Source organism: Argentina silus (genome assembly GCF_951799395.1).
Source record: "Argentina silus genome assembly, chromosome: 13".
Lineage (NCBI taxonomy): Eukaryota > Metazoa > Chordata > Actinopteri > Argentiniformes > Argentinidae > Argentina > Argentina silus.
The window spans coordinates 14,322,614-14,427,613 of NC_139667.1; the positions used below are offsets into that span (position 1 = coordinate 14,322,614).

Genomic DNA, 105,000 nt, shown 5'->3' on the forward strand with positions numbered 1-105,000 from the left:
CAGGGGAGAGCTAGGTGGACCAGGGTGGATCAGGCCAGGGGAGAGCTAGGTGGACCAGGGTGGATCAGGCCAGGGGAGAGCTAGGTGGACCAGGGTGGATCAGGCCAGGAGAGAGCTAGGTGGACCAGGGTGGATCAGGCCAGGGGAGAGCTAGGTGGACCAGGGTGGATCAGGCCAGGGGAGAGCTAGGTGGACAAGACTAGGTGTGTGTTTCCCGTATAGCTGAGGTGCTATATATAGCCCCCATCACACTGGGCAAGCCAAACAAGAAAACACATCCAGTCAAACAAAACAAAAAAAACACAAAAAAAGTCAGATTGTCTGTCCTCTGCCAGCGGACAGGACACACTGTTTCATAACATCACCACACACACACACACACACACACACACACACACACACACACACACACACACACACACACACACAGATATGATGTGAAGTGTTATGTCATGACACTGAAACTGACAGGATGAGGTGATAACTGTGGGAGATGAGTAACCTCCAGATGATGTCACTCATTACATCATTGTTCAGATCAGCTGGAGGAGAGATTAGATGAGTCACAATGACGTGTCTGACAGGGCAACATTAACATGGGGGCTTTGGGTACGACTCAATCAACACCCTATTCCCAATATAGTGTACTTCTGCAGGGCTTTACACACTACAGAACTGACCCGAACCATACTGTGCTATTCCTTTCATACTGTCCTTTCCAGCACTGTTTCAGCAACTATGGTGGTTGTAGTGTGAATGAGGGCTTTTGTTAAATGTTCCGATGTAGCTCTGGTCTAAAGTAATGTGTGTTATTGGAGAACTGTGTTTGGTGTCCATCTTGGTGTCCTGTCTGTCTCTGGTTAAACACTAACATGGTGTCCCCCCCCCTTCCCTGTGCCCTCTGTCCGTCTGTCAGGTGCGTAACAAGCTGAATGCGGAGCAGAGCAGCAAGCTGCAGCAGAACAAGGACCTGCTGAACAAGCGCAACACGGAGGTCACCATGATGGACAAGCGCATCGGGGACCTCAGGGAACGCCTGTACAAGAAAAAAGCTGAGGCACGTCACCAAGACAACCACGCCCCACGCCCCGTAAGGCCAGACACTCTCAAACGGTCACACATAGACTAGTAGTCAATACACTTTTTACACAAAAAAGGCCAGGCACTCTCAAGTGATCACAGACATACCCTAATCAGTCACACTCCCAAAAAAGGCCAGACATTTTTAAACGATCACAGAGCGATTTCAATCTCTGCCTGTATGAAACCTCTCACTCATACAGCACACACAGACCATAAACACATACAAGCCTAGATAACACGTAACCTCTTATACTTGTGCAGTAACACTGTTATTACACTGCTATAGCATTCTGTTCATGTTCTGTGTGTGTGTGTGTGTGTATTACTGATCATTGTGTACAGTATGTAACCCCTACTTCATGGCCGATATAACTGACCTGATTTCCTCAACAGCTGAACAGGATGGCTGGCCCCCCCTCCCCCTCCCCCCAGCCCACCCCTAGCAGCTCAGGGAGAGTGGCGGCCGTGTGTCCCTATATCCAGGTCCCCGTCCCTGGGAGACAGGAGTTGGGCTACAGCACCCTGCCCCCGGACCCCCTCAAACCCCCCCACGCCATCACCATCAACCATGCACGCTCCAAATCAGGTCAGTCCCTCCTACTCTCTCCGCAAGTAGGTACAGAACACTCCTGCTTCACGGGAGTAGGCCTATTGGTTTATTTGGAATCCCATTTGGCTGTTTTACTAGCATTATAAGCTCATTGTTAACTTGTTATGAGTTCATTGGTTTACTCACATCCCCATTAGCTGTTTTAGTTGCGTTTAGCTCAGCGATCGTCACTCCTGGTCCTGGAGAGCAGCAGCGCAGCTCAGCAGTGACACACCTGCTAGTGAGTCAGCTAATCAAGGTCTTGAAGATCAGTTGATTAGTTCAATCAGGTGTGATGGCATTGGGCGGGGATGGAAAGTTGGACCCACTGCGGCTCTCCGGGACTAGGATTGAGTGTCACTGTATAAGCTACTCTACCTGGGGTCCACACACACACAAAGCACAATACTAAACAGTCATGCATACACCAGGGCAGGCTGTCTCTAGGCCCATTCATTCATCTTCATTCAGAACCTTGATTTTGAAACTCATGCTGCATTTCCAGTTGCATTTCCTGCTCAGCTGTTTCTAACTTCCTGTCCTCTCTATCCTCTTCCTGTCTGTGGCCTCCACTTCTTCTCCTTCCCTTGTACTGTGTCTGTTGTTGTTGTTGTTGTTGTTGATGTTGTTGTTGTTGTGGTTGTTGTTGATGTTGTTGTTGATGTGGCGTGCCTCTTGGGGGCGACGGTGTGCGCAGAGGAGGAGGGGGGCGGAGTCAGGAGGCCCCCCGGCCAATGGAAGGTGTCAGATTTAGACATCATTGTGGACCCAGTGGAACCGAGGGAGGGGCCGAGGGAGGGGCCAGGGTCGCCCCCCAGGGCCGACAGTGTCGACAGTGAGTCTGCAGGGGCCAATCAGATGGCCTCGATACATACAAGGGCTGAGAGAGGAACACAGTCCAAAAACAGGCCCTCAGTCAGATAGCCAATAAGATTGCCTAGATACACTCAGACAGCCAATGGCAGGACCTCAGTACACTCAGACAGCCAATAAGACGGCCTCAGTACATTCAGAATGCCAATAAGATGGGTTTCAATAGTCTTAAACATACTGTAGATACAGCTCCAACTAACTCAACAACTACTACTGTGAATGGGAAAGTCAACAGCAGTGTCTTAGGGTTCCAGTCCCAGTTCCTTTCCCCCAATACAGTATTTATCTTGGAATACATATTGTCATTGTGTGAGTAAACACAGCCAGAAATAGCCATGCCTGGAGCGGCGCTCCTGAATGAGAGGAAAAGGCTGGTCAGGTTAGGTCACATGGTTGATTATGTATGGAGCAGAAACAGACGTATGATGTCAGCGGAGGGGTCACTCCGCCATTGTTCTATCTCTCTTTGAAAGGAACACAGCAGAACCCATGCAGAGAGGGAACAGTGGCCCTTTTCTGTTGGAAGACATGGAAGCTGAATACACATTTTTATTTTTTATCCTGAAAATGGAAAAATACAGATTTTTTTACTTGAACTTGATTTAAAGAGACATGAATCTTGAGAGTTTGTTTCCCGGACACAGATTAAGCCTAATCATGGACTAAAATGCATCTTTATTGGAGATTTTCTGTTGAAAATGTTATTTAGTCCAGGCTTAATCTGTGTCCGTGAAACCGTCCCCTAGTGTTCACAGAGCATTTACTGTAGAGGGCTAGTTTACAAGACCCAGATAAAGCCTAGTTCTCTGGAATGAAGACTGTGGTCCCTGGAATGAAGACTGTGGCCCAAAAATGTTGTTTTAATCTGGGTCTAGTCTGGGAGTTCTCTTAATCTGGGTCTAGTCCAGGAGTTGGTTTAATCTGGGTCTGGTGAAGTGCCCAGTAGTGTCTGAATGGATAAGCTTCAGAGGCTTGGCAGAGACATGGTGGTGTGTTTATTAGGCAGACAGACAGACAGACAGGCAGACAGACAGGCAGACGGACAAACAGACGGATGGATGGACGGATGGGCAGGCAGACAGACAGGCAGGCAGTCAGGCAGGCAGGCAGGCAGGCAGGCAGGCAGACAGATGGCTTGATGGGATGAGAATAGACTACCTCTAGACATCTTCAGGAGGGCTGAGGGAGAGAGACACAGAGGGGGAGGGGGAGGGAGAGAGAGAGAGTGAGTCAGAGAGTCAGAGAGAGAGTCAGAGAGTGACTTAGAGAGAGGAAGGGAGAGGGAGAGCTCCTATGGGACAGATAGACGGTATATAATCTGGGTGACCTGGGTGAACCGGATCTGAAAAGGAGAACAGGACATAAATACCTCCAGTAGAAACCTGCTTAGAGCTGACCTCGTCCTCCAGGCTCTGACGTATGCCAGCCAGGTCTGCTCTGGGCTGGAGGTAAACAGGCTAGTTCTGCTCTGGGCTGGGGGTAAACAGGCTAGCTCTGCTCTGGGCTGGGGGTAAACAGGCTAGCTCTGCTCTGGGCTGGGGGTAAACAGGCTAGCTCTGCTCTGGGCTGGGGGTAAACAGGCTAGGTCTGGGCCTTCACCTCTCGAGACAAATGACACACCCGTCCCCTAATACCTTTACTCTGAAACATCTGCTGTTTCCTTTTCCACTCTCTCTCCTCTCTGTCTTGTTCACTCAACCCCCCTCTCTATGTCATCCCTCCCAACCCCCCAAAATGTTTTTATTTCCCTTAGCTAACGACGCAGTCTGGCCCACCCTGAGTAAGAGTGTGTCTTCACTCCAACCCTCGGACTGGAGAAACACCAGCCCAGACCAGGTATACGCACACACACACTCACACGCACACGCGCACACACACACACACACACACACACACACACACACACACACACACACACACACACACACACACACATCCCTACAGTCCTATATTAGATATCTAACTGTTTTTCTGCCCCCCACACCTCCACAGAGCCTGGACTCCAGTAAGCTGTCCTCCATGTCCAGACCCCCCCCCAGCTATGGCACCTACCCCAGCACTGGGCACCCCTCCTCCGTCATCTGCTCCACCAGCTCCCTGCCCAGATCTGCCCCTGCCACCCTGGCCTGGCACAGATCCTCCGCTGCCCCCCCCACACCTGGCTCCTCCCAGCAGATACAACAACGCATCTCTGTGCCCCCCACCCCCTCCCCCAGCCCCCAGCCAGGCTGCATGCCCCAGGGGGACAGGGAGAGGGAGAGGTCGGACCCCCCCCTGGCGGTGGCTGTGCGGCCCTACCAGCCAGATAAGACCCCCTCCTCTAGACCCCAGTCCCCCAGGAAGGGACCAGCCACTATGAACTCCTCCTCCATCTACCACATGTACCTGCAGCAGCCTACGGCCAAGAGCTACAACACCGGCAGCCGCTCAGCCGTCAGAGCAGGTAACACACACTACACACACACCACACACAGCCAAGAACTACAAGACAGAGCAGGTAACACCACACACAGCCAAGAACTACAACACAGTCACAACATTAGTTCAGTAGCTATATAGTCTGTCAAAAGATATAGCATTGTACCTTTTCACTAAGGTATCAACCTGTTTTTACCATATTTGTTTTTCTGTGTTTCTAGTCTAGTCTATGGTAAACCCGGGTTATAATCTCTCTCTCTCTCTCTCTCTCTTTCTCTGTCTCTCTCTCTAGTGTATGGTAAACCCATGCTCCCCTCCAGCACCTCTCCCTCCCCCATCCCATTCCAGCAGGGGGCGCTATCCCCCGGAGGGGAGGACACGGTGGACAGGGAGGGTGGGGGGGACACCCCCGAGGGACGCCTCCTGCCCCCTCCCAGCGTGGACAACATCCCTCGGCCCCTAAGCCCCACCAAGCTGACCCCCGTGGCCCACTCCCCGCTACGCTACCAGAGCGACGCCGACCTGGAGGTCCTCCGCCGCCGGTTGACCAACGCGCCACGCCCGCTCAAGAAACGCAGCTCCATCACAGAGCCCGAGGGCCCGGCCGGACCCAACATCCAGAAGCTCCTGTACCAGCGCTTTAACACGCTGGCGGGGAGCATGGAGGGGGGGGGTGCCACCCCCTTCTACCAGCCCGTCTACATGGGGGGGGTCCTGGGGGAGATGGACAACATCAACACGGCCAACGGAAACCTGAACGAACCGGCGTCGCTGGTGGTTACTCCGGCGGAGGGTCCCAGCTCGGACCCCCGCCGCTCCCCCTCCCTGTCCCCCCCCCATGCAGAGCTGAGTGACAAGCAGCGGACCCCCTCTCCCAGTGAGATGGCCCCCCCCCGCTTGTCGACCCCCCAGCCCAGCCCCACCTCTGACATCGTAGAGGATAACACCAATAACAACCAGACAGGGCCCTCCTCCACCAATCAGCCCAGCCCGAGCCCTGAGGCCACGCCCACCCAGCAGATAGACACCTCCCCCCAGACCGTCACACCCCCGGCCCAGCCCAAGGTGAGTCTGCTGAACCATATTCTGTAGCTATAACAGCCATAGACCCAGAATATCATCCTATTGTCCTATAGCGTTTCATTCATTCTGTATGTGATTAGATTAATGACAGGTTGACCTGAAGTATTTCTTGCTAATAAAACACTATAAATTGAACCCAGTTGAATTGACTGTGTGCAGGTGAAGAGGACCAACCTGAAGAAGGTGGGATCAGAGCGGATTGGTCACGGCCTCAGGGTGAAGTTCAACCCCCTGGCTCTCCTATTGGACGCCTCTCTAGAGGGAGAGTTTGACCTGGTCCAGCGGATCATCTACGAGGTACTGATCGATGGCTGTCTTCAGTTTCATATCTTTCTGGAATCATGTAAAATGTGGGCTGCTATCTAAATGCTCCTCCCCTCTCCTCTCCTCTCCTCTCCTCTCCTCTCCTCTCCTCTCCTCTCCTCTCCTCTCCTCTCCTCTCCTCTCCTCTCCTCTCCTCTCCTCTTCTCCTCCTCTCCTCCTCCTCCTCCTCTCCTCTCCTCTCCTTTCAGGTGGAGAACCCCAGCCTGCCCAACGACGAGGGCATCACGCCCCTCCACAACGCTGTGTGTGCCGGGCACCACCACATAGTCAAGTTCCTGCTGGACTTTGGCGTGAACGTCAACGCGGCCGACAGCGATGGCTGGTGAGATCCTCTCTCCTCTCTCTCCTCTCTCTCTCCTCTCATTCATCCGTCCATCCATCCATGTATTCATTCATCCGTCCTCTCTCTCCCTGTGTTGTGGTGTGTACCAGGACACCCCTGCACTGCGCAGCCTCCTGTAACAGCGTTCATCTCTGTAAGCTGCTGGTGGAGTCTGGGGCGGCCATCTTTGCCACCACCATCAGTGACGTAGAGACGGCTGCCGACAAGTGTGAGGAGATGGAGGATGGATACACACAGTGCTCCCAGTTTCTCTATGGTGAGACACACACACACACTCACACACACGCACACACACACACAGTGCTCCCAGTTTCTCTATGGTGAGACACACACACACACACACACACACACACAGTGCTCCCAGTTCCTCTATGGTGAGACACACACACACACACACACACACACACACACACACAGCGCTCCCAGTTTCTCTATGGTGAGACACACACACACACACACACACACACACACACACACACACACACACACACACACACAGTGCTTCCAGTTCCTCAAGTATGTACCCTAACCCCCTCTCCTGCCTGTCCGTGCAGGCGTCCAGGAGAAGCTGGGCGTGATGAACAAGGGCTTGGTGTACGCCCTGTGGGACTACGATTCCCAGGGTTCTGACGAACTCTCCTTCCATGAGGGAGATGGCATCACCATCCTGCGTCGCCGTGACGACAGTGAGACAGAGTGGTGGTGGGGCCGGCTACATGACAAGGAGGGATACGTACCACGCAACCTGCTAGGGGTAAGATCAGCTACCGTGAATTATGGCTTAGGTTTACGTTTATTACGTTTAAAGTGCATTTTACTCATGGTCACACTGCACATTAGATTAAAACACAGACATGATACATGAACAAATGTGGCCTTGGATACAAGGCAAGACAGTAGCCGTGAGCTTAAAACACATCAAGCTAGTCTGGAAGTCTTCCATACTTTTAAATATCATTTTTCTCTGTTTCAGTTTGAAATTCTTCTGTTTCTATTTGTAATGACCTTTAACCCTCTAGTGATCAGAGTACTTGAAAGAGGGAAATATAAACATGAGCTAATGTCACGTTGTAATCAGTAATCAGTAGGAATCTGCTGCCCACCCAACTGTAGCTGAGGGAGCCATGCTGAATATGAAGCTGTAACATAGCGTCCTCTGCTGTTTGTGTCATGCATTACAGCTGTACCCAAGGATCAAGCCCAGACAGCGCTCGTTGGCATAGCTGCCCAGGAGAGGACCGTGCACGTTGAGAAGAGTGTGCACGTTGAGAAGAGTGTGCACAGCTCCCTGTGCCTGCTGAGAGGACTGTGTGTGCGCGTTGTTCATCTGTAGTGGGGTGGGGCTCCAACTTAGAGAGACAGACAGACAGTGGCAGAGCCTGTGACAGGCTGGTGCCCTGGCCCTGCCATCTCTCTGTGTCGGTGCCACCCCGAGCCGAGAGGAGGAGGAGGAGGAGGAGGAGGAGGAGGGGGGCATGGATGGAGAGGAGAGGAGAGGAGAGGAGCACACCCAGCCGCAGACATGGTCCGGCTGGCCAGTGGTCCCTTAACCAAATAGGACAAAGAGAGAGAGAGAGAGAGAGAGGACACTGCCCAGATTTCACACTACATTTTCATGCTTTTGCTTTTCAACCCCCCGCCCCACAAGGCTGATATTTTGGCGTTTGTTTCATAAAGCACCGTTTTTCTTTTGTGACACTCCATCGCCCCTCTGGGGCTATCCCCTGTCCCCCTCTGGGGCTATCCCCTGTCCCCCTCTGGGGCTATCCCTGTCCCCCTCTGGGGCTATCCCTGTCCCCCGTCCCCCTCTGGGGCTATCCCCTGTCCTCTGTCCCCCTCTGGGGCTATCCCCTGTCCCTCTCACTCAGCGTGGCTCTCCTGTGTGTGTCAGTCAGAGTAGGGACGTATGTGAATGTGATGTTTCAGAGATGGAGAAGAGGCTGCAGTCAGGAGGTAGTGAATGTATGTTTATTAAAAGGCTGAGAGGAATGAAAACACCCTGGATGTGTATCCTACGTGTCCGGGGAGGAACACGACAGATATCAATAATGTTTTTGGACGTGTGGAAAGAAAGGAGAGATGGTATGAGAAGGTGTTGATGAAAGACTGTTCAGGAAGGCTGGAGAAGCATCTAGAAGACATGGAGGATGTGAGGATTTGATTTGAAGTATAATGTTGATGTCATGTTTGGGAAACCAGAGTTCAGTACCAACCTGGTTTGGAGATAGTGAGAGCGCTACTGAAAGGGGTTGAGAGGGACGCCATGAAAGAGTGTGTGTGTATGTGTGTGACAGCAAGAAAAATGACTAGTGACCATGTGTTGCATGGCAATAACGTTTGTATTTTATTTTGAGGGGAAGCACTGACCTCTACAGATGCAATATATCAATCTACCAATGGTGTAACAGCAAGCTCACCAGGCACGCATGCTCATCTGTACCTGCTTTATCTTCCCACCACTACACCTTAGCTGGAGCCCTGGCTGGAGTTTGTATTCATATTGAGTTGAATTTAGGCATACATTTGTAAATGGTATTATTTTATTATTTTCCCTATTTTTGTTCAAGGTTTTGTCTATATTTTATTGATTGATACCGATCCAAAATGGCCGACACACACATTCTGATGACTAAATGAACCTATGACACCATATACCTGTTGATTGACAGCCCTGGTTTGATCTGCTGGTTGAGTGTTCTGTATCATCATCTGTTGTATGGGATGGTTCATGTGACATACATACATACACAACTTATGCAACATGCAATGTACATGTACATGTATATGTAAATGAACACTATTAAAGGAGTCCCTTAATTGGGAGTAAATTAATCCAACGTGTGTCTTTGTGTTTGTGTGCGTGTGTCTCTCTCTCTCTCTCTCTCTCTCTCTATATATATATATATATATATATATATATATATATATATATATATATATATATATACACACACCCTTGATATATCTCCATCATGGGTGTGTGTGTGTGTGTGTGTGTGTGTGTGTGTGTGTGTGTGTGTGTGTGTGTGTGTGTGTGTGTGTGCTGCTTTCATATTGTCGGTCGACAGGGTAAATCACATTCTAATCTTTCACCTGAAACAGCAATATCCCCTGGACTTCGAACTGTGCTGCATAACCGATGGGGTCTACTAAATCAGGGGGCAATTAAATTAATGTAGCCGAGAGCTGACGGGTGGTAAGTGGCATCATGATATCCGCACTGTAGGCTACTTCACATTCAATACTGGTGAACTCATCTTTACTAAATGCCATAATTGTCTGCTGTATCATTATGCATGTGAGGTCATCCGCAAAGGAATGTTAATCATTGTTGACAGCAACTGTAGTCGGGTGTTTAGCCTATTGGGTGAGCGGGCGGGTATAAAAAAAAAACCCGGAATATGTTGCTCCTACTGAAATATTCATAATGTAACCCTTTCAATCTATGTTACAAGATCAAAGAAGTTACTACTGCCGATTGAGCCATGGCAAACCAAGAAGCCTTTCACATTAACACCCCGTTCCTGGAGAGCATAGACATGTCTAAGAGAGCGGGGACTACCGTCTATCTAAAGATGGAGAGCTCGCAACCCTCCGGTTCATTCAAAATCCGCGGTATTGGACACCTGTGTCAAAAGGTAAGCAGCAAACAGGTTAGTTAGTCAATGCACACAATCTATAGGAAATTGTACGATAACATAGTTCTAAGATCTAAAATAGCACTTTAAAGTAGACTTTAGAGCACATGTAGTGGGGACTATAACACTAAGCGATAAGGAAACAAACATTAAAAACAATAAAACACATTTTTACATGGAAAATGGACGCCATGTAACGGGTTTGTTTACCTCTTTTGTAAGACGGGTGCTATAGCGCCTCCCAATGTTCACTAGCTGTCTGAGATTATATAAAGCAGTTTATAAAAACGCTTTCATAAACTGTTTATCCTACTTTATCAGGATGAAAAGTTGAAGTGCAGTGATATAGACCTAAGCCTGTTTTTCTAACAACATGACTTATCCCTATAATTCCCAGTCCTACTCTATTAGCCTACCCAGAAGACTAAACTCTACTTCACATTAAAGAGCTGAGTCAGCAGCACAATATGGTTCGGGTCGGCCGTGTATTGTGGCAGTGGCTCATTGTAATGCATGGAATGGAATAAGGAATGGAATCAAACACGCGCATTACAATGAGCACATCCTCCGATTTCTGCCTCTACCATCCTCTCCTGAACCCACTGTAGTAGAGGAAGGGTCCCAAAAGAAAGAAAGGTATACTATAGCCTGGTCAATGCCATAACTCCTCTCTCGTTCCTCCTGGTAGGTGGCAGGACCAGGGTCCAAAGGAGTGGTCTGCTCTTCAGGTGGGATTATAGAATGAAAGAAAGACGATAGTTTACAGGGCTGGTTTCCCGGACACCGATTAAGACTAATCCTGGACTAAATCACACTTTCAATAGAAAATCTCCAATGATGACTCTTTTTAGTCAAGGATTAGGCCTAATCTGTGTCTAAACCACCCCCTGATGTCTGTATTGAACCAATGCTTTTATGTTGCCTAATGTTTCTGTCATGTTTAGGTGGCAATGCTGGCATGGCCACAGCCTATGTGGCTCGCAAACTCAACATACCAGCGACCATCATCGTGCCGTCCTCCACACCGGAGCTGGTCGTGCAGAAACTGAGGGACCAGGAAGCTACGGTCAGGATAGTGGGCAAGGTAAGGGTGCCAGCGAGGGACAATTATAGTCTCTTCACTCACTGAGACAAGAGAAATCAACACTTATGTAAATAAACCTGAAGTGTGCGTGTGAGTGTTTGTAATCCAAAGAGATAAATAATACATTTAGGCACTTCATTACAGTGCCATCTTCAAACTCATGAATAATGCTACAGAATGTTTTTGCCTTGTTGCTAATAGGTCATGTGTTTTTGACAATCATGCTCACCTGTAGGTGTGGGATGACGCCAACGCAGAGGCCCTAAGGCTGACCAACACCGACGGCCTGACCTACGTACCGCCCTTCGACCACCCCCTGCTCTGGTGAGATCTATGCTTCTGTGATGGCCGGGGTTCGATCCTGGGTCTCCCACCTGGAAGACCCAAGCATCTACCATAAGGTCAAGAGAAAATCGTCTAGCAATGATGTATGATGTGTTTGTATGTCTCTATATGCCTCATCACAAGTGGGTGATTCCCAACCTTGTTTTTGTCGGGAATCAAATGACAATTGAGATATTCCAGTCAACTCAATACTTCACTGAGCCTTTGAGCTTAAAGCTTAAGGCTTAAATCATAGTAATGGCTTGTTTATACCACAAATGAAGTGATGTTACGAGGAGTAGTACTGTATTTACCCGCATAGTGACAAGCTAAAGTTCATTAGAATATTGTAATTATCCTGCCATAAACAAGTGAACACCATTCCTCTTCCTCAGTAGATATAATAAAGTATACGGCATTATAACTGCATATATCTGCATTATAACTGTATGTCAAGTGTTAGAACTGCCTTTTATGTGAGTGTTACACTAACCACCTCTCTCTCAGGCAGGGTCATGCTAGCATCATCAGAGAGATTGCGGCCTGCATGCCGTCGAAGCCTGGGGCTGTAGTAGTGTCTGTGGGGGGTGGAGGGCTGCTGTGTGGGGTGGTGGAGGGCATGAAGGAGGTAGGCTGGGGGGCAGTCCCCATCCTCAGCATGGAGACGGTCGGAGCGGACTGCCTCAACGCTGCAGTGCATGCTGGGAAGATAGTCACCCTACCTGACATCACCAGGTGAGATGAAATCAGGATATTACGACATGATTGATCCAAATAGTATTTAATGTATTTCATATACTTGATCGGTGCTTGGATTTACCTGGCCAGACATGATGGAGCCAATGGAATACTTCCACATCCTTAATGTGCAAACCACCAATAGAATAGTCCCTTGTGCACACACACCAATAGATAGTCCCTAATGCACACTATCAAACATACATTAAATTATAGAGAAAGGCTCAAGTAGGCTTCTATGACGATCCAGGTCTGATATGATAAGCTAATGTTCTGTGATATTGGTGTACTAGTGTAGTTGTAATAATGTGTGATGATATTGGTTGTGTTGTCAGTGAGGCCAAGTGTCTGGGGGCGAAGACGGTGTGTCGTCAGGCGTTTGAGTATAGCCAGCAGGGCAACATCATCTCAGAGCTGGTGACGGACCAACAGGCCCTGGAGGCTGTGGAGATCTTCCTAGGTGAGTAGCTAGCTGACACTAAAGATGATAATGATCATCATCATCATCATCATCCACATCGTTACTGACACTAAGGCGTCCTGTCTTCCTCCTTTGATGTTTTAAAACATAGTTAGCTCTTTTTGTTTCAGTCTCATCTACACAGAAGACTTCACATTAAACATGATGTCTTCTCTCTGTGCATGTGTGTATACCTGTGTGAGTGTGTCTCTCCCTCTCTTTCTCCCTCTCTCTGTGTATGTATACCTGTGTGTATCGTATCCAGATGAGGAGCGTGTGCTAGTGGAGCTTGCCTGTGGCGCGTCGTTAGCAGCAGTGTACAGTGGAGTGATCCAGAAGCTGCAGGCGGAGGGTCGTCTGCCCCGGCCCCTCGGCCCCCTGGTGGTCATTGTGTGCGGTGGCAGCGGCGTCAACCAAGCTCAGCTACATCACCTCAGGAACGTCCTGAAGACATGAACACAGGCTTGGACTGCTGTACAGCCAAGATGGAAAGGGAAAATGGTCCATCTCGTCGAAATTGATGAGCAAGAAAATGTGCTATTTTGCCTTGGTTTAGGGTTAGGGTTAGGCTTAAGGTTAGGAGAGAGGCTAGGGTTAGGGGTTAGGAATAGTGCAGAATTTAGGAGAGAAAGAGTCACACTTTCTGTCCAGCAGCATGGCCAGGTAGTGACGACCCTTGGACACTCCGTCCCTCCCACCAGGTATTAGTTGTAGGCTGTTGGCACGCTGTCATTGGTAGTCATTCTCCTGTCCCGACGGACAATGAATGAATATTACTGTAACTTTTATGGGAAAATGAAACAGCTTTGTAAGTTTTAGATGAGAGCTGCTTACCTCCACCATTTTTATCAATGTTCCTGCCAATTTGACTTCCACTTCTTGTAAAGGCTTTTAATACAGTACACCTTTGGCCAAACTGTCACTCTTTATGACAGAAATCTCTAACAACTGTTTTAATGTCAGTTTTGATTTCTACACTGACACTGCACAAATAAGAACGAATAACTGTGTCTGTTTATGTTTCTTGTGTTTAACAATGACATACATTCCTATTATCAGCGTGGTATAATATGGCAATAAAAACCTGAATCTGGAAGTTCTACGGTCCCTTCCCCGGTCATTACATATTCTGACCAACAGATGGCCATATTCCATTTCACTGAACAGATCCAGCAGTGAAAAGTCTGTGTTCCAGCAGCCCAGACCTATGGAGCAGAATGCTTTCTTCATGACATCATTGTGCTGTAGTCAGCTCAGAGCTGCAGTTATCTTGCACTCCCATTGTTTATGCGATAGAGGGGCCATGTACTCCATTGTGTGAGGCTGTGTCTCATCAACTGTAACAAAGGCAGTGATCACTTGGCAGGATTACAGAACAGATGTGATCAGCAAACACATGTAAAACACACACAAAGACTCCTAATGGTGGTAGGAGAGCTGACGTCTGATTCATCTGTTGAGGTGGACTGTGTTTCTAGCAGGGGACGCTGGTGGAGGTAGAAATCGGAGGACGGGCTCATTCTAATGTATGGAATGGAATAGGGAATGCTACCAAACACGCAACACAACACCATTCCTTGTTCCATTCCATGCATTACAATGAGCTCATCCTCCGTTTTTTACCTTCACTAGCCTCCCCTGATCAACATGTGAAGGGAACAGTAAGGCCCAGGTAGAGAACCACATGAACAATGGAGGCTCCAGCCTGGGGGAACTCAAATCAGTAGCAGTGGAGTCAGCAGCCGGGCTAGTGTGTAATGACGACTCCACCAGCCTCCCCTGGTTTCTAGGAGTGTGTGTTGTTAAGTGTTCACTCTCCGGCTGGTTTTCCTAGACCTAGATTATGCCTAATCCTAGACTAAAAAGCTAAAGCTATGCCTAAAAGCTTCTTCAATGGAGATTTTCCATTAAAAGTGTGATTTACAGTAGCCCAGGACTGGGTTTAATCTGCGTCTAGCTAGCTGCACCTCCATGTTTGACTGTCCTTTGACCAGCGGTGTTGAAGTGAAGGATGTGTCTGCGAATGGGAGATAGGAGAGGCTAATGACCAGCTCAGAGATCTCTGAAGATACATATTTTATGATGAAACCCCCCCTGTAGGGAATGTTGCCTACTGAGGAGTAGAGAGGGCAGCTGGTGTCTGTCATATATCTGTGTTACTCAAGTAATGATCATGGCCATCACCAGACATCCCATCAGTGGTACATGTGACTGTGCTACAACACAGTCAGAGGGCTCCAATTTGCATATACAAAAAAGTGCCAAAAAGTGAGCAAAGTCAGCCATTTTAACCGTAATATATCTAATAGACACAATGAGACATAATCCAATGGGAGTTTTGAATACTGCTACTAGCTTTAGCATGACATGCAAATGAGTTTTCAGACTTTTCATTAAAACTCTGGTTGAATAATGACATTGAAAAAAACATTGTTAAAGAACATTGTTAAGAAAAACATTATTAAAGATAAGGTACAATAACAATAATGCTGTAGACGTATTCTGAGTTGTTAGGTATTTTTCGCTCTGCTCAGCACTTTTTGCACAAACAAATTGGGGCCCAGAGTGTGAACAGACCAATGTAGAGAGAGAAGATGGCGTAGTCTCACTAGATTATAGGTTTCAACGGGGAGAGACAGAAGGCCACTACAGTATAGTAGAATAAAGTAAACCACATAGAACTCAGTGTGACCCTCTCCTAGACCCTCTCCTAGCCCAGCCCAAGCCTGTGAGGCCGCTGCTACAAAGACCAGTCTGTCTGTCTTCAGGAGGTTTATCCCCCAGCCAAGCCTCACAGTTAATATCTGCATTAGCCTGCGAGCCAGGGACAATACCCAGGCCTGGACAATTTAAATATTTACGCACCACAAGCCCTCTGGTCAACCTTTAGAAGTGCTGCCCTCTCTGGACATAGAACAGACCACACGCACCCACGTCACTGCAGCGAGCCTGGAAACTGGACTTAAACATGTAGTAAGTAGTGGAGGCTGGTGGAGGCAGACATTGGAGAACAGGCTCATTGTAATGCATGGAGAAAAAAAAACATGTGTTTGATACCATTCCTTATTCCGCTTCATGCATTACAATGAGCCTGTCCTCCGATTTCTACCTCCACCAGCCTCCCCTTCATTGAAACTACTCCCCAACCCTGCATAGAACACACCAAAGCCCCCAATGACATCACCGCAGCTATCATGCTTCGCTGACTCAAGGGAGACGCTACAGAGTGGGTGTACTGTAGATGAGATGAGCTGGCCTCCCACATAGTACAAAGGCCCTGTTAGAATACTTCAGAGATTCATAATTCCTTCTTCCTTCCTCCCTGCCTTCCTTGATCACTGATCTGATGTGACTTGACTGGTGAAAGCAATGCAGTGGAAAGCTTGCATGGACCAATCCAATCATGTCAGATCAGTGATTTCCTCAAGGAATGGAGGATGGATGCATTTCCTCCAGGAAGGGAGTCTGGATGAAGGATGGATGATTTTAGAAAAATTTTTACGGACAGGGACATGGGACTGCTTGGCTACCAGAAGACCAGGACTCATTGTAATGCATGGAATGGAATAAGGAATGAGGAACACAGTGTTTGATGCCATTCCTTATTCCATTCCATGCATTACAATGCCTGTCATCCGATTTCTGCCTCCACTAGCCTCCACTGCAGAAGACATGGTCTGCTTGCCTCCCCTTCTCACTGCTCTGATGAATGTTGATACTACTGGTCAAACAGCAGGGGAGGGTGTAAGGGATGAGGTCACCCCAGAACCAAGGATCTAATCTCACAGCTCCATTGACAGTTTCTGGAGAGTTTGATTTAGTGAGACCACTGATGAGGTACTCTGGGTTTCTGGGCCGCTTAAAGTTCTGAGCCACAATAATGAAACCTCAAATGAAGGAACTGCAGAATCAGATGGGTTTGGACCTCCATTAGAAGTATTATGCAACATTTGGAAGCACACCGTTGGGCTCTGTGAGATTAAATAGTCCCACACCATTAGGTCAATGTTGACATAGCCTACGGCTAGAGCATGCATGTCAAAATTGACAGAGAAACCTTTTAGGCCAAGAAAATCTGTAAATCTCTGTATTCCTACATTTCCCGTAATCTGGCTGTCATGCTCTCCATCGCCAGCTGCTGTCATGGCTGTAATTCCACCATACAACGGTCCGCTCCGCCATCACTCATATAATCCCCTGTAATTCTGTCTGTGCCCTGTTTTTGGTCAAATAAATCCAATGCTTCCCCTCCCCCGTCGGCTTTGAGGATGGGACTTTAGAGGGGAACCTTGGCACAGTGTGGCACTACACAAGAGGGTTTCAAATCATTCTTAATCTGTGTTGTATTATCTCACACTGAGAGAGAGAGAGAAAAAGAGAGAGAGAGAGAGAGAGAGAGAGAGAGAGAGAGAGAGAGAGAGAGAGAGATTTGCATACATCTGTTCTGTTGCACAGCAACAAAAGAAAGGAAACACTTTTTTTTCAATTTCAGGGGAAACACAAGACAAGCTTCCCAATAATAATTTCCTCTCCAGTTCAGAGCAGGGCAGGCCTCCAGTAGGCCAGAAGGACAGATCCAGAGAGAGAGAGAGAGAGAGAGAGAGAGAGAGAGAGAGAGAGAGAGAGAGAGAGAGAGAGAGAGAGAGAGAGAGAGAGAGAGAGAGAGAGAGAGAGAGAGAGAGAGGCTACAGTAGTCCAGCAGGACAGGTCCCACCCATACAGTTGATATGGGGTTCCACCCTGTTCCTTGTTCCTTTGTTTCACTGGGTGTGGCAGTGGTTCCTTGTCAAGCAGTGCTTTAGGGTTTTGATCAAATAAATCATATTGTGGCCATAGAATACCTTAAACAAGATAAAGGCATTACTGATACTATTATAGTATTGGTAACCTATTGCTGATAGCATATATACGTTTTCAGTTGACCTATGCTATATTGAATTTCTGTCAGATTTGTTGAGGAGGCATTTATTTTGGTTCCAAATTACAAAAGCAAAAGGTATCAGGTTGGAGAAGCTAAGAGGAGCCAGGCCAACTATAATGAACAATGCTGTAGTAGTTCAATTGGCTTCTGGGACTCCTCCTTTTGACACTACACTTCCCAGACACACATGCGCTTTGTTATCGTTGGTCCGTGCTCTCTGACAAAAAGGATGATGTCACCTGCTCCAGCCGAGTCACATTGTGTTAAAGGGGAATACACGATCGTGAATTTCTACGAGCCCGCTTTTAGGATGGATTTGTTCATAAGGTAAGGTAAAACTGTAGTTTTTGGTGACAGTAATGTAGACTGCAATAATACACATCTTATAAGGAACATTGTTTGATGTAAGATATAGCTTTGCAAGTAGGTAAGATATAGCTTTGCAAGTAGATAACGATGAGAGCCGATGCTTGAGGTTGTAGGTTATGGGTGGGACGATGTGATAAAACATGCACATAAGATTATTGGAAATGCGTAACTTGTGGTAGCGATATCGATTGGACGGCCACATATGGTTGGCAGAATTCTGCACCGTAAAAGGTGATCCGATCATCTTGGTATGGCAGGAATGCCTCTATGTCTTGGTTTGCGAATTGCATGGGTCTGATGGTCTTCTCTGGGTCGCAGGCTATAATATGTGTGGCGAAGCCGGGTGGTGTGCAATGCACAGAGTATATTCAACCGTCACTCCCTACTAAAACGGTGCACAGTGTTTTGCAAAGTATTGAAACGCATCGTGGCTCAATACAGTGGAATGAATTTCAAAACCGATCTGTTTGTATTTTTTGCGAAAAGCAACCTTGAATCAAGAGAATCGTCATCTGATAAACTCCCTGTGAGCGAGGTCAACAATAGGCTATGCCGTATCGAGTACCGGTGACAATGTGACAGTGACTGGTCGAGACTGGAAACACACTTGTCTAGAAACCGACGAAGTTGCTTATTTGTTACGAAGTTTATATACAGCTTTTATAAACAACTTCTTGAAACAATAAGCCCATTGTTGAGGTTGATCCGTATTGGAGATAGCAGCCTAGTGTGACAGATGCAGTGTTCTTCAATCATGCTGTTTTATCTGGTGCTCCTTTAGTCGATAGACCTTTTAATTAGGGGTTTAGTTAATTGGTTGATAATCATTATGCTTCTTATAGAGATCTGAAGTAGCTTCTTAGATGGTAATGGAGTAGCTGGACCTCCCTGGCTGGATATGTAGTCATTAACCAGACCCACCTGGCTGGATCATTAACCAGACCCAGCTCTGAGAACCTCCTGCTGCTATCACACTATAATCTGACTCAGTAATCCAGTTAAACTGTTACAGGTCTGAATGAATCAGTTAGGATCCTCTAGGGCAATAATACAACACAATGGATTCCATGCATTGCAGGAGTCCATCCTCGTCCTCCGATGTCTACCTCCACCAGCCTTCCCTGATCTCTGTAGAAATGTGTGCATGTCCGCAGCCCCCCCCCCCCCCCCCCCCATACCATATTACCTGCAAATCCACTGTGCGAATGAGTTGTGTGAATGCAGTATATGATTTACAGGCATTTCTCCATCTTCTCTGTGTGAAAGAGGCTTAAGTGTATGCTGCTGGAGAGGGAGGGGTAGTGGTTTGGTAGGTTGTCAAGACTCTGCATTGACGTCCGTAGTGTTGTTAGACACATGTAGGCATGCTGTGATGTCATACTGTATGTAAAAGAGGTGGTTCAGTAAACAACACTGACATGCATGATGAGTTACTTACCCAGTGTGAGACCTGAAAACTAGGGTTAGCTCCCTGCCTAGGCCTTAGCTCAGTGGGCTAAGGCAGTCTTTGTCATGCAGACAACCCAGGTTTGGACCTCAGTCAGTCACATGTAAGCCTACACAGTGGAGGGTAGAGGCCTCAGGTCCAACCCTAGTCATGCTAACAACCAGCCCTAGTCATGCTAACTACCAGCCCCAGCAGGTGGAGGCTGGTCCAGCCCTAGTCATGCTAACTACCAGCCCCAGCAGGTGGAGGCTGGTCCAGCCCTAGTCATGCTAACGTCCAACCCCAGCAGGTAGGGGCTTTGGGTCCAACTGTAGTCATGCCCTACTTATGCTAGCTACCAGCTCCAGCAGTGCACACTAACCTGTCCTGTTCTGATGAATTATGACTGCTGATACAGATCCACATGCCTCAGCCTCACAATCACTGAGATTACCCAGCTGTTAGTCATTCAGACCTGTGTGTGTGTGGGTGGGTGTGTGTGTGTGTCGCCTGGGAGTTAGCAACACCTCCGATACTAAGCCACGGGCAGCTATCCAAGTTCCTTCTAGCCTAATGTCAGCACCTCCTAGGACAGGGCAAGAGTACATTCCCCCCCCCCTCTCTCTCTCTCTCTCTCACTCCCCCACTCTCTCACACTCCTCCAATCTCTCCCTGGTCTCTGTACTGCCCCCCCCCAGACCCCCTGCCTTCTCTGTGACAGGACTCCTTACTCCTGACCCTGGGAACCCACATTCCTGCCCAGCACCAACACAAACGTCTGTCCTTCCACTGTGAAAGGACCTGGTAGTATGATGATAACCAGGCCAGCCTAGCACAGCCCAGCTTGGCTCAGCTCAGTTCGGCTCTGTAGTGTGAATTAGGGTTCAATGTGAAACCTTGTGGGAGCATTCAGGAGACGGATTATTAAGGAACACTGCCCTGTTGAGAGGGGGGGGGGGTTTAAGAGGGGGTCAGAGGGGGGGGCTTTATTCAGACCCACTGGGAGTAAATTAGTTTAGCTCAATTAGTGAGCGATCCAGAGCGTCTGACATGTAGCAGCGCTGACTAGGAAGAGAAGTGTTCTATTAGAACAGTGAGGTCATGTGTAGGAGGAGGGAGCTAGCTCAACACCAGGGAATGTCCTGGTGCTGCCAAGACCTGATACCAGGGCTTCACTCTCTCTCTCTGTCTCTCTCTCCACCATGCCACAGGACCAGATACCAGGGCTGCTCCCTCTCTCTCTCTCTTTCTCTCCCTCCATCTCTCTCTCTCTCTCTCTCTCTCTCGATCATACCACTGGGAACCGATACCAGGCAGGCTGTCCTCTCCTCACTGGGATGTTTTCTATTCTGTTCAGTTCTCTCTCTCTCTCTCCTGACTCATATCCACACTAGTGTACTACCTTCTGTAGTATGCATGGCCAGTGCACTACACTACTAGTGTAGTATGCTCTTGTGGATATTAGCACACAAGGCTGTGTTGGCAGCAGTCCTGGCCAGACTCAGTCAAGCATAAGTGTGCATTAGTTATTAATAAGAATGAATGTCTGATGTCAAGTCTGCCCTTAGGGTGTTACCTTACACACACACACACACACACACACACACACACACACACACACACACACACACACACACACACACACACACACACACAGTCAGTCTGCTCTTAGGGCATCTGAGGCCCAGCAGCAGCAGACCAGGGGAGAGGCAGAGGACAGGTGGTGGAGGAGATGGAGAGATTAGAGAGCTTCTCTTTAGCTGTTGGGCTATTTATGATTCTAACAATACAATCATCTGCTGTGGTTTATATCCATATTCACTCTTCAAAGAGCTTTTCAAAGGGTCAAATTGAAGATCTCCCACAAAATCTAAGGGGAAGAATGAGAAAGAGGAGCATACAGTTACGTCCATATATATTTGGACTCTGACACCATTTTTGTTATTTTAGCTGTTTACCAAAACATATTCAAGTTACAGTTATATAATGAATATGGGCTTAAAGTGCAGGCTCTCAGCTTTAATTTGAGGGTATTCACATCCAAATTGGAGGAAGGGTTTAGGAATTACAGCTCTTTAATATGTAGCCCCCTCTTTTTCAAAGAACCAAAAGTAATTGGACAATTGACTCAAAAGCAGTTTCATGGACAGGTGTCGGCTATTCCTTTGTTATTTCTTTATCAATTAAGCAGGTAAAAGGTCTGAGATGATTCCAAGTGTGGCATTTGCATTTGGAAGCTGTTGCTGTGAACGCACAACATGCGGTCAAAGGAGCTCTCAATGCAAGTGAAACAGGCCATCCTTACGCTGCAAAAACAAAAAAATCCATCAGAGAGATAGCAGCAACATTTGGAGTGGCCAAATCAACAGTTTTATACATTCTGAGAGAAAAAGAATGCACTGGTGAGCTCGGCAACACAAAAAGGCCTGAATGTCCACGGAAGACAACAGTGGTGGATGATCGCAAGATCCTTCACATGGTAAAGAAAAAACCCTTCACAACATCTATCCAAGTGAAGAACACTCTCCAGGAGGTAGGCATATCATTATCCAAATCTACCATGAAGAGAAGACTTTAGGAGAGCAAATACAGAGGGTTCACCACAAGGTGCAAACCATTCATAAGCCTCAAGAATAGAAAGGCCAGATTAGACTTTGCCAAAAAACATCTAAAAAATCCAGCCCAGTTCTGGAACAGCATTCTTTGGACAGATGAAACTAAGATCAACCTGTACCAGCATGATGGGAAGAAAAAAGTATGGCGAAGGCTTGGAACTGCTTGGAACTGCCATGGTCCGAAGCATACCACACCATCTACCAAACATGGTGGAAGCAGTGTGATGGCATGGGCATGCATGGCTTCCAATGGCACTGGGTCACTAGTATTTATTGATAATGTGACAGAAGACAGAAGCAGCCGGATGAATTCTGAAGTGTTTAGGGATATACTGTCTGCTCAGATTCAGCCAAATTAAGCAAAATTGATTGGACGGCGCTTCACAGTACAGATGGACAATGACCCAAAACATACTGCGAAAGCAACCCAGGAGTTTTTTAAGGCAAAGAAGTGGAATATTCTGCAATGGCTGAGTCAATCACCCGATCTCAACCTGATCGAGCATGCATTTCACTTGTTGAAGACAACTAAAGGCAGAAAGACCAATGAACAAACAACAACTGAAGACAGCTGCAGTAAAGGCCTGGCAAAGCATCACAAAGCAGGAAACCCAGCATTTGGTGATGTCCATGGGTTCCAGACTGCAAGCAGTCATTGCCTGCAAAGGATTCTTGCCAAAGTATTAAAAATGAACATTTTATTTATGATTGTTAATTTGTCCAATTACATTTGAGCCCCTGAAAATAGGGGACAGTGTATAAAAATAGTTGCAATTCCTAAACGTTTCATACAATATTTTTGTTCAACCCTTTGAATTAAAGCTGAAAGTCTGCACTTCAGTTGCATCTCGATTGTTTTATTTCAAATCCATTGTGGTGGCGTACAGAGCCAAAATTATGAAAATTGTGTCACTGTCCAAATATTTCCGGACCTAACTATGTCGTTTTGAACACTCCTTGCATTGTTGCCATGGTTTGATTGTTCGATAGTGAGAGTCATGTGTAGTTGTCACTGTGTGGCAACACATTGCTGGGGACAGGTGATGAAAGATCACTTACCTCTGTGAAACCAAACAATTTATTTGTCTTTCAGCGTTGGCCCTGTATCAGCCTTAGCTGCTGTCGAGAATTATATGCCTGTGTGTGTTCCAGACTTGCATATTTGCATGTGGTGGAGACAGAGAGACGTTGCATAATGCTGTAGCGTTGGCAAGGTAACACACCCCTAGTCCCATCCACAACAGCACCAGGGAGGGGGCCATGTGTGTGTGGTGTGTGTGTGGATGTGTGGTGTGTGTGTGGTGGTGGTGTGTGTGTGGTAACACCCCTAGCCTAGTACCTAGTACATTCTCTGTGGTTGAATTCCGAACTGACTCCTAGTCCCTTTAATCCCTAGTCCCTAATCCCTAGTCCCTAGTCTCTACCCTTTGGAATACATGGTGACATTTCCAGCCAGCCTGTCAGAGGGTAAAATAAAGCTATTATCATATTTCTTAGATTTGTCTATCCCTTCAGAGGAGTGCCTTGGGGATGGGGGCTTAGACAGGGAATAGGGGGTAGGGCAGGGGGTAGGGAATATTAGGCTAGGATGGGGGGGGGGGTGGATTTAGAATTCACCCTGTGTATGATGAAATTGATGCTTTTTCCCATGGGCACATGCTGTGAGCCCTCAGCTGTCCTGCGTAGGCTGGGCTGGGCTAGGGGGGCTGGGAGTGGGTGGAGATGGGGGGCCTGGGCTGTGGGGGGGGTGGATGGGGGAGGCAGATGGGGTGGGCTGATGGGAGGCTGGTCTGGTGAGACCCAACAATAGTCCAGTGTAGCTGTTTGAACTTGCCATTCTCTGGCTGTGTGCTCCAGTGGGGCTGGACAATGGGGGGGGCGGCGGAGGGTCTGTGGTATTCAGCCTCCCTCCCAGCCTCTCACACCACCACCGCCGAAGTCCCCTGTCCCCCTCTTGTCCCCCACCTCAGTGGTCCCCTACCTCTCTAGTCCCCTACCCCTCTGGTCCCCTGTCCCCTACCTCTCTGGTCCCCTGTCCTCTACCCCTCTGGTCCCCTGTCCTCTACCCCTCTGGTCCCCTGTCCTCTACCCCTCTGGTCTCCTGTCCCCTACCTCTCTGGTCCCCTGTCCTCTACCTCTCTGGTCCCCTGTCCCCTACCTCTCTGGTCCCCTGTCCTCTACCTCTCTGGTCCCCTGTCCTCTACCTCTCTGGTCCCCTGTCCTCTACCTCTCTGGTCCCCTGTCCCCTACCTCTCTGGTCCCCTACCCTTCTCTGAGCACCCCATCCCATCTGCAGCCGGAAGTGTGCCGTTAGGATCTTGGCTGACAAGTCGTTTTGAAATGTTCTGAAAGGCTGGTGTTGATGTTTTGCATCATGAAATGTAGCAACAGAGGTGAGAGGGAGAGGGTGAACGAACAAACAGGTCTTCATCTTAGAGCCCCACTCTGCATGAACACACACACACACACACACACACACACTGACTAAGCCTGGCCGGCTCTAACTCTCGGCTCTAACTCTGATCTGATCCCCAGCCTGTGGTGTGAGAGCAGGCTTACTGTAGCAGGGCAGGAGTGAAACTGGCAGATCCCAGAGCCCCAATGGTTTCCCACAGAGCTCAAGCTGCCATTGCCTAAATAGACGGCTTATTGCGACATGTTTACTAAAGAGCCCTGGTGGCATTCCTCTGGATCAGTTGGAGGAAGGTTTGTCAACGACATTCCAGCCCAGCCTGCCTCACAATCACAGTAGTCCTCCTGAACATGGCCTGGAGGTATGTGCCTGGTCATGGTGGGACACTTTTGACTTCCGCATTTCCGAAGAACACTTGAATGCCGCATCATTACACTCTCTAGTCCCACAGCTGCTGACTCCACAGCTACTAATTTGAGTTCCCCCAGGCTGGAGCCTCCATTGCTCAACGTGGTTCTCTACCTGGGCTTTACTGTTCCCTTCTGTTGATCAGAGGATGCCGCGTGTGTTTTATCTGGTCCCGTGCGTTTTGATACCGTTCCTCTGCATTTGGTTCCATTCCATGCATTACAATGAGCCTGTCCTCCGATTTCTACCTCCACCAGCCTCCCCTGGTGTTGCTGTACAGTATAGGAAGGTCCTTCCTTTCTCTTCAGGCCAGATGTTTAGCAGATGGGTGGGTGGGCCGACCTTCAGTCATAAAGCACTGGGATCCCACAGAGGACCATCCTGCTGTGGTCCAACTCCCAAGGGAGGAGGGAGCCTATATTTCCATCGTTAAAGTTATGTAACCTACGCAAACAGATAAAAGTTCATTTTAAATCTTTATATCTCCATGTCTTGGATCATTTCAGCAGATGGAGGAATTGATGGCTGCTGTCTGCTCCTGGCTGTAGCGTCCATCACTCAGAGCCACTGTAGAAGGACGGTACATTAGGTGCTGGTCAGGCGTATCGTAGGGATCAAAGCTGCTCCACCTGTCCTTGTGCTTTACTACCTCAGCCTAGACCAGATAGAAGCTCCGTCTGAACCTAGAGTCACGTTAGTGCTAGTGGTGGGACTACAGAACATCATGTGGGGACTCGTCATGTGCTAACCCTAACCTCAATGATATGGTCCTAACCCTCAATGATATGGTCCTAAGCCTAACCCTCAATGATATGGTCCTAACCCTCAATGATATGGCCCTAAGCCTAACCCTCACTCTCAATGATATGGTCCTAACCCTAGTCCTAACCCTAACCCTCAATGATATGGCCCTAATCCTCACCCTCAATGATATGGCCCTAATCCTCACCCTCACTCTCAATGATATGGTCCTAACCCTAGTCCTAACCCTAACCCTCAATGATATGGCCCTAATCCTCACCCTCAGTGATATGGTCCTAACCCTCAATGATATGGCCCTAAGCCTAACCCTCACTCTCAATGATATGGTCCTAACCCTAGTCCTAACCCTAACCCTCAATGATATGGCCCTAATCCTCAATGATATGGCCCTACCCTGGTCCTAACCCTCTATGAAATGGTCCTAGCCCTAACCCTCAATGATATGGTCTTAACTCTAACCCTAGTCTTCAATGATAAGGTCCTAGCCCTAACCCTCAATGATGGGGTCCTAGCCTGGTCCTAACCCTAATCCTCAATTTTTTGAGATGCACCAATTTAGAAACGATGATAAACATGTTATGAGGACATCGAGTACATCAATGCTAATTATTACCAGCCTCTTGCAACATCCTACCATGTAAACAGCCCTCCGCTCCGCATCGACAGAGCTGAGTGCCAGACTGGGTTATTAAATATGCTGCAGAGCTTTGTCTGGTGTCCCAGGTCCTGCTGAGGGGCAGACTGCAGCCTTTCAACACCCCCAGCAGGAGCACAGTGGTCGGGGGACAACCGAACGCTATAGACCCTGTCCAAGAGGAGAGCATCCAGAGAAGATGGCCACTAGACTAGAGCTGTGTGTGTGTGTGTGTGTGTGTGTGTGTGTGTCCGTCCCAGTCCCGCTGTGAGGCCAACTGTAGCCTTTCAACACACTCAGCAGGAAGCCCGCTGGTCACTTAGCTGCCTCAGTAGCACGCTACACCCGGCCAGCCATGGCTCCCCTCGGACTGATCATGGCTGCAATCCAACTGTAGTCTGGTAATCAAGGCCGATCAGATACTCGTTGTGACATTTGTTGTGTCTGATACAAGTGGATATGGTATTGAATATTGAGTGATGGTGGCCAAAGGTGTTGCAAGCGATTATGTCTGGGGTATGACCCCGTAGTGAGGCTGTCTGCAGGGTGTGTAGGGTTCCAGAGGTGTCACACACACACACACACACACACACACACACACACACACACACACTGTTAATGGTTTAGCCCCACTGCTGATCATGTTCAGACACGCCAGCAGAGAAAAACAAGACTCTCCTTCACCCTTTACCCAAACACTGCCTATGGAATGTCTAGAGGGGGGGGGCATAAAACATGAAGACATAACTTATCTGAAATTATCATATGACCTCTCTGGTGTTTTGAATAACTGTCATGAAACACAGCTCACATATCCTGTTTATCATATTCATTAGGCTCTTTAGGCAGTGGGTTGTGTAATACAGTAGGATAAGTGTTTTTCTCAGGTGAGATGAGGAGATAGCTGGGTGTTTTGATACCAATTCCTTTTTCCATTCCATGCATTACAATAAGCCTGTCCTCTGATTTCTACCTCCACCGGCCTCCCCTGTCACAGACTCACCTATCTTTATAATGATCTGAGTGGTGTCCCCTTCCTCAGACACAGACAGAGTGTCAGTCACAGAGGGAATCATAGCTGGGTCATGTTCAGTTGTGGCACAATGTAGCCAAATCATTTAGCGGTAACATAAAATGCAAATCAGTGTTGTTATTTGACAAATTCGAGTAGTGAGCCACCCCTCCATTTAAAAAAAAAATGTTCTCCTGTTTTGTGCTGAACTGAACATGACCCTGGATTGTTCCATTAGACCAGAGAGGAGTCATGTTTACAGTAGCTGCCTCTCAGGCTGTATTAGACCAGGGAGGCCAACCATCTATAGTTGCCTCTCGGGCTGTATTAGACCAGGGAGGCCAACCATGTCAGGCTGCCTCTCAGACTGGAAGATGTCTGTCTGTCTGCACTCACAGGGGAATGTAATTCCCCCTCTGTCCACTGACCACTGTATCAGGCCCAGCCGTCTGAGTCTGCTGACAACTGTATCAGGCTGTGTGGCCTGGGCAGAGAGCCTGGGCAGTGAGCCTGGGCAGAGAGCCTGACACTGGGACAGGGTGCTGCTGCTGCTGCTTGTGCCAACCACTGGTTCCCTCGGGCTATGGCTATAGTCAGGCGGTTCTCTCTCTCTCTCTCTCTCTCTCTCTCTCTCTCTGTGTCTGTCTCTGAGTTTGGAGGGACAAAGTCCTCTTTCTTGAGGAGAGGGACTCTGGTGTGTCTATTGACCGTTGTCACATGGCTCTTGTGATAAGTAAGTGTGTTTGACGTCTGGGGGACAGATCTTTTGATGTGTCCATGTACTTGAGCCTCTCGTATCCCATGAGCATGCTGTTAATACGTGTTCCTGTGTACACAGTATGAACCTTGGGTTAGTGTTATTTGTATGAGGACGTTCCTCTTGTCCTGTTCCACTGATAAATGCTTTGTTGCATACTACAGCATGTGGGAGTCAGGGGAGGCTGGTGGAGGTAGACTTCGGAGGACAGGCTCGTTGTAACGCCTTGAACGGAATGAGGAATGGTATCAAAATATGTGGGAGAACAGTCAGGAGGTTTCCCCCTGCTAGTGTATGATACTGTATAATGTGTGATGCTGTATTTGCCCCGGCCAATAAACAGAGGGTTATGTTCATGAGGGCTTAGCAGAGAGAGAAGGCCATGTGTCTGGTGAAGTGTTTTTAATATCAGTCTTCATTCTGCCAGCTCATTACCAGGGTCCCTGGCATGGGCCGAGCTCCACTCCCGGCTCTACTTAGCAGCTATCTGGGAAAACAAACAGCAATGGCTGCTGGGTATTAAGAGGGCAAAGGTCATCCTCTGAAACACTGTTGTTGTTGACACAGAGGACAGAGAGAGCATTAACCCTTTAAGCCACCTGGCGTTGTGTGTGTGTGTGTGTGTGTGTGGAGCTGTCGTGTTGCTGTCGGAGATGTTCCTCTCTGGGATTGTTGTGTTTTACACATTCAACATACCTTTTATCATCTTGCTTTCCATAAAAAGGATCAAGTCTCCACCTGACGTTCGTTCACATGATGTGAACGATATGCGTACATTGATTTGCATATCAAGTCATAGTTTTGCATGTATTTCATTGACAGGTGAGGTATATTATTTATGCATATATGCAGTATCCTTGAAATGGGAAATGTCACTGAGAGCTTTAAAACATTGCATATTTATCATTTTTCCTACTTTCATATCTCTTTCCCAGTCAGATGCAGTTTATCCTGACAGGGGAAAAAAAAAAGCAAGAGCCATTCATTAATTTCCCCTCAGCATATGACATTGATGGTTATCCTGTATATAGCTGGATAATTAGAGGGTTTTCTCCTTCCAGAATTACAGTCGTGGAAAGTAGCTACATGTGTGTGTAGGGAGTCTAGATGGGCTCAATAGAACGCATGGTAATAGCTATGGTTAGTCTGAGTGATCAACCACTTGAATCATAACCATAAGTCACAACAGCACCCTAGAGATGGGAGGGGAGGGAGATCATTAACCCACTCAGATGAGAGATGATTACACTGTGACTCCTCCAGGGGAGGCTGGTGGCAGTAGAAATCAGAGGACGGGCTCATTGTAATGCTTGAAATGGAATGAGGAATAGTATCAAACACAATGAGCCTGTCCTCCAGTTTCTATGTCCACCAGCCTAGCTTGGACTGTACTCCCCCCAAAAAAGCATATGATTGGTATAAGCGTGGGCTTGAGGGAGTCTCCACCACATTTCTAACACCAGTCCACTAATTTTAAACCCATGTGGCGGGGTGCACACTCCAGGAGAAAGGGTAGAGAATTGAGACGTGTGTGTGTGTGTGTGTAATAACCAATGTCCCCCTGTAATAGGAATAGCAGCAGATGTTGTCTCTAGCAGGGGCCTTCTGAGACGTGGGATGGAAATGTGATCCATACTTTGTGTGTGTGTGGGATAGACATGTGATCCATACTTGGAGAGGGAAGCCCTCATCACTGCCCTGGTGTGGTGTATTCTGGGTAAATTATAGGACGTGAAGATTCAAGATTCAAAACTTTATTGCCATACCATTCGTAAATTGTTAGGAATTTTCTTTAGTGTAGCACACGTGTGTAAAAAAAAAACTAAAAGAAAAGACAATTCAGCACAATATCATCCATACATAAACACTTCGAAAGGTATTGATATGGTGATTTTAAATCTTGAATCTTGAGAGTTCACATCCTATAATTTACCCAGAATACACCACACCAGGTCAGTGATGAGGGCTTCCCTCTCCAAGTATAGATGACGTCTGTCTGTCTGTCTGTCTGGTGGATGGCAGTTTGTTGTTGCTCAGTGTAGTCTGGGAGATGATTGGATGTTGTGATGGATACAGTTGGCTGTATGTGTTGTGGTTTGACAAGTAATTAAGGTTAATGATGTATTGGTGTCAGCAGTCAGCTTCTGGTTTGTGTAGAAGCATGCACGCACACACACACCCACACACCCATACACACATTCTCACTCACCTACACACACACACACACACACACACACACACACCCACCCACCAAGCTATCATGAACTATGTACTATGAACACATGTGTGTTTGATACCATTCCTTATTCCGTTCCATGCATTGCAATGAGCCTGTCGTCCGATTTCTACCTCCACCAGCCTCTCCTGGTGTGACCCTGCCCAGCTGTTTGTAAGCCTGGGGTCAGTTACCTCTGTGATGAACAGAGGGTTCTGTATTATCATAAAGGACAAAGGCACAACACTGGCCTGTGGGAACTGTGACTCTGCTGCTATCAGCTAGCCTATCAGGCACATACTGTACACACACAGGCTTACAGGACACACACACACACACACACACACACACACACACACACACTCTCACTCTCACTCTCACTCTCACTCTCTCTCTCTCAGCTCCTCTCCCGTGATCTAACTCATAACATCAAGCTGAGTGCAGAGAGCAGTGGGTGGAGGCCTGGTAGCTAGCTAGCTAGTGGGTGTGGTCTGTCAGTAGAGGGCTGGCTGTCAGAGGGGGCAGTCGAAGCCAACATCTGTGTGTGTGTGCGTGTGTGTGTATGTATGTGTGTGTGGGTGTGTGTGTTTCTGTTCTCCACCGCCCCAGAGCTGCTCTGACCGCCCGGGCTAAGGCTACGTCGCTCTGGCTTGAGAGAGAGAGAGAGAGAGAGAGTGGGTTTCTCTGTGGACTCTTACGAGGGTCAGGGTTGATAGAGCCCCCACTGTTCTGTTACTGGGACTACAGACAGATTAGTCTCTGGTAGATTGAGAGTTCTGCTGGGAGTATACAAGCTTCTGGTAATAGTACGTATCTACCGGGATCAGGAGAGGAGTTGTCTCTGGACTGGACCGTACTGTACGTGATCTGTAACCACGCGGTGCTGCCTCACTAACGTCCGGACCAGATGTCCAGGCTGAGGAGGTGTGTATCGTGGTGTTGTGTGTGTGTGTGTGTCTCTCTCTCTCTGCTGGGTGAAGTGGCTGCCACTGCTGGAGATGTAAGAGGGAACGGAGGCTTCAGCTCCACTCACACTCAACTGTCAGCTGGTTTTATCTACACTGCCCAGGGCACGACTCGCTTATTAGCTCTGTAACTCTGTAACCTCGTAGTTCTGTAACTCTGTAGCTCTGTAACCTCGTAGTTCTGTAACTCTGTAGCTCTGTAACCTCGTAGTTCTGTAACTCTGTAGCCTAGTAGTTCTGTAACTCTGTAGCCTCGTAGTTCTGTAACTCTGTAGCCTAGTAGTTCTGTAACTCTGTAGCCTAGTAGTTCTGTAACCTCGTAGTTCTGTAGCTCTGTAACCTAGTAGCTCTGTAACCTCGTAGTTCTGTAGCTCTGTAACCTAGTAGTTCTGTAACTCTGTAGCTCTGTAATTCTGCAGCTCTGTAGCCTAGTAGCTCTGGAGCATACATGGTTGCCCCCTAGGTTTCTGCTGGAAACCAAACCTGTTTTTTAGTCAACATGCATTGGTAAAATAAGGGTTCGAAAGGTTGTGGTTAAAATCTGACATGAGTAGAACAGTGGACCAAATAGAAAGTCTGAAGCTTCTGAATCTTCACTGTCAATACATTGTTAGCGAAGTCCTAGAATCAGAGTGTATTTCTATGAGTGAGTTCATGTGTGAGTTAGGACAGGCAGTTTTAGCTACCGCCTCTCAGGGTTGGTGTGTGACTGGAGGGAAAATATCCCTTGGTGCGTCACTGTGTGGTGTGAACGCAGGGAGCAGTCGACACAAAAACTATTATGAATGGAATGAGACTTGCATACATTTCTTCTGAGGGTGTGCCAATGCACACATGCGCGCACACACACACACAGCTTGTCAGGTTGTTTATGTATTTCCCAAGTACAGTTTGGTGTGCAGCTGTTTTCAGAATGTTTTAGTGTTGGTGGTAGGTTTGTATTTTGATTGTGGCTTTAGTGTGTGTCTGTGTGACTGGAACTCAAGTTAGCCATTATTCAGTGTTTGAGGATGTAGAGTTTCTCATTCCCCTGTCAGCAGCACAGTGAGTAGAGAGAAAGAAAGAGAGAGAGATGGTCTCTGAACTGACAGCTGTGTCACTGGGGCGAGGATCTTTGGCCTTGCGTGTTATTACCACCCTGTCGTGTGTGTGTGTGTGTGTGTGTGTGTGTGACGCTGGCTGTGTGTGTGTGTATTTGTGTGTGTTTGTGTGTGTGTGTGTGTGTGAGAGACTGGGACTCAAGTTAGCCATTCGTCGTGATTCAGTGTTTGAGGATGTAGAGTTTCTCATTCCCCTGTCAGCAGCACAGTGAGTAGAGAGAAAGAAAGAAAGAGAGATGGTCTCTGAACTGACAGCTGTGTCACTGGGGCCAGGATCTTTGGCCTTGCGTGTTATTGTGTGTGTGTGTGTGTGTGTGTGTGTGTGTGTGTGTGTGTGTGTGTGTGTGTGTGTCTGTGTGTGTGTGATGATTTGCTCTGACTCTTCTGTCAGACAGTAGCTATCTGTGTATCAATCACTTTTATCAATGACTTTGTGTCATGGATGTGTCCTCCTGAGGAACTTTGGCCGGTTGTTGTTGATCCGTCTGTCTGCCAGTAGATCCGTTTTAAACCAATCAGGAACAGGCTGCTGCTGGCTGTGTCATGATTCAATTTCTCCTTCTTTGCACTTCCGTTTCTATGGGGATGACTCCATATGGATGCTTAGTCTCTGATTACTCAGGAAGCTTCATGCTGCCCCTCCCCAACCTACACACACACACACACACACACACCAGACCCTGCCCCCTCCTGCTCAGTACTTTCCCAACACAGCCCCACCCAAAGGGATGTCCTCCCTCCCTGCCCAGGGATCTCCTCCTCTCTCCACCCCCTCCCTCCCCTCCACTCCCACACTCCCACACTCCCACACTCCCACACTCCCACACTCGCACACTCCCACACACCCACAGTCTCCCTGTCTGATTGGCAGCTGAAGCCCCATGAAAAGGGAAGCTTAGCCTGATAAACACTCTTTACCCTCCCTGTGCCTGGTCCCTGATCTCTAAGCCCAGGCTGCCCCCCCCCCCCCCGTCCCAGCCCTCCCCAGCACCAAACCCAACCCCAAACCCAGCCCCAGCTCCATGTGAAACTGTTGTGTGAGATGGCATTCCTGCATGGCCTCTTTCTGTCCTGGGGTGGAGGACGGCGTCCCCACGGAAGCTAACCTTTGACCCCCCCCAGTAGACCCTGGGGGCTGGGGGCAGATTGCTCTGTCAGCACCCTGGAGCTTGCTCATATTGATCTCAACCCTCTGTACCTGGAGAGTGAGGGGGGGTGTGGGGGTGAAGCCCTGCCAGTTCTAGAGCTTCTCTGGAAGAGCCCTACACAACCCCCACCATTATCAATACCAAACACTCTGACCAAACATGATACATGTTATCTAGCTAATCTACTGCTACAGTGTATATGGCCTGGTTTATATTGGTTTAAATTCAGACCAGGGGAGGCTGGTGGAGGTAGAAATCGGAGGACGGGCTCATTGTAATGAATGGAATGACAAATAGTATCTTCTGTTCCATGCATTACATGTCCTCCGATTTCTACCTCCACCAGCCTCCCCTGATTCAGACCCTGTGTGATGGCCTTCATACCCTGCTGGTCTAGTTCTGTCCTGGTCTCTTCACCCGATCCAATATTGGTATGTCCATTCCTATCCATTATAATTCAATCTGACAATCAGATGAACACATTTTTCTGTTGGGCAGTGGCCGGTCACATGTGAGTTTGTGTGTGTTGTAAGTCTGCTGTTGTGAGAGTATGCACTTAGCCTCTGTCTGATAGGCTAGTGTATTGACCGGTGGTGAATCGATCAGATCAGGAGCTGCTCATTGGTCCGTTACGTAAAGGATCCCCTGACCTTATTGAGCTGGACAGCTGACCTGACAGTCTGTCCTTCTCTTATGGAAAACCTGTTAAAGGTCCTTCCTCTCTTTCACAACAGACTGTCTTGACTAATTATTGATTCACTTAAAATCAGATCAATAAAGGAGGGGGCATTAACACATGACCCTACCCTAAACTGACCCCCTAGCCCCTACTCCCTAGCCCTTAGCCCCTACTCCCTAGCCCATAGAGTAGATAGCATGGATAGCACAGCACAGCAGTTGTTTGTTAGGTCAATATTGGCGATATTGACATTCTCGTACCGGCCGTTTTGCTGCTAACTGCTAATGGTAATTCTTTGAAATGCTAACATGAGGATTGATCCGACAGGTCGAGTACATTATTGACTATTAATCAAAAAGCCTGATTTCAGCCCAAGATAAAGGCCCCCCATTATAGACTGATCTCTTCCAAGCCTCTCTGTCATGGTTGTCATGGCTGTGCAGTTGATGTTCAGTACATCGTGAGGCCTCGAGCTTTGCAGACAGTGATGTTGATGGGGAAAGCCTCAAGAGGTGTGTGTGTGTGTGTGTGTGCGCGTGTGTGCGTGTGTGCATTGGCCGAGCCCCAGCCTGTCTTTCCTGTTATCATGCTCAAACTATTATAAAATGCCCTCTTCATCCTGTGATGTCGTCATCATCATGCTGTAAACAAGTTCGTCCCGGTTCTGACATTGTCCCCTCCGGTTCTAGGCCTATATATATATATATATATATACGTATCTTAGCCGAGTAGAACATATATATATATATGTTCTACTCGGCTAAGATACGTTTTACAGTCTCCAGGTCGATTTGACTTGGAGAGAGTAAAACAAGCACAGTGAGAGAGATTAAGACGTGTTCCTATATTCCACATCATCACAAACATCTAGATGATTGTAATTACCCCATCTGTACCCCATCATTACCCTGTCTGTGCAGGTACCTGTACCTGTCTCAGGTGGGACGGCCTGTACAAGGTAGAGAACTCAGGAGAGACACACAGACAGACAGACAGACAGCAGAGGGGACAGGAGTTGACATTGTTTACATGGTTCTACACAGAGGTTGACCTCACGGTTGTTCTCAGTCATAATTGGTTGTCAGCCTCAGCCGTAGGGTCTGTTCTGTTGAACTATGATCCTCCTGAGGGGGGACTAGGATCCTGAGGGGGGGTTAGGATCCTGAGGGGGGGCTAGGATCCTGAGGGGATGTTTATGTACTGACTTCTTCTGTGACAGTTGAAGAGCGGGTTAGTTTGCCACGGGAATTCCATACATTGGTGCATTTCTTTGTGACAAGTAGTTGTTTTGTGTACTGTTGTGTAATATGTAGCCATGAGGCACTAATCCCAGGTTTTCGGCTGACGGTGTTGTTCCTTGTCTACGTGCCTGGCTGAGGCGGTACAGTGTCTGGTTTGGTTCAGTGGTCCGATAAGGACAGGATGCACAACATCTGCTCTGCTATAACTAGGTCTCTCTCTCTCTCTCTCTCTCTCTCTCTCTCTCTCTCTCTCTCTCTCTCTCTCTCTCTCTCTCTCTGACCACTGGGCTGCTAGGCTATAAACATCAAAGTCAACCCCCCCCCACACACCCACCCCTCTGGGTTCTGCTCCAGGTCCAGTCTGTCTGAGCCATGAATCCACTAAAGCAGTGTTGTTTACTAGAGGGTTGTTCTGGGCTATGTTTTGTCTGCCAGTGTCCATTGTCAGTGTTCTGTGCTTCAGTCATCCAGCGAGAAGTGTGGCCAGGCTGAGAGGAACAGAAGAACATTATGGCGTCATTCAGTCTGTCAGAAACTAGTCTGCTAGAAACATGACTAGGCAGACAGAAGATCATGATGGCTCCGTTATGTCTCCCTGGGTGTCTGTTCTTATCAGACGCTCAGCCTAACAATGGCTGTAGCAGAGTGAGTCACCATAGTGTTGTTGTTGTTGTTGTTGTTGTTGTTGCTGCTGCTGTCATGTCAACCAACGCCAGTACTGTATGACTATCATCATGGCATATTTAGATGACAACTGTCTTCGGAGTTGGCTAAAGCACATACAGATCTGGAACTGTGTGTGTGGTGCGTGTGCGTGTGCGTGTGTGTGCGTGTGCACACTTCAGACCTCTGACTCAGCTCTGGAGAGAATATCATATGTGCTGTCAGGAGGCTGATGAAGACGACCAACATCCTGGCATTGTTCAGACTTTTAATTGACCAGATGTTACCGTGGGTACACTGAGTGAGTGCGCGTGTGTGTGTGTGTGTGTGTGTGTGTGCGCGCGTGCGTGCATGCGTGTGTATGTGTGTGGTTTTGAAGGCAGAGAGGGGTTGTAGCTCTGCTCCATGTTCTTGTTGACATCTGGAGTTGATATGAGAAAGGGCTTTCTGTAGCGTCCAATAATGACTTGTGGAACACAGAGAGGAGATCAGGTTCTGTTGATTCTGTATCAGGTTCTGGTGTTAGGCCTCCATGGGGCTGGTGTCTCACAGATCTCACCACTATCACCTCCATCTGCACCTTGTGAGTTGTGGTTTAATGTTATCTTACCATAACTGTGTTCTCACAATGTTGTGCTATGAGCACAAATGGTTGTTCTAGGCTTGACAGGTGGGGTTCAAACCCAGGTCTCCCACATGGAAGACCCCAAGCATCTACCATTAGGCCAAGAGGACATCCTCAAAACCTCCGCTGCACCTGTTTAGGCTCGGTCATCGACATCAGTAGTCTACACTTTCAGACTCATCAGGATGGCTCTAGTTGTCTGTCTGACGTTGATCCTCACAAAGCCGTGCAATTAGCTCAAGTGGTTCTTGTAAGCTTGGTTAGGTGTAACACATGTCATACTATAGGCGTCACCAGACGCTTCATGATGATTCTGTCAGTGTTCAGCAGGTGGAACAGGTGTGTTGTCGTGTGTGTTGTCCTTTTGGCTACGTCATTGATGTATGATCCATCACATCAGGTGGGTTGTTCCTGTAGGAACATATGAGGGAGTGAAGGAGTGAAGGAGGGCGGGATGGAGGGAAGGAAGGAGGGAGGGAGAGAGAGGGAGATGATGTGAATCAACCTGTGTACTGGACACACCCTGTCTTCCTATGACTCACCTGTCCTGTCCTGCAACAGGCTATTAGGAGAGGTGTGGCTCCTGACTGGTGGCTGCTTGCTCCTGTCCTCTGGCTGTGTGTGTGTGTGTGTGTGTGTGTGTGTGTGTGTGTGTGTGTGTGTGTGTGTGTGTGTGTGTGTGTGTGTGTGTGTGTGTGTGTGTGTGTGTGTGTGTGTGTGTGTGTGTGTGTGTGTGTGTGTGTGTGTGTGTGTGTGTGTGTGTGTGTGTGTGTGTACACGTGTACTTCAGACCTCTGCCTCAGCTCTGGAGAGAATCTGGAACTCTGTGTATCTACCTCTGAGGGCATGGCCCGGCCTCTCACAGGCATGCGTTCTGCTGTGCATCAGCATTGTTGATATGCAAAACAAGGGTTTATGAAAACATGGGTGTGTGTGTGTTGGACAGGAAGGGATTAAAATATGGCATTATGGGTAAAGAAGGTATTAATGTCTGACTTTTTGCGTGAATATGCAAACATGCAGATGCTTAACCCCTCAAACACACACACACACACACACACACACACACACACTTAATACCCTCTTAAAGTGCCAAGAGCTAAGAGGAAATAAAAAGGAAGTGAGTGAGACTTTGTTTCTCAAATGAAAATAAGAGAATCTATCTCTGTCTGTCTGTCTGGCTATCAGCATCATGATTACTGCAAGCTGCTCTTTGAAATGTTAGATATTAATAAAAAAAAAAGAAGATATCCCTCTTCCCCAGGAGTTTCCAGTCAGAGTCTTTGTTCTAAGCCTTTGATATAAGCAAGAGGGGGAGAGGGGGAGACAGTGGAGAGAAGAGGAGCAACACAGGGCGTCCATGAATGGCTCTGCATCAAAGACGATCTCTCTTTCCTGAGGATGAGTAGTTTGGTGAGACTCCTGAAGCTGGATCACAACTGGATCCAACAGCTTCTACACTAAATACACACTGTACTGGACCTTCCTGTTCACTGTTCAACTCTTGTTTCTGTTTGATGTGTTCTTCCTTCTCTTAGGTCCATGCTAACACGTGGCAAATCTGGCCTCTTATACTGAAAGTACCGCTATAGTGAGGCTAGTACACACACACACACACACACACACACACACACACACACACACACACACACACCCTCTCATCTAGAGTTGAGGAAAAGACCTGTCTGAGGGTGACATAGTGTTTGCTCTGTGCAAGGTTAACACAGTGCTTGGTTGGGTGTTTTGGAAACAGACCTCTGTTGCTGTGTGTGTGTGTGTGTGTGTGTGTGTGTGTGTGTGTGTGTGCGTGTGTGTGTGTGTGCGTGTGTGCGCGCAGTCACAGTGTATTGACTTCTCTCTCATCAGACAGGTTGGCAGAGAGCTCTAACCTTGAGTGAATTATTCACTCCAGAGAGTTGTGTGAATGAACCCAAACAGACCATTTGTTCGACCGCAGTCTGACCCAACCCGACCGCACGGTCTGCTCTCACATGTGACTGGGTCTCACCTTCCTGTGGCCTCTGAATGGGCTCCCCAGGTCAAGCCTAACCCTAACCGTAGCCTGGGTCAAATTCTGGTGCTGCTAGTCCCCCATGGTGGAGCACAGACTCCAGTCATGTCCATATAAAGCGGTCGATAGTTGACACCCCATCACCTGCCGTTGTGACAGTCTGGATGACAGTGATCTCTCCTCAGGGATCAGAATATCATCCACCATCTAGTGTGGTTGTAGGCCCTTAGTCATGAAGTTACTTTTGAGGTTAATAACTTGGATTGAACTTTACTGGATTGAGCGTAGTTGTGAACTCATTGAGTGCTTCTCCCTGTCGCTTGTCATGGCCGATAGGAGAGCAGTCCTTATTTGGTGTGTAGTGCTGCCTCCTCCTCTTTCTCCCCCCTTCTCTTCCTCCTCCTCATCCTGGCCAGTGGATTGTTATCCTCACACCCCAGATGAATAGGGGGGGGGGGGGTAAGAAGGTTCCCAGCCAGGGGCACCAGGGGTAAATGGGGTAAATACTGTATGCTATGTTATTAGCCTCACTACATATTTACTGGTAGATCATGGAAACAAGAGCAATCTCCCTCTCTCTCTCTCTCTCTCCCCCCTATCTTTCCCCCCTCCTCACTCTCACCATCTCTCTCACTCTCTCTCTCTAAACCCAGCATATTGCCCAACAAACATCCTCTTCAACCAGCGTCAAACTGCCCATATCTCAGTCTCATAAAATCTTCTTCTTTCTACAGTCTTCGGCTTTCATCTTTCCCTCTTTTTCTCTCTCTTTCTTTCTCTCTCTCTCTCTCTCTCTCTCTCTCTCATATAAAAGCAGCAGGAGTTGATGCGCTGTCTCCTGCCTAATAGAAGCTTCCAGATATGAAGCACATGATTTACTCTCCCTACCCCACCATCTCCTCTTCAAAGGGAAACCTCCTGCCATTTGTTTTGACTGGAGAAGAAGCCAGGATCGTGGAAATCACTTTACTGTAAGGTCTGGCCAGGGAGAGAGGGAGAGAGGAAGGAAGAGGGGGAATAAGGGAAGGAGAGAGAGATGAAAGAAGACTACTGTAGGTAGTAAGCTTTAATGAGACTGTGTGAGAGGAGAGGCAGTGTGATGCTGGGTGAAGAGGTTTGGTTGGAGGGCATGAGAGATGTTGCTGGCTGAATGGAGAGAATAAATGAATGGCGAAATTACAGGTGGGCACAGGTGGGCACTGGCATTATCAAGATTGATGACCCAGTTCCAACAGCTGTTGTATTTGTTGGAGTGATGCTGCCTGCCTGTTGTGTTAATGTTGATGAGCAGACTTGCTGTCCTACCCTAGCTCCCTGATCTCCTCTCATCCTGGGCAGAGGTCTTCAGTAGGTACTCACTGATCCTGTATTTTGGGTAGAGGCCCAGTCCTAGGTACTAACTGATCCTGTGTTTGGATAGAGGCCAGGCCTAGGTACTCACTCCTGCTGTGAAAGTGAAGGCTGCTTCTTCTCTCCTATAATCAACACAAACCCCCCTAAACCCTTGAAGTGAAACATCTGCCTTCTGTATATGGTAGCCATATATTTTGAAGTGTGTGTGTGTTTGAGTTTAGACTTAGTCATTGTAATCTGCCCCCCTGACAACTGAGCAGGTCCATATGGCCTTATATGGAGGGGTGTGATACTGAGGGTGTATACACAAAGCTAGACCTGACCTACACTCTAGATGGGCATACATGAAGAAAGTGTGTGAGCGTGTGGCTCTATCAACTCTTGGTCCACAGGGAGGAGAGAGTGGGGGAGAGAAGATGAAGACGAGAGAGGGAGAAGGGAGGAGGAGAGCTTTGACTAGAGGCACTAATGAGTCTCAAATGACTATTAAACATCAAACAGCGTTGGCCTACATTCTGAGTGTTGCACTTTGTTTCCCTTACCGTCAGTCAACGTTTATTGATCATATGCACAGGATGCAGGATGTAAACGTTACAATGAAATGCTTACTTTGCAACTTCCTCTCAGCGGCGCAAATGACCAGCGTTAAGGCCTTCTCCATGGCTTCGTACTGGCCTGTCGGGTTGTGAAAGGAAGGAAGCGTTTCTGCTCTAAACCTCCCCCAGCATGACAGTGATTTAGGGGAGGCTGGTGGAGGTAGAAATCAGAGGACGGATTCATTGTAAGTCATGGAATGGACTGCAACTATTTGATACCATTCCATATTCCTTTCCATGCTTTACAATCAGCCTGTCCTCTGATTTCTACCTCCACCAGCCTCCTCTGCAGTGAGTGATACTGCTACCCACTCCCACAGGGCTAGCGTTGGCTACAGAGGCCTCAGGGTTACTTACAGGAGCCAGGCTGAGAGAGATGAATAACCCTGTAGAACCACACAGACCAGGAACTGGGTCTCTTACCAGAGGGCTTTCACTGGCTAGGTTATCAGAACTGACAGTTTTCATTGGCTGGGCTACCAGAACAGAAGGTTTCTATTGGCTGGGTTTCCACTGGTGTAGCAGCACCTGTAATCACAGTAGTTGGTGGTGTGACTGACTCACACGGTAACAAGCAACGGTTTGACGTCATGATGACGTGGATTATCCAGGAATACTTGTCTCTTATAATAACACAGGTGAAGTACCGTACCAGCCTGGTGCACATTGCATAACTCAATCTTACACAAGACACGGTCAACATGGAGGTATGAAGTCTGCGTGTTTGTCTTTTTATTTTGGCCACATGGGTTATATTGCACTAACCAATGACATATGCATCTGTTTAGTCTGATGACGAAGGCTTAGAGTGATTTAACTCCATAGTGACATCGCCAAAAACAGATATGAGTCTTTGTCTACCGCAGCAGTATTTAGGTTTCTATAGTCCCTCTCTCCTGGGTTTAAAACAGCTGGTGTAGCTCTATTCAGCTTCCATTAGTCTGACTGACGACTGATTGACCGGCCTGTTTCCAAGGGCCATAAAGGGCCATTAAGCTAATTAGCTTGAGTGTGCTGTGTACTGTAGAGTGGACCACAGTCAGTAACTACCGTGTTGACCAGGGGAGGTTGGTGGAGGTCGAAATCGGAGGACAGGCTCATTGTAATGCAGAGAGAGGCCAGTGAGCTGGTATTTCTCTCTCTGGTGAGACTGATTGGTTGACAGTGCGGTGACTTCTCGGTGGGGCAGAGGTGAAGATGTTTGAGCCACATAGGATGTATGGACTATAAAGTTACTGTTAAGTGTCCATACTTACATGTACAGCAGGGGAGGCTGGTGAAGTTAGAAATTGGAGGACGGGCTCATTGTAATGCATGGAACGGAATGAGGAATGGTATCAAACACGTGTCTACAGTATCTACTCAGCAGTGTCCTACGGCGTGTAGATAACATTTACAGTTTGCAGCACCTCCTCTGTCAAATTGATTGGCTTTGACTTGTCAGGACATATCTTGATGTCATGCCTGACAGACAGTAGTACTGTATTCTCTTTATCACTAACTTTATATTCACTTCCTGTATCCTCTCTGTCTCTCTCTCCCAGGTCGTCGTGGTGACAGTAGCTAACGCTCCCTAGAACCCAGGCCCAGCGCCGCCATCATGGCGCCCCGTAAAAGAGGTGGGCGGGGCCTCTCGTTCATCTTCTGCTGCTTCAAGGGCAGAGACCACCCAGAGATCACCTACCGCCTACGCCATGACAGTAACTTCACCCTCCAGACCATGGAGCCCTCCCTGCCCATGCCTCCCGCAGAGGAGCTGGACAGCATGTTCTCTGAACTGGTGGTACGTACCTATCTACCTCCTCCCCTCTCTCTACCTCTCTCTATCTCTCTCTCTCTCTCTCTCCCTGCTCATGCCCCCCATAGAGGAGCTAGACATTCATGTTCTTTGAGCTGGTGGTACGTACCTCTGTTGCCAGGTACCAGCCTCTGTTGCCAGGTATCAGCCTCTGTTGCCAGGCACCAGCCTCTGTTGCCAGGGTCAGCTAGTGAGCGTTGGGTGACGGTTAATCAGCGTGTAGCCCCAGGCTAGGCACCCAGACCACTCTATAAAAGGATTCTGCATAGCACTGCGTAGCAAGGATTTAGCTATGATGAAAAGCACTCTGGGCAATAGTGACAGTTAAACTAAACGGTTGTATTGGACGTAAATGTTTTGGTTTGACTTTAGTTTATTATGCGATTACAGTCAAATCAAGAGCGTGTTCTGGGCTGTGAAGTATGTTACTGGTTTAATCACCTCTGAGGGGAGCGTGGACCGTTGCCATGTTGGAACGGTATCACGCAAACTTGCCAGATCTATGCTTGCTGTCTATCCTCTTCTCATCTCCCATCCTCTCTCCTCTCCTCTCCTCTCCTCTCCTCTCCTCTCCTCTCCTCTCCTCTCCTCCTGGCTCTAAACATGTGACTTGTCAGCACATTCATGCTTGATAGATGTGCTTCTCAGAAACCTGTTTGCTCAAAGCTTTCAGCTCAATCAAGGCTTCTTGACAGCCAGATAAAGGTGTTTAGTTTCAGGGAGCCTTGGGGGCTCATGGAGCTCTGGCACCTTAAACACACCTGGTGGCAGGTCAGGTCAGCTCGCTTCCTCAGAACACCTTGTAGAGGAGAGGAAGAAGGAAAGACAACGTTAGAATATTCAGAAGGAAAGTTCAAGTCAAGGACCCCTATCCTTATGTTCTGTTCTATTCCGTTCTGTTCTGTTCTAGTGAATTCCACTGATGGTTGACACGCTCTGTGATCTCCTTGTTGTTCACCCTAATGATCCATTAAAGGGCTTTGCAAGGCACAGGGGTGTGTGTCTGTGTGTGTGTGAAGACCACCAGTGTGTGACTGTCCCCTGTCCCTCCCCACTCCTCCAACATACCAGCAGCGCTTCGGTTGGGCCCCTGGAAGGGCTGCACGTGCACAGTCTCCTCCCTGTCCCCCCTGCCCCGGCACTGACAGCCCTCCTGCAGAGAATAGCATCTGTAGTCTTTGTGTTCTAACAGGACCTCACAATGGACCACAGCAGAGATGTCAAACACGGTCAGCCTAACCAGGAGAGCATGGTCAACACGGTCAGCCTAACTAGGATAGCTGGTTTAAAACAGCCTAGATATGACCTGGTTACTCACTAGGATATAGCTGGTTAAACAGGCTAGATAAGGCCTGGCTATGGCTCGTGTGAAAGGCTCTTGTTGCCAAGCGTCCAATTAGTTCAACTCACTGAGTGGAGATAGGGAGGAGGAGGGTGAGTGAGGTAGAGAGAGAGAGAGGTAGAGAAGGGGGAAGGTGAAGGTTACAGGATCCTTTGTTTCGTTATGTTCTTTGAAGTTATTTGCTCCATCGCTTCAAAGGTTTTTTTGAACAGGCAGAAAAAAGACGAAATCTAAGAAATCCAATGAACCTCTTGGCTATCGGTGAAACTACTGAGGAAGCTGTGTAATGGCCTGGTTGCCCCTGGGTCAGCCCTTCACGGTCGTGGCCAGCTACATGAGCCAGTGGAGGTGAGGGTCTCTGATCTCTGAAAGGTCCAGTCCCCTCCTCCAGGGACACTCCTGACTGCACACGCACACACAGATCTGAAAGCGCAGAGTGAAAATCGGAGATCTCCAATTTGAATCCTGGACCTAGTGTAGCGGAGGTGATTTGGAGTCACGCTCTTGTCATGAGGTAGCCCTGCCTGAGACCTATAAACTGTCGCCCTCGGACCTTGAGGATGTCCTTTTGGCTTAATGGTAGACGATTGGGTCTTCCACATGGTTCAAACCCCGACTATCACACTAGGTCTTTACCAGAGGAGGCTGGTGGAGGCAGAAAAATGGGAGGACAGGTTTCTACCTCCACCAGCCTCCCCTGGTCTGTACCTCTGTGTGTGTGTGGAGAGAAATGGGGCATCTGGTGATGACGTTGTCTCTGTGGTATGCCTGCTCGTTCACACACTGGCCATCTCTGCTTCAGCCTTACACTGTACGTAGTTTTACATTAGTAACGCTCATGCTCGCTCTCTCTCACACACACTCTCACTCTCTCTGTTTAATACACACACACACACACACTCATACACACTCACTTTCTCTCTGTCTTTTTCTCTCTCTCTCTCTCTCTCTCTCTCTCTCTCTCTCTCTCTCTCTGGTATGCATGTTTGGTCACACACTGGCTTTTTGCTTTAGCTATTCAGTGTGGATGGTTTTGTATTAGTTCTGCTCACGCTCTCCCTCCCTACCCCCCCCCCCCCCTCCCTGTGGTATGCACGTTTACATTGGCTTAGCAGCTCTGTTAGAATGGTTTCATGTTAGACACATTTCGTGCTGCAGGGTCGGTCAAGGGTTTTATTCTCTTCCCTCCGTTCTCCTCTCCTCCCCCAGTCATCACATCACTGTTATGTATAAATAGAGGACCTGCCTGGTGAGTATAACTCCCACCTGACGTTGATCAATGTACTCTCAGACATCTGGTCCGAGGGTGATCCAGTCAGGCCAGGAACGCTAGGAGAGGGTCTTCGCACAAACAGTTCACTTGATATTCTCTTGACAGCCTTGTCCATATGCTTTTTCATTGAGTTCTATTGATTTTAATAATAGTCTTATATATGTGGGCCGGGCCAACATTGAATGGTATGTTAGGTATGCTAGGTATGTAAGCACTTGATCAGCTGATCAGCTTCTAACTTCAGTTGGATCAATCTTCTTCATGTAACCAACTCACAAAACCAGTTGGCAGTCAGAATGTGAAACCAACGTTCATCAATCGGCATCTTGTGAGCTGTCATCATAAAGCCCGGTTCACTATGGGACAATGTCCATATAAGGAACAAGAGACGATTATGTCATCCTTGGCAGATCTGGACTTTGTTATTCTCTAATGCCTGTAAGCAGGACGTCTCCTCATTCATTGTGTGTGCTGATGTCATAATCCTGAGTCGATGGCTTTGCCCAGTTTTCCGTTGATGACGTGATGGTCACAGGAGAGTTGAAGGAATAGTCAGGTTCTCCACTAGTCCTATAACCCCCCCCCCCCCCCCCCCCCCACACACACACACACACACACACACAGGTTGATGTTGCAGCTACACTAGACAGTGGCTGAATCTTTAACTACAAGTCTGTTTTATGATTATGATTCGTGTTTAATCAGGAGAGGCTTGATATTGTCTATTGTGTCATACATCCAGTGTATGATGTGAATGTACTAACCCAGTCCTCTGTGATCCTCCTGTGTGTGCAGGATGAGCTGGACCTGTCAGAGAAACACAGAGAGGCCATGTTCGCCCTGCCCGCTGAGAAGAAGTGGCAAATATACTGCAGCAAGAAGAAGGTGAGAGAGCTGTGTGTGTGTGTGTGTGTGTGTGTGTGTGAGAGAGAAGAAATATATCTACTGCAGCAAGAAGAAGCTAACAACACTCCCTCCAGGAGACCATGTTGCTTCAAGTGTTTGTCTTCTCTTTCTGTGTCTGCGCGTGTGCATTAGCTACACTTTGTAAAGAGGTGTGTGTGTGTGTGTGTGTGTGTGTGTGTGTGTGTGTGTGTGTGTGTGTGTGTGTGTGTGTGTGTGTGTTTGATTAGCTACACTCTATAAAAAGGGGATTTCTGCTGGTGTGTGTTTGGGAACTATTTTCATCTCAGTTGAAAGGAGCTGGCTGGTTGTGCAGCTGGAGAGAGGGGGGGGGGGGGGGAGGGAGAGGGAGATGGAGAGAGGCGGAGAGGGAGACAGAGGATCAGTCCTCAGTGTGAGAAAGAGTTCTTTTATCACAACTGCCAGACAAAACACTGGCCAACACTGCCCCCTCCCCCCTTTCCCTCACACACACACACACACACACACACACACACACCCTCCACCCTGTCAGTGCCCCCTTAGCTACCATGCTGTTACCTCAGTGTTGTAACTGACCTACTAAGAGGGCCTTGGTTACAGTAGCAGTACATCAGTAATGAGTGGGAGATGTGGCAGGGTAGAGAGACTCTTAGTTACAGTAGCAGTGTATTAGTCACCAGTGGGAGATGTGGCAGGGCAGAGAGACTCTTAGTTACAGTAGCAGTGTATTAGATGTGGCAGGGCAGTGATACATGTCACGAGTGGTCCCTACTAGCTACTGACCTCATTCCTGTTGACCCTCCACCAGCCCCTGTCAACAGCCACGGGAGAGCTGTGTAGGGGGAGGGAGGGAGTGTGTGTGTGTGTGTGTGTGTGTAGTATCTCAACCATGCCTTTGTGTGTGTGTGTGTGCGTGTGTGTGTGTGTGTGTGTGTGTGTGTGTGCACGCTATCTCACCCCTGTCTGTCTATCTGTCTGTGTGTGTGTTACAGGAGCAAGAGGAGAACAAGGGAGCCACTAGCTGGCCAGAGTTCTACATCGACCAGCTCAACTCCATGGCTGCTGTAAGCTGCCCCCTCATTCGCTCATTGTAATGCATGGAATGGAATAAGGAATGGATTTTATTCTATTCCATGCATTACAATGAGCCCGTCCTCTGATTTCTACCTCCACTGCTGCCTACCTACCATGCAACCTCATCAAATACCTGTTCAAGTTGTCATTGGCTACCATGCAGATATAAACAAACAAACAAATACAAACAGTCAGACAAGCATCAACCATGCAGAGCCATATGATTGTGGTTTTCTGGCCCCTCAATAGACCCTGTGTTTAATAGGCCGTATTTCTCCTTGTAAAAGCTAAGGGTCTAGAACTGAACCTGGGGCACATTACAGTGAATTAGGGAGTAATATCTATGTGTTTTATAGTTCAGCCTCGAGAGGGGAATCTGTGTGTGTGTATATAACACTGCATATTTACCACAGCTGTTAACAACTGTAGAACTCTCAGGAATGCCACACGCAACACATGATTTGTTAAGGCTTCTACATACTTCTGCGTCACTTGTGCAACTAGTACACGGTTCGCGCTGCGCAACACTGTCGCAAGCACTCATACTTCTGCGTAGCCTACGTGCAGCCTGTGCCAGTGGTGTCACTACACTTCTGTACACACTTCTGGCGGCTTTCATATTACCAATTACATAATTAATGGTTGAGAACAGCTGCAGTCAAAGTAGGGTAGCAGAAGTTTGACTGCACTGTAGGCTAGTGGCTAGTTAGAAAACAAAGCTAACTAGCTAGCTAGTAAACAAAGGGTGCCTGTATTTACTTCCAGCCAGGAGAGCATAACGAAGGTGGGCTTTGTATGATTTCCAGCCTCAATCTTCTGTCCCGAATCTTCTTCCACTACTGAACTACTTCAGCTCCGCCTCCATTCACTAACCAACCAATCAATGGTGTGCAACATCGACGCGGCCGGTCACTCATCGAGAAATCGAGCTAGGTGTACGACACCCTGTACAATCTCCTCTGCAAGAGTTGCGCAACCTTCACAAACCTACTCAGACCCCTGGCTGCGTTGTTGTCGATGAAGCATGAATCGGCCTTTAGGTTTGTCTACTGGATACAGATTAAGCCTAATCCTAGACTAAAAAGCATCTATCATGGAATGGGTCTGAGAGCTTAAATTCATCTGACCTGAGAAATACCATGCTTAAAACCAAGCTAAAACCACCACAATGAGTTGAATGACATTGCTTGGCTACATGGTATGTTTGATAAGTGAGTACCAGGAGTCTGAGTCTAAGGATGCCTCTGTTCTCTCCTTCAGAGGAAGACTCTCCTGGCGCTGGAAAAGGAGGATGAGGAGGAGAGGAACAAGACCATCGAGAGCTTGAAGACAGCTCTAAGGACACAACCTATGAGGTATACATATGAGACACACACACACACACACACACACACACACACACACATATTCCTATTTACTCATACTTTTACTTATGCCTACTCAGTTTTCTTTATGATGTATGTGTTAACGTTGTGAGTCTTGAAGCGTGACACACCAGGCAGCCTTGCTTGTGTCTGGGTAAATGCACTGAGCCTTCTGTGTCCCAGTCTATTCATCATAATTAGACTGACGTCATGTGATTAATCACCCGGCTTTGAGAGCTTGGGTTATTGTGTTGAGAGCTGTTCTCAAGGCCCCCAGTTCCCCAGCCCCAGTCGCAGTTCAGAACTTCAAATCCACATTCCAATGTCCGTTTGTCCTATAAACACTTATAGCCAGTTGTGGTTGAATGTTTATTACTTGTTTGATCTTGGCTCCTCACCATTCTGTAATGGAACTTGTCAGCTGTGGAATGAGCCTCTCACCTCAGATGTGGTGTAGGCCCTGATAGTGTAGTTGGAGGTCAGATTGAGCCTGTGTCTAGCTTTGTCTCAACACATCTACTCTCTTTTCTCATGGTGCGCTGGGCCAGAAAATCTGTGACATAGTCAGTTATGGCCTGCACACTCCCTTATTGGTTTCTACAACACTCAAGGTTACGTTACCCTCTCCCCAGGTTTGTGACTCGCTTCATCGACCTGGACGGTTTGACCTGCATCCTGAACTTCCTGAAGACCATGGACTACGAGACAACCGAGTCTCAGATCCACACGTCTCTGATTGGCTGCATCAAGGCCCTGATGAACAACTCCCAAGGCCGCGCCCACGTCCTCTCTCACTCCGAGAGCATCAACATCATCGCCCAGAGCCTGGCCACGGAGAACGTCAAGACTAAGGTGTGTGTGTGTGTGCGTGTGTGTGTGACTACAACTTCGGTACATCAGATAATGAAGCATTTCTGTGTCAGGCTGGACAAAATAAAGATCTCTCTTCTTTTCTGCTCTATTCTACTTTACTCTCTATTCTAATGTATTATACTCTACTCTACTCCTATTCTAATCTACTCTACTCTATTCTACTATATTATTTTCCCAGGTGGCGGTACTGGAGATAATGGGTGCAGTGTGCCTGGTGCCAGGCGGCCACAGGAAGATCCTGGAGTCCATGCTGCACTACCAGAAGTTTGCCTGCGAGAGGACGCGCTTCCAGGTAGGATACCATAGCATCATCACAACACTCGATTACCTTTACCAAGCACTCAATGATAGGGGATCGTTTCATACAGTCAAAGTGTTTGATTTCCCAGCCATACATACATACATACATTATCACAACACATTATCACTTCATAAAAGCACTTTGTTATATCATGTTGCATGGTTTTATTCACTAAAAGTATTGAATCAAAGCAGCCTAACAATGTCCTGACTGTGGTGGCCAGTGGCTGTGGTGGCCAGTGGCTGTGGTGGCCAGTGGCTGTGGTGGCCAGTGGCTGTGGTGGCCAGTGAGTGAGGTCTCATGCCTCTCTGTGTGTATTGTAGACTCTGTTGAACGACCTGGACCGGAGTACGGGCCGCTACAGAGACGAGGTCAACCTGAAGACTGCCATCATGTCCTTCATCAACGCCGTGCTCAGCCAGGGGGCAGGGGAGGTGGGTACTCCTCTCTTACGACTAAGTAGCCAACATAGAGCCTTTATAAAGCCTATACTGTATATGCTTCACAGGGAGCAGGGGAGGTGGGTAACTCCTCTTACACACTAGGTTTCATTACTTATGAAGTAGCCCACATAAGGCCTTTATAAAGCCTACATATATGCCTCACAGGGGCTGGGAAGGATTCTACTGAAGGTTTCATTACGTATGACTAAGTAGCCTACATAAAGTCTTTATAAAGCCTACATATACTGTATGGGGGGGGGGGTTCTCCTCTTACCGTCACATGTAGTGTTATTATAGAGGGTAGCTGTGATTTGTAATGTATACGTATGTAAAGCGTCAACAACCGTGATGATTGTACCCTACAGTCGAGTCTGGAGTTCAGGATTCACCTGCGGTACGAGTTCCTCATGTTGGGTATACAGCCGATCATCGACAAACTACGTTCCCATGACAACTCCACGTTAGACAGGTGAGTCGAGGCGTTCTCTCGGTATGCTAAATTACTTCTGCTGTACAGTACATCTAAACCACTGACATATCCAACCCCTGTAGATTCGACACAACTGTATGTTGGACACCCAGCTGTAGTAGGCTCTGTCTGACCGTTAGGTGTGTTGTTGTGTTGTAGGCATCTGGACTTCTTTGAGATGCTGAGGAACGAGGATGAGTTGTCCTTGTCCAAACGCTTTGAGTCTGTAAGTGATACTCTTCATCTTCACCTCTACAGCAGACAAACATATACTGTACATCAGGAGAGGCAGGCGGAGGACGGGCTCATTGTAACGCATGGAACAGAATGAGGAATGGTATCAAACGCGCGGATTACAATGAGCCCGTCCTCCGATTTCTTCCTTCCACCAGCCTCCCTTGATACTGAACATGTAGTTTCCCTTAGTTTCTCTATACCATTCTTCTAACATCCCTGGATTGTTCTTGGTTCCAGGTGCACATCGACACGAAGAGTGCCACCCAGGTGTTTGAGCTGATAAAGAAGAAGATGAACCACACAGACGCACATCCGCACTTTATCTCTGTCCTGCAGCACTGCCTCCTCATGCCCCGTAAGTTACGTTAGTCTCTGCCATGTTGGTTTTTAACTCAATTCAATCCATTTCACTTGGATCTTGTTCTGCAGCAATTGAGTTAACATTGTTATCGTTGTTGGAGGACAATTCATACAGTTGTTATTTACGCAGAAGAAGAATCCTGGAAAATCTTGAGGTTTTCCTGGAAAGCTGTTATCTTCAGCTGGTTGAATTGGGGCCTGCGAGTCTTCCAACTCTGTCAGAAGATGTTTTTGTTTTGAACCCAGACTCTGAGTTATTCAGCGTTCCCCCCCGTGTTCCAGCTCTGACAGCTAGATTGTTTGTCCTCTCGGAGGGGTTCAACACTGTTATAAATCACTCTCCTAAATAACTGCAGTTAACCTGATGGACTGAACTCTCTAGGTAGTTGAATGTGCTGGGAAGTTATTGTAGGAATGCTGCCTATTTGAGGCATGTGTCTGTATAGGGTCATGGGATTGATAAGAAGAAGTTTGTCCGCTACAGTGAACGTCTTGTTTCCCCACTTTACTGTGCTATTTGTTTTCCCGTGGGAGTTGATCAAACCCGGGTCATACATGTATGTGCCTCACAAGACTGTGTTTGTCTGCTGAGCTGAAGCCTAGCCATGAGCTTGGGGAGCTCCAGGGATGTGTCTTAACGCTGCACTCTCTCTCTCTGTAGACAAGCGTAGTGGGAACACGGTTCAGTACTGGCTCCTCCTGGACCGAATCGTGCAACAGATCGTCCTGCAGAACGACAAAGGTCACGACCCTGACGTCACGCCCCTGGAGAACTTCAACGTGAAGAACGTGGTGCGCATGTGAGTGACCTGAGAGAACCGGACACAAGAGGAGATACATAGCCCTGTCCTGTCCTGTTACAATCTTGTATTCCACATTCCATTCTATACTAGGTATTCCAGTGTGACTATTCCTATCCTCTGATACCCTCCACAGATCAACAAGGGATTATGTGGATTTTACTGGGATTTTAATGATTCAAATTCTGAAAGAACAGCCCTGTCCAATCTAGACACAAAACCCTAGCCCCTAGTCCCCACTCTCTAGCCCCTACTGCCTACTCTCTAGCCCCTACTCTCTAGCCCCTACTCTCTAGCCCCTACTCCCTAGCCCCTACTCCCTAGCCCCTACTCCCTAGCCCCTACTCCCTCGACACCTGTGCAGATACCACGAGTAGGAAACAGAGGGTTATTGTTTTGACATGAATTATCTCTTCTTCAGACGTCCTCCTCCCAGTAATATTTCTATATATGATGTCCCATCTTCTCCTCAATTTACAACCCTGTTTTCCATCGTCTGCGTCGGAGTATTCCAGCACACATATCCTGACCCCCTAATGCGCTCCACAAATCAAAGTCATTTCCATAATTCATTTTTGAAAATATAATCCGGACCCCTTAATCCAGAATGGAAGCTCTCTGAGCTGTTTTTGGACGAGGAAGCCAGTGACATCTATCTTATGGGGCCCTACTAGGGTGTAGGGGGATGATTTGGGATTGGGTTTACTGGCACCCTACTGCTAGTTCACTGATCACCACTGAATTAAGTTTCTAGTTAAGCCTAAACCAGTAGTGAGACTGTGATGCCATGAACCTGAGCCCTTCAATGATGTTCTTCTGTCTGTCTGTCTGTCTGTCGTCAGGCTGGTCAACGAGAATGAGGTCAAGCAGTGGAAAGAACAGGCTGAGAAGATGAGAAAAGGTACACACACACACACACACACACACACACACAAATTAAGTTTAATAAACAAATAAATAAATCTGTAGAAAGATCCTGTAGTATATCCCTGGCTGACCCCTCTGTCCTGGTCCAGAGCACTATGAGCTACAGCAGAGGTTTGATAAGAAGGAGCGGGAGTGTGATGCCAAGACCCAGGAGAAGGAGGACATGATGCAGACGCTGAACAAGATGAAGGAGAAGCTGGAGAAGGAGAGCACAGAGCACAAGGCTGTCAAACAGCAAGTCACTGACCTCTCAATCAGACTGCACGACCTCAGCACTGTATGTTACACAAACACAACCCCTCTCTCTCTCTCTCTCTCTCTCGCTGTCTCTCTCTCTCCATCCTCTCTCTGTCTCCCCATCGCTCTCTCTGTCCTCCCTTTCTCTCTCTCAGCCAGGCTGCATGACCTCAGCACTGTACGTTACATAAACACAACCCCTCTGTCCTCTCTCTCTCTGTCGTTCCATATCGCTACCTCCTGTCCTCTCTCTCTCTCTCTCTCTCTCCCTCTCTCTCTCCTTCTCTCCCTCTACCCCCCCTGAAGCTCTTGAGTGTATGTATATATTACAACCCAGCAATGTATTTCATATCAACAGATATTCATCTTAACTGCTTACAGCACATGGTGTCCATTGTGTAACCTATGAAGTACAAAATGGAGTGTGTACAAATGGAGTGTGTAACCTACAGTATGAAGTATATACTAACTGTCTGTGTCTAAATGTGTTTCCAGAGGCCCAACCTCAGTGTCCCGGGTGGACCACCCCTCCCACCAGGAGCCCCCGGGGGTCCCATCCCTCCCCCTCCCTCCCAGGCAGGCATGCCCCCTCCCCCTCCACCCCCTCCTGGGGGGGCACCTCCACCCCCTCCGCCTGGCGGACCCCCACCTCCTCCAGGCATGCCCCCCTTCGGCCCTCCTCCACCCCCAGGAGCACCACTGGGTCCTGGGATGAAGAAGAAGAACATCCCCCAACCCTCCAACGCCCTCAAGTCCTTCAACTGGGCCAAGCTGGCTGAGGTACGGCAAGCTGCTGAGGACACACTGTATAGGATGTTGTTGCTCATGCAGATATATTTGATAGAACGGATATTCCCATTCAAATGACATGCAATCAATACAGTTGACGGGCCTCTGGGAGGTTTTCTGTTGTTGTTGTTGTATGTTCTAAAGAAATGTGTGTGTTCTATCTCTGTAGTGTGTTCTACTTTAGTGTTACAGCGTGTACAGGCGCAGACATAGTAAATGTTGCCGTAGTCATGGTAAATGTTGTGTTGGCGTTGTCATGGTGAATGTCGTGTTCGTGTAGTCATGGTGAATATTGTTTTGCAGAACAAGCTGGAGGGGACGGTGTGGTCGGACGTTGATGACCTCAAGGTATTCAAGGTCTTGGACCTGGAGGACATAGAGAAGACCTTCTCAGCCTACCAGAGACAGCAGGTACGGTACTGATCACCACTGAGACACTCAGTGGTAATAGAGAAGATGTGTTCACTAGCTCACCGAATTTCACTCTCCACAGATGTGCATGTTAACTACTGACAATGTTGCCATGGAGTCTGTACTGTTCCATCAACACCACTTGTGCTGAACACATGCCGCATGCTTTAGCTCTCCTAAAACTCCAGCCAGACATTCTTAGTAGTACTTCATCTACTGCTCCAGAACCCTAGTCGGCAGACACACTGGAACATTCTCCAACCCCTGCCATCATTCCAGAACTCCGCTCGATCACAGCGCTCCGTCAGGACAGGAACTGGCACGGGATGTATCCTGGCCTAGCCACAGACAGAAACGGTGTTGTCAGGCGTTTCGAGGGTCCGTCTGCGTAAATGAATCATCGACAGGAAGCTAGTTGGCAGGAAGCAGCTGCACTGATAACTGTGTCCTTGAAACGCGGTCTACGCCAGAACAGAACAGCGTGGCGTGTTTCACTCAACGTCTACATCCCCTGCACACTTCACTAGTCACATGTTTGTTTCCCCTGACAAGAATGTGTCATTGAGGAGTTCCTGGCCCATAGAGTACGCTTTTTTTTTCTGAGTGATGATAGGCCACGCTGTTTATGATGTTATTGAAGCACAGTTAATTTGGCGTCTTCTCTCTCTCACTCTTCCACTTACTACGCCTCTCCTCACCAACGCATCTCTGGTCATTGATTTGGCTGAACTGACCTTTTTATGCTGTTAATGCACCATACTGCTGTAATGCACCATACTGCTGTAATTCACCATACTGCTGTAATGCACCATACTGCTGTAATGCACCATACTGCTGTAATTCACCATACTGCACGCTTGGTCTAACCGATGCTGCCATCTCGTCCTTGCTTCCTGCTGCTCTTTAGGACTTCTTTATGACCAACAAGGTGAGTGACCTCTCTCGATGACCCTTGTCATGTGATGTGTCTGTCTGCGTCATTAGCGTCCGCTATCGTAGCGTCCATTAACGTTGCGTTGCCTTCATCCTTGTCCTTGACCCTGTCCTGTCCGTGTCTGTTTTAGGTTCCATGTTGGGTAACACGTGTGAAAGCAACTTCCTGCTGTCTCTCTTTGTGTGTTTTTATGAGGAATTCGCCTCTGACTAAAAGTATCCAAATGATGTCTGTTTTAAGAATATACTTCTTAAAAGAAACACCACGTTTGTTTATTTCTTTTCAATATGTTTCTGTGAGTAATTAGGCAAATTGGTTGTGTGGTGAACAGTCAACTCTGTTAGCAGCTGGAGCCTCAGTCTCACAGCTATAAAAAGTGCCAGATATCCGTTTTCTAAAAGCCAATCTCTCCTGTATTCTTGGAATGAAGCCCCCCTAAATAAAAACAGACAGTTGATGGCTAAACACGCTAGCTGGCTAAACACGCTAGCTGGCTATACACACTAGCAAGCTATCTCCCACAGTCTGTTCCCCAGCTGTCCTAGATGTGTGTAGCTGTGTTAGAGCAACCACTATACTACTCCCAGTGAGGGGCACCATGGGCTGTTTCATGTTCCCGTTGTGTGTCTCTTGTGCATGTTTTAAGGTTTATTGTGCATGTGTTTTGTGGTGTGTGTGTGTGTGTGTGTTTCATTCTCTTGCTCTCCCTGTACATGTGTGTTGTTCTCTCTCTCTCTCTCTCCCTTTACAGTATGTGTGTGTGTCTGTTTGCCTGGTTTGTTGACTGGTTACTATTGTTACCATTGTTTTAAATGGAGCTAATACAAGACGGTGAGGGTGTGATTGAAGATGTCTCAATAAAAACACTTGTTCCTACGGCTGTATAATATCGCCAGGCCAGGCCTGTGCAGGTGTGAGGTGAGGCAGCCCACCTCCTACCCTGACATGGCCCTGGGACACTGTTATTCACAGTTGGGTGTGGCTGGCCGCCCTGCCTGTTAGAGCATCGTTAAGGTCCTGTAGATACAGGCTTCTGCTGTGCTCAGCATACTGCAAATCCAAGTGCTTCAGGACGATGAGTGATTACTTACAGTAGCTGTGTGTGTGTGTGTGTGTGTGTGTGTGTGTGCGTGCGTATGAATCAGAATGAGTAGCAAAGCTGTCCCAAATCCAGTCTGATGTTATGAAACAGATTACCAACTGTTGTTCCTGAATAAAGCCTTCCCTCCTGACTGTTGTTCTCCCAAACAGAAAGAGTCAGAGGACGACCATGTGACCTCTAAGAAAGTCAAGGAGCTGTCTGTCATCGACGGGCGCAGAGCTCAGAACTGCAACATCCTCCTCTCTCGGTTAGTATCCGTCCCTTTCCTCTTCCTGCCCCTCTCCTCTCCTCCCCTCCCTGCCCCTCTCCTCTCCTCTCTCTCATGGCTGCAGAGGAGAGCATGTTCTCAATCACCTGACCTAGTAAGATAAGTGTTGAATGAAAGTGAATATAAATAGTGTCTGACCTCTCCACACCATGACTGAGTGTCCTATCTGGCGGAGATGGCTTAGTATGATCATTTACATCCATGTGACGTGTGCTTGAAATGACCATTCCTCTCTCTCCTACTGTACAGAACACAGTCTCGCTACATGACAGGGAGTTGCTGTACGCTGTTCTATTGAGCTATTCTCTATTTACACCCACTTCAACTTAACCCATGGGATCATTTTTCATGTCTGACAACGTGTTTAAAGTTTGAGCGCGGCCAAGAGTCGTGTGTTTTCGTAACGGGGTGATGTTCGCCAGGAGCCTTCTTCTAAGAGTCTTCGTTTACCGTCCTCCCTGGTCTCCACGGCAACAGCTATAAACAAGACATTGTGGCCTGGAGCGTGTTCAGTAGCGTTTAGCAAAGAATTTATACACTGTGGATGAAACTTTTAGAAAGTTGCAGGATTCAACTATTTTTATTGTTTCCTGTGTTTAGCATTTCGTTGGGTATTTATGGTTATGATGTTCCACTCCTCTCACTGGCACACCTGGGGGGATAAATCTCCTGCTATAACTTTGGATCAACATGCTTGTATGTCACTTGCAGCAGACAACATTGATTATGACGTTATCATACTGTACTCAGAAACCTATAATTGATGCATTAGTTTGGCAGAATCAGTTGATGCTGACTGTGAGAGATCCAGTATTCTGTCCTACAGCAGTGTGGTCTGTTAGGGCTGTAGGCTGTGTGTTGGTTAGGGCTGTAGGCTGTGTGTTGGTTAGGGCTGTAGGCTGTGTGTTGGTTAGGGCTGTAGGCTGTGTGATGGTTAGGGCTGTAGGCTGTGTGTTGGTTAGGGCTGTAGGCTGTGTGATGGTTAGGGCTGTAGGCTGTGTGATGGTTAGGGCTGTAGGCTGTGTGTTGGTTAGGGCTGTAGGCTGTGTGTTGGTTAGGGCTGTAGGCTGTGTGATGGTTAGGGCTGTAGGCTGTGTGATGGTTAGGGCTGTAGGCTGTGTGTTGGTTAGGGCTGTAGGCTGTGTTGGTTAGGGCTGTAAACTGTGTTGGTTAGGGCTGTAGGCTGTGTGATGGTTAGGGCTGTAGGCTGTGTGTTGGTTAGGGCTGTAAGCTGTGTTGGTTAGGGCTGTAAGCTGTGTGTTGGTTAGGGCTGTAAGCTGTGTGTTGGTTAGGGCTGTAAGCTGTGTTGGTTAGGGCTGTAGGCTGTGTGTTGGTTAGGGCTGTAGGCTGTGTGATGGTTAGGGCTGTAGGCTGTGTGATGGTTAGGGCTGTAGGCTGTGTGTTGGTTAGGGCTGTAGGCTGTGTGTTGGTTAGGGCTGTAGGCTGTGTGATGGTTAGGGCTGTAGGCTGTGTGTTGGTTAGGGCTGTAGGCTGTGTGTTGGTTAGGGCTGTAGGCTGTGTGATGGTTAGGGCTGTAGGCTGTGTGTTGGTTAGGGCTATAAGCTGTGTTGGTTAGGGCTGTAGGCTGTGTGTTGGTTAGGGCTGTAGGCTGTGTGATGGTTAGGGCTGTAGGCTGTGTTGGTTAGGGCTGTAAACTGTGTTGGTTAGGGCTGTAGGCTGTGTGTTGGTTAGGGCTGTAAGCTGTGTGTTGGTTAGGGCTGTAGGCTGTGTTGGTTAGGGCTGTAAGCTGTGTTGGTTAGGGCTGTAAGCTGTGTGTTGGTTAGGGCTGTAAGCTGTGTGTTGGTTAGGGCTGTAAGCTGTGTGTTGGTTAGGGCTGTAGGCTGTGTGTTGGTTAGGGCTGTAAGCTGTGTTGGTTAGGGCTGTAAGCTGTGTGTTGGTTAGGGCTGTAAGCTGTGTGTTGGTTAGGGCTGTAAGCTGTGTTCCTGGGTTTCCTGGCAGAGGAGAAGGAGGGTGCGTGAGTCAGTGGATCTGTTCAGAGAGCAGATCCAGCAGTTTCAGGTCCAGGCTGTCAGCCACCTGCTCTCTCTGGCTGCTGGTTGCTCTCCCTCCCTCTCTCTCTCTCTCTCCCTCTCCTTCTCCCTCCCTCTCCCTCTCTCTGGCACGGTATTGGGACTTTGAACATGGACTCTCTGGTGCTGTAATGGAGGCTGTGATGTCGGGTTATTTAGGGACTCACCGTTTCCTGTACAGTCACTCTCACAGAGCTGTTTCAACACAGCTCTATTTAAACATGAATACTGCACATGGATAATGGAGAACACACACGTGTTTGATACCATTCCGTATAAATCGTTCCATGCTTTACGATGAGCCCGTCCTCTGATTTCTGCCTCCACCAGCCTCCCCTGCTGCAACTACAGTTTACAGCGATATACAGTAGACTAGTGAGACATGTTAGGTGATGGGGCAGTGGTGTTTATTAACTGGTGTGATATGTTGTCCTTAAATAACCCCTTTAAGTGCTCCCAGGTTTTACATGACATGAATACAGTACATGTTTTGTGTGTTCGGTTATGAATACATGTTCTGTGTGTTCTGTTAGGAATACATGTCCTGTGTGTTCTACCTGTGATGTACTGTGTAGTTCCCCATAGTGATGGTGATGTCATTATGTTCCAGGCTTAAACTGAGCAATGAGGAGATCAAGAGAGCCATCCTGACTATGGACGAACAGGAGGACCTGCCCAAGGATATGCTGGAGCAGGTACGTACTTCAATACAGAAAGTTATACATGGATGCACATACATACATACATATATACATACATACATACATACATACATAAAGTTAAATATACTGTGCATACATCCATCCATCCATACATGCATGCATGCATGCTTACATACAGTGCCTTCGGAAAGTATTCAGACCCCTTCACTTTTTCCACATTTTGTTGTGTTAAAGACTCAATTTCAAATGGATTAAATAAAACATTTTGCCATCAATCCACACACAGTACCCCATAATGACAAAGCGAAAACATTTTAGAAATGTTTATTTATTAAAATTTAAATACAGAAATATCTCGTACATAAGTATTCAGACCCTTTGCTATGACACTTAAATTTTTTAATAACACTCTTAAACTTTTAACTAGCTCAAATGCAAAAATGTCTTCAACAAGTCACTCGACAAGTTGACTTGAGTCCATCTGTGTGCAAGGATAATAGTTGATATCGGAATTAATATCTCTTGTTTTTATAGTGTCTGATTGGCATAGGAATCAATTACACACTGTGTAGATTAGGATGTCACTACCAACTCAGCAAATTTCATAATCTCTTGATCCTTACAAACTCCCCAGTCCCTGCCAGTGACAAACATACCCATAACTTGATGCAGCTACCACTATTCTTCACACGAGAGATGGTGCAGAAACTGCATTGCAGGTGCTGGATTTGCACTAAACTTAATGCTTTGTAGTAAAACCAAATGAACACATTTCCAGCCACTTTCTTTGCTGTATCACTTGAATTCATTGTTGCAAACACAATTATGGATATGAGAGATTATTTTCCATTAAGTGATTATTTTTGGCCACTTGGTTACAGACCAATTTTGTGGAGTGACTGAGATGATCATCAACTGTGCTTTTTTCCTCTCCGCCATTCAACTTTGTAGATTTTTGTAAGTCTCCCCAGGCCTCAGGGTAGCATTCCTGAGCAGTTTTGTTCCTCTCCATTTGCTCAGTTTTTCCTATGCAAATCAGAGACCCTATGAAAACAAAGATATTAATTCCATGAATTATTATCCTTGCATTAAGATGCATTCAATTCAATTTATTGAGCGATTTGTTGATGACATTTTTGCATTTTAGCTAATTTTACGAGTGTCATAGCAAAGGGTCTGAATACTTATGTACATGAGGTATTTCAATTGTAATAAATTTACTGAAATGTTGCTTTGTCATTCTGGGGTATTGTGTGTGGATTGATGGCAAATGATTTTAATTTAATCAATTTTAAATTGAGTCTATAACACAACAAAATGTGGAAAAAGTGAAGAGGTCTGAATACTTTCCGAAGACACTGTACATACATACATACATTTCTACCTCCACCAGCTGGCCCTATTCAACATGCTCTGTCACCAATGTAAGACTTGTCTGAAGTACGTACAGATCTGGAACGACCAGGCTATCCTTTTTAAGGGCTCCCTCGGTTCACTCTTCAAATGCATCAATGTCTAGATGACGTAGATGTAACTGTAAAACTCTGCATTCTTTCACGGTTCACTCACTCACGTTCTCTTTCTTGTCCTCCGCTAACCCCTCCGCAAACCCCTTAGCTTTCATTTTCTCCACCACCCCATCATTATGGAGGACTAGGTGGATGATAGAGTATTTCCACTGAGATGTGAGAGTAATTGGAGGCTGATCCAGTTTTATTGGTCTTTGCTCTGGTGTTGCTTTAATCTGCAGTCTTATTTGAAAGACTCTGACGTTTGTGTGTGTGTGTGTGTGTGTGTGTGTGTGTGTGTAGGGACTGGAGACTGGCAGAGGGAGTGTTTGTAGTGGTGAGGGTGGGGTGGATTGGGGTACACACACACACACACACACACACACACACACACACACACACACACACACATGGTACACACACACATAGTACACAGTACACACACACTATCTCCCTCTCACGCACGCACGCACACACACACACACTAAACACAGAGGGGTTATTTAGTGGGTTTAAAGCATCTGACTGTTGTTAGTGGTTCTGCTTGGCTGCCATGTCTGGGGGGCTCTGGGAGAGGAGTGGTACCAGCTGCCAGCCTGACACATCTGTTCTGTACAGGAGATTAACACTGCCAAAGCAAAGTCTGGGGGATTTCAACTGGATTTAAACAGCATTTACTGTACATTCTACATGCAGAGGACTTTGCCGTGTTTGGGATCACTGTCCACACCTATCCAAACACTGAATTTGTGGGTATTCCATCAATCGCAGATGGGGACTATCATCTATGCACTTTCAGAAACTGCTATCTGCAGTTTGATTGAATACCTGCCTTTGTCTTTCCCTCTAAAAGTAACCATCTACTGTGTGTGGCAGTGGAGGCTGGTGGAGGCAGAAATTGGAAGGCAGGCTCATTGTAATGCATGGCTAGTGTGTGACCATACCACAGAGTTGTAACCACTAGAATGGACACTTACCACAGAGTTCTAACAACACTAGAATGGACACATCGGTTCCAGAGAAGCAACAGAAGGGCGGTTAATCTAGGATTTGATTATGATATACAGTATCAGTCTGTTCTTACAGGACAGGACAGTTCAGTTCAGTTGACTGGTCTCTCTTCATTAATAACTGTCCTGTTCTCCGTTGTCTCCAGCTGTTGAAGTTCATCCCAGAGAAGAGTGATGTGGACTTGCTGGAGGAACACAAGCATGAGCTGGACCGCATGGCCAAGGCTGACCGCTTCCTCTACGAGATGAGCAGGTACACACACACACACACACACACACACACACACACACACACACACACACACACTCTCTCTCTCCAGGAATTGAATTTGAAACCTCTGATCTACTAACTGTTCCTCTGTTGTTGGTTGGTGTAAGAACATTGTGGTCCCACAGGCCATAACCCCTCTATACTGTACACATGAGAGAGGCAGCCTCAGTCAGGGTGGGATGCCTGTCCTGTGCTGTGGTATTACCAGAGCCATCTGGACCCTCTGTCACACAGATCAGGGGAGGACCTAGGACCACCAGTAGCATATGTCCACAGCATGGCAGTGGCACAGGCAAGGCTGGGTGTCACGGCCTACAGACTAATCACTCTGGCAGCTCGTCAGCCGACGGACATCCAGCAACATTACTGCAACATTAGCTGGAGCTTGTCAGACAGGCTTAGAGCTGTGTGACCTAGATCTGCCACAAAGACCTGAAAGGTCTTTTTCTTGTATTGGTTTTGACAAAAGAAACAATGTTGAGTGACTCTGACACAAACAACTAATCACAACAACCTCTTTTTCAAGGGAGACCTGTCTAAGATGGCGGCTTCAGTCTGGAACATTGCATGATCAACACACAGTGAACGTGACTACACACATAAAGACGTACTGTAGTACAGAAAAAGGATAGGTCTTTAAATGAGTCACAGTCTCCGGGCAGAGGGGGGTGGGGGGTGAGGTGGGAGGAGGCGTAGGTGGTAGCATTACTCTGCCTGTCTACAGTGTACCTCTATTGTTAATTGATTAATATGAAACCCCCCACCATCCCACTGAGGGAATTCTCAGCCAGCGGAGCACCAAACACACACACACACACACACACACACACACACACACACACACACCAGGTGGAATTCTCAGGCAACAAAGACCCAGTCCCCAGGGCTCTCTGATGTGGGAGGAATGCTGTTCACACAGTCACCTACTGAATGGTCAGATGCAGATTACATTACTAGTTTAACCAATAAACAATCTGCAGGTGCTATTGTCATGCTGCAGTGCCAATCTCTCCATCATATCACACGTCTTATACTGTGGGAATACCGGCTTCCTGCCAGGATCTGGCCTCCTTTCTGCTCTCTATTTTTGCTTCCTGAAAACATTGACGCCATGGCAACAGCGTATAGGGGAAGGGGAGGGAGGGAGAGGGGGAGGGTGAGAAAGAGTGGGAGGGAGAGAGAGAGAGAGAGAGAGGGAGAGAGGGAGAAAGAAAGAAAGAAAGAAAGAAAGAAAGAAAATACCTTCTTTAATAGATGTGTTTGGAGGTTGCCATTTTAGGACTGTAATTCAACAAGGCCATTTAGGGAAGATGTATTTTGTCTGCTGACAAAAGGGAAAAGATCAAGGTTGCGCAACCCAAAACCATCTCTTGCTCTGTCTCTTTCATGCATGCACACACACACACACACACACACACACACACTAGTCATTAGTCCACATTATACCTTATAGACACACACACACACACACACACACACACACACACACACACAGGCCTAAACCATCACCTGTGTTGACACTGTTAAACTGCCTGACCTAAAACACCAAAACAAGAGTCTGTTTTAATGTCAGATGATATTCATGACCCTGGAGCAGTCATAACATGGTATATGGTGGTGCTTCAGCGAGCTGGATATTGTGCCTAATGTTGTCTTTTACCTTTAATGTTGTCCTTCAACACAGAATCAACCACTATGGCCAGAGGCTGCAGTCTCTCTACTTCAAGAAGAAATTCGCTGAGAGAATCACCGAGGTCAAACCCAAAGTTGAGGGTAAGATTTAATTCACAATACACTGTATTTTACATGCTCATGTTATTGATAATTAAGCCATTTGTATTTGGGATCTCGGGGTAGGATTGATGTGAGCCAGTAAATGAGTGCCAGGTTCGAATTCCGCTACACCTGCATTCAGTCTAGTGGTTAGCACTGCCGCCTCCAGTCCAGTCCACACATTTCCCAGAGCGCATTTCTAGACACCGAAACCTGAACTTTACTCTCTGTCCCTTCTCTTTGTAATCCTGTGTCACTGCCTCCCCCCCCCCCACCCCCACTCCATGCCCCCCAGCCCTGTCCAATGCTTCTAAAGAGGTGCTCCACAGCCGTAACCTGAAGCAGCTTCTGGAGGTGGTCTTGGCCTTCGGGAACTACATGAACAAGGGTCAGAGAGGAAATGCCTACGGCTTCAAGGTCTCCTCGCTCAACAAGATTGCCGACACCAAGTCCAGTATCGACAAGTAAGAATCGGTCTTGTTCTGAGTCTCTATGACGATGGGCCAGAAATAAGCCTCAGCTCCTGCACCCTAGACACTAGCTCCTGCACCCTAGACACTAGCTCCTGCACCCTAGACACTTGAATCTGAAAGTATTGAACAATTGATTGATTGTTTGTGTATGTTTGTGTGCGTGTGTAGGAACATCACCCTGCTCCACTACCTGATCACCATCCTGGAGCAGAAGTACCCCAAGGTGGCTGTGTTCCAAGAGGAGCTGCAGAGCGTTCCAGAAGCTGCCAAAGTCAAGTAAGAGCCTCCGAGGATGCCTGAACCTTATCTCAGCAGGCTAACACAGTCCCTATCACATGAGCACAGCCTAGTACCCTAATTACACTCCAGAGCCTAGCTGTGCTGAGCTGAGCTGTACTGGGCTGGTTTGGTTACGCATCCACCATCGACCAGGTAGTTGCTGGACAGGACAATGTGAAAGGAATATTTCCAAGCCAGTACAGGTCGGGTCGTGTCGGGTCGGGCCAGCACTGTAGTGTTTGAAGCCCCTACGGTGCTTGACTTTAACTAGACATTGTGGCGTTTTGTTTTATTGTCTCAGTGTGTTTACAGAGAGGGGTCAGAGGTCATGTTTAAACTGTGAGGATGTTGGAGGCTCAGGGTCATCCTAATTGGCCCGTGTCAAAGGGATCCTGGTGACATCCGGAAGGAGAGAGTGAGAAACTCTTGAAGTCATTGTTAGACAGAGGAGCTTCCTCTCTCACCACATTGTATCCATGAGTGGAGGCTGGTGGAGGTAGACATCGGACGACGGGCTCATTGTAATGTATGGAATGGAATATCAGTGTTTGATACCATTCCTCATTCCATTCTATGCTGTGTGTTTGATACCATTCCCTATTCCGTTCCGTGCATTACAATGAGCCCGTCCTCTGATTTCAGCCTCCACCAGCCTCCCCTGGTATCCATGGAGCCACAAGCTATGTTTCCATGTCCACACTAGCACACCACTAATGGTGCCTTCACATGCTCCTTGGAAATAAGGAACTCCAAAACGTCCCACTAGGAAACTTGTCATGTCTGGTATGTACGCCCTGAGGCAGGAAGCTGGGTCTGATCCCCTCACACTTCCTGTCTCTGTGCTGTGGCTGTTGTGGCGAGGACAACAGATGGGTCAGACTTGATTCATGTGTTTTAAACTGCCCTCTCTCTCTCTTCTCTCCCTCTCCCTCTCTCTCTCTCTCCCTCCCAGTATGACAGAGCTTGAGAAAGACATCAACAACCTGCGCTCTGGTCTGAAGAGTGTGGAGACGGTGAGTGGCCATTCTCTGTCAGACAATACATACAGAACACAACAGAGACGATCTCTTTTATCTGAAGAACATTTGGAATAAACACACCGTTGATGAATAGTGTTGTCATGGTTTGTACAACTAATGTTTCTGATGGTCTGATGATGGTTACATCCATAGAGTTAGAAGCCATAGAATGGACACATCCCCTCAGACCAGGGGAGGCTGGTGTTGGTAGAAATCGGAGGACAGACTCATTATAATGCATGGAACGGAAAGCCGAATGGTATCAATCACGTGTTTGATACCATTCTGCATTCCGTTCTATGCATTACAATGAGCCCATCCTCCGATTTCTACCTCCACCAACCTCCCCTGGTTCAGACCATACACCGCATGGCAATGTGGCTAGCTGGTGGTACATCCAAGATGGCCGTTTGTCCGGTCCACTCATCCAGGGTTGTCGCTAATATGAATATTAATGTGTGTTGAACATGTTCTAACTCTCTGATTCTATCTGCTATGTGTGTGTGTGTGTGTGTTGACTAGGAGCTGGAGTTCCAGAGAGGGCGGCCCCAGGACTCTAGGGACAAGTTTGTGTCGGTGGTCAGTCAGTTTGTCACCGTGGCTAGCTTCAGCTTCTCTGATGTGGAGGACTCCCTCACCGAGGCCAAGGAGCTGGTGAGGTCTGGGGGGCAGACGGGCAGGAGAGGGCTCAGGGCTGGGTGGGACTGGGTGGGGAACAGGATAGGGGTGGTGGGGAGGTTAGTAGAGGACTAGGGTGGGGACTGGGTGGGGGACAGGACAGGGGTGGTGGGGGGGTTAGCAGAGGACTAGGGTGGGGACTGGGTGGGGGACAGGACAGGGGTGGTGGGGGGGTTAGTAGAGAAACTAAATCCCTCTGTTGTGTTGGGGCCACAGCGGGCTGTGGGTCTCCTCTAAACCTGCCTTGTCTCTCTCTCTCTCGCTCTCTCTCTCTCTCTCTCTCTCTCTCCCTGTCTCTGTCCACGTCTCATTCTGTCTATCTTTCTATCTCTCATTCTCTCTCTCTCTCTTTCTGTCTCTTGGGTAATTATCAAACTCTTGTCAAAATGACAGTTTTAAAAGCTCTATCTCCCCCCCCCCCCCCCCCCCCTGACCAGGAGCTCTGATGGAGCCATATAACTAATAGATGGTAGCTCTAAAGGGTTTATAGGGTATTTGAAAAGGCGCTGGTGTAACTTTAAACCTGGACTCCTACCCAGGGAAACACATGTAGTAAAGTGTTCACAGTGAGGCTTTTAAGTGACCTGTATAGTAAAGACTGACCTGCACACATGTGTTTCGGTGTGGAGGAGAGGTATCTGTGTGTGTGTCTCTCTGTGTGTGTGTGTGTGTGTGTGTGTGTGTGTAGCCTTTACCTGTGTGGACATTGGAGCCTCTGAATATACGCAGTTAACATTTAACTGGGACGGGTCAAGGCTATCAGTTTCAAAGCCAGGGTTTCCTCCCTTGTTCCCCTCTGTTAACACACACACACACATATACACACACACCACACCACACCACACCACACACACACACTCACACACTCTGTGCCTCCTTCAAAGGTGGCATGTGGAATGTATTTGATACTGCTGCAGCAGTTGAAAGGTTATTTATGTGTTCAGTCATCTTCCAATGGATGGGAGGGGGGGAAGGGAAGGAAAGGAACAAACATCTTGTACTGCTCTGTAGAAAAGGCTGTCCATGTTTGACCAACATTAATCCTGTGTGTCTCCATGTCTCTCTCCCCTCCCACTCCCTCCCTTCCCCTCCCTCCCCTCCCTCCCTCTCTCCCTCCCTCCCTCTCTCCCTCTCTCTAGTTTCTGAAGGCGGTGAGCCACTTTGGGGAGGATGCGTCTCGCATGCAGCCTGAGGAGTTCTTTGGAATTTTCGACCAGTTCCTTCAGTCGTTCCTGGAAGCCAAGCAGGAGAACGAGAACATGAGGAAACGCAAAGAGGAGGAGGAGAAGCGGGCGCGAGTGGAGGCTCAGGTTAGACGCTATCTCCATCTCTACACTGTCCCAACATTCTCCCCTCTATTGTATCCTATCCTCTCTCCTCGAACACATTTAATGTCCAATGTTCCTCCCCTTTGATCTTCTCCTCCAAAGTGTTTTGAGAAGGAGAGAGAGGATGTGAGGAATAGAAGAGAGGCCTCTGGGACGCAGGGTGTGTCTCAGACAAAGCTACAGTTGATATAATACCCTCCGCTCCCAACCCACAACCCCATAATACTTAACCTACAAATACAGACCACACATCAGTCACGCTACAGTTGATACAATACCCTTCACTCCCAACCTACGCCCCTCAATACTACAAATACAGGAAAAATCTATTGCCCAAACGTTGGTAAGAGAGAATTGTGACTTTCATTTTATTTGTAGTACTACTATGTCCCATTAGTCCCCCCCCCTCCTCCATCAGCCCTGTGTCACAGCCACAAAAACCTCATTTACACTACAGAGCCTAGCTGGGCTGAACTGAACTGAGCTGGCTTGGTTAAAACCTAAACCTAACCCTTGGCTTGGCTGAAACAGTGCTGGAAAACACAATGACACAGAATGGTTCCGCCCTGTAGTGTGTCACAGTCTCGTAAGTCACCCTCCTGCTTCCTGTTTCCTCCCCAGATGAAGGAGCAGAGGGAGAAGGAGAGAAAGGCCCGGAAGGCCAAGGAGAACAGTGAGGAGGACGGGGAGTTTGACGACCTGGTGTCCGCCCTGCGCTCCGGAGAGGTCTTCGACAAGGACCTGTCCAAGATGAAACGCAACCGCAAACGCATCAACAACCAGGGAGCCGAGAGCAGCAGGGAGCGACCCGTCACCAAACTCAACTTCTGAACCGGCCTCGTGGTTGAAGCGACCATGTCTGTGACGACCGCTCGACCACCAACAAACTGAACCCTTTAGACAACTCTGGCTGGAGTGACCATTAACCAAATCCAACCTTTGAACCATGGAGGCTGGAATGACTATTGACCAATCACAATTTGGGATGACAACATTTACAGAGGTCCCACTGTCTCTGTTTTAGTGGGGCTGCACTGACCTCTCATGGTCAAAAACAGACCTTACACCCCCCTCATCTGGGAGTTGACTCCTGATGCTGAAAATGAATCTTGACTGAGCTAGAGAGGTGGATCAGACTGTCCTCTGCCTCTCTCCCTCTCTCGCTCTCTCGCTCACTCTCTCCCTCTTTGTCTCTGCCTCTCTCTCTCTCTCTCTTTCTCTCTCTCTCTCTCTCTCTCTCTCTCTGCTACTGAAGCACAACACCCCAGAGAGCGTGTGTCTGTCAGGAAACAGACATTATCTAACAGACATTATAATATGTCTGAAAATTGCCAACTATGGATCAGGAGTGACTTGTGTCAACTGCCAAAACCTTCCCTTTTTAGAATGCTGACAGTGTGAATGACAGTGTTGCGGATCGATCGATGTTGTGGATGTGACAGAGTGGGGTTGGGGGGTGGGGTGGGGTGGGGCCTGGCTGAATCCTCCAACTCTTTCCTAAGACTTCTCCCTCGCATCCTCTCTCCTTGCCTCCTTCTCATTGGCACGTCCAATGAGTTTCAGAAGGAGGCGAGTATAGGAGAGAGGAGAGGAGAGAGGACGCAAGTAGTTGAGGAAAGAGATTTGGCCCCTTACAGTTTTTGAAGATGAGCAGCTAGGCGGGGGGGTGGGGAGGGGGGGGGGGGGTTGTGTATGAAATATGAACGATGCTTTTGAGCACAAGATCGTAAACAGATACAGATTTTCATACTGTTTTTAATCAACATTTTTGCAAAGAAAGATCTAATCTAGTATGTATTTAAATCCAAAATCACAGAGAAGCAATATGACCATTTTATTAAGTATTAAATCTAATAGAAGAGAAGAGAATAATGCATTAGAACTTCAACTAAAGAGGTGTCAGTGATGATTGTTGTCTATTTTACTGTAAATACAGTATTGTAGAGGCGTAGGACCTGGTATGTTGTGTGCTAGCTAGACAAGACTTCTGTGTGTCAATGGGCTGCTGGTCTCACTGACCCACACCTCTTGGGCAGGTTCCCTGGACACAGATTAATTCTAACTGGACACAGATTAAGCCTAATCCGAGGCGAAAAATGCATCCTCAATGGAGATTCTCTATTGGAAGTGTAATTCAGTCCAGGACTTGGCTTCATCTGTTTTCCGGGAAACCAGCCCCTTCAGAAGTAGGCTTAAGGCCATGTTCCAGTACTGTCACTATGCATCCCTCCTGCCTTCCTCCTTCGACACCTTGAGGAAAACACTGATCAGACATTACTGGATCGGTCAAAGCAAGCTTTCCACTGCATTGCTTTCACCAATCAAGTCATGTCAGATCAGTGATTTCTTCAAGTAAGGGAGGAAGAAAAAGAGAAAGGAGGCATTTCAAGAGTATTAAAGGAACTGAATCTGGGTGTGTGACTGTGACACCAGCCCCATGTGACTTTAAGGGTTACCAAAAAGGAAAGCTTTGGCCATCTTAACAATACACTGTGGATCTCAGTCTGGAAACTATGCATCCCATAACAGGCTCTGTGTTTTGTGTTTGTTCATACATGCCATGTCCTGTCTGTGTATATATGATGTACATACTGTCTCTACCCATCCATTCCCAGTTCACCTTCCAGGGGAGGCTGGGGGAGTTAGAAGGACGGTCTCATAGAATGGAATGAGGAATGTCTACCTCCCCCAGCCTCCCCTGACCTCTTCATGGTCTGAGTTGTAGAGCAGGAACCAACGAGACATCTAGTCGTTAAAGACTCCTTTAGTGTGATGGTGTGTTGATCTGAAACCATTGGATACATGTTTACCAACGACCTCCCTCGTCTGTGGTAGCCTTTCTGATCTATGTGGTATCTTTCTACACGGCTTTTTTAATTATTTAAAACTACTTTCTATTGCGAGGCAGACTAAGAAAATAAACCTGGAAGTCAACACATTGTGAATTGTTTATTGTTTTGAGTGTTGATTTGATGGTTGATTGATTGTGTTGTTGCAGCTTCGTGATTCATATTAGCCTGGACTATATTTCTGTTTTATACCCACAAAAAAAGACTTTCAGAATACAGAAATCTACACTTTTGAAGACAAGAGCGCCCTCTGCTGGCCCATGTGAACACATACCTGTTGGCCTTGTCTAGAACAGGGAGACTGACCCTGTCCAGAAACAACTCCTTCTCTCTGGACACTCCTGTAGATCTGAAAGGATTGGATAGATATCTGTTAGATGTTGCTAAGATATGTGTATTCTAATAACAAAAAAAGACGTGCTGCTTAATTTCAAGATATTATGTTTATTTGATTAATCTTTAAGTCAAAATATTATCCAACAAACAATTAAACAAAAACGAAATTCAGACAACTCACAGTTTGTTTTTCATGGCAAGCAATAAAATCATCACATTTAAACAAGATATGGAGAAATACAAAATGTTGTGCTCTGCATGGCGATGTTTCAATTGGATGTTATATATGTCATGGTGATATGTGTATAGTGGCAAATAACCATGTTATGAAAAACAAACATACAAAAACATGCATATGCAGCTGTCTGTATTGCCTATTCTAACCACGGGAGCAGCATGTTCTAGTAAAGGCCTTTCATAGGATCCAATAGTTTAGGATGCTACATTTGACACACTGTTACATTCCATCATATTATTGTCGTTACCACCTGTGTACCAATGATGAGGGGCACCAAAGGCATTAGTGTCTCTGGCCAGACTGTAGGGGCATTCATACACTGGATAGCTGTAGTTTATACACTATAGGCTACTCCTTAGAGCTGTAGTTCATACATGTTAGGCTACTGTGCTGAGCTGTAGTTTATACTCTATAGACTATTATGCTGGCTTACATATTTTCATTTCACAATCATATTGTCCCTTCAAGCACTGTGGGGGCTGCGTAACCAGTACAGCTCACCCCGGACTTGGCTCGGTAGGGCTATATTGTGTAAGTTACGGTTAACGTTACCAGGTAGGCCTAAACCTTACCTAACCTTATAGTTCAGCTACGCCCTCGCTAAGTATAGGTTAGACATAGCTGCAGCAGACCAGAGACATTCTAGAACGTTGGCACTTGATTTAATATCCCTCTACATTATATTATTGATGGCACAGGCAGACGACAGATACATCTGATTTAAAGTGAACACATGAACACAATCTCATTAAGATTTGTTGAACTTCACCCTGTTGTTACATCAAGATGACAACATAGTTCAAACCTCAAGCAGCAAAGCAATTAACACTTACATAACATATTCATAAGGCATGTATGTACCATAGACAAAACAAAGCTTTACATCATAGTGAAATTAAACTTAACTATCTATCGATCTTTTTGGAATCACATTCTACATGGCCTGGAGTGAGTTGGCTATAAAGTGTCCTTATTGATACCCTAGTTGTGCTTTAGAAAGATGCACTCAATTCCATCACAGTGTAGCGCGCAGCCTTGGCACTGCGTAAAAAGTACCCAAAATGCGCCTTGGCACTGAACACCCAAATGCGCATTGGTAGTTTGGCATCATCACAGTATACTTTTCTACCCCCAAATCCTCGTCAATATCTTGTCCTCTTATTTCTCTGTTTTGTCATCGTTTGGCACATACCATGAGTTGAGTTCACAGTCCCAACATCACGTGTCTTGGGAATGGAATAGCCTATCACAGACTGGTGTCCGCGGTTTCGACTTTCGGCACCGCGGGTTCGGACACAGTATCGGGCTGGCCGTCTCTGCAGAAGAACACGGCGGGGTTCTTACAAGCCCACATCGCGACCTCTCCTCCGTTCGCCGGGCTGGAGGAAGATAACCGACTGTTCGCCCCGTGTCTGCTTACGTACCGGTCCTTGATCCGGTCGGCTCTGGTCCTGACACCCCTACTCTGGGTCGACAGGTAGGCGGCGATGTTTCTAGTCCGGTAGCCCTCCTCCCGGCTGCGGCCCAGGAGCATCGAGATGTTGGGGTTCCTGATTGCGTAAATGAGCGGGTTGATAGCTCCGTTGGCCCAAGCCATCCAGATAGCCACGGTGTCCATCACGGGGTTGAAGGCGTAGTCACCCGCGGCCGTTATGATCCCCATCAGACAATACGGCCCCCAGCAGAAGATAATAAACACGATCATAATCAACACGGTCGTCGCCGTGCGCATCTCGCTGTAAAACCGGAGCAGGTACGCGTACGTGGTCACCGGACGCACCCGGATCTCCGACAGCCGGACGGTCTTACAGATGTTGTAGTGACAGAAGCACATGAGTGCGAACGGGAGGAGGTAGCACACCACGATCAGAGAGATGCTGTAGGAGGTACCCATTCTGGAGGTACCCGAGTGAAAGACATACATACAGTGGTAAAAGCCCTTCTTGTGGAGCACCAGTTCCTTGGACGTGCGCAGCACCAAGTACCACGGTAGGGAGAAAAACACAGCTGTCAACCATACTGCTATCAGCAGCTGGATGGCCTTCCTCCGCCCGATCTTTTCCTGAGGCTGCCTGACAATAGCATAATACCTGTCGAACGAAATCAGGGTCATGGTGAGGGTGGAAATAATACCGAAGCATGTGTTAAAGAACCCGTTGGCGACGCAGAACCGGTCCCCGAACATCCACTCTCCGTCTTTTCTGAACAGCATCATGAAAGAGAAAGGTAAACAGAGCACTGCCGTGAGGAAGTCCGAGAGAGAGAGAGACATGATGAACGCGTTGGTGACGGTCCTCAGCTGTCGGTGTTTGATAATAACGATCACCACCGCGGCGTTACCCAAACTAGAGAGGAGGAAGATCGCCAGGAGGGTAAGGGCTTGCGCTGCCACCGTTATCCCCCGGAGGACCGAATTCCCCTCCGAGCTCTGCACCGGAGTGTGTTGACCGGTCGGATCGCCTACGCTTCCGCCCGTGACATTCCCAAGCCTGGTCTCGGTAATGGTAATGAAGGTGTTCAACACGGGGGCAATAGTGCCTATTCCCAGCGTCAAACCCGCGGCCGAGGTGTTGTACGCAGCGGTGCTGTTGCTGGGGCCGAGTAGAGCAACCTTCACAGGGAAATCCATCGGACAGAAACGAGAGGAGATTCATCCCTTTCCTTGACAAGGTCGTGTCAGTGTCTCTGTGTAGAAGCAGCGACTGTCAAACATCACGGTCGATGTCAAGACGATGATCAAAAGTCGTCCTCCAGAATTTAGGACCGGGGCCCATGCCCCTCATACTCGCACTCCCCCATCCTCCGTAGAACAGCGTTTGCATGCTACTGTTCGCCTGGTCGACCCAATTCCCCCCTCTCCCTTTATCCCGGGTCCCCGCCTTCCTTGCGTAGAATCTGTGTCTTCGCACCCCTTCGGTGACGTTTGGGGCCGTTGCTATGGTAGCAGTGATGGTTTTCTTCTGTGGAATTACGCACTTTCGCAATGATTACATTGGCTCTTTGGTCAGTAGACTATTGGCCTATGTCTCCGCATGTAGACGAGTCTAGAAAAGCTATGATGATATGATAATACAAATATACAATTAAATATGGCCGATATATGCCTCCCCCCCTTACACACACACACACACACTAACCAGCAGGCTATTCTTTCTCTCTTTTGGCTCCTCACAGTTTCACTTCTTCAAATCTACGCTCCTGTTTTAGCCAAAGTATCTGGCTTGAATCCAATGTAGTTGTTTTCTTTACTTCAAAGCGTCTGTTCATCTTTTGCATTTCTTTAACAAATATTCTGTCTGATAACTTAAGTCCTTAAATGATCATCTCCGAGCGTATGTATTGTAAGTGCCTTGCAACTCAACTCATAACCCTGCTCTCGTTTATTTGTCTTTCCTTTTTCCTTCTTTATTGTATCTCGATATGATTTGATGTTATTTTATGTATGGTCTCTTCTTTTTTAGTGTACAATATTGTTTAATAAAAACGAAAATCTAAACAATAATTCTATTAATTACTGAAATCAGACGACGGTCAAATAAATAGGACCTAGTGTCGATTTGCTATTAGGATTGAGTGGTAAGGGGTTGATGTAGGCAAAGAGATTAGGACCTCGTCCGGAAAGTTGTCTGGAATCCTTCCTTTCCTTGACCTTGCTAGCAAAAGTCTATGATGGAAGTCAAGGGGAAAAAAAGGGAAAGAAAGGTAAAAGGTTGCATTTTGATGTAGCACAGTGGCAGAAAGACATTCTGGATGTGCGAACCACTAGGTGGCGATAGTGAGCTCATCATTGACGGCTAGCGCACAGGAGAGACGAAGAAGAAGAAGACAGGGAAAAACTGTAGCACAATCTTCCGGTTTTATAATTTATCTGAAATGAAACATTGTAGACATACATTTCTAAGCGTTACACATCGTATGGAGGTCAACCAATAACATGGGTATGTAGCGTTTACGTTGTAATTTGTCAGTTGAATCTCAGCTAGCCATAAACACAGTCTAGCTGGTCAGCGTTAGCTACTTGCTACCTGCTTAGCTAGCTAGTGATCAAAGCTGTTTGTATTGATGTAGAATCCAGGCTAGTGTTAGCTGTCTTGTCTTGTTGGCCAAATAACGATCGTTATTGATGTTACAGCTGTCGAAATGAGCTCAACTTGTCCTGGACTATATTGTGGCAAGACGTTGTTCAATGACTCGATTGAAGGAGAATGTGGGGTGAGTAATCAGATTGTTATATATCTCACTGTAGCGGGCTACTGTCTCTACATCATCAGTGGCCTGATGTTAGCCATGAAACATTACTAATTCAGCAGTCCTATACACACTTCCATTATGTCATGTTTCATGGCTAGAGTGATGGCATCCCTCTTGCTCGGTGGATTCATTAGACCATATCTTATGTAGACAGAGCACTGAAGATATTTGTCAAATTGGATACGGGTGGAAACATGCCGTAGATATACAATGTAACGTTGTTGGTGTACATGTAGGTGTGCCCCAGGGGAGAGAGGACCAACATGCAGAAGATCTGTGAGAAGTGCACAGAGTCCCCTGAGCTGTACGATTGGCTGTACCTGGGCTTCATGGCCATGCTCCCACTGGTCCTGCACTGGTTCTTCATAGAGTGGTACTCTGGAAAGAAAAGGTGAGATTTACACACACACACACGCATGCACACTAGACAGACAGACAGACAGACAGACATGACTGACTGACTAGATGCAGGAGCATGCACATCTGAGGGCTGGGCTCATTGTAATGCATGGAACGGAATCAGGAATGATATTAAATACATGTGTTTTCTGTCATTTCTCCCTCTACCATCCTCCACTGGTATATTCTGTCTCTGTCCTGCAGTTCCAGTGCCCTGTTCCAGCACATCACAGCTCTGTTTGAGTGCAGCGCTGCGGCCGTGGTCACCCTGCTGGTCAGCGACCCGGTGGGCCTGCTCTCCATCCGGTCCTGTAGGGTCCAGATGCTCTCCGACTGGTACACCATGCTGTACAACCCCAGCCCTGACTACGTCACCACCCTGCACTGCACCCAGGAAGCCGTCTTCCCACTGTGAGTAGCCTAGGGCCAGGGATGAGGTGACTAGCTGCGATCTTTCATGAGGTTCATGACCAAGGTTTTCCCACTGTGTAGCGGAGGTGGTTTGGAATCGCGCTGTTGTGATAAGGTAGCCCTGCCTGAGAATGTCGCCCTCTGACCCCCCCCCCACCCCATAGGTACACTATAGTGCTGATCTACTACGCCTTCTGCCTGGTGTTCATGATGCTGCTACGCCCCCTGCTGGTGAAGAAGATCGCCTGCGGCCTGGGGAAGTCAGACCGCTTCAAAAGTATCTACGCTGCTCTCTACTTCTTCCCCATCCTCACGGTCCTCCAGGCAGTAGGGGGCGGTCTACTCTGTGAGTACTGCCTCAGATACAGAGCCAGTCTCACCCTGGGCTCACTACAGCTACTGGTGACCAATCCTAACTCGATTTGCGAGCGTGACTCTGACTTTCACATAGGTCTTGCATTGAGGTCAATGAGAGGTTTGGGCCAAACATTGAGTTACGCTCGCAGATCTGCAGTTAGGATTCGGCCCTTGATGGTCTCATTAGTGATTAGTACCCAGTGCATACACTACATACATTGAAGTCTAGTGGTTATCTTGGTTTAAAGACATCTAAGGTGAGTGTTTCTGTTATTTATTTTCAGATTACGCCTTCCCTTACATCATCCTGGTGTTGTCCCTGGTTACCTTGGCTGTGTACATGTCAGCGTCAGAAATACAGGTGAGAGTGACCCTGGTTTTTCAATTAATTAATCCGTTCGGTTCATATTCACCAACTTTTTTTTTATCAAGTCTGTGAAAATACCACTACATGGGTTCCTAACCATGCCTCTGTCCAATAGTCTTTCAAGAACCTTGTTGCCAAGAAGAAGAGGCTGGTGGTGCTCTTCAGCCATTGGCTCCTCCACGCATACGGCATCATCTCCATCTCCCGATTGGACAAACTGGAGCAGGACCTGCCTCTATTGGCCCTGGTGCCTGGCCCCGCCCTGTTCTACCTGCTGACGGCCCGGTTCACGGAGCCCAGCCGCATCCTGTCTGAGGGGGGCAACGGACACTGATTGGTCGAATCTCATGTCTCTACTCCAATGCAGATTTTCAGAAAGAGGTAAGGAGAGAGGACAGACGTGAGGGCCTCTCACCATGATGAAGGAGATTTGATGGTGTGAGAACCGCCTTTGTACATATCTGTGTATAGTAAAGCTACATATATTTAAACTGCTGTACATTCTTTCACTGTATTGTGTTTCTGTACGTTGTGGACATTTGAATGTTTGTTGTCTCTGAAGCCTTGCCTAAGATGTACTGTTCCTAGTTGAGGTTGTTTGAAATGTTCTGTTTATTTATTTTCACTCCGAAATGCTCAACGATAAATGCTAAACTAGATATCCTTGATGCCTTGTGTTGAAACAGACGGTCTGTGGATTTTCCCATTGTTGTTCTTGTTTGTGTGCCAAAAAAACTATAACAAACAAACACCCACACAGATAGTTTATGTTCCACGCCAAGTGGAGGAAACTCCATTCTTTACTAAACCAGAGTGATGCTGCTGTTCTGTCATGGATTTAGTTTTGTGCACTTCAACTTGCTGTTGAAAAGTAAGACAATAATTTATGAATATATTTTATGCATGCTCATTGAATGCTAATTGAGAATATGTAAATAAAAAACACAGAATGTGTTCATCATTTTAAAACACACATGAATGAACTTTTGACCATTGTTTGACCAAATCTGTCAGAGGTGTTGCTTCAAATAAACTTGTAAGATGAAAACTATGTGAACGTTTTTGGGAAAATAAAGATATAAAATATTGCGCAGTCATCAACTGACTCCTGGTGTGACTGGTGCCAAAATTCAGTGAGACGAGGGGGCTGTATTTTAACGGCATAAAAAACAGTCAGCGCTGGCAAGGGCCGTTAATATGTGTGTTTGAAATATTTGTGCTATTTTCAAGGCCGCAAAATTTAAGCGCACCTGATTGACCTGCTCATTATCATGAATACGCCTCTGTTGCTGCTACTCGTCCACCTAAGGGCAGACGACACAGCTCTCCAGTGCTGTCGTAATTTCACCTGTTACCGCCAACACAAATTGCCAATACTCCTTCGTATGGACTTGTGTCGGTTTTGTGTGGCTGAAAATAGAGCCCAGTGTGTCGATGTAATGCTTCAATACTGTAGCTTAGCTTCCTGCCATATATCCCAGAGGCTATATACACTACAGGGCTCTACACACTACTAGGTTAGGGGTTAGCACTGGCCAGCAGTGAGTTAATGCCTCTAGTTGGTTAGGGTGACGCATTAGCACAGTTGTATGCTGCAAGTAACATTTTTCAAGAATCAATAGGTATATATACAAAAAACAGCTTCACATATTACGGATTGTGGCTTTAAGGTGTAGCACCGGCCAGCAGTGAGTTCATGCCCCTCAGCTCCTGCTCCAGTCTGCTGTTGATGTCTCCCAGCTGGATCTTCCTGCCCTGGATCTTCACCATGAGGCTATGGATGGCCTCCAGCAGCCTCTGGTCCCTCTCTGTAGACTCCTGGGGGGGGGGGGGGGGGGTGTTAGGGTTGTTTGATGACACACGCCCCACATCCCCGTATTCTTCGCATCCTCCATCCTGGCTTCCTTCTCAAAACGCATTGGAGCAGAATATCAAATGAGAGGACCCTTGGATGTTTTTTGAGAAGGAAGTCGGGCTACTGGATGGGATAGAGGACAGACTACTTGGACCAGGGATAGAGGACAGACTACTGGGACCAGGGATAGAGGACAGACTACTTGGACCAGGGATAGAGGACAGACTGCTGGGACCAGGGATAGAGGACAGACTACTGGGACAAAAGATAGAGGACAGACTCCTGGGACAAGAGATAGAGGACAGACTACTGGGACCAGGGATAATGGACAGACTCCTGGGACAAAAGATAGAGGACAGACTCCTGGGACCAGGGATAGAGGACAGACTACTGGGACCAGGGATAGAGGACAGACTACTGGGATCAGGGATAGAGGACAGACTACAGGGACCAGGGATAGCCTATACATTCATTTCATTATCCTTAAAACCTGTTAGATTATGAAGGGACTGGATGAGTTAGTGATGTCTGTTAACACAGTCTTGTTCAGTGTCCCTACCTCAGTGACGTTGGTGTCCTCTGCCCAGGCCTCCAGCAGTTTCTCTATGATGACAATGAATCTTGATGAGTTACAGTTATGGTGTTCAGACCATACAGCCTGAGCTCATGTGTTATTATATCAACATCAGTTCAACCATCATTGATGACAGCTGGGGTCACAGAGTTGACGCTTACCAAATAAGGACTGCACTTCCTCCTTGAGCCAGCCAATGTCCTGGGTGTGTCTCACCTTGTCTTTCCTGGTGTTAGAGATGTCCTCCGTCATCTGCTCAATACACTGGAACAGCCAACAAGTGAATAATCTGTTGCTGGATGACCATCCTGTTGTTAACTGTATCACATTTCCATATACATAACACATCGGTTGTGTTTCAAACTTACTACAGTAACTCAGTGGGTAAACTAGCCGTTTGGTTCGCACAGCCTCTAGTCACTGGTGAGATCATATCTCAGGTTTCAGCTCCGAGTAGAAGTTGTACTTACAGTGCCTGCAGTTCTGGGATCAGATTACCCTACCCCTAACCCCGACCTTAACCCTAGCAGGGGAGACTGGTGGAGGCAGAAATCAGAGGACGGCTCATTCTAATGCATGGAATGCAATGAGAAAGGTGTTTGATAGACTCCCTTAGAACCCTAGGGTTATCAACAACAATCTGACCCTGTATCAGTGGTTTACTGGCTAGGTGTCTCACCAGATGTAGGCTACAGTAACACACCTTTAACCATCAGAGTTATCAACAGAACTCTGACTCTGGTATCAGTGTCTAGGGCCAACTACTGTTGTGTCTCTTACCAGGTGTAGCCTGCAGTATCAGTGTCTCGGACCAACTGCTGTCTCTTACCAGGTGTAGCCTGCTGTTCTCCATGCTGACCTGCTCCAGCTTCATGCCGTTCTCATAGATGCTCTTCTCCGTGACGCTGATGTTGTTAGCGTGGCTCGTTAGCATCTCCATGTGCTTCACACGCATTCCCTCCAGGTCACTCTTCATCTTCTCCTACACACACACACACACACACACACACACACACACACACACACACACACACACACACCAGTATGTATAGTGTAATTATCTTCACCATTCATCCCCTGATGTGCTTGTGCACTGTCCCGCACAGCTTGTCTTAGTGTGGTTACAACAGAGTTATAACGCTACGGAGTGAGTGTTTATAGAGCCTGACCTTGGGCTTGAGTAGAGTACTGGTGCACTCCTTCATGTCCTGAATAGCCAGCTCAAGGTGGTTCTTCTTGCTTTTCAGCTCTGAGGGAAAAATAAGTTGTTACGTCAGGATCTGGCTTCAGAACATGATGAATAAAGGACCAGGTGACACAGTTCATGGTGGTAGAGATATGGGATATACTGTTGATATCTATTAACACGTTTTGTATAATTAGTATGTTGACATCTAGTGTACTGTAATTCTATAATGAATAAGTCGTACTAGGATAGAATGTTGATATCTACTGTATGAATATGTTGTTCTAGGATAGAATGTTGATATCTAATATGCTGTTCATATTTGGTTGATATCTACTGATAAGTTGTTCTAGGTACTGTGTGTTTAGTAGCGGCGAGCTAGACCAGTACCTGAGGTATGGTTGTTCAGATTCTGGTGCCTGGACTGGTCTATATCAAACTGGGTCTTTACTACAGTACACATCTTCTAGTACTAAGTTAACTAGGTATACAACATAGCAGTGTATAGGGTCAGTACCTGAGGTGTGGTTCTTCAGTGTCTGGTGTCTGGACTGGTCTATGTCAAACTGGACCTCCAACTCCTCCAGAATAGACTCCTTCCCCTTCAGCTCCTCCTCCTTCTCCAGTCGGCTGTGTGTCACGGCCTCAGCCTCCGCCTGGTTCGACACATTACACAGACAAGTATTACAATGAGCCCGTCCTCCGATTTCTACCTCCACCAGCCTCCCCTGCAGTAAATACATGCTAATCTATGAGGATAATCTCAACAGTTGCTCTTGGTAATGAGGCTAATTAATGTTTAATCCACTCCAGATTAAATTCAGCGTCAGCCTCAGTCTGGGTAGACAGGGGCCAGGTATTAGATCCATGGTAAGTGCTGCCATAACATGCCTTAGATGTTGGCTGAGTCACCATGCATGAAGACGATCTCAACAGCTGATTTTAGTCATGAGGCTCACCAGTGTCAGAGGTTCAGCTCTATGAATCATTGATATGTATAGATTTATATTTCACCATGGAAAAAAACTGGAGATTATAAGCAGGATCAAGATGTGATCTGTTCTATGAATTGTAAAGTTTGTGAACGGAAAATAAAAATGAATAAGGAAATAATGCAGAAGTGCATGTTTATGTTGTTGGATCTGTTCAGGATCAACTCACGATGAAACGTTGCATCTCGGCGTGGAGGTTGATCTTCATATGTTTGTGTCCCTCCTTTGTCTCCACCATTTTGTTATTGAGCCGGTCAATCACAGCGCCCATGAAGCGGTGGCCCTGGAGCTTCTTCTCCTGGTGAAGACATTAGTGTCAACAATATAAATGAATAAAACATAAATAAGGCTTTAAACAAAGAAAACGAATTATAAAATAATGTTAAAATAAATCAACTAAATTCTACCCCTCCCCACCAAAAAAACTACCTGGCTTGATTCTTGAATATGAATAACGGATATATTTGTTTTTTTTATTTTTGTGTGATTTTGTCTGTCTGGATGTTTATTTTCTCTTATCTTATCCCCTGTTGCCATGTACCTTGTTCATACAGTACAGGGCTCTTCTGTAAAAGAGACTCAGGTCTCAGTCTGCTCTCCCTGTATAAATAAAGGACAAGTAATAAAAAGATGATGGAACCTCGTCTATCAGTTCTGTGTATCTCCTCCTGGTTGAAGCTATCTCAATGTTGACCTCCTTCACATGTTGTTCATGATCAGTCTTCACGTCTTCTAGGGACTGACACACTTCATCCTTCTCAACTTCAAACGTTGAGCTGCAGAGAAATTGAAACTTTAGACCTCTGAGCGACCATTGAGTGACCCAGTCCATGAAGAGAGATTCAAACCCACGGCACAATGGGAGATGACACTCGCGCACGCCCACACACCCACACGCACACACACTCACACACTCACACCCATATGTTGTGTAGCTTACATGCTCCTCTTCTCCTTGTTGAGTTGTCCATGCAGCTCTTCCACGTTCCTTTGGAACAGGTCTGCATTAACTCTGATGGAAGGAGAGTGGGAATGACATGGAAGGTTAGCAGATGGGATGAGAAGCTGTATTCTTTCTTCAATCAGGGGACACGTGTGTTTGATTCCATTCCATGCATTACAATGAGCCCGTCCTCCGATTTCTACCTCCACCAGCCTCCACTGGTGCCTTGTCATTGCAGTCTTAGTCGCTGAAAGACTTCAGTAGTGCAGAAATGAAACAAAGACATGATGAACAGGACCTTATGAAAGACTGACATCTCACTTACATGTCCGTTTCATGGAGTTGTCTGATCTCCTCCTCCATCTCTCTGATCTCAATCTTGTGTCTAGCGATTGATGCGATGCGCTCCTCAAGTCTGAGTCTAGACTTTTCCAACCTGGGGACACAACAAAAACAACTCAACAACGTTTTGTATGAAGTCACTCGTATGCATTTGTGATGTGGGAAGGAGAGAGAACTGGAGAGGGTGGGCCAAGTACTCAGATACCAGAACCAAGTCATCATGAATAATAAAATATGGATACAAATACCAGTATGACAAGGACAGCACACCCCTAGTAGAGAGTAGTCTCTGGTTTATGATGTATGAGGTAGAGAGTAGTCTCTGGTTTATGATGTATGAGGTAGAGAGCAGTCTCTGGTTTATGATGTATGAGGTAGAGAGTAGACTGGTTTATGATGTATGAGGTAGAGAGCAGTCTCTGGTTTATGATGTATGAGGTAGAGAGTAGACTGGTTTATGATGTATGAGGTAGAGAGTAGTCTCTGGTTTATGATGTATGAGGTAGAGAGTAGACTGGTTTATGATGTATGAGGTAGAGAGTAGTCTCTGGTTTATGATGTATGAGGTAGAGAGTAGTCTCTGGTTTATGATGTATGAGGTAGAGAGTAGACTGGTTTATGATGTATGAGGTAGAGAGTAGTCTCTGGTTTATGATGTGGGAGGTAGAGAGTAGTCTCTGGTTTATGATGTATGAGGTAGAGAGTAGACTGGTTTATGATGTATGAGGTAGAGAGTAGACTCTTGTTTGTGATGTGGAAGGAGAGAGAGGGAGAGAGGGAGAGAGGTAGGTAGGATACCGGCGTGATATGTTGAGGTGTTCGGCCCGGGCGTCGTCCTCGTCCTTCCTCTGAGCTTTGAAGCTGTCAGACAGTTTAGCTATAGACTCCTGGTGGATGCTATTGACTATCTGGCCCTCCTCCATCTCACTGTCCACCTACACACACGCACACGCACGCGCGCGCACACACACACACACACACACACACACACACACACACACACACACACACACACACACACACACACACACACACACACACACACACACACACACACAGACAGAGTTTAGCTATATACTCCTGGTGTATACTATTGACTACCCGTCCCTCCTCCATCTCACTGTCCACCTACACACACCCACACACACACACACACACACACCCATCCCTCTACTAGTGGACACCAGGCAGGCGAGGGTGCCCGGCCCAGTTAAAGGTCATTTAGACTCTCTGTGGTCCTTTCATGCTCCCTACAGACAGACGAGGTGTGGTCTCTGGGCTGATGAACAGTGTGAACTATCCCACATCAGAGAAGGCCCTGCAGTCAACTGGGTCTCAGAGAAAGGTCACCTCTGCACATGGGGGCTTTGAAGACGTCCTTTACTAACAGATCCATTTTACTACAGAGCAGCAGGGACAGGGCCAGGGCCTCTGGCAGGAAATCAGTGCTTCACATCTGACATTAGATAGGTGTTACATAATGCAATAATCATTCCTTCCCCACAACAACAACAACAACAACAACAACAACAACAACAACAACAACAGCAATTAAGAGAGAGATGAGAGGTGAATGCACCATGTAGCCGTGAAGCTGTGGTATCAAACACGCTTTTGTGTTTCTCACCTCTAAGACGGTCTGGTGCAGCGACTGGACCTTCAGTTTGAATGCCTCTCTCACATCAATCAACTCCTGCTCATGGAATAGCCTGTCAGAGAAACAAACAGATGGTTCATTTGGCGGGTTGCACATCTTTATTGGACAGATTGATTGATTGATTGATTGACGGAATAATGGGTAGACACAGATACAATGGAATGCTGCTGGGGGGCCACGTAATGCTTTAATAAACAGAGTAAATGGATGAATGAACGATTTAACAAATGGACAAATGAATGAATGAATTATTGATGGAGTGAATGAACAAATGAATAAAGTTGATGAATGAATGAATGAATGAAGAAATGGATGAATGTCAATCTTACTTCTGATGGCTAAGTTCCTCATATTTGTTGATCTCGTCCTCCAGCTGCTCTTTGCATTGGATCTCAGAAGCTGTCAGTCTGACGATGCTCCGCTCTAATTGGCCAATGTGCTGAAAAAAGGGAGGAACCTGAGGTGCAACGACTGATGGAGGAGGATGAAGAAGAATTACATTCAAAGTTGAAAAAGCCCGTGGGTGGAGAGAGAGATTCTGAACTGTAGTGTTTTCCACACCAAACATGAACCCAATTTAATCCAACTAAGACTGATTAAATATAAAATGTGTCGATATGATAAATACATTACGACGTTAAATACTTGAGTCCGCGTACATTTTTGAAATCGTTAACTTTGTCCTCCTTGTCCAGCAGATCTGAGGTGATGATGTCCAGCTCTCTGCGTGCCTTAGCGTTGATCTGCTTCTGCTCCTGGATGTTCCTGATGCTCTCCTCTACCTGCACCAGGATAGGACAGATCAACACACTCCGCTGCTGTGGCCCACTTCTCTACCCTTCCCCTGAAGTATGCACTTGAGCACTTCCCCACGTGCTCTGAAAAGCATAGGATTGGTCAAGACATGGGCTCTCCATTCCAATCTAAATCCATGTGAGAAAGTGTTTTTGTGTTTGATGTCGTTCCTGATTCCATTCCTATGCATTACGAGCCTGTCCACCGATGTTATCTCCCCCAGCCTCCCCTGGTGTAAGCAGCATGGTGGTTAAGCTCTATACTGCCCCCTGGTAGAGCCAAGGGGTGTTTCATCAACAAGATAAGGCCACCTACTTTACAGTAGAGATCTATTACACCTCTACTTCTGTTTTTTATGAACTCTGTATTGCACCTGTGTATGAAATGTCTCATATCAATAACGTTGGATTCATTTGCTGCACCTGACTCTCCACATGTTCCCTGGTCTCAGCGAAGGCCTGTCTCCTGAGTGTCATGTCCTGCTCCAGCTCTGCCTGGACGGCCTCCACACCGGTGATCTTAGCCACCACCTCTCTGATCTCGTTCATGGTCTCGTTGAGGAAGATCTGCTTGTTGGCCTTCTCTGACAGCTGGAAGTTCAACTGATTGATCACATCCTCATGGTTACCCTTCACCAGCTCTCTTTCCGGACTGGAGGGAAGGGACATAGAATGTCTGAATCTATCCCATAATAGACATGCAAGTCTATCTGTGGGGCATTACACACTACGGGGCCAACCTGAACCAAACTGTGCTGGCTCTGATCGTTTCCTTTCACATTGTCCTTTTCCAGCACTGTTTCAGCAATTATGGTGGATGCATAACCAGGCCAGCCCAGTACAGCTCAGTTCAGCTCTGTAGTGTGAATTAGGGGTTTAGTGTCTTCAATGTGAGAGAGCATCGACAAGCCTTCTCATAAGAATACTGCATTATCATTGTCATATCAAGTACTGTATCTTCATGATAGCCCCTATTCAGCAAAAACTCCTCATCCGGCCTACTTTACTTACAAAAGAATAGCATTTTGCTTTTCGAGGACTTCCTGTTTCTTCTCCATGAACTCGATCTCCTGCACTATACTGGCGAGTTCTTCCTGCAGTTGGCTGATCTGAGCAGCGTTGATGTCTTGGGCTGCGGCAACTCCAACTGAAATGGAGGGAAATGTGAAATATCTCTTAGGTTTATTTCACCTTTATTTAACCAGGTAAGACCCTTGATGCTGGAAACCTCTTTTGCAAGGGCGACCTGACAAGAACATGACAGATGACTGTGTGTGTGAGGGGAGGCTGGTGGAGGGAGAAATCGGAGGATGGGCTCATTGTAATCCATGGAATGGAATGAGATACCCTTCCTCATTCCATTCTATGCATTACAATGCCTCCGATTTCTACCTCCACCAGCCTTCATTGGTGTGTAGCCCACCTGATATCTCATTGGAAACAGTATCACGGATCTTGTGGATTTGGTGTCGGAGTTTGCTTGTCTCAATGGTTTCTACCTCCAGTTGTTCGTGGACCGCTCTCCTGGAGCCCTCCTAAACACAGAATACAGCTCAACTCCTCTCAGATCATTGTGTTGGGTGTATGGAAAATAATGTTTTTTTTGTCATGTGAAAAATAGAGCTTTAGAAACCCGAGAGGCCAATTGTGTCACTAGTGTGAGGTCCTATGTGGAAGACCCAAGTGTCTACCATAAGGCCAAGAGGATATCCTCAAGGTCCTTGGGCGACACTTGAGTTTACATGTCTTAGGCAGGGCTACCTCATCACGATTCCAAATTACCTCCGCTATATTAGAATACAGACCCCTCTAGATTCATTTGGATCTGATTCAAGGTGTTTACTTGCCATCAGACATGGAAAACCACATAGGCTTACTATAAACGCGTATTTCATATTTCGACATGTTTTTGCAATAGGCTCACCAGTTCAGCTATGGCAGCAGCTATTTCTCTCAGGTGATGACTGGCCTCGGGGCTGAAGGGAACGCCCTCATCCTTCAGTTGCCGATCTGTCAATCAAATACAACAGAGAGAAGTACGTAGTCATGTGAAGTTATACACATATGGACAGCCGAAAACAAACGACCACAAAATCAAAGTAAATGTTTATTACATCAATGTTAGAGTTTGCGCACAGATTTTTTTGGAAGTGCGTGACTCCTGAAGAGGAGCGTCATATAGTCTCCTGATGAATATGAATAAACACACCTCGAACCGTGGTAAGTTTGCTTACCGCCCCATAGAAATGTTTGCTACACTGTTGTAACAAAAATAGCGAGACATCCAAATGCTTTTCTTACCCAATTCGCCCAAATGCTCCAAAGCAACCAGAACCGCTGGAAAGTCTGGCACCAAGCAAGATGCCATCTCGGAATTTGAAAGTTTAGCGAGCAGATAACTTGCCGACGTTTACCAGTTTGTTGTCCTTAGCCTTGCCTCAAAGTTTGAGTAAGGTGTATGAACACGGCTGTGTATGGGTTGGCATGGTTACCAATCAGCTGCCACGAGTTGAAAGTGAGAGTGGATATTTAACCTGCGGTGCAGTTGGCTACCTGTGTGATAAGTGCAGTTGAATTAATTCTTAATGTTAATAGGGAACAGTTTCTCGTTGATATGATTCAAGGACACGTATATTATTGCCTTACAGAACAAAAGATATTTGAAGATATCATTTTCCCACGTGAATGCCACAGTAGGCCTACCTCCGGTAACAAATCTATTCACATTAGCCCAATGTCAATATTAACCAATAGCCCACTGGACAATTGTGGGAAAATAGTCTAATCTAATGCCTAATTACCCCGTCCACAGCTGTGATGGTGTCCACTAGATGGCAGTATAGGATCAGACGTAGACGTAGATGTAAAACAGTTCAATTCTCTGATCAAGATATAGTGATATACTGCAGTAGAGATTTGTCACACTCCTGCCTATCTACTATGCCTATCTACTCTAGTCTATGGCAATGTCTGTCTACCTTTCATGGCTGCTGAAAACTTGGCATGCAGCTGATTCATATCTCTATGTGTAGGAAATACATGTGACATGTGATGTGTGTGACGTGCGTGTGCCTGGTTCTCAATTATTTCTTATCTTGTATCCTCCCTGTCATGACCTCAAATGTACATGTTTATCCAATCCTTTCACCATTATAAAGGAGAGGAGACAAGGAGAGGAAGGTTTTTGAGTGTTGAAGAAAGCAAACATGAAAACTGTCCATCCATGATAATGGAGCCTACTGTATGATTCCTATAGTAGCAGGCAGCATCCTCACATTAAGTGTTAGTAGAGGCGTTACCAGTAGGGGGCACTGTGGCTCTGTCTGGCCTCCCTCTACCAGGTCCGGTTAATGATGTTGCTCCATCCATGCTGGCTTGAGAGGTGATTAAATGAGTTTGAGCTGCGTTGTTGATATTAATTTCCTTACCACAGAGCCAAGGAACTATCTGACTGTCTGTTTTTCTACACAACCCAATCTTTGCCATGTTTTTCAAACGTCTGTTCAAACGTCTACTGCTGTAGAGGTGGCTTCTATGTCTGGGCTAGTGGCACAGAGAAGGCAACATGCACTCCATGTCTGTGTGGATGAACCTGGGTTGTCTAAACACAATATAACTGTGTTAGTCTTACCAAGTTGAGTAGGTAAACTCACTCTTCAGGTTGAAATACCCCCCCCATCGTCATCAAATTGTTAGCTTTTCGGTGGCCTCGCTGGTTTACATCGAGTATTTAGGAGACGGTGGAACGTGTTGGAAATACAAAGGACGCAGGTTCAAGACTTGTGTGAGCTCGGAGTGCGAGGAAGCAATACTGTTTGCAGCGATTTGACTGTTTCATTAGCCTGCTGAGCTAAAGCCTATGGACAACAGCACCAGGAACTAAACTACATTTTCAGGTTTCTCTGCAAGATTACTCATCGGCGACTGTGGTTCTTCATAGAACCGAACCACCTCTGATACATCAGTTCCAATAGCAGGAGTTTGTAACAATACTAGCAGTCTATAGTTCTGAGTTGGTAACAATACTAGCAGTCTGAAGTTCTGAGTTGGTAACAATACTAGCAGTCTATAGTTCTGGGTTGGTAACAATACTAGCAGTCTATAGTTCTGAGTTGGTAACAATACTAGCAGTCTATAGTTCTGAGTTGGTAACAATACTAGCAGTCTAATGTTCTGAGTTCTGAACCTCTTGGCTGGTCTGTCACAGAACACGGCCCAGACTGCACCTGGCAGTAATCGCTGAGATGACAAAACAATTGTGAAACTGCAGAATTATAAGAACACAAAAGAGATGTCTGTGCTGTACACAGTGTACTCATGCAGTAGGTTATTTGCTGATTTGTTGTGGCTGCATAGAGGCAAGAGCACATATCGTACCATTTTCAAGGTATATCACACCCAGAGGATATCTTGTGAGCCACATTTACATTTTAGAGCTGTTGTGCCTCCGTCTTCCTTGTGGACTCGGCTCTGACACGTGGTAATACATTTAGTGGGATGTGCAGTAGTATCAGGATAGATATATAACTCACACGACTAAATTGAATTCCTATCCTTGATGGTGACCTTCAGAAGTCTATTTATTTGCCTGTAGAGGCTAGTTAGCCTTTTAACATAATCATAAAACAGCCCAGCTGCAGATAGACTCCTCTCTGGAGACGTGGTCTATGGGCCGAGTGGGAGAGAGAGAGAGAGAGAGAGAGACATGGTCTATGGGCTGAGCACCGCAGAGTGGAGAGAGAGGGAGGAGGGTCCGCTTCTAGGAGAAAGGACTGACAGGGTTTGAAACCAGGTTGTCTGTCCTGCAAGCCTCTAGACTGTTAGCTCACCAAGCTAAAGCCTGAGGGAGCTAACGGCGGTGTTCAAGTGCCAGGTTAGTCTACACGCTAGTGTGATTCAGCCATGTTTTACACAGCGATGGAGTAAAAAAAAAAAAGAAGACAGACAGACAGACGGACGGACAGAAAGACACCTAAATCATAGTTCTTATCAAAAAGTGGCGAGAGATGACATATCTCAGTAAGCACTGCCAGAAGATGTCAGCGAAGCCCACTTAGACACTCAGGTATTGCTGGAGAACCATACAATCATGCTCTCTACGTCTCCCTACTCTGGCCCTGCACACAACACACACACACACACACACACACACACACACACACACACACACACACATACACACACACACACACACACACACACACACACACACCACGACTCAGTTCTCAAATGACAGTAGAGCGTTTATAACCGGAGCTCTCTCTACCTCGCTCCTATGACCCTGAATGTGATGAAACGACACGCTAGTCTTCTCCTCCTTTGTTAAAAGGATACAGGGATACAAGCTGCCACTTAACTCTGGAAGGGGTATGTGTGTGTGTGTGTGTGTGTGTGTGTGTGTGGTGTCCAGTGTCCTGTATCGAGCCAGCTGTGTCCAGGTTATTTAAAGACAGGTCCATAATGAGGCTTGCTTGTGCATAATGAAACCGGTATAAGGAGGTTTAAGCACTAGGACACTGTGTGTGTGTGTGTGTGTGTATGTTTGTGTGTGTTTGTGTGTATGTTTGTGTGTGTGTGTATGTTTGTGTGTGTGTGTGTGTGTATGTGTGTATGTTTGTGTGTGTGTGTGTGTGTGTGTGTGTGTGTGTGTGTGTGTGTATGTGTGTGGAGCAGGTCTCGTATCAGGTTACAGTGACACTGTGCATAACTCATCTCTAATTTCCCTCTAATTCAAGGTCAACTACTGCGGGGCATGTGTACAAGCCTATTCACCCACACCTCAATGTCACACAGCTCTGGTGTCCCAAGGCTGAGGAGGGGAGAGGGATGAGCGATATCACTACCAAGCCTCACACAATGGCTGAACGGTGAAATGAGATAACGTGCCGTGGCAGCTTCATTACATGGAGTTATTAAATGCTTCTGTATTACATTTAGGATTTGCGATAGCAATCTGTCTCGAAATCGGAAAAACCGTCGACTTGTAACCCGAACGTTGCCGGTTCGAATCACGCAGAGGATTTGGTGCTAATTTTGGCTAATTGTTGTTGCCTATGATAATGTGGCTAATGCCTTCCCCTGACAACGTACCCTAACCGTAACCACTCAAAGTTAATGCCGAACCTTAACCAGTCGATGTCAATGCCTAATACTGCCTAACCGGCACGCAAGTCGTAATTGCGTAACTCTTACGCAACGTAAACGTAGTTTTTTTGGTATCTTATGTCAAAACAGGTGGTCAAATGCTGGTCTAGCCAGATAATACCATCCCCCAGACCATATTTCCTGGTCTGCAGAAACGATCCCCCAGAACATTATCATTTGGAGACTGTGTTGCTACTTCCATCGCTGCAGTAGAAGAGAATATGTTCTCTGTCAATCCACCTGACAAAAAAACAAAACAATGGTTCAATGATAACATGGAATACAGCATCTGTGTTCTTTCAGCATGGGAGTTGAACAACTGTGAAACATCACTTAGGATCTGTAGTGCAGCTTCGTTGTCATGGTATTCTTTGATAATGGTCCAATCACTTTACGGGTGTATTGTACACTGTATACCCCGGGCCCTATGGTGTCCTGTAATGAATGACAAGTCTCTGCATCGCCTATGGCCTGTCATATCAAGGGTTGAATATTGGGTTTCCTTGAGACAATTCTCAGAATCTCTCAGACGGTCATAGATTCTAGATTCTAGATGTATTTCCTGTTGTTCCTGTATAAAAGCAGGTTGTGATTGTACTCTCTGTGCCGCCGGGATGTGATCCTTCTTCACATCGACCCAGAGCTCTCAATCACTCCCAGCGTGCACTGCAGCTGACATTCTATGGGTTGTGATCGATCTGAATTAAAGATTACAGCAGGAGCATCTGGAATGCAGACAGTAGAGAGGATGGATGGGGGGGGAGTCTGGGGGGGAGTCGGGGGGGGGGGGGCAGGGGGGGAAGTAGAGGATGAGGGAGAGAGAGAGAGAGAGAAGGGGGGGTTGGGGGTAGAGAGTAAAGAGAGAGAAACGGGGGGGGTTGGGGTAAAGAAAGAGAGAGAGAGAGAGAGGGGGGGGGAGGTAGAGAGTAAAGAGAGAGTAAAGAGTGGGTGTAGAGAGAGAGAGGGTGAGAGGGGGGGGGGAGAGAGAGATTCAAGATTCTTTATTTGTCACGTGCATAAAAGTATACAGTGAAATGCAAAAGTGACAGTGCCACAGAGGAGTGCAACAATAAATTTAAAAATAAATAGAATATAAACAGCAATGTAAGCAATGTACACAATGGAATGGCTATATACAATGGCAATGACAGGTTGACAGTACAGTTAATTACAATGAAAAGATGAGTCTGCAATGGGCAATTATGTGTGTGCCTATGTGTTATGATGTCAGTGAGTGTGTGAGTGACTTGAGGGGGGCACTGGTGGGGTCATCGTTGATGATACTGATGGCATGGGGGAAGAAACTCAGTCTAAGCCTCTCTGTTTTTGCTGCATCACAGCGAAGGCGTTTGAGAGAAGGGGGGGGAGGTAGAGAGTAAAGACAGAGTAAAGAGTGGGTGTAGAGAGAGAGAGAGAGAGCCTCCAGCGCCCCAAGCTGCCATCCTCTCTGTTCCCCATCTGTCCCACACAATAACCTAGCTCCAGACTCTCTGCCACCACCATGTTGGATGAAGAGGGCAGAGGAGAGAGAGAGAGAGAGAGAGAGAGAAGCAATCCAGTTAGCATTTGTGTCATATAGTACAATCACTCAAAGAATCAAGCAGAATTCTGTAAATGGCCAGGACCGACAATGACCAAGCCCTCTCCAGCTCCGGGTCTGTCTGCCACCAGTCTGCCTCCTAATGCATCACTCTCACTCTCACTGCACCAGCACTAGAAACATTAGCTCAGGGGGATAACACAGTCGGGTGGCCTGCAGGGGACCCCCCCCACCCCCCCCCCCCCCCCCCCCCCCACACACACACACACTCTCGATGGTCCAATAGCCACACACTTCAGGGAAGGCTGATGGAGGACAGGCTCATTGTAATGCATGGAATGGAATGAGGAATGGTGGAATTGCAATGAGCCTGTTTAGCTGACTCCGCCAGCCTCCCAACCAACCATCCATCCTCTTCCTTTTTTTCTTTAATTTGTGGATTTTTATAGTGTTTTTTCTTTCCATCCATTCATACTGATCTCTCTCTCTCCCTTTCCCACTCTCTCTCTCTCCCTCCCTCTCCATCCATTCGTACTGATCTCTCTCTCTCTCTCTCTCTCCATCCATCCGTACCGATCAGTTTCACTCTCACTTCCAAACAGTGACTGAAACATTTAAGTCTTGCTCCATCTCTCTTTCTCTCTCTCTCTCTCTCTCTCTCTCTCTCTCTCTCTCTCTCTCCCTCTCTCCGTCACAGAGCTTTACCTCCTTAATGAGATCAACAGGAGAAGCGTGGAGAGAAAAAGGCTTTGCCGGAAACCTTCATTATGAAAACATTAAGAATGGACCAATTAGCATAACCGTGAGGATTTAGCTCCTCATAGCGCTCCCGCTGTGACCTGCTTGTGTGGGAAAAGGTCAGAATATAGATAGATAGGTACTTTATTGATCCCCGAGGGGAAATGAAGGTGTTACAGCAGCTCACATCACAAACAAACCAAACAACAATAGAATAATAGAATAAAATAGACATCTGAAACATTATATCCAGTAACAACAGTCCAGTATGATTTAACATCCCCCAGCCCGATCGAGCCAGCCGGAGGAGGAGTTGTACAGTCTTATTGCGGCAGGCAGAAAAGATCTCCTACAGCGCTCCTTAGTGCAACATGGTTGTAATAATCTGTTGTTAAAGGAGCTTCTCTGCCCATAGTGTCATGTAGGGGATGGGAGGGATTGGCCATGATGGCCAGGAGTTTGGTCCTCATCCTCCTATTGGCCACCTCCTCCAGGGTCCAGGGTGACACCGAATATGGAGAAATATTAAACCTCTACATCACCGCTTTAATTCAATAATCACTCCTTCTCTCTTTCTTTTGCACAACATTGTACGTCTGCGCTTTATTTCTGCTGTGTGTGTGTGTGTGTGTGTGTGTGTGTGTGTGTGTGTGGGTGTGTGTGCAGGTGCGTGTGTGCGCATGCGTGTGTTCTTCTGCTCTCACATCATGGAGAGAAAAGGGCTTACAGTCTGGATCAAATCAAATCTATTGCACATTTCATACACAGATGCAATACAATGCGCTGTTAGAGGAAGAAATCAAATCCAAACGGAGAAATATAAAACCACCACAATAATTACCACCTACTATTGAATAATGCTAGCTATAATCCCTAGTCCTCTGCACCTTCAGAAATGTAGCTGCCAGGTAGATTTACCCTTGTAACTGATATTTACCTCTAATACGGTAAGGTAATCCTTCGCCGCCTTGAACCGCCCTAGACAACACGTTCACATGGTTACTGAAATCACAGCCGTCACTCTTCACTAATAGGCCTGTATTTTCAGCCGGCGCAAAAAGCGGCCGGGAATCTAAACGCAGGCGTGTCGGACAATTTGGCTTCGGCGCTGTCTGTCTCGTCTGTGGCCGGGTGGGCGGAGTAGCTATAGTGTGCTACCACAGTCTGTGTTTATTGGTCACTCAGCCATCACAGTGAGGGGAAAATCAAGTTGATTGGATGGCATGGAGAGAATCTGTGTTTGATGATAGGCTTGCTAGCCACCATCCAGCCATTTGACTGTGTGTCTGTGTGTGTGTGTGTGTGTGTGTGTGTGTGTGTGTGTGTGTGTGTGTGTGTGTGTGTGTGGTGTACCAATCAGTGTGATGTCCTTGCAGCCACTTAAACGTGTTCATATATGCGTGTAGTTACAGTATGCTGTGTATGGCTGCAGTGATGAGTGGGGCCCACCTACCGATTCTGATAGGTCAGCGTTGTTTTACATTAAGGGATTACCCACCGTATCAATCCATGGGGTTCTCCACCTTTCTACCACCACATCCCTGCATGGCTATGTTTAGTGTATTGATCAGTCCTGAGGTTGATTAAAACCATGTTGTGAACAATTCCATCCTCAGTTTCTATCGACCCGGGTTCTTCCGTCTGTGACAGTACTGGGAGGATGAACACTTCCTGCTTACGCAACAATCTCTTCTTCTTCTTTTACCCCCCCTCCCACCTCTCTCAGCCACTGCAGTGCCTCTGAAGTGAGTGATCCTACTTAAGCCTAGCCACTGGATATGGGCCCGGTTTAACATCAGATATCCTGCACATCTGATCCATTATTGAACCCCTGAATTGGAGTGGGGCCTGAATAATACATGGTGTAGCGATAAATACTGCAGCACAGATAAGTGACAGTTTTCTTGCGAGGGAGACACTTAGGAGGATGTTGTGGGGGCCTGGGTCAGGACAGGGATGCCAGAGCATTTATCTGTTGTGTGTGTGTGTGTGTGTATGTGTGTGTGTGTGTGTGTGTGTGTGTGTGCGCGCGCGCGCGTGTGTGTGTGCGTGTGTGTGTGCAGGTACAGCCCCTCCTCCTCCTCCTCACTCCTCCTCTGCCTCCCACAGCCAGGCCAGCAGAGCTTCTTCCCCAGGTACAGCCCCTGCCGCCAACAGCCCTGGCTGACCACTAACACAGTGATCCCCCCTGCCTTCACACTTGACTCTGCTTTAATACACAGTTAAACCCCCCCACCCCCATCCTCTCCTACAGCCGGGCCCCCAGGGCCTTGATATACACCCCAGAATCACAACTCAATTTCCTGCTTAACGAGTTGGTCTGAAAGGCACTTTCCCGGGGAACAGGGCAGGGATTTATGAAGCCGCTTTCAAGGGGAGGAAGGAGTGCTGACAGGGAGGTTTGGGGGTCTCCCCGGCGGCTTGGCAGTAGAGGGGGGGGGGGGGGGGACTAAATCCTACCGTGTTTAAAAGCTTTTTCTGCCAGGACACCCTGTCATAGAATTGGCACTTGAGATGACCCTGTCAAAGTCGCGAGCACGTATGCACATGCGCACACACACACGCACACACACACACACACACACACACACACACACACACACACACACACACACACACACACACACACACACACACAAGCACACTCAAGATTTGTCTCACTGATCGCTCCATCTCCCCTCCCTCCCTCCCTCCTTCCCTCCCTTACCTTGACCACTCACAACTCAGGCAGACTGATTGGCTGACTCAGGTGGTCCGGCTGCCCTGGCCAGACATTCATCATTTCAGGGATCGTCTCGCTGGCCTGTCTGCCACCCCCATCACTTTTATCCATTCAGATCCATCTCTCTGGCATCCCCGGGAGGCCTGGCTCACTCATCCCACAACCCCTGTGGCCTCTAGATAAGCCTCTAGATAACCTGCCCTCCTATCTTGTTTATTGAACAGTCACTCCTCTTCCTTCTCCTTCTCCTTCTCCTTCTTCCTCCTCCTTCTCTTCCTCATCCCCCTCCTCCTCTTCTTTCTCCTCCTCCTCCTCTTCCTCTTTCTCCATCTCCTCTTCCTCTTCCTCCCCCTTCTCTTCTTCCTCCTCCCCCTAACTCCTCCTCCTCTTCTTCCTCCCCTTCTCTTCTTCCTCCTCCCCCTAACTCCTCCTCCTCTTCTTCCTCCCCTTTTCTTCTTCCTCCTCCGCCTAACTCCTCCTCCTCTTCCTCCTCCCTCTCCTCTTCTTCCCCCCCCTTCTCTTCTTCCTCCTCCCCCTAACTCCTCCTCCTCCTCACTCTTCTTCTTCCTCTTCCTCTTCCTCTTGGGTAGGGATGTTCAGAAGCACTTAAGCCCAGACGGACGATCGGGACAGTTCATGTCTGCCTTTCAGAGAATCAGCGTCTAATGACAGGGATAGCACTCTGACAAGGATGGCTCCAAATCAGATCAGATCGCATCGATTTTTCCTCCTGAAAGAAGTGGCACTGAGGGAGAGGGAGGGTGGGAGAAGGGAGGGGAAGGGGGGGGGGTGGGGGGCAGAGGAATGAGAGTGAATGCGGCCCCTGGCTGTCAACTGTGTGAAGTAACAAAGGGCCAGTGATTGGGCAGACAGCTCCAAGGCCATAATGGATGTCTTACAGACTCCACAGAGGCAGGCGCTGGGACGCTGTTACAGCAAACAATAGCCCTCTCCTATCAGAGATGGCCTGTCAGAGCTGGCCTATTAGAACTGGCCTATAGCGGTTTAGGTTTATACCAGGTTTAGTTGTATACCGGGTTCAGGTTTATACTGGATTCAGGTTTATACCGGGTTTAGTTGTATACCGGGTTCAGGTTTATACTGGATTCAGGTTTATACAGGGTTTAAGGGTTTAGGTTTTTACCGGGTTCAGGTCCATATGAGGTTCAGGTTTATACAGGGTTTAGGTTTAAACCGGGTGTAGTTTTATACCGGTTTAGGTTTATAAAGGGTTTAGGTGTTAGGTTTAATGCTAACGTAGGCTATATTCCAATAGCCACACTAGCATAGGCTACTATTGAGAATGCATGGCCAGTAACTTTCTTCATGAACGGTAGGCTAGGCAGGAGGTTGGAACATACAGTTGGATAGCACTTACAAAAGTGGATACAAGTGGATAGCACTTACAGTCTGAGCAGCAAGACAGAGGAGGAGAGGAGGGTAAAGGAGAGGTGGATGAGGAGAGAGAAAGAGAGATAGACAGACAGACAGACAGATGGATGAAGGAGAACAGCTAATCATTGGTAGAATGGGTGCTGCATGTTGTTCCCAGCAGACATGGAGGTTGCGTCTGTGTGTGTGTGTGGGCGAATGTGCGTGTGTGAGAGCATGCGCGCATAAGTGTACGTGTGTGTGTGTGTGTCTGTGTGTGTGTGTGTGTGTGCATGTGTGCATGTGGTGTGCCTGTCTGTGTGTGTGTATGTGTGTGTCTGTGTGTGTCTGTGTGTGTGCATGTGGTGTGCCTGCCTACGTGTGTGTACAGTATGTGTAAGTGTACAGTATTTGTGTGTGTGTGTGTGTGTCTGTGTGTGTGCATGCGGGGTGCCTGCCTACGTGCGTGTACAGTATGTGTAAGTGTACAGTATGTGTGTGTGTGTGTGTGTTCTGTATCTGTTCACTACTCGTGTCTCACTGAGGGTTGTGTCTCCACAGTGTTATTGATCATCCCCTGCGACGCCATGTCTATCTCCACCAGCCTCCTGTGGTGAGAGCCACTAACAACCCCAGTTCAGATGGCCAGAGGTCTGCACATACAGGGCTCTTAGAAAAGGACAGCTCATTTCCAAAAGTCAGTTTGTCAGATGGTTTCGGTTTCTCAAATGTGGTGTTTGACGTTGAGATGAGACGATCTCCCGCATCATCAGTTGTCAGTTATAGAGCTGTGTGCCTTAACCCAATCCAAAAAAGGTCAAGTTCCTGGGTTTACGTGATGCTTATCTTTCCCCTTCATTTTGGGGTTGAGAAATAAAACCGGATCAGCGTTAGATCACTTTGAGGTCTACGAACATCGTACCCACTTTGATTTGGGAGTGAACTGTCCCTGAGAAAAGCCCTCCCAGAGGTGTTTGGGAGCTGATCTGCCAGTCTCGTCTCCTTGACGAAGCTCCTTAATTTGTTTGGCCCCACACCGTCTCTCCATAACTAAAAAGTCAGCTCCTCCGTAGAGATTCATCTCTCCCAGAGAGGCACGCGCACGCCTCTGTTTGGACTGGGATAACAATCTGATTTACAAAGGTGCCCTGGGTGCTACTGGGGAAGCCACACTCCCGACTCTCAATTGGATTTCTAACACTTGAGCTGTGAAAGCTTATCGTAAAGTCTTACGTAAACAGCTTTTCAGTTGTCTCTCTCAAGGCCCGAGAGTAGAAGTATCGCTCGCTTGTCGCTTTCAGAGATGAAGAACTGTCATAATGAATAATAGCTATTCGGGCATCAGGGATATATCACATGTGTCATTGAAGATAACATCACTGATAGATGATTTAACATGGCGTGATCGTGCCCTCCTCTCTGCATTGATGCGTTGTGTGGGCTGTTGGACAGACAGACAGACAGACAGACAGACAGACAGACTGGCTGGCTTTGTGGCCGTAAGCTACCGTCGCCACAATATAATATGTTCAATCAGCGCCGATGTCATGAACAATCATCTCGTGTGTTTGCCTCACTCCTCGGCATGAAGATGTAGTCTGATGACTCAAACAGGAGTTCTGTTTTCTGACCTAATCTTATAATGGTGATAGTGTGCGTGAGGGAGAGTCCGTTAGAACCGAGAACCCTTCCACCATTTTCAGAACACTGAATACTGGAATAGAACATTCTACACATTCTGGAGTTTAGAAAACAAAGTGTTCTGATTCTAACCACTAGGGGGCAGAGTAAGATCATAGTTCAGTCAGACAGATAAATGTTGGATGAAGAGGGCAGAGGAGAGGGAGGGAGAGAGAGAGAGAGAGAGAACTGAGGGAGAGAGAGAGAGACACAGAGAGAGAGAGAGCAAGAGCAGTGATAGACAGGACCATCCGGCACGAGCAACAGCAGCCTTCTGCTGGACTGGACATGGCGCTGGAACAACAACAGCTGATTAAATATGAAAACCGACTCAAGGGAGAAGATGACCCCATAAGACCTGGTATAGAATCAGCTTACCCTCCCAAATCCAAACTTGAGCCACTAGAGGGGAAAATGAACAACTGACCCAAGATCAGAGTCCAGGGGAAGCTTGGGTGTGCTTTGGAAAGACCTTGGCCACATCTCAGGCAAGCTCTTCATCCATGTGATGGGGCTAGTTTGTAGGGTCTCCTATTGGTCCATCCAATGCAGAGCTGCACTGTTATTGGTCCCTTCACATGCATAAGGCAGACAGCATGAGACTGAGGAAAACAGAACATATCCTAGTGTTATTGTGTGGGAAACATTTTGCCCAAACATATTCCAGGTTTAGCCTAGGTAGCATGGTTCTAGGTCAGTGGAGGCTGATGGAGGTTGAAATCGGAGGCTCATTGTAATGCCGTCCCATTCCTCCTTCCGTTCCACAACGTGTTTGATACCATTCCTCATTCCGTTCCATGCATTATAATGAGCCCGTCCTCCGATTTCAACCTCCACCAGCCTCCCCTGGTTTGGCATGAGGGGTTGGTTACAGGGTAGCTTTAGCCTGTATGATGATGATGTCAGTTAATATATAACTATGCCATTTAGCTGACGCTTTTATCCAAAGCGACTTACATTGCAGTGAGTGCATACATTTCGGTATATATGGTCCCAGCAGGAATCAAACCCACAACCTAAGCGTTGTTAGCGCCATGCTCTACCCACTGAGCCACAGAGGACCACTCAGTTGTGTTAGCCTCAGTGTTCCACAGACAGAATCATAATGGAGATCACATGAAAGTGGACATGAATATGCATCATCATGCTGCATGTATTTAGATGATGACACCTGCTAACATTGCCTGACCTGAGAAATTATAACCCAGGTGGTTACCATCATGTGTGTGTATGTGTGTGTATGTGTGTGTGTGTGTGTGTGTGTGTGTGTGTGTGTGTGTTTGTAGCAGTGCTGTAATGGCTGGATCGGTGTGTGTGTGTGTGTGTCTGTGGGTGTGTGTTTGTAGCAGTGCTGTAATGGCTGGATCGGTGTGTGTGTGTGTGTGTGTGTGTGTGTCTGTGTGTGTGTGTTTGTAGCAGTGCTGTAATGGCTGGATCGGCTCGTGCGTGCGTGCGTGCGTGCGCAAATGTTTTGGATTCAAATTCTTTGTTTTCTAAAATATAAACATATATTACCACATCTAGCCTCAAGTACCCATAATGGAAGACATTTACTCTGAAAGGTCAGAGACATTAAGAAACTTAAAACTCAACCCACCATAGCTGCTTTATCCCATTGAGTTATATATCTGCTTTACCACCCCGCTGTTGACAGACGTGAAGTCATTACGGGCTCAATCGAACCCAAACCGCCTCAATTAATAACTTGGGTTTCTTTTTGTTGGGTAATGTAGTTCATCAGACTAGCAGCAACTTGCTTCGCTACGCTGGCTGGCTTTGCTGTCACCTCTTCTCTTTCTTTTGTCTCTCTCTCTCTCTCTCTCTCTCTCTCTCTCTCTCTCTCTCTCTCTCTCTATCTCTCCATGCTCTGTATAGAAAACACTTGTTGTCTGAGAAATAGTCTGTTGACGTGTGGATGCGGCTGTTCGCTCTGCAATAGAAGTGCATACCTTGCAAGGTGTCGATAACTCCAACTGCAGTCTGTGGAGAGAGACACATTTACCACGTAATAAAGCCCTGCTTTCCCTCTGGTGGGAGGGAGGGAGAGAGACAGACTTATTACATTCTTCAGAGGCATACAACATTAGCCTAACCATAATAGTTTGATTATATTGTTCAGCGTGTCTCCATGTAAACTGCATAACAGCATATTAGACATTGGAGCACGTTGTGGAGATCCATATTCTCTGCATTACACATTGCACACGCACACGCGCGCGCACACTCTCAGGAAACGGCAGTGGCCGCCCACCAAGTTGGCAGCTCTCATACGTATGAATCGTTTACTACAGCGGTATCCTGACTGCTGTTTCATGGCTGGCCAATGGTGGAGGTGAATCAGAAGTTAGCCTATAGTTCATTTGTTACAGGAGATTCCAGCTGGTGAGGGCAGGGAGGTTCAGGCCGAGCCAGGCGGTCAGATGACGCACGTCTCCAGAGAACGCATCCTCCCTCACTTCCACCCTCTTCCTCTCTCCTCTTCCTCTCTCTCCTCTTCCTCTCTCCTCATCACTCCTGTTCCTCTCTCCTCCATCCTTCCAGCTGTTGTCTGTGTGTCCCTGTCTCCTTAGATAACAGCATCAAGCAGCATCACTAAATAATGAATGATAAATCTGCTTTAGTCCCCCTGCCGCTGAACACCTGTGTGTGTGTGTGTGTGTGTGTGTGTGTGTGTGTGTGTGTGTGTGTGTGTGTGTGTGTGTGTGTGTGTGTGTGTGTGATGGCACTGTCAATGTGATGGAGATGGATACTGGCTCCCCCTCTGATCAGCTCTTAGCTTGGTCAGGGGGGGTCCGGCTAACGTGCGTGTGTGTGTGTGTGTGTGTGTGTGTGTGTGTGTGTGTGTGTGTGTGTGGCTCTAGAGGGGGCCTGGCTCCAGGCTATGCCTTGTCACTACTCAGTAGAATATAGTAGAGGAGGGACTCCGCCGGTTGTGTTATCTCGGCCTTCTGTCCACACATGACGATAGTGGGATGCTGTTGTATCCTCCCCTGTGTGAAACAGCAAAGGAATCCACCTGGCATCCTCTCCCCCTACCCTAATCACAGCCAGACTACGGAGCATTGGCAGAATGCAGGAGGTGGGCTAATGGGTCTCCAGGCGACCCCGCCAGCCAGCCAGAGTGATTTGGTTGAGTGGATTTCTCCTGACCCACCACCAGACAAACCTGTCTCTGAAGTGGAAAGGCTCCCAGTCACCCTTGTTTACTTGGCTGCTTCAGACAGCCCCTCATCACCGCTGCTCTTTAGGACCAATAAAAAAGTACAGGTTGGAAATGTTTGAAGGACTTCAGCCTCGAGGAGCAGCGTTTCTCTTCAGAAATCGAAAAAATCGAAACGGAGCAATTCGTCTGCACATCCGTTTCTGTCGTACAAGGAAGTGTGATTTTTCTCACGGAGAGTGTTCGGTCAAAGACAAGCTTATCTTTAAATGATGTGATTGAACCCACGTGAAGTCCTGTCATTGATTTCACGCCAGGACAGAAAATAACCAGCTGGGAAATCGAAGGACGGGTTCATTACAACGAATGGAATTGAATGAGGGAACGGTATAGACACAGGCTTTATGAGCAGTGCATCTAAGACAGGGGCTTGGAAGAGCACCAACTCACACACTCCTTCCTGGCTGTTCTCACACACACTCAATCCAATGGAACGTCCGTCTCCTTCCCAAGGCTGACGCCCACATCCACCAGGCTTTGTGTGTGTCGTTGAACACGCTGCTAGCCTAGCACAGCCTAACGTAGCTGCTTCTCCTTAAGGAGATTTGGATGTGCCGTGTGAGCCGGTGTTAAATGCCTGAGCAGCTTGCGGAACGCAACCATGTGGGCACAGAGGGACAATACAGAGACTTATAGAGAGAAAAAGACAAACAAATGCTTGTCAGTCCGTGTGGGTATGTTTAACAAGAGACACGCTCTCTACAGGGCTGTGGCAGTCATGGAATATATAATCGTTATAACGGTCATAAGTGTTTCACAATGGGGACTCAACTCGAACGTGTGAATGAGACTTATTATGGTTGTGGTTGACTGCTGTTGCTATCGCTGAATAACTAATGAACACATCCAAGGCTTTTTAAGAAGCTCTGTTTATTGATTCGACAGAAAGCAAGAACATCAGGCGTATAACAAAGTGCACACATATTTCACAAAAGGGCCCGCCATCTAAACGCATGGAACAGAAATATTGCTTTTTAATAAATAGTCTATGCAAATACAATAACAACAAGCAGCTGCTTGATAAATCGAAAAATTACAAACACAAAAGACACCCTAAGAAATGGGATGGATTATCTTAGCAAAACAATTGTTCATAATAATAATTCTACAGTCATGCTATTAGGTAAAGCATATATACATGAAAATAAAACTAAAAATGGTAACATTCTAAAATCAATGTATTTCAACGGTGATGACGGTCATTTTGTTCTTCTTGTGTTACTGTAACCGCCAGTAACTGTGTAACCGTCACAGCCCTTCGCTTCTGATGAGACACAAATGCCCAGTAGGCAACATCTCTCCTCTGTGTTCCAGGCTCCACACCTGCAGTACATGACTGAACACACACGCTCACACACACACACTCACACACACACTCACACACACTCACGCACATGCTCTCACACACGCTCTCACACACGCTCTCACACACACACTCACGCACACACTCACGCACACACTCACACACACACTCACACACACGCTCATGCACACACAAGCACAGTCTGCAGATTCTGTAGATTCTGCACAGTCTGCCTACAACATGTTTCACTGCTTTTCTGTTGACACCAGGGAAGGCTGGTGGAGGGAGACGGTAGAGGGGCTCATTGTAATGCATGGAGCGGAACGAGGAACGCTATCAAACCACACAATTCCATTCCATGCAATTACACTGAGCCCGTCCTCCGATTTCTACCTCCACTAGCCTCCCGTGGTTGACATAGTCACTCATGGTATCGATTGGGGAAAAAGACAGCGACCCAGGACTAAGTATTACAATAGCTCTGAACACTGGAAAATCACCAACAACAAAAAAAATAATTCCCCTATAAAAAAAGAGTAACATTTGGATGGATATGGAGTTGATTCCGCCTAGTGCTCTGTGAGAGGCTGAGAGTACTCTAAGCACCAGAAGTGAACAGCGCGTTTCAGCGCGCTCACGGCGAGAAGAGGTGGATTTGACCACTTGTGGCGTCTGCTGGGCTGTTGAGACCCACACTCGAAGCGGTGGTCAGGGAATTAGACAGCTGAAGCCAGCAAGGACAGGGGGATGAGAGAGAGAGGGAAGGAGAGAGGGAGGGGGAAGGGGAGAGGGAGACAGAGAAAGAGAAAGATGAAAACCTGTTTGAAAGTAAAGAGGAAGAATCTCGATACACTGGAGGAGAGACGCGGTGACCTTTAAAAAACGAGCAACACTTTGTATGCTGGCTCTCAAACCTTTCCTCTTGTCCTCTCTCGTCCTCTCC

At 47.3% G+C, this 105,000-nt stretch overlaps 6 protein-coding genes across 9 annotated transcripts in view; 4 read left to right on the forward strand and 2 right to left on the reverse strand.

The window, feature by feature from the left end:
* The window catches only part of ppp1r13ba (protein phosphatase 1, regulatory subunit 13Ba), a 31,064-nt gene extending 21,525 nt beyond the window's left edge, over window positions 1–9,539 (forward strand). The window contains exons 9-18 of the mRNA XM_083683723.1: window positions 917–1,090; window positions 1,477–1,669; window positions 4,299–4,381; window positions 4,538–4,988; window positions 5,256–6,028; window positions 6,206–6,343; window positions 6,559–6,692; window positions 6,803–6,969; window positions 7,268–7,467; window positions 7,895–9,539. Coding sequence (XP_083539849.1) covers window positions 917–1,090; window positions 1,477–1,669; window positions 4,299–4,381; window positions 4,538–4,988; window positions 5,256–6,028; window positions 6,206–6,343; window positions 6,559–6,692; window positions 6,803–6,969; window positions 7,268–7,467; window positions 7,895–7,936 — 2,355 coding nt within the window. The 3' untranslated portion in view covers window positions 7,937–9,539. The remainder of the gene's footprint in view (window positions 1–916; window positions 1,091–1,476; window positions 1,670–4,298; window positions 4,382–4,537; window positions 4,989–5,255; window positions 6,029–6,205; window positions 6,344–6,558; window positions 6,693–6,802; window positions 6,970–7,267; window positions 7,468–7,894) is intronic.
* Window positions 9,540–10,198: 659 nt separating this feature from the next.
* sdsl (serine dehydratase-like) lies at window positions 10,199–13,521 on the forward strand (the record flags this gene model as incomplete). Its single annotated transcript, XM_083684072.1, has 7 exons — window positions 10,199–10,351; window positions 11,040–11,079; window positions 11,296–11,435; window positions 11,671–11,759; window positions 12,267–12,494; window positions 12,833–12,957; window positions 13,223–13,521. 7 exons carry the CDS (start codon window positions 10,199–10,201, stop codon window positions 13,411–13,413), a joined length of 966 nt encoding a protein of 321 aa, XP_083540198.1. The 3' UTR covers window positions 13,414–13,521.
* A 4,572-nt stretch (window positions 13,522–18,093) lies between these two features.
* On the forward strand, window positions 18,094–70,722 carry daam1a (dishevelled associated activator of morphogenesis 1a). 4 transcript variants are annotated; one of them, XM_083683708.1, is made up of 27 exons: window positions 18,094–18,205; window positions 42,415–42,653; window positions 46,079–46,168; window positions 47,161–47,232; window positions 48,503–48,597; window positions 49,239–49,458; window positions 49,658–49,771; window positions 50,104–50,214; window positions 50,589–50,692; window positions 50,852–50,918; window positions 51,167–51,284; window positions 51,951–52,089; window positions 52,932–52,990; window positions 53,106–53,293; window positions 53,749–54,033; window positions 54,346–54,453; window positions 55,361–55,381; window positions 56,639–56,736; window positions 59,398–59,482; window positions 62,114–62,220; window positions 63,923–64,011; window positions 64,307–64,475; window positions 64,653–64,760; window positions 65,716–65,776; window positions 66,305–66,436; window positions 67,600–67,770; window positions 68,410–70,722. In XM_083683708.1, exons 2-27 carry the CDS (start codon window positions 42,471–42,473, stop codon window positions 68,617–68,619), a joined length of 3,204 nt encoding a protein of 1,067 aa, XP_083539834.1. In that variant the 5' UTR covers window positions 18,094–18,205; window positions 42,415–42,470; the 3' UTR covers window positions 68,620–70,722. The 4 variants fall into 4 exon arrangements, with proteins under 4 accessions (XP_083539834.1, XP_083539833.1, XP_083539836.1 ...); XM_083683707.1 differs by lacking the exon at window positions 18,094–18,205 and adding an exon at window positions 31,010–31,413; XM_083683709.1 differs by lacking the exon at window positions 18,094–18,205 and adding an exon at window positions 38,220–38,323.
* A 1,735-nt stretch (window positions 70,723–72,457) lies between these two features.
* On the reverse strand, window positions 72,458–74,062 carry gpr135 (G protein-coupled receptor 135; the record flags this gene model as incomplete). The annotated part of the gene is made up of 1 exon (XM_083682908.1): window positions 72,458–74,062. The coding sequence occupies exon 1, from the start codon at window positions 73,838–73,840 to the stop codon at window positions 72,458–72,460; it is 1,383 nt and encodes a 460-aa protein (XP_083539034.1). The 5' UTR covers window positions 73,841–74,062.
* A 965-nt stretch (window positions 74,063–75,027) lies between these two features.
* Window positions 75,028–78,034, forward strand: jkamp (jnk1/mapk8 associated membrane protein). The gene is made up of 7 exons (XM_083683129.1): window positions 75,028–75,149; window positions 75,344–75,423; window positions 75,699–75,853; window positions 76,066–76,272; window positions 76,437–76,618; window positions 76,914–76,990; window positions 77,112–78,034. The coding sequence occupies exons 1-7, from the start codon at window positions 75,146–75,148 to the stop codon at window positions 77,328–77,330; spliced, it is 924 nt and encodes a 307-aa protein (XP_083539255.1). The 5' UTR covers window positions 75,028–75,145; the 3' UTR covers window positions 77,331–78,034.
* Window positions 78,035–79,548: 1,514 nt separating this feature from the next.
* ccdc175 (coiled-coil domain containing 175) lies at window positions 79,549–87,707 on the reverse strand (the record flags this gene model as incomplete). Its single annotated transcript, XM_083684099.1, has 17 exons — window positions 79,549–79,689; window positions 80,255–80,407; window positions 80,595–80,674; window positions 81,129–81,267; window positions 81,773–81,901; window positions 82,244–82,379; window positions 82,544–82,615; window positions 82,872–82,982; window positions 83,687–83,823; window positions 84,516–84,597; window positions 84,875–84,984; window positions 85,205–85,327; window positions 85,763–85,991; window positions 86,351–86,486; window positions 86,763–86,874; window positions 87,264–87,349; window positions 87,641–87,707. 17 exons carry the CDS (start codon window positions 87,705–87,707, stop codon window positions 79,549–79,551), a joined length of 2,043 nt encoding a protein of 680 aa, XP_083540225.1.
* Window positions 87,708–105,000: the final 17,293 nt, after the last annotated feature.

Coding starts and splice junctions, on each gene's coding strand:
- daam1a (XM_083683708.1), top strand. CDS start 42,471: ATGGCGCCCCGTAAAAGAGGTGGGCGGGGCCTCTCGTTCATCTTCTGC. Junction 52,090..52,931: donor GTGAAGAACGTGGTGCGCAT/GTGAGTGACCTG, acceptor GTCTGTCGTCAG/GCTGGTCAACGAGAATGAGG. Junction 54,034..54,345: donor ACTGGGCCAAGCTGGCTGAG/GTACGGCAAGCT, acceptor ATTGTTTTGCAG/AACAAGCTGGAGGGGACGGT.
- jkamp (XM_083683129.1), top strand. Junction 75,854..76,065: donor TGGTACTCTGGAAAGAAAAG/GTGAGATTTACA, acceptor TCTGTCCTGCAG/TTCCAGTGCCCTGTTCCAGC. Junction 76,619..76,913: donor AGTAGGGGGCGGTCTACTCT/GTGAGTACTGCC, acceptor ATTTATTTTCAG/ATTACGCCTTCCCTTACATC.